The 144,179-nt window shown below is 32.8% G+C and overlaps 3 protein-coding genes across 7 annotated transcripts; 2 read left to right on the top strand and 1 right to left on the bottom strand.

Annotated features, from left to right (window-relative positions):
- The first annotated feature begins 8,337 nt into the window (after window positions 1–8,337).
- LOC127724351 (uncharacterized) lies at window positions 8,338–14,192 on the top strand. Its single transcript, XM_052231293.1, has 5 exons — window positions 8,338–8,884; window positions 9,888–10,101; window positions 11,148–11,358; window positions 13,101–13,199; window positions 13,978–14,192. The coding sequence occupies exons 1-5, from the start codon at window positions 8,404–8,406 to the stop codon at window positions 14,167–14,169; spliced, it is 1,197 nt and encodes a 398-aa protein (XP_052087253.1). The 5' UTR covers window positions 8,338–8,403; the 3' UTR covers window positions 14,170–14,192.
- Window positions 14,193–17,733: 3,541 nt separating this feature from the next.
- Window positions 17,734–19,984, top strand: LOC127724354 (temptin-like). Its single transcript, XM_052231296.1, has 3 exons — window positions 17,734–18,033; window positions 19,065–19,215; window positions 19,795–19,984. The coding sequence occupies exons 1-3, from the start codon at window positions 17,851–17,853 to the stop codon at window positions 19,869–19,871; spliced, it is 411 nt and encodes a 136-aa protein (XP_052087256.1). The 5' UTR covers window positions 17,734–17,850; the 3' UTR covers window positions 19,872–19,984.
- A 19,867-nt stretch (window positions 19,985–39,851) lies between these two features.
- LOC127724344 (probable helicase senataxin) lies at window positions 39,852–142,378 on the bottom strand. Of its 5 annotated transcripts, none has more exons than XM_052231278.1 (26): window positions 142,090–142,378; window positions 130,447–130,542; window positions 128,791–128,925; window positions 98,472–98,574; window positions 88,178–92,086; window positions 84,543–85,732; window positions 83,137–83,455; window positions 82,122–82,252; window positions 78,214–78,319; window positions 73,061–73,258; window positions 67,561–67,664; window positions 66,241–66,390; window positions 64,413–64,565; window positions 63,280–63,385; window positions 62,105–62,212; window positions 58,456–58,583; window positions 57,362–57,442; window positions 56,483–56,656; window positions 55,291–55,398; window positions 54,275–54,444; window positions 53,287–53,376; window positions 51,500–51,523; window positions 47,260–47,406; window positions 45,722–45,829; window positions 44,401–44,488; window positions 39,852–43,859 (listed from the first exon to the last, which is right to left on the bottom strand). In XM_052231278.1, exons 3-26 carry the CDS (start codon window positions 128,911–128,913, stop codon window positions 43,716–43,718), a joined length of 7,962 nt encoding a protein of 2,653 aa, XP_052087238.1. In that variant the 5' UTR covers window positions 128,914–128,925; window positions 130,447–130,542; window positions 142,090–142,378; the 3' UTR covers window positions 39,852–43,715. The 5 variants fall into 5 exon arrangements, with proteins under 5 accessions (XP_052087238.1, XP_052087237.1, XP_052087239.1 ...); XM_052231277.1 differs by lacking the exon at window positions 142,090–142,378 and adding an exon at window positions 131,793–131,846; XM_052231279.1 differs by lacking the exons at window positions 51,500–51,523; window positions 142,090–142,378 and adding an exon at window positions 131,793–131,846.
- Between the last annotated feature and the right edge of the window lie 1,801 nt (window positions 142,379–144,179).

The raw sequence follows: 144,179 nt of genomic DNA, 5'->3' as shown, positions 1-144,179 counted from the left end.
AAATTAATGAAAATTCGCATGCCTTTGACATGTAAAATATTGACTTAAATACCAAAAAAAGATCAGTTTACTAGGCTATATAAAAAAGAAGCAAAATGGATGCTAAAAGTTCACTACTACTGTTCTAATCAGACAATTAAGTGACATTCCTCAAAACCAAATCGGCAAATCAAAATGAAGGATAAGGCACACAGTTGTAATGTTAAAGGAAACCTTTTTCAGATTATAAATTATCAGAAAAAAAGATATTGTTGTATATTCATGAAATATTTGCCGCTGAACGCAGTTTTCATTTGATTTATTACTAAATCAGTTAAGACTTTGATGGTTGAATCATTACAATGCTAAATACTAGTCACCCGAATTTTGTGGTGATATGCAAAGTGTTGAATTGGACTCTTCATCGACGGTGCTTTAGAAAAAAAAAACAGACCCGCGCCAACTATGAAGAAACTGAAAGCACTGGCTAGTCTTTTGAACCCCTCGATGATATCAAATCTTACATGATCCTTTATATCAAAAAACAGTAGTATATTTTCTATAATATATCTTTAATATTTATAATATTTATCATGCTATAAGAATCTTCATTCATTTCCATATTGTCGGTTTTTTTTTAATAGTACTGTGGATTCATTATTATTCGTTGGCTACCAATTTTCGTGGATTTCGTGGTCATAGATTAACCACGAAATTAAATGTTCAACAAATGGCAAATTTGCTATAGGCTTGTATGCAGACATTGTCAAAAACCACGAAATTAAATATCCACGAACATGTAAGTTTTCCTGAATCCACGAAAATTGGTACCCACGAAAATAAATGAATCCACAGTATTCTTGAAATAGAAATAGAAATGAAATGAAATTAACTTCAATTTCGAACCTGAAAATTAAAAAAAAAATCACTGAACATACGCAAGGTTCGCTACGTGTACTCAAGTTCAAAGGTTAGTCCCCGGGATGTTGGAATTTCCCCGAATGTAAGATATGTACAATTATTCGATTAACGAGGATATCGTGCATGTGCTTGTAGGTAATGTGTTGACGTTACGTTACGTATCGTTTATAGTTACGTCATTGAAATATGTATGGCAACGTAACAATGTGAAAAAACAACGACTCGGCGCTCAAAGGGTTAATGCCAAAGCGACATATAAGTCGTTTGTGGGGGTTTGATGCCAAGGCGACATATATGTCGTTTCAGCAATATTACAATAAGTATATATTATAAATCAAAACTTTTCAACCTATACTACACTATAAATAAATAAATAATGCTTTATAACATTGTTGACCATCGGTCATCTAAGTGTATTTTGGAGCAATGACGTAATATCCATGACGCCATTGTGACGTTATAATTATGACAAAGGTAAATTGAGTTTTCTTTCTCTAAAAAAAACCGTCTTCCAGCAGCAAACGACAACGTTGGTTTTTATATTTGCATGCACGCACATGACACTGGTGCTGACGATTTAAAGATTGACATAAGAGCTGGAAACACAAGATAATATTGAACAACAAGACCGGGCCGCCCTTTTTTGGCATTGTAACTTATCAGACTAACATAATATAAAACACTTTATTGACTGCATATCCATCAGACTGTGTGTTGAAAAATACTTTAGAAAGTTTTGCACATTACGTATGTTCGAATAGTAATGTTTATGTGTTTACCCTCTCAGTCCGAAACGGGAAATCCGTCCACCCATGACAGAATCATGGCCCAAGAGAACGCACAGTTAGGACTCGGTAAATATTAAAAGAATATTGAGATTTGGAGTTATGAAAATTTAGAAAAACACTAATTTTATACATGGAACACAACAGAAATTCACTAACATTGTCGATAAAATACACACTGCCAATGCCCACAATTTCTTATCTAAATTGAATTCCTTTTATCCAAATGGTGTTTGACTGATAAGCAACAAATACTTGACTTTAATTTGATAAACAAAATTTCGTATTTATTAGTTTTCGACAATTGAAATTTAACCATGTTTTTACTCCTTTTGATGTTTCAAAGTGTTCTTTATTATTGCTAGCTGAGTTCCTGCCGTGAAGGAGGGAAGGGTTAATTCCATTTTTTACAAACATATATTTCGTGAACTTCGACTGTTTTATTTGTGTGAACACCGCAGGAAAAATATTTTACAAACATTATATTTTAGAATGAAATCGTGTCATTAAACATTATATGGTGCATCATTGACGGACACTTTCAATCGGCTTCACATAGTTGATAGACGAAATATTTAATTTAAATTTTAAGTAAAGCTATTTTAAAACTGAATTTACGATTAATTAATTGCATGTCATTTAGTTCAGCGACCAATATTTCATACTTATAATATAAAAATAAGGGGATGTGTTATAACTGTCAATGAGACAACAATCAAACAAAGTTGAAAAGAAGTGGATGTCAGCAATATTGCAGGCAACCGTACGGCCTTCAACGATGAGAAAAACAATACCACTAGTCGCCTATAGAAGGCCCCGAAATGAAAAATGTGAAATAATTCAATTGAGAAAATTAATGACCTAATTCATAATACTATATAAGGTCTTACTAAATATAGACTAGACTGTAGTGAAAAACCTCATCTCTAATACTATATTTGGCTTATTCATACTCGTGTACAAGTATAACACATAAGTTTTTATTCATTTATTGAAAAGAAATGAAAGTTACTCAATTTTAACCTTTAAAGAGATGTTACGGGTTCTGTATTTCTATTTCCAATAGGATTTCAAGGAGATGGTATTGCTTGATCATAAACAGGGATTATTCATCAACATTTAGCATCAGCTTAATTAGATTTCATATAGACCCTTTACAGATCTTTTTTTTTTACATACCGGTTCATGACATTATTTTGGTATTTTTAGCCATGCATGCACCATCTGTATCCAGCTTGAAATTTTAAAGCCTGAGGGACCAGTATTTTTTATTTGAAGTCTGACTTTTCCGGATTTAACAGAAGCTAGGGATTTGAATTTCACTAAACAGATACCACAGATCTGGTCATGAAATATTCATAAATAAATTATGGAGAATAAACAGATGAAACAATATGTTCTCCAAGTGTTCGAAATTCATTTTTGTAATTTAACTTAAAAGGATCTTGTCGATAATAGTATTCTCTATTTCTCTGTGCGATGATTCACATTAAAAAATACAAAATGAACACCCAATATCTTTGCATTCGTCAGAAGAGAACACGAAAAGATATATAAGAGGAGACACCATCTACTGGCACAATTTTTTGTACACAAAATTAGCAGCGGTTATTACGGCCTCTAAAATCTGGAACTATTTTTAACCTTTTGATTCGGTTAATGATGTAAGATATACCATTTAGAAATAATATAAGTTGTTTTGCAGGTGAAGAATACTAGGAGTATGGGTAGTAAAATTATTTTCGATAATAGTTACGGGCAATACTTTCTTTCATACTGTTTTTTATTTGCTGTATGTTTTTGAAATTAAGGTTGTTCTACAGAAATTTACACAAAAGGAATCTCGTCACCTTCAATACCCCATCTCCAAGATAAAAAAAAGTGGTATAGGCCTACACCAAAAGACACAACAAATTAAAAAAAATCATGACAAACAGAGGTTGACAAACATTCAATACGCAATCACATCTATATAACTTCATATATTAAATAGTCCCGTGTAGGATAAATATATTCTAGTATTTCAGAGGTGGTTAAGAATCAGTTATGCATATCACTTGACAAAGATAAAACAAAAGCTCTTGTAAAATTCTTAGCAATGCGTATATTATCTTCATTTTTTAACAATAAGAAATGTAAAAAAAAATATATTTTAAGTTAAAAGTTGTATTTTTAAATAATGTTGTATTAAAAACATAGTTTATAACAATCTTAGAGCAATCATTTTTATAAAATTACTTTTACATCGCTTTTTCTAATTACGGCTAAATTGAAGCGGGAAAAATTATGGACGGCGGCAAAGCGCTGTTCTACAGAGAGGCACAAGTTTCACAATGTCACAAATAAGAAACGTCAAGTTGCTTTTTGGCGCGACAAAGCAAGAAATAAACTCGGCAGCAAGAGGGAATGGACATGAAGACTCTGCGGTCACCATTTACCGTCCGCTAGTTGCATCTGATTTGAAAAAAAAATTAATTATAATAGTAATTTGATGGACTTTATTACATACCACATATACAGCAAAAGTAGAATGGTAACAATATACATCAAGTTCTATTAGATTACACAAGTTTCAGAAAGTATCATAGTGCATATAAATACACATAAACGTTAATTCTCGCGATGGTACCTGATTCGCATTTTCGGAAGAAACCACTAAGCATTTGATTGCATATCTTGGGGTATCATTTTGTGCGCTCATATAGTTGGTCGAAATATGTGCGAGGGGACCATGTACTAAGCAAACGTCACCACAAAAACTTGATCAGAGCCAATTGGAAGATTTGTTTAACAAGCCTTACAAGGTAACAATAATCCTTTGAATTAGTCCCGGTTTACTTTTTAATCAAATGCAGGACAAGCACAAGAAATTAAGAGTACCGACACGAAACATGGAAAATAGATAAGGGGAAAAAACACGAAGCACGCACATCGAGCCAAACACGAGAAAACGAGAAATAAAACGTCAAAACACGAAAACACGTAAAATAAAAAGGCCGAAAACGTCACACGAAAATAACCCTTTACCACCCTCTTTAAAGACAACAGGAAACAATTTGATATTCTTTTTACAACCTTGCATTTTATTGTTGTGATTAAACATTAGTGTTCCAATTTATTTTGTGTTGTTGAATGTTGGATAATCTTACGTTGAGTTCCGTTTATCGATCGATTTATCTTCCTTATCCATCAAAAAAGAACATTGTTTCTGAAATGTCGTTGTTAAAAAAAATCAGCGCATCTGGTTTGCATTTGATTGATTGATTGTTGGATATTAAAAGTTCAGTGGCAAGTATTATATGCATATCACGGCGAGATTAGCATTTGATAAAGAATTGAAAAGTGATTGAGATGACAAATATTTAATATGTTTCATTTATTATATCCACACGTCTGTCTGATAACCCAGCACAAAGTTCATCAAAACACAAGAAAATTGCCATCTTTAGTGACAGTTCAACAAACCAATTACTCTAAATGTTTCCAATTCTTTTATTACATGTTCTACGTACACATGCCTGCTCTTTTGCAGTCTGTTAAATTTTCCTAGATTTGTTTTACCTCGTTTTTGCGCAGACTTTTTACCTTTGATCTGAGCCTAGATAAGTTTTCAGAAAGATTCCAAGCCCCTCCCATCCCAAAGTTCTACATTTACCCTCTTTCATATACATGTATGTACTAAAAAATTCGATATGACGTCATGTTTATCAAAGTCACTTGAACGATTACTGTCCTTGGTCTAAATATTTCATATTCTTCACCAAAATTCATTGATAAATTAGATTTACTACTGTCTTGATTGAATCGTTAATTGCATATTATATCATTATATATATCAAGTCAATATAATATGTCTACACCTCAAAATGGTTTTAAAAAACCCTGCATGTACATGTTTATGTAAAAGACATTTCTAAGGGAAGTGAACAACCGATAGTCCAATATTATTGAACTCTTTGGGTGATTTTTATTCGTTCGTAAGATGTTGAGAAACATCTAATATAACGATCATTCGGGTACCCAATAAAATAAAACAAAATTTCTAATGAATAAAATGCAGGCAACTTGACAACATTGTACAGACACATTTCTACTGTTGAAGCCTGTTATAAAGGTCAACATATATTTTTTCCTGTTAATAGAGGTTGTCTGGAAATTTTGTTATAAACAATGGTATGCTATCAGTTCCGGTTGAATTAAATATTATCTTTTGTCAGGAACAAATACTGTTACTACAGTAATAGTTCTTCCAGTGGAAACAACTCTTTTCCATGATATACGGTCATATCTCCTTTGATTCATTATATTTTTAGCTTTAATCTTACTTGATAAGTTATTTATCAGTGCGACCGACGTGACACATTTTGTAGGACGAAAGCATTTTTATATCGCTTACAACTCAGTGTTAAATTTGCATTCAGCACTTTTTTAAAACATGAGCAGAATAGTTTGCGCCACGATATTAGGATCAGATATGGATAGCTAACATGTACAAGCTAAAAAAAAAATTTAAGTTATATGTTTAATGTTTAGAGGATTTTTGGTTATATAGAGATATTTCTAGGTACACCATAGAGGTCTACGACTAAAAAAAAACATAACTGTTCTCCGTTATTGTTTAAAGCTCCAAAATATGTCGCAAAATACATGCATATGAGTATGAAGTCCTTCCAGAAATCGTAACGTCACAATATCGGAAGAATATTATCTTATATGACATTAGAAATTTTATAAATAAACGTAAAAAAAAAACGTAGGATTTTTTTTAGTTATATGATACTCGACGTGACATTTAGTCAATTATCAAGCAAAAGCACCTATTCGAATCTGTTCAAAATCGGATGGAAAATCGTATCGTGTGAACAGAACGCTGTACGATTTACCTGATCGACGGTATCAAATCGGATGTAAAATCGAATGGAAAATCGTACCGTGTAAATGCACTTTAAGACTAGTTTGCCGATCATTTATTTTAAAAAGAGAGCTTGAAATATGAATTGTATGAAAAATTGCATTGTAAACGCTCTCAAGCCTACATTTATAGAAGAATTTTATGAAATTTATATCAAAAGTTTATATTAGCAATGTCTCGTGAAAAGTTGATCAATAATATTAAAAAAAGTTTTGCCCCTTGTAAACATTAATTGTATGGAGTATTGCATTGTTTCTAGGAATATTATCTACGAAAATACATCTTTGATTGCATTTTGCTGGTTTTGCTCACATTATCTATGACTATCATGTTTTTAATGTTATTAAATATTTACTTTTTATTATTTCAACTAAGAAATTTGAATATCGAACAGACTGCTAGCAGCCGGTTGATATTGAATATCAAATAACGAATAGGCCACTAATAAGAAAAACAAAATGACGATAAAAACAAATACTCCCAGCCCCCCTCCCCCAAAGAAAAAACAAACAAAAAACATCAATAACAACTAAAAAAAACAACACACAACCAAAAATTTATTTAAACTTAACTAGAAAATAAAATTATAAAATTAATCCGCGAAGAAATGCAAACAAGCTTTCAAAGCACTGTTATGAACGAAAAATAAATAAACAAGCTTTCAATGCACTTTACGAACAAAAAATAAATAAACAAGCTTTCAAAATACGTTTCCTTAGAGGTTGGACTATTCGGATAAATCTTTACTGGTGATACCGTGTAGGTAGAAGGAAATCACAGCCTCCTCCACTAATAAATAGATGAAATGTATTGTGTACGTCTTCTATTTATTTTTCAAAACGACGAATTTATTTCAAAGCTATACCCTGTTCATTCTTTTTTTACCAAAAAACGACTTTTTCTTTTCTCGATAAAATTTTTTAATATGTTTCTTATTAAGAATCCTGGAGCTACCCTTGTTTTAGATAATTTATATATGTAAAATTGAGAATGGAAATGGGAAATGTGTCAAAGAGACAACAACCCGACCATAGAGCAGACAACAGCCGAAGGCCACCAATGGGTCTTCAATGCAGCGAGAAACTCCCGCACCCGGAGGCGTCCTTCAGCTGGCCCCTTAACATGTATATATAGTATCTCTAGCTAGATTACTGATATATTCGCAAATAGACTAGTATTGTCTGGCCATAAGAAGTCGAGACCGTTTTATCAATTAATGGCCTGGTGCTTTATCTCCCTCTTCTAGAGAATTTCATGTTTTGTTGCACGATTTAAAATATATATATATTATAAACAAGTCTAAATTGAAAACAACGTTCAACCTATGATTGCGTTGGATAAAAACCGCAATTTTTATACGTGTGCATGCAAAACAAATTTCTTGGTAGAGGGGTCTAAATACAGCACAAACAACATTTTCCAAAAGACCTACAAAGACCTTTTTCGGTCTTTTGGAAAATGTTGTTTATATATATATTATAAATATATATATTTTAAATCGTGCAACAAAACATGAAATTCTCTAGAAGAGGGCGATAAAGCACCTGGCCATTTAATTGATAAAACGGTCTCGACTTCTTATGGCTAGACAATACTAGTCTATTTGCGAATATATCAGTAATCTAGCTAGAGATAATAAACAAAGAGACATGACAACATGATACAATATATAATCGTTTAAGCGAGTTTTAAAATAAGCACCTGTCGAATTATCTTTTATATGTACACTTAAATAATAAATTCATGACTATTTGAGGTTAGAGTCAAATTTCCCACTTTAAAACTGACCACAAGATAATTCGAATAATGTGGATTTTGTTGTGTTTTTGTTTTACTGTTTCTGTATTTGGACAATTTTCGGCCAATACCAACTACCAACAATGCGCCGCAAATTTAGCTTGTAGTATTAACTATGAGAAAACTTTTCAAGAAAAATTAAATAATCTGGGATACCATACGACACTCCAGATACAAACACTTAAACAGTCCATAGATTCACAAGTAACTCCACTTACACATGACTTAGAAATCCTGAAAACAAACACAACGGCGATCCAGGACGAGGTTACACGAGAGTTACAGCACGTTTTCCGTGGACTAGACCATGATAGAGCATTTCTTCATAACCTTAGTGTTGGTGTGTACAACCTGGCCAAAGAACTTCACCATGAACAGTACGTACGGTTTCAAGATGTCCATAAAATTATTGAAGAAGTTAATTTAGTTAAGCAGGCACTTGGTATGCTGAACAATCATTCGGATCTTTTACAAGCGGCTTCGTGCGAAGGTAAGAAATTATTTGTGACGGTAAACTGTCTTAAAGAAAAAAACTACATGTTGTAAATAAATGTAGAGAGAAAAATGATAAAAATGCTTGTTAATATCTTTTTATTACTTCTCAATGTTTATTTATCTAGTATTTATTTAATTATTGTGGTACACGGTTATTCATTTCCCTTTATAAACCTTGAAAAATGAGTATTCCTGAAAGTATTTCTAGTCTTCAGATTTCATTAAGAAACCAAAACGCAAGTGCTTAAGGTTTAAATACTTCGAAAGGTTCGTTTTGGTCGGTCTTTGGTTTTCTGTGTTGTGTTTTGTGTACTGTTGTTTTTATGTTGGTCGGTTTCTTTTTTTAGCTATGGCCTCTTCAGTTTATTTTCGACTTATGAGTTTGAATGTCCCTTTGGTATCTTTCGCCTCTCTTTTTTTTTAGCTTCTAGTGGTATTCGATAGTGAAGTGTATATGAATGTAACGACATGATTATTCGGGTTAATGTTTTAATAAAATATTGAGAGATCATATCTGTTTCCGTACAGACAATAAAAACTGAAAAATGATTGATTGGTTAATCTGAACCCGCAGATGAAATGGTTGATTGGTGTGATTCCGAAACCGACAAAACTGCATTTTAGATATCCCAGATTAGGGGGAGGGTTGGGTGCCCGTATACATGTGTAACCCCGCCACATTCTGTATGTGCCTGTCCCAAGTCAGGAGCCTAACTGTGGTTGTCGTTTGTCGCTGTATATCGTATAGGTATTTCGTTCATTGTTTTTTTAGATAAATCATGTCGTCAGTTTTCTCGTTTTAACTTGGTCTCTGGTGGAGAGTTGTCTCATTGGTAATTATACCACAGCTTCTTATTTTTATAATCATTTGCAAAGAACACCAAACAAATATGTTTCTAAGTGCGCATATTATATATATATATATATATATCGGTTAGAAGTTTGATAAAATTGTCATTAACTGCAATTTTAAATTTGTTTTCTTCATTATTTACTAGTAAAACTGAATGCTACCATGCACAATGCAACGTTTTACGAAAGTCAATACAGAAAAGTGTTATCGATGTACCATAATCTACAGACGACAGTTCATGACATCAGACAACAACAACAGGCGCTCCTTACTCAGCTGCAAGATAAAACGCGGGAAGCAATGCGTCTGCAGAAGCAGTCCCCACCTTCAAGTCCGCCACCAGCTGCCAAACTTTCGAGGTGAATTTCCTTATATTTACTTTTATTTTTATTCCCGGATAGATTTGAATTATTTTGTACCATCCTTATGCAATCGCGTTTTAAAACCGAATGCCAAACAGCACTGGATAATATATCTATAGTAATAAATATGACTCATGTGTCAAAACACAGTGAGGCCTGAAAATGAATAAAAGACTTTGCACAAGACAGGATGTTAATGAAAATTCTGCAATATGAAATGCAGGGTACTTGAGAATACAAATGTGTAGAAAAGTAAGAACAAAAAAGTAGGAATGCGTTGGCTAGAAGAATATCCGTTTACAATGAGCTGATTGTTGAGGCCGTACGGTGACATATATTGGCTTAAACCACGTCATTTAACCAACAATTGGTCACCGTACGAGGGTTTACAATGAGCCCATTATTGAAGGCCGTACGGTGACATATATTGGCTTAAACCACGTCATTTAACCAACAATTGGTCACCGTACGAGGGTTTACAATGAGCCCATTATTGAAGGCCGTACGGTGACATATATTGGCTTAAACCACGTCATTTAACCAACAATTGGTCACCGTACGAGGGTTTACAATGAGCCCATTATTGAAGGCCGTACGGTGACATATATTGGCTTAAACCACGTCATTTAACCAACAATTGGTCACCGTACGAGGGTTTACAATGAGCCCATTATTGAAGGCCGTACGGTGACATATATTGGCTAAATACCACGTCTTTAAATCAACAATAGGTCACCGTACTGCCTAAAACAATGAGTACATATCTATCGTAAAGTCAGCTATAATAGGCCGCGACATGGCAGCAGGTGAAACAATTCAAACGAAAACAAAAACAACAGTCTGATTAATGACTAAATAATTAAGCCAGATTATTGACTGACTTTTTTCTACAATCAATACCTTTCAAAGTAAAAACTCGATCTTAAAGAAAAATTAATGTCCTGGTTTGAAATAACTTTAAACTTCATTATATACCAAAATTAGAATTATGATAACATGATATAATTTACGAAAATGGTTCTAAAGTTTATTTTTGGTAGCAGAAGTGCTCATTGTGGTGAAGCACTTGGTATGGAAGATGGTACAGTCCTAGACGCTAGTGTATCCTCCAGTCAAAGCTTTGGAGATTTTAGTGCAGGAAATGCTCGACTTAATCATGCACGTGGGTGGTACACAGGAGCTAAGACAACATCAAAGGACTGGGTTCAAATTAACTTGAATTCTTCACATGTCATAACGGCTTTGGCAACTCAGGTAGTTTTAGTTATTTAAAGTCATATAAAAAAAGTTGAACATGTTTTATATATTTTAATGATTTTAATTATCTAAAGTCATATGGTATTTCAAATTTATCAGAAGAGTTGAACATGTTTTGTATACTTGAATGGCTAAGTTTTATTATAAAACAAGTGCGCATTTAAGGATATTTGCTACTCTGTTTCAAAATAACAAGCTTTTTAAAAGACTGTTAAAAATTGATAGTATATAAATGAAGGAATTTAAAAAGCAGAAAAAAAATAAAGGGTCCGCGTGCTTGTTTTCGAGAAATAAGACATTGAAAATTTGGCGGGAAATGATTCTCTCTAGATTTTTCATACATTTAACATTGGCACCTTTTTTCTTTAAAAAACAATGAAAAAATAACAAGAATTTTATAAGATTTTCAAATATGGCTTACTAAACTATATGTAATAAAATTATGAAAAAAAGGGAGGGGTTAGCGGGCAAAATTTTTAATGACACTACATGGATAAAACCAGAAGATTCCGAATATCTGGCAAAAAATTTAAAAAAAAAGAAGAACGAACATCCTTAAATGCTTAGATATGTACTGATATTGAATAAATGTCTTTCATTACTACAATACCCTTAAAACATACGGGAAAGAATGAAGAATATGAAGGAAAGAAAACAAACATCGCTCTCTAACATATCACTTATTTTGCACGTGCTCCATGAGTATGTGTTGATATGTTACTCAAGGTTACGATCGTTAAACTTTCATAAGTTAATTAGAAGCTAAATTTTACGCTCAACCTTCACCAAATGGAATATTATTAGTTGATTATTTATAATCAATTCGTATGAAATACTACATATATTTGATAACCGCAAAACACATACGACAAAGCATTAGCAATACAAGAAAGGAAAACATACAACACAAATGAAGCAAGAACGAAATTCAATACTGACTTGAATGATAAAACCTGTTTAAGAGTTTTTTTTTTAGATAAACAAGAAAACAGAGTCTTTAAAAACGAGTGTCTTTACATCGTTATTATATGCTACAATAGCGTTTCAATATCAATTTGTATATCAATGTCCATTGGATCCCTAAAAACATCGATTTTTTTGTTTGCGTTCAACAGGAAATTTGCCAAATCATTAAGGTTGTGCACAAAAGTGTTGTTGTTTTTTTTTTTTTAGTTTTTTAGTTTTTGGTTTTTGTGTGTGTGTGTGTGTGTGTGTTTTTTTTTTTTTTTTTTTTTTTTTTGTGGGGGGGGGGGAGTCACGTTTAGTATCGTGTCTAAGCAGTAAATGTGTTTTTGGATCTGCCTGCATTTGCCATTCGTAGCAGTATCAAATGCATGATAGTTTTGGTTTTACTCGCATTCTTTTTCCGCGCTATTCCAATACCCTATTATCGAATTTTGGTACACTTTTTATATATATATATATATATATATATATATATATATATATATATATAAGAGCATTTGTCTCGTCAAACTTACAGCACAATCTTAAGAAAAAGTGAAAGATACTTAAGGGATATTCAAACTCATAAGTCGAAAACAAACTGACAATGCTATGGCTAAAAATGAAAAATAAAGAACAAAAACTGTACACAAAACACAACATAGTAACTAAAGACGAGTTAGTATTTATATACTTATAACTGTATTTTTTTCATATAAGAAAAACAAAACGAATCAAAAAAAATTCTTTGAGAAAAGTTAAGGACATATATAAAACTTTGCTTTGATTTTTAGGGAGCGCCCTGTTGTGAAGTATGGGTTACCAATTTTACCGTATACTACTCCATTGATGGAAATCACTGGCACGAACACAAAACTGACTGTAATTCACAGGTTTGTATATATATATATATATAGAAACATATGAAAACAATCATGAAGGAGAACATTTTTTTTTTTTATTAAAGAGCAATACGGAACGAATCGTATTACATTTCATATTGATGTATTTATATATTACGGATTTGAAGATTTGTTTAATATAAATTATTTCAATAATTTTTGCGGGGACATCGGGATATACTATGAGCACGTTTATGTGTACGTTTGTATGTTTTGTCTATTTTTATTTATTCATTTATTTATTTATTTTATCTATTTATTTGCTGCCTTGTTCAAGGCGTACAACGCAGTTGGATAGCAGACACATTGTAAATATACCATACAGAAGACACATTTCAAATATATCAATGTGTCAATTTTAAAGCTTGGCAGTATACCATAAACGGACACACACACTGGTGTCGTTTCATTCCCTTATTTGCAATCACCCCACAAGAAAATAATGTTTGATCAATAGAATTACCTGAAACATTCGAGCGGAGGTAACCTTTTTATAAACAATGATCATATACGGTCTTTAATATCGCATGGTTTATCTTGATAAGGTTTCACTGTCGATCATATTCTTTAATACTCAATACCCCATACCCTAAAGTTTAATGCATTGAATTTTGGTAGTGAATTAAGACCAAATTACAGGTTTCCCCATTTATTCTACAGGGACGATCAAAATATCTGAGTAAAATAAAAAAAAATGGGTTTGCCTAAACACATGCCAAAGTTTACCTGGCTTATCTGAACATTGATAATAATAATGTTTCTTTTATAGGACTTCGTTGGAAACACTGATCAGACAACGATAAAATATCAGACTCTAGATCCACCAATGGTAGCAAAGTATGTGAGAATAAACATCATAGACTTCCACAAGAAGAATAACAGCAATTCTAACTACATCGGAATGAGGACGGAGTTATATGGCTGTCCTGTATCTGTCCCGAAGATAACACAACCTCATTAATAAATTTATGGTTGTCGACTTTAGATTTTGTTCACTTGTTTGGCTCCGCAATGAAACCACCAGACTTTTGTCCGCCTGTCTCTTACATGGCACGTGACTTGTCTGACCAACGCCTTCTTCAAGTTTCAATCTTTTTCTTTTACATTATGTTAATTGATACAATTGTACATGCATGATTTGTCCGGCTAACGCTTCTTCCAGTTTTTAAGCTAGAACTTTTATATTTCGCATCTTTTTGTACATATACATGATATACTACGAGTGTGAATGTTGAAATTTGTCATTTTTGATGAAATTGTATAGGGTGTACGGTTTCTCCGTCTAACTTCTTCAAGCTTCATTCCAATCAAATTAAAATCTCCGCACTCGCTCATATTCATTTACCATTGTTTATTAATGCTAGTCGTTAATCAATTCATTAAACACTTTTGTACATTTTGGGTTAAAGCTCAGACATTTTCACCATTTATTTAGGGGAAAAAAACGACCAAAAGATAAATAACAGTATACAAAACACAACCTAGAAAACTAAAGACCGAGCAGCACGAACCCCGCCAAAACCAGGAGTGGTCTCAGGTGCTCCGGAGGGAGAGATCAGAACGGTTCAATCTGCTCCACATGTTGCACCCGTCGTGTTGCTCGTGTAAGTACAAACCCGGTGATACTATTAAGTCTATTTCGGTAGGTCACACCCGAGGAGACGAGGAGGTCATTGTGATTGCAACAATTGGAGCATATCTGTCGTCATCTGTAAAACAGATAGTCTATAACATTCAACCAACTCGTTCGAGAATAATAAAGATCAATCTTCCTAATTCAAAGTTTACCTTATAAATTTTCCTTTTCTATTCTTTGTGGTCAAGTAGCATTCCATGATTTCAAAATTTGGTTTTGAGCGTTCCTGTTAAAGATAAATTTAGGAAAGCACTTTGAACACACCAAATTTATAAAGTGGTACTTTCTTTAGATCCGCTAACCATGTATTGTTATATATTTGGTTTTATTCTACAGTCGTTGGTTGTGGACAAAATAATCACCATTCGAATGTCCTAGTGTAATATAATCTCATTGGTAGGTTTTGGTTTTTAATTCCGTACACAATTTCTTACAGATGTACTAAAACCAACTAACATGAGGGTCTTTATTTCTGTATTCTTGATATGTAATTGTTATCTCATTTTTCGTTATATTTAAGCACACCATTTATCGCTGTTCTTTACTTTTAGCCTATTCCTCACTATTGATATAGTTTTGGGGCCTATCATTCTCTATCTATTCTATAAAACCCATCCCGAACCTCTTAAATTTATATACATTTTGATAGTAAAAGAAAGAAAGAAATATAGATAACACAGAATGTCAATGATATAAAACAAAACAAAGGTCATGCAACGTAATTAAGGCAAAACATACACACTAAAAACTATATAAAGTATAAAGCAAACAAGATTGAAATACAACCAGAAGTCCTTGAGCGACTAAATTGGACCGGTTTTGTTTTTGTTATTTGTTTTTGGCACAATGAAATCGACAGCTAGGAGAAATAAAATGAAAACTATTGACCCTGATTGCCACCACGATATCTTATTTCCCCATCACCACTCCATACTTTCGACACAACGCTTCAAAATAACAGACAAGAAAATAAATCAAGAACAAACACATAAAACTAACTAGCATATGAGGTTCAGTTTACAGATCAAGGTGGTACAAAGGTCAAATTGTCGGTGTTTATATTGTTTTCCACGTCGGTGATGACAATACATGTATATTTACTTATGTCTAATAAATCATCCCGTATAAAAGGGAACTCGGTGTTGATGTTCAGTTACTAAAGTATTCACATTTTTTCTACAATCGGACAAAGTTACACTCATTCTATAGATCCTGAACTATTTATACACGTATTGACACTCATACCACATCTTATTTATATGTAGTCAAGTTCTTTCGGCCATTCGTATTGTATGATTTCATGTTTTTGAATAGATCACTTTCGAGTTATGTCCTTCACCGTAAATTTGATCAAATATGCACGCCTTTATTTAATTTTGACTAATTCGTGCATTATAGCATATTTTTTCAACCTCTCGCTCAACATGAGAAGGAATTGACGATGCCCCTAAACGCACGAATGATGTTCACTTGAACCAAAGTTTTTGACGGAAATGCAACGAACTCCAAAGTGGTCTATTGTGAAATATGAATGTACAGCATGTTCTTTGCACATGATTATCCTATCAATTACTTTCAGATCAAAGCAAAGAATTTCAACAAATGAGTTACAACTGCCCTGAACCACATTTACCAGTGTATGTGATATCTGTTAAAAGATGAACTTTGAAACAAACCAAAAGATCAAAAGCAGGTTAAAGTTAATGTGAATATTAGGCCGTCAGTTTTCTCAATTGAATTGTTTCATATTTTTCATTTCGGGGCCTTTTATAGCCGACCATACGGTATGGGTTTTTCTCATTGTTGAAGGCCGTACGGGTTGCCTTTAATTGCGTAAATCCACTTCATTTATACTTTGGTGGATAGTTGTCTCAGTGGCAATCATACCACATCTCCTTATTTTTATATTGATAACTTCAAATTTAATAAAACTAAAACAATATAAAAGGGAGGGTGAAAACTCACATTACCTTAAAATTTAGCTTATCCTTTTGTTCTAGTCTTTAGTCAGAATACCGAAGTATAAATATAAACCAATTTGCAACAAGTTTTGTTCATATTGATTCAAATTAGCTGGACTATATTTAGCACAGTCAAATCAATACAAAAATACTTAATATTGCATTTGATTTGCATATTATGCACATCTCAAATATAAAATTGAGAATGGAAATTGGGAATGTGTCAAAGAGATAACAACCTGACCAAAGAGCAGAAAACAGCCGAAGGCCACCAATAGATTGTTTATCCTAATTCATCAAAATTTGAAGAGACAACACTAAGAAAGGGTACAAAACCAACAATGAAAAGCCTGTTCATGCATCTGGAGGATTTTACACATTTAACAACTTTTATTTGAAAGAATTAAAACATTTGTATATCATGTTATTTCTAAAGCGCTGGGTTATGCATAGTTTATTAGTACCTTTATATGCTGCACATGCTAAATTCAATATCTTTGATTCTGATTCAGCGCAATAACCAAACGCGATCATCATAAAACAAGTGTACTGTGCTCCAAATCGATTACAACGAATTTTAATTCAAAATTCAGGAACTGTACTATTGTAAACAGAACCATAAGTACATCGACGATAAAGTCACTCTAAAACAAATTTTGGTCTAACCAACACAATTTCAGTACCGCGGTAACATAAAGATTCGATCAAGTGTTACGATGGTCTTGATGGGGGCCCTTTATTTCTTTAATCCTTATTTTTTTCTTTATTTTTTATTAAATTTGCGCATTATTCATTATTCTTTATATTTCAGCATCCTATTATTCTGTATTCTTTATTTTTGTTTGCTTATTTTTCTCTATTTTTTGTCATTTATTCCACACTTTTTGCGCACTATTCTCTATTCTGTAAACCCATCCAGACCCTCTTTTACTGTAGATGTAGTAAATTTACAAAAGGCAGATAAAGGTTAGCCATTTCATATAATATTGATACCACCACGACATGTTTGACATACTACGAGTTATAAGGAGATAAACGAGAGGTCATGTTCCTACTTATTGTATATCTTGTTTTTACAACTGGTGTTTTTGGATTTCCATGGTTTAGAAATGATATTCCAAATGGATACAAAGTACCAGACCCTTGTACTGGAAAGCCTGGTCAAATATGGGAGGGAGTAGGACACGATCAGGAACCAGGAGGAGGACCAAGAAATCCATTTGGACTGGTAACTTTTTGTTGTTCATCCTAGGATTATTATTGTTACACACTGTAGAAAACATGTTTACATTCTCGATCGTTTATTGTCCAATGGTGGATAGTAACTGTTGTCTCGTTCACCATGTTGACAATCTTGTTTACCTCATATCCCAATTCGTAAACACATGAGATAAAGTTAATATCTAGGACCTATTTATATACACAGGTAAAATACATTAATTTTTAAGGTATGTAATATACATATTAGTGTATTCAGTATATATACATACGTTAACAAAATTCTCGTCTTATACCTGAATATATATTAGTCCCAGTTGATATGTTTATTAAGTTACTGCTTTTCGTTCAGATATTCGTTAAATAATTAAAAATGGAACTTATTTTTGACTAATAGGCTGTTTTTTTTTAATATATGCCTTAGGGTTTTATAATCGTGTTATTTCTGTAAAACAACAAACAAATGTATTGCGGCAAACCGCTGGTCTTTCGTCCGTCCGTTCCTTAGAACCATATCTAATCTCCAACTGAAGAAAATTACCACGTGGTCTGAGCATCCTGATACGTTTTGAAGATTTTGTCTACAATTTTACCTTATCGGGCATGCATTGCAAATAATGAAAATTTCCAACCACCCTACGAAAATGAAATAGAAGTAAGTCGTGATTTACAGTTTGAGCTTTCTTAAAAAATATACTGTGCTTTAACTATACACGTAACCTGTCGGCTATTACCATGATTACTTCATGTAAGAAGTCACGGAAAACTCACTGCTATTTACAAGTCCACACATTAAAATAATGTTAAACATAATATAGGAACAAGAAAGTTACCATAAAAAAACTTACAAAACTCAAAAGAGTCCATACACTTATTCGATAAATGCAATATTTCTTGACAAATTTAAATAATATTCCTTGATCCGAAGCAATGGTAATTTATTTTGTTACATTTTACGTTGAAAACATTTTAAACAACTCTGCTTTGTGTCTTTATCGACTGATCTGAACTGTATTAAATTTGCTTCTTTACTCCTTACAGGATTTTAAAACCGTAGGCTTTAAATGGACGAAAGAACTCTGTCAAAAAGATTCAGACAAAGATGGACGTACAAATGGTGAGGAACTTGGCGACCCGGGTTGCACGTGGACAAAAGGTGGAACTCCTAGTGCCGCTGCCTCTGGACATCCAGGTGGGTTTCACGCTTATCTTGAAAATTAACCTTTTCTTCCACCATGTTTGTCAACTATAGAAAATATTTCCGAATACTGTTCAACAAAGGCACAGGCGCGGAGACGTCAGACGGTGGCGCAACCGGTGCATTACGTTTGCGCGCATTACCATTACATTTGCGCGCAAAAATCATTACGTTTTCGCGGTGTCTCCCTTAAACAAAAAAAAAGTAAAGTATAATAGGTAAAGTTATAGCTAGTTTTTTTTGTCAAAATATTGTCCTCTAATTCCTAATTTTCTTGAACGCCACTGTGTGACCTCCCCACAAACATTAAATCCCGGATTCGCGCCTGAAATAACAATTATTTATGAAACATCTAGCAACTTGCTAACAATCAACTGTTAAATAAATGTTTAGAAAATTTATTATTAAAGAAGCAATATGAAAGGAAAATTTTGATGGACATTTTAACCGATAACCCATAATGCTTCATGTCACTTTTATTTCTGATTTAGGACAGTGTATATATATCATCCAGTAGTAAGTTACTAGTAATGTTGGAAGTTATGACAAATTGTTCATTTTTGTTAATTTTAGGTATTTGTGAACCAATGAGTAACTCCAGTTGTGTAACAGTAAATAAAGATATAAAATGTCTATCTAACACAGGATAATGATGCTTGTTTGGTCAGTGTGTGTGGCATTCTCTTCGAAGTTGAAAATCTAGAGCATTAGTCACTTATCAGCTATTGAATGTGCACAATATGAAATAAAAATGTTATTAAACTTTTTTTTGTATTAAATGCAAGTTTTCTTTCTTGTAAGTTTAATGTATGTTATATTCTATCAAATCATGCCAAAAATAATTTGCACCACTGATGAGAAATAAAATGGGACGAGAAAGTACCAAGGACCACCAACCATAAGTCGAAAAAGACAACTCCATGGACAAAAGAAAAAAGAAACGATACACCAAATAACATTCCACAAAACACTACGCAAAAAAATATTTCGCAACAAAAACCCAACCAGAACCGCCATACCTGTTCTACTAGTGGCATTATATATAGTCGTGTTGTTTATTTCAAGTACACAATAATTGATAAATCGCACTAGATGATTTCACCACAATTGAGGAAAAAAGACGTAATACTTGCATCAAGTGGAACATTCGTGATTGTTTGTAACACATACACCTCATAACAGTCAATATAATCTCTAATTTCCTTAATTGTGGTGACATACATATCTTAATGGTGTCCGTGGACCCCTTGTCTCAATGACAATCCTATATGAATGAAATTATGATAGAGAACGAAAACGCAGAATATAGGTGTATCACATACGCTTCCCATTATCCATAAATATAGTGCACACGCTGAAATGTCTCGCCTGTTTTACTTATTATGATTGAATTTATGTTAAAAGTCTGTAATATTAAGGTTTTACCAGTCTAAATAAAGGTAACAGTAGTATACCACTGTTCAAAAGTCATAAATCGATTAAGGGAAAACAAATCCGGGTTACAAACTAAGAGTATCACATAAACTTAACATTATCAATGATGTATGAAAATGTCATGGTCAGATAAACTATGCCAGACAGACATGTACACCTTACAATAATTACGTGCACCACATATAGTGGTCATATCACTTATAGTACCTAACAAGAACAACAGATCAAACCACAAAATCTTAGCATTAACCAATGAACCATAAAAATTAGGTCACGGTAATATGAATTCTGCCAGACAGACATGAACAGCTTACAATGGTCTACAATCATTCTATACACCAAATATAATTGACCTACTGTTTATAGTATCTGAGAAATAGACCAAATCACAAATACTTAACACTGTCCAATGAACCATGAAAATGAGGTCAAGGTCCGATGAAACCTGCCAGTCGGACATGTACACTTACAATCATTCCATACATCAAATATAGTTGACCTATTGCTTACAGTATCTGAGGTACGGACTTGACCACGTAACTTTAACCATGATCACTGATCCATGATTTGAGGTCGAGGTTTGGTGAACCCTACCTGACGAACATAAAGACGTTGCAAGGAACCCATATACCAAATATAGTTATCATATTACTCATAATAAGTGAGTATTTCACCTTACAAAAAAAACAGTCACTGAACCATGAAATGAGGTCAAGGACAACGGACATATGACAGACGGAAATTACGTAACATAAGGTACCTTGTATCTGCATACAAGATATGAATCATCCAGGTATTCTACCTTCTAAAATATAAAGCTCTATGCAAATAGTTTACGCCGTTGCCGCCGACTCCGCCGTCGGATTGTAATCCCTATGTCTCGCATACAAAAACCACTGACTTGATACAGACACAATGATAATGGTTGTATCTGATACAATTTAGGATGACATCTATCATTTTAGGAAGCTACCATTTGATTTTTATGGGGGGCGGGGGGCTAGGATGAAATTTGAAAAAAAGGCAGGACAGGAGTTTTGAATAAAAAAAAATTTGTAAACAATTTATGTAAAAAAAGTCAGGATAAACTAATACAAAAAAAGGCAGGACCGAATAGAGTGAAAAATAAAAAGGCAGGACAGAGATTACAACTAAAATAAAATGCAGGACAACATTTTTCATCTTAGCCCCCCCCCCCCCCCCCCCCATAAAAATCAAATGGTATTTTTTTAATTAAAGGAGTAGGGGCTATAATGGCATAAAATGGCCCCAGATTTACAAAATAATAAAAATTTAAACCGAGCAGATTTTTCTCCAGTAATTATTAGAGTGCGAGTCAATGATTTAAATAACACTGTTTTTATCTCACAAAAAATATTTAAAGACGTCACAATGGTAGTTGTAAATAACGTCATACTCGGGGAAAATGAGCAAAAATACAGAAATTGGGATGGTTTTCCTACATTTTGACCACCGCACTATGCTTGCATCAATTTGAAATTTTAACAGTTGGACAAGTTCATACATATCAAACTTCAGATAAAAGAATCGTTTTTGGTGCAAGGTTGGTGCGATAGTTTCTTTTATATTTTTTCATAGCCAAGCAGAGCAATAAAAGTCTGAAATTTGCCATTAAATTGGACCTATTCTTCTGACAAAGCTTAATTTATACATTCTTATGCCTATATGAATTTTACTTTTTCGCTTATGAATCGGTAACATGTATTTCTATTATTATTTTCGTAAGTATACCTAGTTTAACTTTAAAAAAAAGCAAAAGAAATGAAATACATATAATGTAAGGGCGTCAACGATAATTTTGAGGAAAACAGTTTTTTTTTTTGAAATATGAAATTTTAGATAGACATATAATATAACAAAATCTGATCATTTCTTATGTTAATGCTAATCTTAATTCAAAATTTGGTGTTCGAAATGGGACAGTCTTCTCTGGTATTAGGGTCGGATCAGGATTTATAAAAAGGGGATGAGGGGTATAATTCCAGAAAACAAAATATACCGAAAAAACATTTAAAAGATTTAATGCTTAAATTTACATAATTGGTGTGAAACATGAGATTTATTTATTGGCGATCAAAATATGGAGGGAGCATGTGCCTTTACACTAGCACCTTGGATTAGCCACTTGGTAATCATCATTTTCAGCATTTTTGGTTAATGATGTGAGATCTGAATTTGTTTTACATTTATAGAACTAAAGATGAGACTAATACACAAAAACGTGTTTTAAACCAAAAAAAAAATGTGTAGTTTCAAGTTATACATATATGTTTAAGGAGACATAGAAATGGTGAAGTATTTATTTTTATATTTTAATCTATATTAGCCATGTTGAAAGATATTAGGTCAAACTCAACTTATAATATCATGAATGCTTTCGTCATCCAGAAGTTTAAATTTCTGTTTAATAACGACTTTTTGAGCTATAAACAATATATGTATCATCCTGGGACATGAATAGTCAACGGAATCGACAGATACAAAATTAGAGAAAAACAGTACCCAACACAAATAAACTGTTGATACAGAGATATGTCTCGCCTTTTTGTAATTTTTATAATATAAAATCAATGGCAATATTTAAATATATAAAATATCCGAAACATTCAAAGTAAATGAACCATGACTTAAGATGCAGGACCAAATAACCTCCATGGAAATGAGAAATCCAAATGCTTATAAAACTGCATACCAAATACCATTGACTTATCATAAGTGATTCCCTTATCACTAATCTAAACACAAACTTTAACTTGTAAACAATGTAAAAATTTAAAAGTCAATATACCGTGGGGCCATATAATCTTCATAGAAAAGAAGACTTGCAAATGCTAATACTATCATTAACTTAACATCAGTGGTTTCTCTTCAACTAATCTAATCACAATATTTAACATGTAAACTATGTAAAACATTCAAAGTCAATAGACGATGACTGAGAGAGTGGGCCCGAATAAACTCAATGAACATGATATTTGTCAATGTTAATTCAACTGCAAGCCAAATATCATTGACCTACCACTAGTGGTTCCCCTTTAACTGACCTAATCACAAACTAATACATGTTAAATAAGCAAAAGTTTCAAAGTCAATAGACCATGACGGAGGGGGACGGGCCAAATAATCTCCATGGAAATGAGATGTGCCAATGCTAATACAGCTGCATAACAAATATCACTGACCTACCACTATTGGTTCTCCATAAACTGACATAATCACAAACTAACACATTGTTGATGCAGCATAACTAAGTCTCGCTTTTTGACTCCGTCAAGGTGAGACAAAAACTCTTTCTCCTACCAAAATGTCCATTCAGATTCGGTTAGATAGTGGTTCGCATAAACATGTTGATAAACAAATAGGTTAAACGAGGGAAAGTTATCTTATGGGAGTTATGCGAAAACTGTCCATGGGACACAGATGCCCCCGCTTGTAAATATGCAAGAGTCAATGTACTTTGTTTTAAACTTGATGACATTTGTTTCTTTATGTTGTCATTAGAGATTACTCGCGGGTTTGATTGCTCTCATTGTTCAATAACAAACAGTAATGGGGTTACTCAAGAACAGTGGCAAATGATGCCACCTTAATTCGAACTGCATCTGTGTTTGGTGGCAATAAGTTTCATAACATTTGGTTGAGGCCAAGTAAAGTTAGAGCGAAAACGGCAATTTCATCATTTTTTTTCATTTATAAATAGCCAAACCTCACCAAAATTCGAATTTGATAATTATGTGTTTGGTGATAATAAGCATTGAGTACAAGTTTCATAACTTTCGGTTGTGACAAAGTAAAGTTAAGAGAACAGAAACCGCAAATTTGCTGATTTTTCCATTTATAAAGGGACATTACTCCAGAACAGTGCAAGTGATGCCAACCATATTCTAACTTGATCTGTGTTTGGTGGTAATTAGGATTGTTTATAAGTTTCAGAACATTCGGTTGTGGCAAAATTAAGTTAATTAGAGAACAGAAACCAATATCGGGACGTACGGATGAACAAGGGTAAACCGAATTACCCCCTCCCCCACGGCGGGGGCATTAAAAACTTTAAAGGACACCACCCAGCACTAAAGACAAAATCTGTTTTTGCAATGATACCTGGTACAATTCAAAGAATATATAAGGTGTACACGTATTAATTCATGAAAAAATGTAATAACCAGCAATTTCACCATAAGGGAAATGGTATATTTTTTTTCTCAACAGATGGACTCTAAGTGCATTTTGTTACCACATTCTCTTGAAAAATTACATTTGTTTGTCTGTAGTTTTTTGATATTTCAGCATTTATTTTTATCCTTGGCATTTTCCTTGGAGTTTGTTACTTTTTACAATGTGGATCTTGAATTATCTTTTTGTTGCAACACATTAAAAGTTGAATCTTGTTAAATAGAAAACAAATTACCGTTGCTATGAGAAAAGTTCTGTTGCTAGGGAGAAATTACTATGATTTTGCCAAGAAATATACATTACATTCTGTTACATTTAAACAGTGTATTAAATGTATAATTAAATATATAAATGCATGTTTATAATTAAACAGTTTGGATTTCAAAATAAATAGATTTGAGCTGTATGTTTAGCTCCACCATTTTAATGGTTGCTAGGCAACATAATATACAAGATAGATCCAAAATGGCACCATTTTCAGAAGGTCTGTGGTATAGAAATACAACATGACAAATTAAATTAAATTTGGGGGTGGGGCCAAAATGGCCCTTATCACCCCTTGTCCTTTCAGGGAATAAAAGTTCATTTAATATCAAATGAACGATAGTATTTTAGTGCTCATTAAAACATCTGATTTTTTAAAACTAATTTACAGCAATCTTTGTTTTGCATTACATGGTGTAAATAAGACCACTTTCGAGTTCATCCTTCACCGGGAAAAACTCGTCAATTATGCACGCCTTTATGACGTCATTTACCAGATAGAGGGAATCGCCTGTATCCCTGCACTATTAACGTTCATCAAGCGTCTTAATGATCGTCATTGTGCAGGATAAACTAGAAATAATGTTTGTTTTGTAAGTACTTAATCACAATTCCCTAATGACAGTAGTGCTGATTGTCAATTATGAGAATTTAATTTGCCGAATAATTCGTGCAATATAGCATTATAGTTTTCCAACCACTTGCTCAACATTGGAACGGAAGTGACGATGCCCCTAAACGCACGAATGATGTTCACTAAAACCAGAGTTTTTGACGGAAAATGCATCGAACTCGAAAGTTGTCTATTAAATCACACTTAAACAGGGCCACTATCTAGCTTTTTTTCCTTTGAACAGGTACATGGTTTTTTATTACTTAAATTGTTATTTGCTTGGAACTAGCTTTCAGTAACTGCGAGTGCTCCCGGGTCGGTACTTTATGTCTTTAGTGTTTTTGATAAATGTTTGTTTTGCTTTGTATCAAACTGATTTTTATAGTTTGTGCTTATGTTATGCTGTAACACCACTGTCCCAGGTTAGGGGAGGGTTGGACACTCGAAAACATATTTAATCCCGACGGTAACTTTCTGTATGTGCTTGTCCCTTGTCAGGAGCCTATAATTCATTGGTTGTAATTTGTTACTGAATAGTATATTTGTATTTCCTTTGTTGTTTTGTAAATAAATTAGGCCGTTGGTTTTCTCATTTGAATTGTTTTTCATTTTATTATGTCTGGATAATTTATAGCTTGCTATGGGTTTGGGTTTTGCTCATTGTTGAAGGTCATCTGCGACCTATTGTTGCTAACATCTACATTATTTGGTCATTGTTTAACCTATTTTAGTTCAAAAGACACATAAACATATCATTTATTTCCTTGTTATTCAATTTGATGGCTTCAAAGGACATTTTGTTATATATGATTTGAAAGAATATATTATCATGCGATAAAGAATCCTTCATTTACGGAAGAATGGTTACATTATCAAGAAGAACTTAAAACGGTTTACGCAAGCGTCATATACTTTGATCAAGATGTAACGTACATTTAAACCTATGAATTACATTTACCTAACCTGGGATACTTTACCTGGGAAAAAAATGACTTCAATAATGGCGTTTTCTAAGTTATAATTAGAAGCCAGATGCCGATAAACTGCAATTTGTGTGAAAATGAGAAGAATATTAAATGGAAATTCTTGACACGTGGAGTTGTAATGTGCAGTACATGTAAAGATAAAACACATCTGAGAACAGCTAAGGATCATAAGGTGGTAGACATTAAGAATGTTGTCTGTTGAAGGATTGGATTTTACAAACATTAGATGTAAAGAACATTCAGAACAATCTTCTTGCCTTTTTTGTACAAAATGTGACAAACTTGTTTCATGAACATGATCTGACTGAAATTAGTGAGGCATATAACTTTAAGATAGACAAACTGAAGAAAGGGCAAAGTAAACTACAAAAAGAAAAAGATGAAACTACTGCGACCAAGGTTGAAGTGAATTTGCTGAAGACTGCTTAGTACTCAAATTATGCCAAAGTAAGCACAGCTATTCTTAACCATGAGAAAGTTTTGAAAGAAGCAGTTGAAAAACATATTGCAAAGCTAAGAGATGAGTTAGACCAGAACCACAAAGCTTATTCCAAAGCAAATGAAGAAAGTATAAATAGTATTTCTAAAAATGAGAGACAAATAGATGAAAAGTATAGCGAGATTCAAGATTTCATTAATACCACTGACATCACTAAATTTTTCCAAGAAGTCTGCCAAATGGAGAGATCAACAGAACTATCCATTCCCAAACCTGAATTTTCACATAGACCAACATTACAATTTATTCCAGGAGAAATAACTCAGTCGAACATTGGAGATTTACAAAGAGTTGACATACAGTTACCCGAAGCAATGGTTTATCTTAGTGTTGATAATCAATACCAGACTAAACTTTATATGGTTAGTTATCTATCTCCATGTCACGATGATTCGCTGTGGATAACTTGTGATTCAGATGAAGTGTTACAGAAAGTAAAACCTGAAGGAGACAATCTAAAGATAATATCTACCTTCAACATCCTGGTCCATGGTATGGCAATAACTGAATCTGATGATCTACTTCTGATAACTGAAAATGGATCCAAACTAGAATGATCAGCAAGAACCACTGGTGAAATAATAGAAAGTGTTTATGACGTTGCTCCTTTCTATCCTACATCCATTCATGCCACCAGTGGAGGTCAGATTATAATAGGAGGAATTAATTATAAAGGAGGAAGAAGAGCACTGTTTGTAATAAATAAGAATGGAGATTGTGAGGCTGTGTATGAACCTGACCACCATAACCAGCCTTTATTTGGCGATCCCCGCAGTATAACTACAACCAGTTATGGTAATATACATGTGGTAAACTATGATCTAAGTATAAACGAAAACAGTGGTAAAGTAGTAGTGTTAGGACATGAAGGTGATGTGATCAGTATCTATAAAGGAAACACAGAAATCAACAAGAAGAAACCATTCAAGCCGGAAGGAATAGTGACAACACATAGTGATAATGTCATTGTAGTTGATGTTGATGCTCGTACCCTCCACATCATGAACAACTCTGGGCAGCTGATAACACACATAGAGACAACAGACATTGGAATAGAAGGTCCATATACCCTTGCTTTCACCCCAACAGGACAGCTTTATAAAGGATTTATATCTGTAATATTTGCAAGACTTCAACGCAGCTATATAACGTGAACATATCAGGTTGCTGAAGATATTCATAAACAACAAAATACAATGTTATGCATTATACTTGAATGACTTCTCAAACCTGAATTATCACATAGACCAACACTACAATTTACTCCAGGAGAGATAACTCAGTCGAACATTGGAGTTTTACAAAGAGTTGACATACCGTTACCTGAAGCAAGGGTTTCTCTTAGTGTTGATAAACAATACCAGACTAAACTTTCTATCTTTTGTTATCTATCTCTATGTCACGATGATTCACCGTGGATAACTTGTGATTCAGATGAAGTATTACAGAAAGTACATTCTTAGTTATTGCACAAATATGCAAGTGCTTGCATACACAAGTTGAGGATTTCCTTCACATATTGGAACAGTCATGTCAAAATGGGGTCTACCCTCTTTGATTGTATCATGTTTTACTTTCTCATTCACTGAATTTCAATTATCTATTCAAATTTTCCAAAGTATTGCGGAGGGTCTGGATGGGGGTCCTTCAATTCTGTTTTCTTTAATTTTTTAAGCCGTTTTTCTCAATTCTTTATAAATTTTGCTCATTATTCTCCATTCTTTATTTTTTTGTTGTCTATTTTTGTCTATTCTTTATTCGTTTTGCCCTTTATTCTGCACTTTTTGGCCCATTATTCTGTAAACCTCATTTACACCCTCATTCCTTACTGTCATTAGTCGGATGCTGAATCATCTGCTCTGAATATCTAGAGGAAACGATTTGAAACTATTGAAAATTATCATTATAGAACTCTCTACAAACAAATTTAGTGTATATAACCCAACTCGTTGGCTACATCTGTAGTGACGTTTTAGATTTCAAGGAACGTAAGCTATTTATAACTAGTAATTTATTAAGTCAGGGATTTCGCTGCCGTAAATTACTTCAAATTTTTACTAAATTCTTTCATTGATGGAAGTTTGGTTGTACATGAAGAATTCAGATAAAAATGTGAAATCTCATCTTTTATTTTACTGTAATGTTGTTTACTTAGCACGTAAATTTAAATACAATCCATATAAACTTATTGATTATGTGAATAAACATAATCTTAAAGAATATCATTTTAACACAGTAGTAAGTACTTAGAATATGAAAACTTATGGCCCTACATCATGTTGACATTATGTAACTGTACTAATATTCTGTCATTGCACAAGATTATGCGTTTCTCATATTGTTTATGACTTCTCTATACTAAATTCGTTGACTGTGTACTGATTGATACTTAGGAACATGTTTCATTAATTTGAGGCTATTGGCTTTGAACTAGTTTTCAGCCTAACTGTGAGTACTCATAGATTTGTAGATTGTTTGTTTTGTCTTTATGTGAGTTGTGTTGTGTGCTTCTTGCCGATTAAGATTTGTGAAGCCATTTCCAACTGATTTTTACATTTTGTTCTCTCTTTGTGGTGTGACTTCATTGTCCCGGGTTAGGGGAGGGTTGAGTGCTCACAAACATATTCAACCTCGCCTCATTCTGTATGTGTGTGTATAAGGAGTATGTGATTAAGTGTTTGTCTTTGGTTGCAGTTTGTTACATCTGTATTTTGTTGATTCATAAATCAGGCCGTTTTTTTTTAAATTGTTTCAGATTTTGTCATGTTGAGGTCTTTTATAGCCGACTATACTGTATGGGTTTTGCTGATTATTTAAGGTCATATAGTTACCTATAATTGCTTAAATCCACATCATTTAAACTCTTTTTGATATTTGTTTCATTGACAATCATACCAAATGTCCTATCTTTATATTCATTAAATGTTCATCGCATGACAAACATGGTGGCAAAATTATACGGGAGATCATTTTCAACTTTAGGATCTGATAACTTTTGGGGGCTATTGTATGTAAGTTTTATATGTTGTAAAGAGTTCTAAATAAATGTCACAGAAACCTGAATAATTTTGTATTTTGGTTTTCTTATCATTCAAAAGCCACAATGATCTTTTTAAATTTTTATATGAACATAAGTCAATGGTGTGCATTATATAAGAGACTAATTCAAGCTTATTGAAACTTCTCATTTGTATTTTATGTGCATACAAAGTATGAAGAATCCAGATCTTATAGCTTTTGAAATATCAAGCTTTATAAAATAGTTTACGCCGTCGTCACCGAATTGTAATCCATGTATAGCATTCTGTGACTTTCGTCGCAGGCGAGACAAAAATGAGGTCAAAGCCAGGTGAAACCTGGAAGACGGACATGTACACACTACTATCATTTTATGTACCAAATATAGTTCGTCTATTGTTTGTAGTATTGATAAACGGATATAAACACGAAAAACTTTATATTGTCCAATGAACCATTAAATTGAGGTCAAAATCAGATAAACCCTGCAAGACATGTTAAAAGGTGCAGATCCAGGATTTTGGATAGCCGGCCAACGTTTAGATTGATACTTGTAATAAGTCTATGCATTTATCATATATGAAGCTCCATTATGGGGGTCCCGTCACCCCACCCCTAAATCCGCCTCTAGTACACATTCAATCATTCACCAAATATAGTTGGCATATCGCTCATAGTTTTAGAGAAACAGACCTTACAACAAAAAATTAACATCACTGAACCATGAGCATGGGGTCAAGGTCAGAATAAACCTTCAAGACGGACACGTTCATCTTACAATCATTCCATACACTAAATATAGTCAACATATTGCCTATAATGTCTGAAAAACTGAACTTACCACAGACAATACTTAACATTGGCAAATAAACCATGATAGTGACGTCAAGGTCATATATAGTTGGCTATTAGTATTTGTTACAGTATCTGAAAACGAAAACTTGACCTTGGTCCATGAAATGACGTCAAGATCTGGTGAACTCTGGACATCGCAATGACTCTACATGTATATACCAAACAAAGTTGTCCTTTCATATGGAAAGCCTCAGCTGTCATATATTAGAGATTTACAAAACGTTATGCTGAAGCTTAAAATGTAAAGTTAAGACAGCGTGATGTTGAATTGAGTCATCTAAATGCTAACTCTAAATTACAATATGCTAAGCTGAATTTGCGCAATGTTGACTTGCAATGACAAGTGCTTTAGTCGTGATAGTATAATGATAAGTCACGATGTTGTGATGATATGCCAAACAGACGTAACGTTGGGTTTAAAATACATGATGTGAAGTTGACGTTGCATGATGTTAGCTTGCAGATGGATACTGCTCAGTCATACATTCCGATAGCTATGATAACAAATAAAATGAAAAGCTAAAATGTATGGTGCTGACTTGTTATTAATAAATGTTGAGCTGAGAATGTACGATGTTATATCATTGTGATATTACGATAGGTCTATCATGCAATTTGTTGATTTAAAACACCATGATGCACATTTGAAAGTACATGATGTTCAGTTAAGATAACACGATGCTACACCACTATATTGAAACGAAAGGCTTACCATACAATTTGTTGACTTAAAACAACACGATGCAACGTGTTAAGCTAAGATGCTCACTTGAAACTACACGACGTACAGTTGAAATTTTGTAATGTTAAGCTACGATAGCACGATGTTATATCATTATAATGTCACTATAGGCTTATTATACAATTTGCTCATTTAAAACTACACAACGTACAGTTGAAAGTACGTGATGTTAAGCTAAGATGGCACGTTGTTATATCATTAGAATGTCACGATAGGCTTACCACACGATATGCTCGTTTAAAACTTCACGACGTACTATTGAAAGGACGTGATGTTGAGCTATGATAGCAATATCTTATATCATAATAATATCACGATATGCTTGCGATACAATATGCTCATTTAAAACTACACGACGTACAGTTGAAAGTACGTGTTGTTCAGCTAAGACAGCACGATGTTATATCTTTATAATGTCACGATAGGCTTCTTATACAATTTGCTCATTTTAAATTACACCACGTACAGCTGAAAGTGCGTGATGTTAAGCTAAGATAGCGCGTTAATATATCATAATAATATCACGATAGGCTTGCCATACAATATGCTCATTCAAAACTACACGACTACACGACGTACAGTTGTAAGTACGTGTTGTTGAGCTAAGATAGCACGATGTTATATCATTTTGACGTCACGAGAGGCTTATCATACAATGTGTTGACTTGAAACTACACGATATAAATTTGAAGTAGTTTGGTCTTAACTTGAAACAGTAAAATGTTAAGTTATAAAAACAGAACGTAAAGTCAAATTAAAACAATGATAGGATGACATATACTTGTGCAGAATTGAAGATTTTTGGTGTTGACTTCGAATATAGTACAAATATTAGATCGTTTTATGTTAAATTGAAAGACAATAATGATGCGTAAAACATTACAGAATTATATGAATTGAAACTGCAATTCTATGGAAAAGAATGAGGGACAAATCCCCAGGATTTTTTCTTATTCATTTGCAAGTTCGGAGGCAAAATGATATACAAAGAAAGTTTTCCATAAATTCATAACGCAAAAGAATTACCCATCGCTATATATTACACTTGAATACAGTTTTGCCGTATATTTTACATGTTTTGTTTGGATTTTTTTTTTATGATTAAAAATCAAACTTTTTTTATGAACAATATTTATGAAAATATTTATCTATGATGTTGTGTGTTAATATATACAACATGATATTATGCTTATAAGACTTATGACTGTGAGGGTCAAATTTTACTCATATAAAATTACATCTATATAAGAGTTATCGGAGAATTTGTATTTACCACTCCCGTTTTCCCCGAAATAAAACATAAGATCTGGAGTCTTAATCTTAAAACCAAAGATCAGCTGATATGACAAATAATACGCTTAAGCGTAGGACTGAGAGGGTCAGAGCTATATGCGAATATGACCCCCCCCCCCCCCCCCTTGTTAGAGGTATCTGAAAATTAGAATTTTCTTTTCCACGAAATCAAACAAAAAGAATTGATAGATGGAAAAATCCTACTGCATGGGGCTAATCCAAACATAAAGTATGGTAGATTCTGTTGTATACTTTTCGCTCATACATGAAGTCTACATAAAACCTAATGAAATTTGACCTGGAGCCTCTAGTCTAAATTGTCAACTTTCAAAAAAAAAAAAAAAAACATCATTTACAGCAGTGCCAACCATTTTTTCCAGCATCAAGTAAGATAGTGCCCAGGTTTATGTATATATCCACTTATCCACTCGGAGAATATTTTATTTTTTTAAATTGGTAAAGTCATTAATGGACAATGACCCCTATAACTTATAATAAGAAGCCAATTAATGATTTCCGTCACTTATTTTCTTGTCCATAGTGATTCTCTTGGTTCTTTGCAGCTTCTCTCTATCTATATGTGTTTTCAAAGAAAAAGAAAAAAATCCAAAAACTGTAAAAATTGTTAAAATCCATGAATTATTTATTTTTAATTATTTGCCAAAATGTAGTTTATTCTTTTTTGAAAAACATAATAAAAAGTTTGGCCCACAGAGCATTCTGCAAGCTATACAGGTTATGCAGTATTGTCAGATTTTGTATAAACTATACATGGAAAACTCAATGTTAGAAAATAAAAATAAAAATTGGGATCACGAGACTCGTTTTCTGTCTACAAAACAAAATAGATAAAGTCCCTACACATTCCATCATTAGAGACGAAATATGCCAATGGGATTTCAAACTCATAAGTCGAAAACAGACTGACAACGCCATGGCAAAAATAAAAAAAATAAAAAACGACAAAAAATAATGTTATCCGAGTTATCTCCCCTACAGGGAAAAGTTGAAAAACATATGCAAAAAACGTTCTGTATTCAAAAACAAATAGTCGTTTTAATCAGTTAAATCACATAATTTTCTTCATCAAGATGAAAAGTACTACATATGAATAACATTCCTCTCTCAAAATGTGTATATTTTTTTAGATCTAGACCGATTGTGTTGTGCTATATGAGAATCTAAGGGAGCTACCATGTGATTTTCATGTCTGCCTTTTTCATTAGTTGTAATCTCTGTCCTGCTTTTTTATTTTTCACTCTATTCGGTCCTGCATTTTTTTTTTATTAGTTTATTCTGACTTTTTTTTTAAATAAATTGTCATCCTGCCTTTTTTTTTTTTGCCAAGTTGCTCATCCTGCCTTTTTTTTTACTCAAAACTCCTGTCCTCCTGTCAAATTTCATCCTAGTCCCCCCCCCCCCCCCCCCCCCCCCCCCAAATAAAATTTAAATTTCGGTCACGTCGAGTTACTTGTAGATCTCCTTTTGTTCAAAAGGGTTTCTGTTTTCATTTATCTATCTATTATACTGTTCAGGGGGAGGTGAGAATGAAAAAAAAATACACAAAAATGGATAAAAGAAGGCGAAAGATACAAAAGGGATAGTAAAACTCTTAACCAAACTGACAATGTCATGACAAAAACTCATCAGCCGAAATAAACGAGAGAAAAAAGATCAAAAGCCAAACAACAGTATATTAAGCGCAACATATAGAAAACCAAAAACTGAGCAACACGAAACCCTCAAAAAAGGGGTGATCTCAGGTGCTCCAGAAGGTTAAACAGATCCTGTTTCATATGTGGCTCCCGTCACTTGGCGATTTTGCAAATAAAGAAGGAATGTGTTATAATTTCCGAGGAGCTCCCAAAAAAACAAGAACTACAGGGTGTCAAATCGATGAACGTGCTTAAAATAGTCTCCATTTCATAAACAAGAATTGATGAAAATGTATTTGTATTTAGTGTACAGTGGCAAATATTACATGCATATAAGGACGAGAATATGTAAGTGTGATATGAGTGATATAAATATGAATAAGTATTGGCTCTGTACAAGACATATTTTGCTTGCTTAGCCGAATTTTTCACAAACTAGTTGACAAACCGTCTCTGACAACCTATGGAAATCCAAATAGCATCGGTTTTGATTAAGTCCAGATTTTTTGGTTTTATTTCGGGGAAAAGGGGTGCGTTTTACGTACAGTGGCAAATATTACATGCATATCAGGACGAGAACATGTAAGTGTGATATGAATATGAATAAACCCTGCTTTGTTACAAGACATACTTTACTTGCCTAGCCGAATTTTCAACGAACTAGTCGACAAACTGTCTCTGGCATTCTATGGAAATCGTAATCGCATCGCTTTTGATTAAATCCAGATTCTTTTGTTTTATTTCGTGGAAAAGAAAATTCTCAGATACCTCTAACAAGACCGGGGGGAGAATTTTGAAATAGCTCTGACCCTCTAAGTCCTACGCGTATTATTTGTCATATCAGTTGATCTTTGTTTTTTAAGATTAAGACTCCAGATTCTTATGTTTTATTTCGTGGAAAACGGGAGTGGTAAATACAAATTCTCCGATAACTCTTACATAGATGTGATTTTATATGATTAAAATTTGACCCTCACAGTCATAAGTTTTATAAGCACAATATTATGTTGTATATATTAACACACAATATAGATAAATATTTTCTTAAATATTGTTCATAAAAAAGTCTGGTTTTTAATCATAAAAAAGATCCAAACAAAACATGTAAAATATACGGCAAAACTGTATTCAAGTGTAAACTATAGCGATGGGTAATTATTTTGCTTTATGAATCTTTCTTTGTATATCATTTTGCCTCCGAACTTGCAAATGAATAAAAAAAAACCTGGGGATTTGTCCCTCATTCTTTTCCATAGAATTGCAGTTTCAATTCATATAATTCTGCAATGTTTTACGCATCATTATTGTCTTTCAATTTAACATAAAACGATCTAATATTTGTACTATATTCGAATTAAACACCAAAAATCTTCAATTCTGCACAAGTAGTATATGTCATCCTATCATTGTTTTATTTTGACTTTACGTTCTGTTTTTATAACTTAACATTTAACTGTTTCAAGTTAAGACCAAACTACTTCAAATTTACATCGTGTAGTTTCAAGTCAACACATTGTATGATAAGCCCCTCGTGACGTCAAAATGATATAACATCGTGCTATCTTAGCTCAACAACACGAACTTTCAACTGTACGTCGTGTAGTTTTGAATGAGCATATTGTATGGCAAGCCTATCGTGATATTATTATGATATAACAACGCGCTATCTTAGCTTAACATCACGCACTTTCAGCTGTACATGGTGTAATTTTAAATGAGAAAATTGTATAATAAGCCTATCGTGACATTGTAAAGATATAATATCGTGCTGTCTTAGCTGAACAACACGTACTTTCAACTGTACGTCGTGTAGTTTTAAATGAGCATATTGTATGGCAAGCCTATCGTGATATTATTATGATATAAGATATTGCTATCATAGCTCAACATCACGTACTTTCAACAGTACGTCGTGAATTTTTAAACGAGCATATCGTGTGGTAAGCCTATCGTGACATTCTAATGATATAACAACGTGCCATCTTAGCTTAACATCACGTACTTTCAACTGTACGTTGTGTAGTTTTAAATGAGCAAATTGTATAATAAGCCTATAGTGACATTATAATGATATAACATCGTGCTATCGTAGCTTAACATTACAAAATTTCAACTGTACGTCGTGTAGTTTCAAGTGAGCATCTTAGCTTAACACGTTGCATCGTGTTGTTTTAAGTCAACAAATTGTATGGTAAGCCTTTCGTTTCAATATTGTGGTGTAGCATCGTATTATCTTAACTGAACATCATCACCATACATGTTAGCTTTTCATTTTATTTGTTATCATAGCTATCAGAGTGTATGACTGAGCAGTATCCATCTGCAAGCTAACATCATGCAACGTCAACTTCACATCATGTACTTTAAACCCAACGTTACGTGTGTTTGGCATATCATCACAACATCGTGACCTATCATTATACTATCACGACTAAAGCACTTGTCATTGCAAGTCAACATTGCGCAAATTCAACTTAGCATATTGTAATTTAGAGTTAGCATTTTGATGACTCAATTCAACATCACGCTGTCTCAACTTTACATTTTAAGCTTCAGCATAACGTTTTGTAAATCTCTAATATATGACAGCTGAGGCTTTCCATACTTTCACTCAGAATTAGTGAGAAAAACTAGAACTAAGCGATCTTGTGATCACAGATACCAAACATGATGAAAAACTAGAACTAAGCGATCTCGTTTGTGATCACGGATACCAAACTTGATGAAAAACTAGACCTAAGCGATCTTGTGATCCCAGATACCAAACTTGATGAAAAACTATGGTTCATGACAGTGTGTTAAACTAAAGTGATTAAAACGTTCAGCCGATTTTTACAGAGTTACCTCCCTATAGTATTATGAACCACCCGAACCAAATCCTTTGTAATGAAATGTTAAGCTTATCAATGTTCAAAATTAGTGTTTGTCAAACTGCTATATATCCTAACGTTATTTAGAAATAGCATATTATTTCTATAGATCAGTTTTGGTTGAAATCCTAGGACATACTTTACATCAATCAGCATTTATATGGGAACTAACTGTGTTCCTTCTTTTTGCTGGCTGGTTCCTCTATCCATATGAGGCAGACATCATATCGGAGCTTCCCACGATGAATGAAAAGAAGCTAGCATTATCCTGTAACTTTAGGTTTCGTTAAAAAGAGGTCCTCACACTAAATAATTTAAAGTTCGGTGGCGATGTTGAACTGATCTTTCCCATGGAACTTGGAATAGAAAGTTACACATAAAGTTAAGTCAACCTCATGTCTTGTCTTGCATATAGAAGTTGACAATGTATGTGGTCAGTTGAGAACAAAACTTTATGACAATAGAATGGATTTCTGCTTTCCAATTGTGAACTTTCTATTTCCATGTGTAAAAAGGTCCAGCATGGCCAGCACAAGTAGTGTATATATCCTAGTTGATACAATGTTCCACAGCTTGTGTTTCCTAACATGATTTCCTTCATAAAGAGTTTCTGCTTAAAAAGCAACTATTGAACCAAGGGATTTCTGATGGTAAAGTTAGTCATCTCTTTACAAGTTGTACGGACACTATTATGGTTTGTTGACTATGATGGAATATCTGTGTGACAAATGACCATGAATATGGTCCAGTTGTCATAACTACACCCCTGTCTACTGTTCCTCGATTGTGACACCACAGAATCGGAATTAAAAACAAATTTGTAGTTGAAATAGCAACATGGTGGGTGATACAAGTGGAGTAGGATCTGCTTACCCTTCTAAAGCTTCCGAGATCACCTCTAGTTTTGTTTAAAAGTGGTTCGTGTTACTCTTCTTTTAGTTTATACAGTTATTCTTTGTGATTCTTATTTTTCTAATGTCTATGTGGTTTCTAGCTGTAACAGTCCTGTCTATCTTTTGTTCTAAAAAATGTGGTTTTTTTCAAAACTTCACCATCTGTCAAGATTTAGATTTAGAAAATTTTTCTTAAAGGCCCCCCTTTCGTGGGAAAAATTTGGTTGATTATATAGCAAATCACTGAAGCATGACTGGAGAGGGCGCCCCCCCCCCCCTTTCCCTTTATGAAAAGTTCTGGATCCGCCACTGATCTGTGTTTTGTAGTAATAAGCACTGTGTATAAGTTTTATAACATTTGGTGGAGGCAAACAAAAGTTAGAGAACAGAAACCAATTTTGGGACGTACGTACGGACGTACAGACTGACAAGTGTAAAACTTAATGCCCCCTCCCCTACGGCAGGGGCCTAAAAATTTATATGACTGATAGGTTTAAGAATTTGGTGATGTCTTAGGGCAAAATAAGAGCCAATGACCAATCCCCTATTATTATATGTCTTACCACATAAATGAGAATTATCATTTACCTGTATTATTGATGTATAAATAGACTGGTGTCACATGTGTTGCAGAATCTGCTTACACCTCCTGAGCCCCTGAGATCACCCAATTTTTGGTGGGGTTAATGTTTAGTTTTTTTGTGTAGTCTTTTCTTCAACTTTGACTTGTGAGTTATGATTCTACCTTTCCTCAGCTTTGCTTTAATGATCTGAATATGTGTCAAAGGTATTGCTTACCATATGATGCTTGGAACCAAATATCAAAAAGCTCTGATTTGACAGACTGAAGGACAAACAGGGGTAAACAAAAGTATTAAAATACCGAACACCAAGGTAAGTAAAAATAAATGGAGAATGTGTCTTTGGTTGAGGCAAACTAAAGTTAGAGAATGGAAACAACAGATTTAGCAATTTTTCCATTTATAAAGGGGCACAACTCAAGAATGGTAAAAGTGACACCACCCAATTTCAAACTTGATCTGTGATAAGCATTGTGTACAAGTTGCATAACATTTGATTGAGGCAAACTAAAGTTAGAGAATGGAAACCAATTTTGGGGACGTATGGACAGGATGGCGGCGGGGGCATAAAAAAAGGAAAGTTTATAAAATCTGACAAAACAAAAACCAAATAAGTATATTCCATTTGTTGGAGCTGGGGTATATAATACCACATACCTCTAAAGATAGTTCAATGGAACAAAAACGTTCTGGAAAGAGTTTTTATATATACAAGATCAGTAACAAAATGAAAACGAATTGTGATAATGTTTATGACAAACATGACATTGATCAACACAAGTAAAAACACAAAAATAGTAAACATATTTTATTTTTATTGGTATACCTGCTTGTCAATTCAAGTCTGAGGACTATTTCTGCCATCAGCATATAATTATATAGATTTTCTTTTTTAATCTAAAGCTTTTTCCCTATATGCATGATATGTGTATACTTATATTAATATACTTTTCTTACTGGACCAAATAGTAGAAATACCCTGAACAAACTTCTATTCAAATAATAAATGAGACAACATGGCCACAATAAAAATGCTCGTCTGAATCATTTCACATGACTCTAAATAAGGAATTTCAGGTAATGGGACAACAATTTGATATTCTGCGTGACAAAGGGACAGAAAGATCTTTTCTTTGCTTGCTGTGATAATTGTCAGTCCTTCTGAAGATTGAATTCATTAATTGTCATTTTAATTTCTCCTGCTTCAGAACTATTTGCAGCATTTGGTTTTAGTCAGCAATTCCAACTGTCTTTTCTGCATGGTGAGTCAGTTATTTTTTTTGTTTTCAAAATCCTCCTCTTCCCTCACTCAGTATATTAAATGGTTGTTGATAATTATTTCTTTAACCTTTAAATTTTTGTCCAAACTGGGAGGGGGGGGGGGAGGGGGATAATTCTTAAACATTTTATCTTCATTATATGAATGTTATCAAGAACTGCATAGACACAACAATACTTTCTCACTATTGTTCCAAGAAACTGCATAGACACAACAATACTTTCTCACTATTGATCCAAGAAACTGCATAGACAGGGCAAGACTTTTACCATTTATCACAGTCTTACAAAGTAATAAAAAAATGCTATCTTAGCTGTATGTATAAAAAAATGTAAAATTAACAAAACAAAACAAAAATACTACATCGTATTTTGTAAAAAAATAAATATAATGCATGTTTATTTACAAAAGTGAGTATAAATGAACTGAATCATCTTTCCTCCAAAAAATATGATTGATATTAAATGAATGACTGTCTAACATGTTTAATGAGGTTTTATTAACAGTTGATTCAGGTTTAATATACATTTTGTACATGAACTGACAGTTCGATTGGGTTTAACATACATTGACTAACAGTTCAATCAGGTTTAACATACCCTGACTGACAGTTCAATCAGGTTTAACATTCCTTGACTTAAAGTTCAATCAGATTTAACATATATTATTGACATTTCAATAAGGTTTAACATACACTAAGAGTCATTTGGTAAAGAAAAACATATATTATTAACAGTTCAATCATGATTGACATTTATTGATTACTTCGACTAGGTTCTGCATATACATGTATTGATTAACAGTTTTATCAGGTTTAGAATTCATTGTTTGACACCCAGTTTTACATATCAGATTGAGTGCTAGTTATATCGGGTTGAAAATGTTCATTGTTATAAATTTAAGAAGTTGTAATGCCTTTTGAAAATTAAATTCACAACCAATAAACTTTATCATACAAATGACTAGTAAATTTTTGGCAAAAATTAAAAAAAATTATGAGATAAAATGTTGAATTATGGCAAGACTACTTGTTACAAATGGGCCAGATTAATCAATATATTTGAGATCATATGTGAAAGGAGGTTGACATTTAAGTAGTGTATAATAAAGAACCAAGAAAATTAAGACTCAAAAACACAAAATTTGAACATTTTTTGACAGTCTAAAAGTTATTTTAATACATTTACATTACCATGGTTACAGAAAGTAAATTTCTTTCTGAAAAAAAAAAAAAAAAATCACCTTTAAAAATAAACTTCCCCAAACATAATGATATCAAACCATAGAATAAATTACATACATCATATTTTCATTAATACATTAATAGAGACAAATTCATGATTATATATATAACTTTAAAAAATACAGTTTAATAGTCATTGATAACAAAGTCCTGTAGTTTAGAGGGAGTTATGGGTATTTTAATTCTTAAATGAAATTATTGATATTTTTAAACGAAACATTTAAATAAACTTAAATACTTAAATCTGTCCTGATCTTTAGGCATTTATGAAAAAATATTCAAGGAAGAAGGCGGTTACCACCATTCTCCAATCCAATTTTTTCGATTCTATGTGTGAATTTGTCAAACAATCGACATACTTTTCTTTTTCGTTTAAAAAATTACATATGAAATGTCCAATGTAGTAAGTACTGATAAAGGATCTAAAATTGGATAAATAAATTGTAATCTAAGACTTTTCATGAATCAGTCCAACCCGAGAGAATTTTTAACAGAGCAAAATTGAAAAATCTCTCTGTTCTCTAGTATTCAGTTATACTCACATTAAGATTTTTCAATTAATATCAATATTTTGTATAAAAAATTTAAATTCTGACAAAAGAGTTTAAACATTTTCAATAAACTTGGGGTAAAAATTTTGCTGTACCTTACTCAAGGGGAGATAACTTTTTATATCATAAATGTGTTTTGATAATTTTAAAGCATTCGTGTGAAACAGAATTAAAATAATCTTAGTTACTTAAAAGCTTGTTATAATTATGAAAAATGGTAGAAACAAACGTTCTAGTGATTTTTTTAATAGTTATGTCCCTATACTGAGGTCTACCTCTTTAACACAAATCTATTTGATAAAACCAGCAGTTGAAGTAAAGAATATTTGCATAAACAATATACATAGCAAATTAACAATTTCAAAGATCAATAGGTGTAAAAAAATATTTACAACTTTTTGTAGTTAAATTGCATAGGTTTTGTAAACTGTTTAAAGGGTTGACCTTTCAAACATGTAAAAAGAGTGGAAATAGCTGTACAGGATTTCAAGTATCTATATAATAAAGAAAAAAAAGTGGTAATATTTTGATTTCAAAATAAATTGAACATTTTTCTAATGAACCACAATTTGAATGCTAATAAGCTAATTTCATATCCACATTTTCCCCAAAGATTAGTAGGTTACCCGAAAGTTCTCATGAAAAGAACAAAGTGTTACATATAAATACACACATGATGCACATGTATATATATTTGAATGTTTTATATATACATAATTTACACATAATTAAAATTAAACATCATTAAAATATATACATCTCCAAGAAACAAAATGTTTTCATAAAATCAATTATGTAAACATAGTTCATTAAACAACAGAATAAAATGGTTCAGCACTGCATTGTGCAAAATCTCTTTAATATCAGTTTTGGAATGGTTTATTGGTTTGCCTATGTAATGCTTATTTTTCACTCAACATTTTCTTATTAGCAATGATTAGCACTATGTTTCTATGGATACTAGTCAGCCTTTTTATCATATAAATGTTTGATCAGACTTCAATTCTAAATACTTTAGAAAATAGGTTATTTTCTGCATGATTATGAACTTGTCTTCTTCCCTTTCTTTTTCTCTCCATTTTGATAAAACCATTTTTCTCTCAATACTCTATCCTTCATCTTTACACAGACATGGAACTCAGCATTTTTTTTCCTATATCAATAATTTTTCAAGGAATATTTTTCCATGATTAATTACTCCGTAAACTATTTGCTATACATCTTTGTTATTCTACTGTAATAAATCGGACATGCTATCTAGTCCATTTTATTTGGTTTCAATTGAACAAAAATTAACATCAACAAAAACATCTCCCTCTTCCATTCAATTACAGTAATTGAACTCAGTAGTCAACCCATATATTCTTTTTTACAGATATCATACTTTAATCATTTCCTTTTCAAGTTACGAAATACTTTTACGATCCATACTTGTTTAAAATCACAGTATCACTTCTTTTCTTATTAAGACTAGGCTTAAAATAAGTTTTTTTCAGAATTTGATAATTTCCGTAACTGTTGTCTTCAGGTTACAAACAGTCGTCCCAGACGAGCTGAGATATTCAAACAACCATTAAATACCATATCATATCTTCCCTCTGTGATTTTTCTGATAACGTTCCTTCTTTCGGCATCCTCAATTAAATTTCTCCATGCCAGGTCACCTCTCTATAAAATAATCAACACTTCTATTATACTTCTTGCAATAATTAAGGAATGGCTGTAATATTTTTCCTGTCTATGAAGAAATAACATCAAAAATGTGTTGCACACTGAATATAAACCTGTGTAGCGTGTTATTTAAAAGTTTGCACCACATTTTTGAGGATATTTTGAATAGACAGAAAAAATATTAGTCATTCCTTATAATTAATTCAAAATTCTGTTTTTAAGCAGTCAATCATGAAAAAACGTTGATGATGTCATGGTCACATGACAAAATTATGTCTATGAGCTGATAGACAAAAAAGTTTCAGCCAATCAGAAGATGTGTTACATCTAAAATTAAATTATTTTTTGATAAATAGAGTCTTCCGAAATTACCAGATAAGAGTTAAGCCTTTTTCTCATTAAGCAGTATGCAGTTAAAACTTGGTGAGGTAAATATATTTTCACTAAAAATAATTACAGTAATGTTCTTTCAAAATATTGTGACTGAAGAACATCTTCATTGACTTTGTATGCTTTTAAAAATAAACACCACACTTACCTTCAAAGAGCTAAGACATCCAACTACATACAATGCTGTTTTTGCTCTCGTTAAAGCCACATTCATTCTTTTACTGTTTGCTAAAAACCTGTATAAAGATACAAACTGTCTAATTAAAAAAATCTATTTGACCGGGCAGTTAGTCTTTATTCTTTTGTTGACTTATTTTTATATGCACAGACTCCAGGAGGAACCAATTTTCTTATGGGCATAATTTAAATGGGAAAACACAAACTGAATAAGACATATGTCTGTTATAAATTAATGAACAAAACAGATAATCCTGATATTAACGTAAAATAATTTTTGATCAAAACCAATCATTTGGACAGTTTAAAGGGGAGAAACTCAAATGCTACAAGAAGATTTTGAGTTTTGACCACTGGTTTGATACCACTGCCAGACTATGGCACAGTAAGACTTATCCTTCTAAATATAAGCAAGAAGATGTGGTGTGAGTGCCAATGAGACAACTCTCCATCCAAGTCACAATGTGTAAAAAGTTACAATTATATGTCATTGGCCTACAACACGGAACCTTGGCTTACACCGAACAGTGAGCTATAAAGGGCCCAAAAATAACTAGTGTAAAACAATTCAAACAGGAAAACCAACGGTCTAATCTATATAAAAAACGAGAAACAGGAAACACTTATGAACCACATCAACAAACAACAACCACTGAACAACAGGCTCCTAAGCCTTGATTCAGCTCTGACAATATATCTATAAATTCTGAAATACAGCATTCAAACAAGTCAAAAAAAATATTACCTAAACATGTTTTTCTTGAGCCTGCTGTGCTCATAATATTTTTTTCCGTATCAATTATTCCCATAATGTTTTCTTAGAAATTGACTGAACAAAAGAGTAATTTCTTTTAAAGCATCATGATATAGACTAAATTCACTAGATAGCAATCTGTCTGAAATTTTTATGTTAGCAAAACGTGACATGAGATATACATAAACTACACATTACACAATGTTTAGACACCTTAAGGTCAACATATGGTCTTCAACAATAAATGTTATAAATTTGCTCATTCATAACCCATATGTGACCAGAGTTCTCGAAAAAGTGGTGATCCGAAGGTTTTGACCACCAAAACTTTGCAAAGGAGCAACACAATGTTTGGTATTTTGCAATAGAAATTGTAGCGATGACCAGTAGATTTTCGTCAAGGACCACTAGGGAAATAAAGATTTCGAGAACTCTGCATTTGACTCTCCTTTGTATAGAAATACTTTTACCAACAATTTAAATCACTTTCAAACTGCATTCTGAGCATAAAATTCAGGTATATCAGCTTTAAACTTACCCTATTCCACCAGAAACATTTTTCGCTCTTGTACAACTTAGAATTATCACTTCTTTCTCACGACCTTGAAAACTGTCTACTGTGTTGACTTCAATTGATATCAATTTCCTACAAACAAAATAAAGATCACATGATTTTTTTTAACATATATTTCTATAATCTCTTGTGTTAAAACATATTTTTTCTGATATAATCTTAGTATAAAAACGAAAGGAGATGTGGGGTATGTCATTTTGAATATTAAAAAAAATAAATATAAAAAATTTAAATTAAGTAAATGACAAAAACAGCCTATAGGCATATTTTCTGTAATTATTTGACGCAATTCACCCACAACATCAAGTGGCCTGCAAAATTACCCTAGAGCAATATATATCAACATTACATCAATTTTCGGGTATTGAAATGTTAGGCCAACTAAAGAAGCTCTCATATGCAATTATAATTATCGAAATCAAAACAGCTTGACTGAGGTAAATTGGGATAAGGATAGCTGACTAATGTTTGTTTTTCGTTCATTGTTTTGTGCATAGATCAAGCTGTTAGTTTTCTCGTTTAAAAATTTTTACATTTTCATTTTGGGGCCTTTTTAAGCTGACTATGCGGTTTGGGTTTTGCTCTTTGTTGAAGGCCGTACAGTGACCTATAGTTGTTAATTTCTGTGTCATAAGGTCTCTGGTGGAGAGTTGTCTCATAGACAATCATAGCACATCTTCTTATTTTTAAATGTAACAATCAGATATGGTCACTTTTAATATTTAGTTGTTAACAGAATGGCATCTAATTGCTTCTGCTTGTATTTGTTCCCACAGAACAGGCACTCCTCATTTTTTACGCATATTTTAAAGAACACTTGCTTTTCCACATTTTTCCCATTTCAAATGATTCTAAATCCATTAGATGTTGGATGTGAACTGATTGATATTTTAGTCTTAGATACATGATTTTTTTCATTAGTTGTTATTGGCTTTGAACTAGCTGTCATTAACTGTGAGTACTCTCAGATCTGTACTTAGTGTCTTTTCGTTTTTTGGGATGTACAAATACCCGTCCACGTCCACTCTGTGTTTTTGTTAGATGTATTCATCTGATGAGTTAAGCCTTTTTCAACTGATTTTTTAGTTTGTTCTTATTTTGTACTGTTACACCACTGTCCCAGGTTAGGAGAGGGTTGAGCGCTCACAAACATGTTTAACCCTGCCACATTCTTTATGTGCCTGTCCCAAGTCAGCAGCCTGTAGTTCAGTGGTTGTCGTTGGTTCATGTCTGTCATATTTGTTTTCCGTAAATTGGTTTGTTATAAATTAGGTCGTTAGTTTTCTCAATTGAATTGTTTCATATTTTTCATGTCGGGGCTTTTATAGCCGTCCATACAGTATGGGTTTTTCTCATTGTTGAAGGTAGTATGGTTGCCTATAATTGCTAACATCAACTTCATTTGAACTTTGGTGGATAGTTGTCTCAATGGCAATCATACCACATCTCCTTATTTTTATACTAGTTGTGACAAAACACTGCAACCAAATGGGAAATATTACCTTGATTCCAGTCCTTCTTTGATGATTTTTTTCTGTTGCTGGTATGGTGCAATGATTCCAATCTGTTGCTGCTGCAACCTTGTCCGACTCATTAGGAACTCACACAGTTCTATTGTGAACTCAGCCTCTGTAGAGTTTATAATTGCTCTGAAAGAAAACTTAAATTAAACAAACTTGTTGATTACCATCTTAATTGAATTAGCAAATGAAAAAGGAACTTGGTAGAACCTGAACGCAAGCTTAATGAACAATTATGAAATCTATTCTTGTACCTTAATTTATCACACCATCACTTAAAAATGAATGAAATGTCAGTCACCATGTTTCAACCATAAACTTTCCAGAACTCAGAACAGTTAATCTAAAAATTATCAACAAGCTAAAAGATGGTTGTTATTGATGTCAAATCCTTACAGAGTTATCATAAAACATATTGAAAATTGCCTTCTTTCCTTTTTTTATACATTGTAACTTAAGTCTTGACTGTAAACAATTGTCAAAATCAACAAAAGGTTTCTGCATGCAATTTCAATATTGTCTTTTATGAAAATTAATCACTCAAACAATATGATTTACTTTATGAAGTGTAATCAGGCAAATGGACAACAACAATCTATGGCTGTTTACATCGTCATCCTTGGTGTGTACTTAGAATGACCCGACTTTCAAGATATTTTCTATTATCATCATATTTTCAGTTACAGTTAACTTAGCAATCCCCAAAGTGACAGAAATAATATTGAATATGATTAGTACGAAGAATGTAAATTAAAATTAAAACTTGTCTGATGATTAGCCAACTTAAGCACCTGTTGAGAAACAATTTAGACAAACGTTAAAAACATTAGTATTTATTCACTATCAAGCATTTCTGCAAAATGAGACAGAAGCCTACCAACTACAAAAAAAAATACAGGAAAGTAAATGAAATGAGGCAAATATTAGAACAATGGAAATTTAAAAAAATGGTAATGAAAAAACATTTTAATACAACTTTAAACTCCCAACAATTTGTAACAACACTTACAATCCATATCTGGAAATATTTTAAAATATAAATTATGTAATACAAATGAAATGTACACCATGTAAGTAAAAGCAATATACAGTACACAAAAGTTGATTCAGTCAAAAACCACTATTGGTGGTGTATGTTAGTGATTGTAGGTGTATTTCAAAATATCTCTCCGTATTATCCATAGGTTATATTAAATCTGTTGGGGTCATTAATGCTTTGTTTGCTAACAGGTTAGCATTTATTGACCTTTATGAGAATTGTCTATTTATTCATCTTGCATTTTACCATTGTGTTCTATTTTTAGTAACCTTTTCTACTTTCGCAAAGATCAGGAGCAACAAGAATCATTTTTAACCTTAGCATTGAATGATAATGTCCAAGGTGTACTGTTATTCCATTTGGTAAAGTGGTTTTATAGAAGTGTTTAAAATAGTTTGTGGAAAAACGAGGTATGGTTGATATAACATGTTCTGAGCTATTCAATTTAAATGAAAGGAGAAGAGAAGAGAAAGAAGAGAAGGGAAGTTTAATTTTTGGACAAGGGTCAAAGACCCTTTATTATTGTATGTCCATTTAATGTACTGTAGATTCACTATTATCTTACCTCATATACATTTCTAGGAATATCATTGGTTAAAAGCGACCACATGGAGACCATGTATATTTCATATGGGGTTAGTAGGCGTGGCTTATTTTAATACACGGTTAGGAGTGGTGTTACGTCCCTTTATAAAAATAACACGGCATTGAGGAAAAATTTAAACGTTTCACCCGGACAACAGATGAAGAAATTGATGATGAACGATTAAAATAAATGCAGAAAACACAATAAAAGCTAACAAGTTGTTATTGTTGGCATTTGTTTTTGTATAGACAAATGGAAGTAGGTTCTTTATATTGAAGACTTGATCACTTTGATAGGCCACTGGTCTAAATGCCACATGTTAAGACAGTTGGTAAGATAATTCGTTACAGTGTTCTAGTGACCTAATACGATATATATGGGGTCAATAAATTCAATATATATCGTATTAGGTCACTAGCACACTATGTAACTAATAATATTTGAGGGTTACCAATTTCTGTGAATTAGTGGGTAAAGGGAAACCACCAATTTAAATGTTCAACAAAGTACAAATTTTCTATAGCTTGTACGGAAACTTTGGCAAAACCTTTTATAAAAAGTTGTGTCCATGAACCAATCCCAGCAAAACTTACTAATACCATTGTCTATAGGAGATTTTATTTCTTGTCCTTATATACTTTTAAAGTGTCACTATGTATAAGTAAAATGCATTTATATGTTTGCCTCCAATTACAGGTTTATTCTATAATTGTTTTATTTATATAATGCACGATAAGGTGATCCATATATGTAGCATGTTTTGCTCTAAGTATATATATTCACTTTACTTTCTTAAATTGTTGAGACTTGATTTTACCTTTCTTTGGTACATTGTTCTGTGATGAATTATAAATTTTTACAATTCAATATATTTGAAAGGATTTTCCCAAATAATCTGTGGTAATCAAATTGTCTACTAGAAATTTCTATGATTTGATGATATTACACCTGGTGTTTCGAATATCATTTAGGTTATATTCGACGAAGGCCGTACATCCTCATCAAGTACCTAAGCCTTATTTAATATTCGATTAAATTACTTTTTAATTATAATCAATATGTTTTTTTTCATGTAACATATCAAATGCATTTACATTTTTGGTGCACTTTATAAATAGTCATGTCCATGAACCAATCCCAGCAAAACTTACTAATACCAATGTCTATAGATTATTAAAAATTGGCAAAACCACAAAATCAAATATCCATGAAAATATAATTTTCACTCAATCCACGATAATAAATGAATCCACAGTATCCAAAATTAGTTTTTTCCTACCTTTCCACAACAATTCTAATTGAATAGTCCTAAAAATCTGACAAGAGTTATCACCAAATTCAAATCAGCACCAGCAAAAGTGATTTTTGACTGAAACAATTTGTATTTACTGTATTAAATGTTAGATGACACTGAATAATAACTCTATATGAATTTGGCTGTTCTGTTATTAAAGCAGTGAATAAAATTAATAAAATAATTATTTTATTGTGCCCAACTGCCTGCAACACAAGTGTTAATATTTCACACATTAGTCCACTCTTGTTGCTCTCAAGTATGATAACACTTGAATGGAACAATCTTTGGACAGATGAAGAATAAAATAATCAAAATGCAGTTTTTGTCTATGTGGTATTAACCAAAATACTGATCTTATACAATTACTGTCTTTTGATGAGGTAAATGTGTGGTTTTATTGACTTTTGAAAAACTGATATTCACTGAGGCCATATTTACCAAAACAAAAGACAGTAAATGTTTTATTCCGTATTGCGAGAGAGAAAATGTAGGTAATGACAATTACTTACCAAAACCAATTGTACGTCAAACGATTTTACCATAATTATTCACATAAATGCATGCAACGTTTTGCGCTGTGAATATACTTTTTCCGGAGGTAAATATGCTGTTTTATTCAAAATCCAATTCACATAGAAAACCCTACTAAAGTCCGACCAATAAGGAATAATAAATGTTATTGACTTGTCAAAGCAAATATAATATTGAAATTTGTTCTTTGGAATTTAAAATATTCTAAATATGTCTGGAATATTTTTTAACCAGATGTAATAATACCAATATTCGTGCATTTTGTGGGTACAGGTGAACCAAGAATTCAAATATTCAACAAATAACAAATTTTCTATAGGCTTGTATGCAAACTTTGACAAAACCATGAAATCAAATATCCAATAAAATAAATGAATCCACAGTAAATAAAACAAATTTTTCATTTAAATCAAAATTTGCATGAATTAGGATATTTCTTAAATCCATGATGACTTGTCCATCCGATTATCCGATTGTCCATTCAAGTGTTTTCATCCATTGAAAAAAAGCTTGTGCTCATAGCAACGGTGAATTGCAAGTTAAGTGGAAAGTATCATGACAAGAACTCATTAGACAATGAATCCCCTACCCAAGAGGCATGTATATACCTCGATGTTTTTTTTCTATAGAACCAAAGCCACGCAGGTAGGAATATATTACTTATTTCACTTTGTAAATATGCAGCATAGAAGGTGTGTATATGTCATTTATTTTTTTTAAGAATCAAATGGTCTGCTAAGAAAATACCATTTGACACTTCAATGCTTACCTATTAAGCTGTAAATTTGCTTGTCTAAACATGAAGCCAAATCTAATTAGATTATGAACCAATGATTTGAATTAAGGATGTACTCAGGTCAGGATTGGGAATTTTTTTCAGATGTTCCGACTCCTTAGGTCTTTTCCTACGATACAGGGTAAAATATTTTGCCCCATATCACCCACTTCTTTTCTTTTCATAGAAGACTTCTATAAGTCATAGAAAGGTCATTACCAAAATTTAAGCAGATTCTAGATTTTTTTTTCTTACGATTTGAGATCCAAATAATGCCAATGCTAAATATAAGGTAAAACTCTGAGTCAGCCTTTTACCCTCATTTGTTAAAAATTAAATATCTCAAAAAGGAGTTCCACAACCTATCAATATTTTTAGCTTATTTGTTCCTTAACTAATGTTCTTCTGACTTATAGTATCAATTTTAAATTCTAGATTTTTTTAATTTCACCCAGTACATCCATAATTTACTACACATCTGACTTATACCTGCAAAAATCGAATGACAGCTTCACCGCTCCCAGAGTGGGCTCCCCTCAAATGCATGATGCCCAGTGTTTAATGCCAAGCAAGTTTAAACTAAAGTCTTTATTTACTTGCCCTGTTCACCTTAGGGTGCATCTATTTGAGTAGGAACTGCATAACCTTCAAGGGTGTCTGAGGTCACACCTCATTTTTTTTTAGGGGGAAGGGGGATGCTCATGTTGACTTTTCCCCAGTTCTGTGTTGTACTTTTGATATTTTATTTTTTAAAGTCTGTTGTTTCTATCAATCATACCTTTGACCAGGAAATTTTTTTAAAACTTTCATATTTTCCTGTGTAAAAGGTAAGAGTATTTACATGTGTTGATGGTTTTATTTTAGTCTTTAATAGAAAAGAGGTATTTTAGCAATTTTGTACTGTATTGTTCAATCATAGTATACATTTCTTTACAAGTATTGCATTAGCTTAGAAATAACAGTAGTGTATTTGAAAAGTTGCCACTATAAAATCCTCAATTCATGGTGCAACTCTAAGTTTTTAATACATGCATCTTCTTCCATCAATAAAATTAAATAAAACCCAGAAAAAAATGCTTGAATTTCTTTACAGACAATAAGTTGCTTACTGATTGTGGAATAAAAATAATTTCCCTTTTTCCTTATCATAGCTGTGGGTTTCCTTACATTCATAAATTAACTCCCTTATCATGAAACTTACAAATCCATGTACATTCTACAAGGTTAGGTCCCGGAACACAGTTATTGTCCTTTGATTTTTGTTGTCTACAAATATAGTCCCTTGTGTGGAGAGTGTGTTACTTGTAATTTTTTTTTATACCCCTTCTAAATTTATTTCTTCATGTTTTATGCCTTAAATAGCAAGTAGGGGGATGAAATTACACTGTAAAAAAATTAGGTCATGAATTTTAATGTAAAGTAGTGATTTGGTCCAGCTAAAAAAGGTTAAAAATTAATATTTCGGAAGCTGTCAAAATTATTCAAGACACCCTTAACATAAAATTGTCCATATTTTGAGTTATAGCTGAAGAAGTTTTCTATAATTTTAATATAATTTGTCCCAAAAGTAGAACACCACACTGTAAAAATATTATTGAGAAAGTGCAGGTGCGATTTTTTTAATTCTCATTTATTGTCTAAAAGAAATGCACTACGAAATAACTGTGTTCTCAGGCCAGATATGCTCAACTCAACAGAGTACACCACACATTTACCATATTAGAAATGAGACTATACAATGATTGCAGTGGTTTAAAATGAACATATTAACAAATACTAACCCCCTCTGTGTGCTGTGTTCCTGTCCTTCTTGCATGTCAAATAAAAGATATGGTTTTAACTGGAAAATGTTACATCTTTCCTCTACAGAACTGTAAACAGAAAGAAAGGACATTTTTGCTACTGTGAATTCAGAAATTATTGCGTGCATTTATTATTGCGATTTTGTCATTTTAGACTAAAATGCGATTTTAATTTTTGCGATATTGAGAAAAATCCTGTTTAATTCATATAAAATATTTCAAAATGCGAGTTTAAATTATTGCGATTATAACCAAGTCGCATTTTTCGCATCAAAGTTGGGAAAGATAACTCCTAAAAAGTCATAAGAACATTTTAATATCATTGTGAATACACAAGTTCTTGGTAGTCATGGTAGTAGCTGTTTTAATGTGGAGGTTAAAATAGTTTTTTTCTCAGAATCTGCCTCGTAATTCTCTCAAAGAAATTAAGTAAATATATAATTTTAACAGATTTCCTGCTTTTTTTTTTTTTATTTTGACCCCCTACCATACTGATAGCCTATGATCAAGTGACATTACATATATTTATTATTTTATGAATATGGAACTAGAAAATGGAATTTTCCAAGACTTCCATATCAAAGCATCTTATTAATACAGGCTAAATGTTTAAAAACAGATGATATCTCTTGTTTTGACTTCTTGTGGGGAAAAAAATTCAATTTCAATAAAATTTTGACATTCAGTTAATAGCTTATATGACATTATTGCAAATGAAAATAAGAACTTCTTACCATACATGTAGATATTACTTCTGACATCAGTCAGTTAATTACCTCTTAAACTTTTATCAATCTTCCTAAATCAATTATATGCTGCTTAATTTTTACAAATTGTGACAAGTTATACTTTTTAATTTTTGTCTCACATATTGACAAATTATTATATTTGGATATTTTACTTGGAAAGTCATGCAAACTGGTTGGTGCACCGTAAATAATTTACAGTACATGAAAGCTTAATATACCTGTCAGTCTTGAGTGCACCAAGGTAGACAAATTTGCTAGGGAAATGAGCTATTTCTGGATGCATTCTATACTGTGTATCTAAGAATAGAACAGGGTTTACATCTTCGTGTCTAAAATGGTTGTAGAACCTCTCAAACAGTGATTGTCCAAAACTTTTCTGAGCAGATTTCTGAAAAAATTACAAGAACATTCAATTACAACTTTTATTAATAATTAGGCCTGCTCTAGAAATCATTTAGGGGAATCACTCATTCATGCTGGTAAGCTGTTTTATCATGATGAAATGTTAACAAGGTTACATAGAATTAAAAAAAAAAATGATTTGTCTGTGTTGTGACTTTTCTAACTAGAGGCTACAAGATACCTGAATCTCTTACCAGTCAAATTAACATTTAATCAAGAGCAGATAACTTCTGATATCAGTTGTCAGTTTATTTTCGATTTATGAGTTTGAATGTCCCTCTGGTATCTTTCGCCCCTCTTTTCTGACAATTGAGCTTCAGATGGCTTTGTTTTCTTCTGTCCCCAAAGGTTTCAAAACAATTTGCCTTGCAATTACATTGAAGACTTTTGGAAATCAGGCAATTCAGAATTAAAAATTTTCTGTAGCAGCAATGATCTTCAACCTTTTGAAACTAAATGATGATCATTTGTAGATAACTTGTATAGATCTTTAATCTTATTTAGTACAATTTATCGGCCTTTGTTTTCTTCTGTCCCCTAAGGGTTCAAAACAATTTGCCTTGCAATTACATTGAAGACTTTTGGAAATCAGGCAATTCAGAATCAAAGATTTTCTGTGGCAGCAATGTTCTTCGACCTTTTGAAACTAAATGATGATTATTTGTAGATAACTTGTATCTTCAATCTTATTCTGGTACAATATATCGGCTGTGTTTTTTCAACAGATTTGAACAAGCAAAAAACCCATAACTGTAAATTTCATGTTCATTAACAGAAGATGTTGTAATATCCCCAACCTTCCTTTGTGCAATTAATTATGACTTTTCCTTACCTGTGACAAGACAGTTGGCGGAAGTTGTTCAGGATCTCCTACCATAATCAATTTAGTAGTCCCGTATTGTAATGGTATCAGTGTATCTAACTCTGTTGCTTGTGAAGCCTGTAATTAATATAATTTATTATATACACATTTAGTAGTCCCCTATTGTAGAGGTATCAGTGTATCTAACTCTGTTGCTTGTGAAGCCTGTAATTAATATAATCTATTATATACACATTTAGTAGTCCCCTATTGTAGAGGTATCAGTGTATCTAACTCTGTCGCTTGTGAAGCCTGTAATTAATATAATCTATTATATACACATTTAGTAGTCCCCTATTGTAGAGGTATCAGTGTATCTAACTCTGTTGCTTGTGAAGCCTGTAATTAATATAATTTATTATATACACATTTAGTAGTCCCCTATTGTAGAGGTATCAGTGCATCTAACTCTGTTGCTTGTGAAGCCTGTAATTAATATAATTTATTATATACACATTTAGTAGTCCCCTATTGTAGAGGTATCAGTGTATCTAACTCTGTTGCTTGTGAAGTCTGTAATTAATATAATCTATTATATACACATTTAGTAGTCCCCTATATTGTAGAGGTATCAGTGTATCTAACTCTGTTGCTTGTGAAGCCTGTAATTAATATAATTTATTATATACTGTTTATGATTAAAAGCTGATTGCATATATACATAAGCATAAAATTAAGACAAGAGGTAATCCACACTTAATAAGTTTGGTAGGTTCTAAAATTTGTAGGTTAAAAGTGTACATTTTATATTACTAAAGCCATAAATTTCTCAAATGAATATATTTTGGTAGGTTCTAAAGCTAGTATATTATCAGTATACATTTTACAGCATTTGAAAGCCAATATACCTGTCAGTCTTGCTTGTCCAAAGTAAACAAATTTGCACCATTTTCTACATAAGAAAATGCCTGTACCAAGTTAGGAATATGACAGTTGTTATCAATTCGTTTGATGTGTTTGAGCTCTTGATTTTGCCATTTGATTGGGGACTTTCCGTTTTGAATTTTCCTCAGAGTTCAGTATTTTTGTGATTTTACTTTTGCTGGAAATCAAGCTATTTCTGGATGACAGCACGACTTATTTTTTTGTGGCAGGATTCTCAAATGACCATTGCACCATTATCCAATGTAAATTTATAACATGACAAAAGTAAGTGTCTTACCTCATCTACAATAATACAATTAAACATTGACCTCCTACTGTTCTGATAGTAAGGAGCTAGTATGTCTGCATAATAATCATTCCCAAAGGAATTCAGTGTGCCACACACTATATGGCTCTTTATCAACACATCCCTCATAACTTTTTGTTCTTCTTGTCTCGTTAGTTTTATGTCCTGCAAGTAAATTAGTTAACAAATGAATTAGAATAAGTTGTTCAGGTATATAGTTTATTTCATTTTTCATAACTGGTTAAAAAAATCATTATGAAAATTCAAATATTTAGTGGTCCATAAACAACATTACGATGAAATTTTATGTGGTAAATCTTAGTACAATTTCGAAAAAAAAGCTGTAATCATGATTATAGGAAAAGAAAACATATAATTAATTGATACTAGGACTGGGTTTCATCCTTAAGTAAATATCTTATAAATAGTATTGAACTTAAAAAAAACTGGCTTTAAATTACAATTGCTAAAGTCATACTAGAACATTACTTTATATTATGCAAAGATTTCGTCAAAGAGAAAATATTTCATTGCAAACCAATTAAATTGATTGATTGATTGGTGTTTAACGCCACTTTTAACACTATTGTGCTACTTCATAGCAGTCAGTTTTTATTGGTGGAGAAAACTGGAGTCCCCGTGGAAAACCACCAACTTTTGGTATGTAACTGACAATCCTAAATCAATTAAGATTAGAGTCCAGTGCACCTGTCACAACCTTTGTATTGACAGGCTAGTGATTACAGTAGTTGAACTACTTAAACCAATTAGCCACCGAGGCCCCCGCAAACCAATTAAAAACTTACACTATATCTTGCCTGGTTTCATCCCAAAAAAAAACCCAACAACTACCTCAAATTAAAATCTTACTTTATATTGAGCCTGGATTGCAACTTCCATGTCATCTTTTTTCTTTTCTAATTTATTTATTTCACTTCTGATCTTCCCTGCCTGCAAAACACAAAAAAAACTGTATGAAATTGGATACCATCTAAAGTAGATGATAAGGAATGAAAAAGAAGAAATATGGTTAAAGAAGAAATATGGTTATCAACTTATGATACCAAATCCCTACAACAAATTGAAAAACCATTAACAATGGAACAGTTCTTTAATAGAAGTTCTTCATCTCAAAGTCACATACAGTATGGCATGTTTTCTTTCTACACAAATATGTTTTATTTTAATTATCACAAAAACTGATGTATTACCATCTATTTTGACTTTCTTTCAGGCAAATCTCTGACTGGAAATGTAAATGAATTTACTGACATCTCAATGTTCACACATACACATGATAAATGATCAGAATTAGTCATTGTTGACAAATAAAGAAGGTGTGGGTTGAATTTTTAGACAGAGACAGGGATGGTTAAGGTAGATAGGGTGTCTCTTTCTGAGCATCACTTGAGGGAATGTGGCAAAAATGCTCTCTTGATTAAAAAATATTTTACAAAGTATTATTCAATATACAACAGAAACATTAAGCACTTGAAATTAGATTACACTCTCCAAAAATTAAGTGTCATTAAGAGTGTTTAAAAGTTTCAGAAAAAATCTTTTTAAATCAAGGGCAGATAATTATATTGAATTTGATAGGACAGTTTGTGTTTTTTTGTGATTTTTCGAGAAAATGAGGACCATGACACTCTATTTTTATTTGATATTTCCAGAGCATTTATGAAAAGTAATTCTCTCATTAAATTTTAACAATTTCTATAGTTTATATAATGTTACCTCATCAATAAGAAAAAACAAGTTTCCGCTATATAACCCAAATGAAATAACTTAAACGTATTTTAACGAAAAAAACAAGACCCATGGCCCCCAGTTTTTATATTGAAATTTGAAAGTACTATAACCCAGAAGTCTTTTACAGAAGCTTAAGAAAATTCTATTGTCCAACTTTTTTATTTCAGACATGCCAGCTACCTTAACAATTTTTTGGTGAAAATTTGCTCTACCTCAATTGTTTGCATTTTGATCATCTTATTAGTCAATTCCTCCTGCAAACTTGATATCCTGGTCTTCAGCTTATCTATTTCTTTTACCACACTTGTGTTGACCTGTCTCTTGATTTTGTTCTTTAATTCTGAAATAAATTTGATCATTAGAGATTTAACATTTGTTTTTTTTTTCTTCAAATAACAAAAAGGTCTCAAGAATTATGCTTTAATAGACCAAAAATGGTAATTGTCAAATAAACTATAGTCAACTAATTACTCAAAACTAAAAACAATTTGACAAAGTACGAATGTTTTTGAATATATGGTCTCAAAGAAGTATTCACAAGGTGTTAAAATGCTAGTTGGCTAAAAATGGTAAATGTCGCATAACTCCCACAAAAAAACCTGTCAAAACAAAAGTTGGCAAAGAAATTTCAGCTATTCAAAATGAAAAACAACAATTCCAAATATGAAAAGATTGAAACCAAAAAGTGTTAGAAGTGTGGAGAGGGATTCTATAAAAATGTAACATTGCCATATAAGCGGGAGGTGTGGCTAGCCATAAAACCAGGTTCAACCCACCATTTTTTCTTAAAATGTTCTGTACGAAGTCAGGAATATGGCAGTTGTTATCAAATAGTGCATTTCTATGTATGTTGGCGTTTGTTTTTGTTGCAGTACAGTGTTTCTGTTGTTCCGTTGTTTTCCTCTTATAATTGATGTGTTTCCCTCGGTTTTAGTTTGTAACCCCAGATTTGTTTTTGCTTAATCGGTTTATGGCTATTGAACAGGGGTATACTACTGTTGCCTTTTCCTGTCATGGTTCTTGGGGACAACACTTAGTAGTTTCCAAGTAATCCGCAGTTTCAATGCCTTATAAGTTGATGAACATAGATGCCTTAAGGATGTTCGCTACTCTGCTTCAAAATAACAAGCTTTTAAAAAGACTGTTATAAAGTGACAGTATACAGTCAGAGATATAACTCTATAGGGTTATTACAGAAAATAACTTGTGTGTGTTATTACAGATACTTTCATGAGTTGTCTACTCTTTATTCCTTAAATTATCTAAATCTGTAATAACATATGTTTGTTATTAGTAAAATAAATCAATTTATAGTGGGCTCTCGGGAACACTTGAAACTTTGCGCAGTAACTTATAAATAGCCTTGATAACTAATTTTCCAATTAAATTAATTACATTTTTATTAACCATGGTTAATCAATGAGACGAGGCTTTTAAGGGATAAACTTAGCTGTAATAACAAGGCTTAGTTATTAAAGGAATTTAACTTAATATATGATACACTTGGGAATTACTGGGAAGCTTGCGCAGAACCTCATTACATGCTCTGATCATTATTTCTTACAATAAATTAAAATACATTGTAATTAAGCATGATGTATGTCTGAGCAAATGCTTTGGAGTGATATAGAGAAGCTGGGATAACACCCTTTAGTTATTACAGGCAAATTTTTCTGTAATAACATAGGTGTACTATGCAAAATTGACAAACTATGAACTGTTATATCTTTCTATTGTTAAGTATACATAAAGACAATAGTAATATCAATAGAATTTGTACACATTTTAACTAAACTAATGATGTATATTGTCCCTTTGAAACATGTAACATACATCTGTTATCGCAGTTCTTTGATTTTTTAGTCCACAATAACAAATGCATGTTATTTTTCTGTAATAACCCTATAGAGTTTTATCCCTGACTGGTACATAAATAATGGAACTTAAAAAGCAGAAAAAAATTAAGGGTCTGTGACCTTGTTTTTCGAGATATAAGCCATTGTAAAATTGGCGGGAAAATATTTCTTTCTAGAAATTTCATACATTTAACATTGGCACATTTTTTTGTTTCCAAAACTATGAAAAAATAACAAGAATTTCTTAAGATTTTCAAATATGGCTTTTTAAATTATATGTTATAAAATTATGAAAAGAAAAGTAGGGGTTAGTGGGCAAAATATTTATTGGTACTGCATGGATAAAACCAGAGAATTCCGAATATCTGCAGTGTTCTCCCCAGGATTTTTGGATAGCACCAGGGTAACACGTGTGAACAGCTTGGTGAAATGATTCATACAATCAGTTGTGTCGCGTGGCGTCGCTATATTTCTAGTTACTGCAGTTTTTATGTCTCTTGTTTAGTTTTAATACTGTGGTACTGTGTTATGTCAGAATATTATTGGTTAAAAATATCAATAAACAGTTTGTATACTTTTAATATTTTTTTTAAATAAATAAAACATGATTCATTACATAATATTCATCTAAATTTAAAGTAATTAAATCTTTTATAAAATCCATGATCAATAAAAATAAAATATCATTCAAACAGGAACATATATATTGTTAGATATACTGTTCCTATATTCAAAAGAGAACAAAAATGATCAATTTAAAAAACCTTTCTAGTTTCTAGAAAGAAAGTTGTTGTATGTGAAAGGATACCTGTCATAAGGAGATATAAAATTAACAAGAAACAAAATAGTGTAATAATCTGAACCAGTTTCTATCTTAAATTTTAATAAAAAGAAATTTTTCATAAATTCTAAAACATTTTGCCATAGATTTCATGAACATGTAAATATAAGCCTTTCTTGTCTTTGGTGATAATCAAACATAGATACAGACTTAATACTGCACTGAAATCCAAATCTTTATTTGTCATGATCCATTTCAAAAGTATTGCTAAATCTATAAATTTATCTTAGGTCTATAGATCTATAAGTAACATATTCAATGTCAACAACAAAGTCTCCCTATTTTCCCGCCTAAATGACAGGAAGTAGATATAAATAGATTTAACATGTGCTTATGGATTAAAATTGCAAGATCACTTCCGTTATTCATTAATGATCATATGGATATATATATCCAGTTTTAAGGTACAGTCATGCATTTTATTTATAAAATAGAATAGATTGCAGTTAATTGTAAATAATCTTGAATATTCTACGTGAACTAACTGGGTCATGTGATCCTTCTCCTTTGAATTACTTGTTGACAGTTTGAAACCGGAATAGCATGCAATAACTATGTCATAATTAAAGATAAGTTTGGCCATGGTTTAATCAGAGACATATAAAACTATAATATAAGTATTGAGCTAACTTTATAATGTACAAAATATGTACCGCCGTGTGTACAACTATCGGGTCAACACGGTTTGTGTACAAAGTATTTGCCGACTTGTCAGGTGGTGAGTGAAGCCTTAAAATAGTTATCTTTGATCATAAAGTTATGATCTCTAAATTAAAACACAAAAGAATCATGTAAAAAGTGTTAATTACATCGGTTAAATCCAATCAACAAAGGTTAACCTCATAAAGGTAAATCAATCACGTGGTGTAAACAATATGTGTTGAACTGGTTTGAACTGGTCAAATTTCACCTGGAATTTTATACCGCACGGAAAAGATTTAACAAATCGTTTAAAACTTTACCGATTTACGATTTTTTAACTGAAAATTTTAGCACCACGGAGAAAAATTATACATCGCGGTAAGAACGATACCACCACGGTTAAAAATTATACATCGCGGGCCCGCGGTCCTTTATGGGCCTGGGGAGAACATTGATCTGACAAAAATTCAAAAACAAGAGGAGCAAACATCCTTAAAGTCAAACATGTGCTGTTCCACTTACCCTCTGCTTGATTAACTTTTACAATCTCCCGATATGTGTACTTTTGTACATCGTGATGTATATTTTCTGGTTTACCGATGCGAACTAGTCGGAATCCAGAATGTTTACCTAAAATATAAAAACATATTTTAAACAAAATAAATTCAATCAAGCAACGTTATTTTCTGAACTAATATTGAATTGTTTATTGTTGGTTTGAGGACCAATCTTACCTTCACTATGAAAAACAGCAATATATGCATGTCACGATTGAATGTTAAGGATGTACTTACACATGTAGGTGAAATTAAAAAAATCAAGAATTTAAAATTGATACTATAAGTCGGAAGAGCATTAGTTAAGGAACAAAAAAAGCTAAAAATATGGATAGGTTATGGAGCTTCTTTTCGAGATATTTAATTTTTTTTAAATGGCGGGAAAAGGCTGACTCAAGACTTTAACCTTGTATTTGCATGGGTATTATTTGGGTCACAAATCGAAAGAAAAGAAATCTAGAATCTGCTTAAATTTTAGTAAATGACCTTTTATGAGCTATTGAAGTCTTAAAAGAAAAATGGGTGCTATAGGGCAAACTATTTTACCCTGTATCATAGGGGGAAAAAAGGGAGTCTGAACATCTGACAAAAATTCCTAAACCTGACGGGAGTACATCCTTAATACAAAAATAAAATTAAGAGTGCAGTCATTTAGTATCTCTTGAAATCTTCATTTGATTGATTACTGTAAATTCAGAAATTATTGTGAGGTTTTTATTTATGCCAATAATGTTACTGTGTGAGTATCACAATAATAAGAACTTGCATTTTGATAACTAAAACATATATAGATCAGCATGCAGATTTTTCTGAAATCGCAATAATAAATGCACGGAATAATTTCTGAATTTACAGTACTAAATAACAAAACTCTAGCATGTCAATCCATTGCTTTTGTAACTAGTAAAATATAAAACATGTCTGTTATGCCACAGGAGAACAAAATATCTGGTTACAAACCCTAATATGGGTAGGGTTTCAAGTATGTTTATGCTTGTTACGTCAACAGGTTGGTTCAAAAGAATGAAGACCTCACAATGACTTTGATATCAGGAATAGTCGAAAAGGGTGTTTTTTTTTAAGTGTGTGAAGGAAAATTGTGTCGTGAATTAATACACCATATGTTATGAACTAACTTACTCTTTTCTTCCATCTTTCTTCTTTCATCTATTAGTCTTTTCATTAATTCATCTACGGCAGCATTTGATGGTGCACACAGACAAATATGACATGCCCTATTGCTTTTCTGAAAATATAAGAAGAATCAATATTACACGTCTGGCAACTTTATAATGCAAAAAATACTAACAATTCAATAAAGCATGTATTTGTTTAACTGATGTTTGTCCTATAAGTTAACTTAAATGCTTGCCGTCCTATTCCTTTAAAAAGTAGGTGAACTCCTTCAAATAACACACTGACTTCATAACAGCCTTCAAATTGAAGTACAGTTCTGGCAAAAAGTTCTCAAGAATACTATCTGGACATCGAAAAGCATTGTTAATTCATAAGCTACACAATATATTATGAAATTAAGCAAAAATGTCTTTCTTCTCAAACTTTGCTGTAAATCACAATTTTTTTGCATACCAGACTTCCATTCAAATATATACCAAATCGTTAACAAAAAAAGCTTAGGGTAGGAAGCAAAGAAAGTAAGACTAACAGACTTAGCACACTTTTTTATTTGACCTAAACAAAACTAAAAACAAGTATACCTCCATCAAGAAATACAGCCAGTGATATTGTTGTCTTTTTTCAAAACTACCTCTACCCTTTTTTTTTTGGAAAAAAGCATCATTTTTTTGGAAATTGGGAAGTTTTTTTGCACAGTTTTTTTACGTAATAGTTTGAATTGTGAGACATTTTCAACCGGAAAGGAACTTTTTGGGGAGGGGAAAGAAACGGAAAAAATGACGGACTTAAAACATTGAAAACCATGTGTGTTACAAACACCACAATGATTCTAATCAGAAACCTGGATCTCAAAAGCACTTTCATAATATCAAAATAATTACATGAATACCAAATTTACGTACATTAATACTACCAATGCCATCACCGTTTGGGAAAAATGTACAACTTATTGGGAGAAATTTTATGCCATTTTTTTAGTAATTGGGAATTTTCTCTAGGGGAAAAAGCCGAATTTCGGAGATAGTTTGAGGCAAACAATATCACTGACAGCATGTAGCTTTTAACAATCAACCATCATTTTGGACGTCATTTTATAAGTAAAACCATCACAGAAAATGACAATATTTAATTGTTACCTTAATGATATTCTTGATGATACCAATAATAGTATAGGATTTACCAGTACCAGGAGGTCCTTGGATTAGCACCACCCTATTTTGCTGTGCAGGCTCCAGTGCAATCTTGGTTGATATTACAATAGCTTTTTGTTGTGACTTGTTATATTTATCCTATAAATACATGAACAGTGTGCTTAATGGATAAAATGTAAAAGATCTATTACTATATAGCTGAATAACCCCTTTCTCATTCTAAACCCCCATCCCCCAGCAGCTCAGGGGGCATTAAGTATTACCTTTGTCAATCTGTCAATTAATATTTGCACATCCATCCATAAATCCCAAAATTGGTTTCCGTCCTCTTTAGTTTGCCTCAACCAAATGTTACGAAACTTATACACAATGCTTATTACCACAAAACACAGAATTTGGGTGGTGTCACTTTTACCATTCTCGAGTTATGCTCCTTTATAACATTATATGCAAGCAGTGGCATCATCTGTGTCCCATGGACACATTTTCCATTTAATTATTTCTAATTTACAAATCAGCCTCCTAAACATGCTGATCACTTTCATGTATCTTTTAAGTTTGCTAGTGCATGAAATAATGCAAGGAATATGTGTACTTTGAAGCCAAGGCTCCGTGTTGGAGACCGTACTTTGACCTATAATGGTTTACTTTTACAAATTGTGACTTGGATGGAGAGTTGTCTTATTGGCACTCATACCACATCTTCTTATATCTATTTGAAGCACCAACATAAATTGTGTTGCTAAAGTGAAACATAATATGAAGAAAATGCTAATATAACCAACCCCATTATAGGGAACTACTACAGCAAATACAATAGGATGTGTGTTTCCTTTTGTCATCAAAAACAGTTGTTTCTTTTAAGGCATAGAGCAGATTTTTGTCTGCTGTTTTGTAGGCCATACTTGCAATACAATGGGTTTTACGATCATGTACAGCAGATGTTGATCTGACAGTGATAACTATTGTATCTGTAGTACCTATGACCAGTAATAGGGTATGTATAACCTCATTTGTCATAGTGTCACAAACTCTTAAGGATGTTTGCTACTCTGTTTCAAAATAACATGCTTTTTAAAAGACTATTATAAATTGATAGTATGTAAATAACGGAACTGAAAACGCAGAAAAAAATTATGGGTCCGTGATCTTGTTTTCTAGAAATAAGCCATTGAAAAATTGGTGGGAAATGATTCATTCTAGATTTTTCATACATTTAACATTGGCACCTTTTTTCTTTCAAAAACAATGAAAAAATAATAAGGATTTTATAAGATTTTCAAATATGGCTTTTTAAACTAAATGTAATAAAATTATGAAAAGAAAAGTAGGGGTTAGTGGACAAAATTATGTAATGGCCAAACATGGATAAAACCAGCGGATTCTGAAAATCTGGCAAAAATTCAAAAACAAGAGGAGCGAACATCCTTCATTGTCCTTAATGCAGTTAAATTAATAAGAATGAAATTTTATATATAATGTTAGAGATGCACATATCCATAATAGGGGGCCTTTGTAAAAGAGAAGTTTAAGTAGTCTGACTACTGTATCACTAGCCTGACAACACTGAAGTTGTGAGTTCGAATCCCGCATTTGGCAGGTGCATTTGATTCTAATCTTAATTGACTAGGATTGTCTGTTTTCCTACCAAAGGTGGTTGGCTTCTCCAATCACTCTGGCTTTCTCCACCAATAAATAATGCCACGAAATAGCACAATAATGCTGAAAGTGGGGTTAATATATGCAAATCAATCAATCAATCAATCATAATCATAGCATTAACCTCTTAAACTATTTTTTTCAGTAAACTTACTAATCCCAGAAGATCATTTTCTCTAACTGAAGGATGATTGTGAAATACTCTAAGGATACCTGGAGTCAAAATACTGTTGACCATCGTGGTTTTGTAAAGGCGGGACAAGGCATTGTAGTGACGTATTGTTGACACCAACGAGCATACAACCTAAAATAAAAATTTATTTCAAAGCATACAAATTTTTATACCTTTCTGCATTAAAACACTTTCATTAACATCATCATTTTGATTACAATTGGTGAAAAGTTAATGTACATGTATGATAGTGTCTAATGTCCAGCAGGAAATATTACACGCATATTCAGGATGAAAACATGGTTCATCATAACATAAAGCGATTACATTGCTTGGTATTGGAAAGTGATGCTGAGCTGGATTTGCAATGTTGTAACACAAAATGTAGCATTCCCTTAAATTCTGGTTCTTGGGTCATAAAACTTTACTCGGTACTAGGGAGTTCAAAATTTGTGATAAAAAAAACCAAATCCTGTATTTTTATTGGTTGAGTTCTGATTCTGAGTACAACAGTTATTCTCAAAAGTTTTATGACTGTAAGCCCTGGACACATGATTCAGACTCGAGCCTCCTCATGGGGTTTTTGATTATGTGATTACTTGACAGTTTTTATAGTGTTTATTTGATTACCAGACAAAATAATACATGATTATTTGATTAGGACTGTATTTTTTATCATTTGATTATCTTGTTTAAAAAAAAAATTAATGATTATGTGATAATATTGGCAAAAAATTTGTGATTATGTGATTTATACTTTGACACCCCATGAGGGGCCTCAGACTCCCAGCTGCCAAACAGTATTTGTTCATACTCCTAAATGCTGCATTAAATATGACAATTCCACATGCCACGGATTAATCTCAGCATTTGTTGCATAAGAACAAAAATAACTTCTGTCTGATTTTAACCATAGGTTATAAGCCAGCTACAGCTACGTTAAATTGAGGTCTTTTTTCATAAATTTGCTTTTAAATATTATTATAGTTAAATAATAATGTTACAGCTTACTTTTTACTGCAACTGTTTCTTAATGAGTATAAAATTTACTGAATGCATTTTTATCTAAAATTTTGACAAAGAACTACTTTAAGACTTTTTTTTTAATTCTGTGATATCAGAAAAAAAATATCATAAAGATTAAACGTTTTTTGTACATCTGTGTAAAACTTAGTTGCAAAAGCAATAGCAAAATATCTGATTCATGTATTAAATTGACTGCAATGAAATTGTATAAATGCATCAAAAGCTAACAGCAATCAAGCAAACAAGATTTAAACTTAAACTATATTTTAAGCATACCGTAATAGAAGATCTCTTGTCAGGTAACATTTTGAACTGTCGAAATCTGGTCTTCACAATTATTTCTAGTCCAATCAAATCAGAGGCAGATTTCCCTTCTTTAACTGAAGTTAAGAGAAAAAAAATTAAATTTAACTGATTTCGGTTTTAAAATAAACACAGAATACAAAGAAGTAAATATGACTCTTTTGCGGTAAGACAGTTGCTCATAATTAACTCAGTCAATATGTGATGGTGTTCAAATTTATGACATCACAAATGAAAATTCTGCATTACAGCAACAAAACTGTCATACTTTATTTATTTTTCAACATCATTAACATAATTTTTGAAGGATTGTATAAATTGACAACTTTGACTAAATAATGATTCTTTTATTACCTTCTTGACCAAGTACAAGTATTTTTTTAATCAAGTTTGAGAGAAATAATATGTGATGTCTTAAAGGATAATATACAAAGTCTTATAAACTCTTTCTCCAATCAACTTTTGCTTTTGGTGACTGCAAGTCACTATGATGATTTAGGTGTAAACAAATCTTTTCAAATGCATTCTGTTTATTTGACAATATAAACATAGAACCATCATGCAATAGTGAAGTACAAAGTTAAAAGAACCAAATTTGTCTAGTAATGTACAATGTATATATGATTTGATTTGATTGTTGATGTTTTAACGCCACTTTTAAGCACCGCTTGTGGGCTATTTCGTGGCGGCCAGTTTTTATTGGTGGAGGAAGCAGGAGTCCCTGGATAAAACCACCGACCTTCGATAGGAAAACTGACAATCCTAGTCAATTAAGATTGGAGTCGAGTGCACCCGCACGAGCCGGGTTCGAACTCACAACCTCAGTGTTGACTGGCTAGTGATTACAGTAGTAACTACTTAGACCACTCTAAATTTTATTAAATTTTTGGAAAATTTGTGTGGCCAAATAAGTAAACCAACTAGTTTTTATTAGTGATTTATCTATGCTGCGATCTCCGGAATAGAAAACTATCCAGAAAATCCTCCAGAAAACAGCAATTTCAGAGATTGTTGTGAATTTTGAAGAATGGGCAAAAATACGAGATTAATTATTGCGATTTCTGGAAAATCTGTATACAGATATAAATAAGTATCAGATATCAGAATGTGAGTTTTTATTATTGTGATACTCACCCAGTCCCATTATTCGCATTAATAAAAACCTCACAATAATTTCTGAATTTACTGTACATGTATGTCATCTTGTTTTTCTCCTTTCCTATACTTACATCCAGAGTAAAAAAATCTCATATAAAATGCTTGGCTGAGCGCAGCCAGATACGACTGCAGAGGTCTAACCCTGAATAGTTGGGGCAAGTTTTGACACAATATTCGAGCTTGATACTGTTTGAATTTGGATTGTGATCAAATTTTTGACATAATATAGGTTTCTGACACAAAATAAATGTGGTCAAAGATCTTAAAAATTTGAATCGGGACATTGAATTTACCTAGAATGGTCTGATATCCAAAATCTAATAACATGGTTAGATTCAGCATATAAAAAAACACCCAAAATTTTATTTTAGTTGAAATCAAACGAAGTTTAATTTCAGACCCTTCAAACCTTAATATGGACTAATTTGAAAACAGGGCCCAAAATAAAAAATCTAAATGCACAATAAGATTCGGCATATCATACAGCCGCAATAATTCAGTTTTTGATGAAATCAATCAAAGTTTAATTTTGGACCCTTTTGACCTCAATGTAGACCAATTTAAAAATGGGGCCCAACATCCAAAAAAGTAATACAAGTTTAGAACCCCCAAAAATTGAAGACTTTAAATTAATCCCATTGAAATTGGTTAAAAGATTTGTATTTATTTTCAATTGAAGATTTCTTGCTATTGCGCAATACTGTGTAATTAAAGATTTCTTGCTATCGTGCAATACTGCGCAATTGAAGATTTCTTGCTATTGCGCAATACTGTGTTGTTGCACAATACTGGCCAATTGAAGATTTCTTGCTATTGCGCAATACTGTATAATTGAAGATTTCTTGCTATTGCGCAATACTGTGCAGTTAAAGATTTCTTGCTATTGCGCAATACTGTGCTATTGTGCAATACTGTGCTATTGCGCCATACTGTGCAATTTAAGATTTCTTGCTATTGCTCAATACTGTGCTATTGCGCAATACTTTGTTGTTGCGCTATACTATGCTATTGCGCAATACCGTGCAAATGAAGATTTCTTGCTATTGCGCAATACTGTGCAATTGAAGATTTCTTCCTATCGCACAATTCTGTGCAATTGAAGATTTCTTGCTATTGCGCAATACTGTGCTATTGTGCAATACTGTGCTATTGCGCAATACTGTGCAATTGAAGATTTCTTACTATTGCGCAACACTGTGCAATTGAAGATTTCTTTCTATTGCGCAATACTTTGCAATTGAAGATTTCTTGCTATTGCGCAATACTGTGCTATTGTGCAATTGAAGATTTTTTGCTATTGCGCAATACTGTGCAATCATTTGAAATTTCAAAAATTTTGAAGAAAAAAAATAAGAGCCCCCAAAAACTAGAGGCTCTAAAGAGCCTGTGTCGCTCACCTTGGTCTATGTGCATATTAAACAAAGGACATAGATGGATTCATGACAAAATTGTGTTTTGGTGATGGTGATGTGTTTGTAGATCTTCCTTTACTGAACATTCTTGCTGCTTGCAATTATCTCTATCTATAATGAACTTGGCCCAGTAGTTACAATGGAAAATATTTTGTAAAAATTTACAAAAATTTACAAAATTTATGAAAATTGTAAAAAATTGAATATAAAGGGCAATAACTCCTTAGGGGGTCAATTGACAATTTTCGTCATGTTGACTTATTTGTAGATCTTACTTTGCTGTACATTATTGCTTTTACAGTTTATCTCTATCTATAATAATATTCAAGATAATAACCAAAAGCTGCAAAATTTTCTTAAAATTACCAATTCAGGGGCAACAACCCAACAACGTGTTGCCTGATTGGTCTGAAAATTTCAGGGCAAATAGATCTTGACCTGATGAACAATTTTATCCTCGTCAGATTTGCACTAAATGCTTTGGTTTCAGAGATATGAGCCAAAAACTGCATTTTACCCTATGTACTATTTTTTAGCCATGTCGGCCATCTTGGTTCGCGGGCGGGGTCATCGGACACATTTTATAAACTAGATACCCTAATGATGATTGTGGACAAGTTTGGTTAAATTTGTCTCAGTAGTTTCAGAGGAGAAGATTTTTGTAAAAGATTACAAAAATTTACGAAAAATGGTTAAAAATTGACAATAAAGGGCAATAACTCCTTAAGGGGTCAATTGACTTATTTGTAGATCTTACTTTGCTGAACATTATTGCTGTTTACAGTTTATCTCTATATATAATAATATTCAAGATAATAACCAAAAACGGCAAAATTTCCTTTAAATTACCAATTCAAGGGCAGCAACCCAACAACGCGTTGTCCGATTCATCTGAAAATTTCAGGGCAGATAGATCTTGACCTGATAAACAATTTTACCCCAATCAGATTTGCTCTAAATGCTTTGGTTTCAGAGATATAAGCCAAAATCTACATTTTACCCCTATGTTCTATTTTTAGCCATGGCGGCCATCTTGGTTGGTTGGCTGGGTCATCGGACACATTTTTTAAACTAGATACCCCAATGATGATTGTGGCCAAGTTTGGTTAAATTTGGCCAAGTAGTTTCAGAGGAGAAGATTTTTGTAAAAGTTAATGACGACGGACACCAAGTGATGAGAAAAGCTCACTTGGCCCTTTGGGCCAGGTGAGCTAAAAATTGAAAAAAAAAATCCCCCCAAACTTTTTTAACCCCTTCCCCCTTGGAGTAATTACCCCCAAATTAATACAAGCCTTCCCTTTGTGGTATGGAACCTTGAAGTACAATTTTAGAGAGATCCTTACACTTAACCATAAGTTACTGTCTGGAAACTACAAAAATGCTTGTTTTTGGCCCCTTTTTCCTAAACTATTGGTACCATAACCCCCAAAATCAATTCCAACCTTCCTTTTGTGGTATTGAACCTTCTGGTAAAAATTCTTAGAGATCCTTTCACTTAAACTAAAGTTATTGTCCAGAAACCAAATGTGTCTTCGGACAACGCCGACACCATAGCATTATACGATGCAAAAAATTTTGGCGGTCGTATAAAAAGGTTAGCTAAAAATTCGTAAGGGTTCCGCGGAACCCAGTGTCTCACCTACTTTTTCTGTTAATCGCAGACTCAACAAAAATGAGGAAGTTAATCAATAAAAATATTCCTATTGATACTATCTTTTGATTGTAAGAAGCTTCTGTCCAAGTTTGGTAAAAATCCAGGATAGTTTATGAATCTAATAAATGTTTAAAAACTTTAACTGCAGACTGAATGTAATGTTAGCTGGAAGAAAACAAAATTTCCTTCTAGATACTAGCATTTGATTATAAACAAGTTTCTGTCCAAGTTTGGTACAAATCCAAAATAGTATAAGAAAGTTATTAAAATTTTAAAAACTTTAACCACAGAGTGAATGTGTTGTTTCCTGGCAGAAAATCTAAGTCCATTTAAAAGTAAAATACGGAAAAAAAATGGATTTATTTTTTTACAAAATTTCCTTCTAGATAACTAGCTTTTGATCATAAACAAGCTTCTGTCCAAGTTTGGTACAAATCCAAAATAGTATAAGAAAGTTATCAAAATTTTAAAAACTTTAACCACAGAGTGATAGTGTTGTTTCCTGGCAGAAAATCTAAGTCCATTTAAAAGTAAAATACGGAAAAAATGGATTTATTTTTTTTATAAAATTTCCTTCTAGATACTAGCTTTTGATCATAAACAAGCTTCTGTCCAAGTTTGGTACAAATCCAAAATAGTATAAGAAAGTTATTAAAATTTTAAAAACTTTAACCACAGAGTGAATGTGTTGTTTCCTGGCAGAAAATCTAAGTCCATTTAAAAGTAAAATAAGGAAAAAATGGATTTTTTTTTTTTACAAAATTTACTTCTGGATACTCTTATGATCATAAACAAGCTTCTGTCCAAGTTTGGTAGAAACCCAGGTTAGTTTAAGAAAGTTATTAAAATTTTAAAAACTTTAACCACAGAGTGAATGTAATATTTCCCGGCAGAAAAACTAAGTCCATTTATAAGTAAAATACGGAAAAAATGGAATTTTATTTTTACAAAATTTACTTCTGGATATTATCTTATGATCATAAACAAGCTTCTGTCCAAGTTTGGTAGAAATCCAGGATAGTTTAAGAAAGTGATTAAAATTTCAAAAACTTTAACCACAGAGTGAATATTTGTGGATGCCGCCGACGACGACGACGCCGACGGAATGTAGGATCGCTATGTCTCGCTTTTTCGACTAAAGTCGAAGGCCTCGACAAAAATGATTTAATGAAAAAACTTGAATATTGGTTGGTTCACTGTTCACTCCAAACCGTATCGTCAGCTTTAGTGCTAAGAAAATCATACATACCTAAAGAAGGAAACGTCTGTAGGATTTTAACAACATCGCCCTGATTCCTACGGTACTGGAGCCTCTCTATGAATCCGAGCTGTGGATAATACTTGGCTTTATGTTTGGCACTGACTTCCCATGCATTCACACCCCAGGTATTTACTATCACAAGATCTCCTTCATTTAATAGATTGAAGGTCTGCTTTGGGACCACAGCTAAAATATAAAAGTTTTACAAATTTAAGAAATGGTCCTTAGTGATTTTAGTATAGTTTTACAAAGGTCATTTCATTTAAAGTTTAATTGTTATCAGAAACTTCGAATATTTTGTCTTTGACGTAGATTAATTATTTTCTCTGACAGCCCCTTTTTTAGCCGAAACGTAACAAAGTTTTATTTTCAACAGACAAACTGACACCTGTTACCTATTGTTTGCAAACATCTTTTACCAATATTTTTTCATGATACTAGTTTTTTTTTATTGTACTTAAATGTTTCTACATGTAACATATTCTTTTCATGCAAAATCCTAATAAAAATGTGAAAAAAATGCATTAGAAGCATATATAGAAACGATGTTTCAACAAATCAAATGGTACATGCAAATTAATGGGAAATGAAAGAACCTTAGTGAGCGCGCTCACATACCCCACGTCCCCACATTGTCATTGGAGAAATAAAATAAGTGTAAGAAAAAAAAATTGTATCAGAAAAAAAAATTGAATCATAATTTCCTGTCAATATGCACATCTACATAGTATGTCCTTATTATCTACACAGTTTCATGAAATTCTGTTGTGTGGTTTGAGAGGAGTTGCAATGACAAAAGGTTGCAGTAGTATATTGGACAAAAAAGTTCAAAGGGGCGTAACTCCTGGGAAATCAAGAGTGCACATGCTGAAATGTCTCGCCTTCTTTACTAATCATTGATATTATGTTGACAGTCCTAAATATAAAGCTTTATTACAACTGTCACATAAACTTAACATTAACCAAGTAAACTAAACATTGACCAATGAACCATGAAAATGAGGTCAAGGTCAGATGAACCATGCTAGGCAGGCATGTACAGCTAACAATTCTTCCATACAACAAATATAGTTGACCTATTGCTTATAGTTTAAGAAAAACAGACCAAAACACAAAACTTAACACTGAGCAATGAACCTTAAAAATGAGGTCAAGGTCAAATAAAACCTGCGTGACTGACACATAGATCATAAAATATTTCCATACACCAAATATAGTTGAAATATTGCATAAAGTATTTGAAAAAAAGACCAAAACTCAAAAACTTAACTTTGACCACTGAACCATGAAAATGAGGTCAAGGTCAGATGACACCTGCCAGCTAGACATGTACACCTTACAATCATTCCATACACCAAATATAGTAGACCTATTGCATACAGTATTAGGAAAAAAAACCAAAACTCAAAAACTTAACTTTGACCACTGAACCATGAAAATGAGGTCAAGGTCAGATGACACCTGCCAGCTAGACATGTACACCTTACAATCATTCCATACACCAAATATAGTAGACCTATTGCATACAGTATAAGAAAAACAGACCAAAACACAAAAACTTAACTATAACCACTGAACCATGAAAATGAGGTTAAGGTCAGATGACACCTGCCAGTTGGACATGTACACCTTACAGTCCTTCCATACACCGAATATACTAGACCTACAGTATATTACACTATAGTATCTGAGATATGGACTTGACCACCAAAACTTAACCTTGTTCACTGATCCATGAAATGAGGTCGAGGTCAAGTGAAAACTGTCTGACGGGCATGAGGACCTTGCAAGGTAAGCACATACCAAATATAGTTATCCTATTACTTATAATAAGAGAGAATTTAACACTACACAAAATCTTAACTTTTTTTTCAAGTAGTCACTGAACCATGAAAATGAGGTCAAGGACATTGGACATGTGACTGACAGAAACTTCGTAACATGAGGCATCCATATACAAAGTATGAAGCATCCAGAACTTCCACCCTCTAGAATATAAAGCTTTTAAGAAGTTAGCTAACCAGGGCTCGACAATAACGCTTGTCCGATACCAGAGGAAAACAAGGTCGGACAAGTAAAAGCTATATCAAGGTTGTCCGATGGGACAAGTAAAATTATTCTGCATAAAATAAATTTAATCCAACTTTGATGAACAAAGTAATTATAAACAAAAAACAAGAAAAGAAGATAAAAACAAGTATTAGTTTGACATGTTTACTGGCAATTGATAATTTAAAACTGGTTCTTTGTCAGGTACTTTTTAACAGGTAGAAGGCATACTATTATCGGAAACCAGTCTTACTGATCCGAATCAGCGATGCGCTTTGTAGATAGATAACTTTACAAGACAGTTGTCACCAGCTTGGAAACGATTCATTGGCTCCAAGTTTAATAGACAGTTTGGCACCGTAGGAGACATATTTAATAGGCATGATAAATAGACAGTTTGGCAACGCAGGAGAAATTTCGGGACCAAGACAAATCAGTACCTCCTACCTTGATTCTGTTGCTTTATAATAAATACCAAACCAGTAATTTTTTAACAAAAATATTTTTAAATAAAAATGAAGAAATTGTTTACCATAAAATTCATAAAATCATATTTGATCATATGTAGAAAAAAAAAAAAATACTTGCAATATGGTGACCTATAATGAATTGTTATTAAATTTCTGTGTCATTTGGTCTCTAGCAGAAAGTTGTCTCATTGGCAATCATACCTCATCTTCTTTTTTTTTATTGATTGCATTTGAATAACTTTTTTCAACTTAAAAAAACAGGATACAAATCCAATGAGTGTACATTGACAGGCCTATCAGATGGTGCCTCATGTGCAGAGTCTGATGAGACTTTGGCATTGATGAAAACTAGAACCTTAAAGTCCTGTGACATTACTAGATTCAGTTGTTCTCGACTCATATTTTTGAAAAGTATATCAAAAGATATAAATCTAACTACTGTTATATTGTTTTAATTCATTTTGTTCCTTGAATCAACTTAAAATGCAAAAAAAGGTTATTATTAAGATTTTTTTTGGACAAGTTACAATTTCATTCGGACAAGTAAATTTTGGTATGTACTTGTCCTACTGGACAAGTTGAAAAAAAAGTTATTGTAGAGGCCTGCTAACGCCGCCGCCACCGCCGGATCACTATCCCTATGTCGAGCTTTCTGCGACAAAAGTCGCATGCTCGACAAAAATTGAATCGTAATTTCCTGTCGATATGCACATCTACGTAGTATGTCCTTATTATCTGAAAAGATTTCATGAAATTCTGTTGTGTGGTTTGAGAGGAGTTGCGATGACAAAAGGTTGCAGTAGTATATTGGGCAAATAAGTTCAAAGGGGCGTAACTCTGGAAAAAAAATTAAATCGTAATTTCCTATCGATATGCACATCTACGTAGTATGTCCTTATTATCTGAAAAGGTTTCATGAAATTCTATTGTGTGGTTTGAGAGGAGTTGCGATGACAAAAGGTTGCAGTAGTATATTGGGCAAATAAGTTAAAAGGGGCGTAACTCCTGGAAAAAAATTGAATCGTAATTTCCTGTCGATATGCACATCTACGTAGTATGTCCTTATTATCTGGAAAGGTTTCATGAAATTCTGTTGTGTGGTTTGAGAGGAGTTGCGATGACAAACTGTTGCAGTAATACATTAAAGTAAATAAGTTCAAAGGGGCGTAACTCCTAGAAAAAAAATTGAATCGTAATTTCCTGTCGATATGCACAACTACATAGTATGTCCTTATTATCTAAAAAGGTTTCGTGAAATTCTGTTGTGTGGTTTGAGAGGAGTTGTGATGACAAAAAATAGGACTGACGGACTGACGGACTGACGGACGGACGGACAGACGAACGGACAAACAGACGGACAGACGGACGGACGGACGGACGGGTCAAAATCATTATACCCTCCGCAACTCGTTGCTTAGGGTATAATAATAAGAGAGTGGGTTCCCTGTCAATGCAAGCTTATTGAAAGAACATGTTTTTAAGTTCTTAGGCTGTTAAGGTGGTACCAAACATCTGGAATAAAATTAATTTGGCTCGTTTAATTTTCATAAAAATTTGACAAAATATTTACTTTGACCTTTTGACAAAAATATAAACATTTCAAATAAATGGGGAATGTGTCCATGGGACACAGATGATGTCCCCGCTTGCATATAACGTTATAAAGAGACACAACTCAAGAACTGTAAAAGTGAAGATACCCAAATTTGTACTTGATCTGTGTTTTGTGGTAATAAGCATTGTGTATAAGTTTCATAACATTTGGTTGAGTCAAACTAAAGTTAGAGAACAGAAACGAAAAATTCAGCAATTTTTTCATTTGTAAAGGGGCATAACTCTAGAACGGTAAAAGTGACGCCACCAAAATTCAAACTTGATCTGTGTTTTGTGGTAATAAGCATAATGTATAAGTTTCATAACATTTGGTTGAGGCAAACTTTAAGTTAGAGAACAGAAACCAATTTTGGTACGTACGTACGTACAGACAGACAAGGGTAAAACTTAATGCCCCCTCCGCTACGGCAGGGGCATAAAAACTTGAACCACACACTTTATCGGAAAAATTTCATTGCATATAGTAGTTTGACAAACACTAATCTTGATCATTGAGAAGCTTAATATTTCCTTAAAAATAGAATGTGATTAAAAGGTTCAGCTGATTTTTACAGAGTTATCTCCCTGTAGTGTTATGTACCACCTTAAGAACTTTCATTCTACATCAAAGTAGTTTGCATCCCATTTTTACAAATATATAATGCACTAACAAAATCCAAATTATTGACAGATCTTGCACAATACACCATACTATTCCACTTGCTCTGTACAAACAGGGATACAGTTTTCTTACCTAGAAGTTGTTTCCCTTTGCAAAAAAACTAAAACTGGAAACAGTTGCTCATTTGAAATGAACCAATTTATAGTTTATAGCTGATGATATGCAGTATGGGTTTTGCTCATTGTTGAAGGCTGTACAGTAACCTATAGTTGTAAACTTCTATGTCATTTAGTCTCTGGTGAAAAGTTGTCTCATTGGCAATCATATCAAATCTTCTTATTTTCATATTATAACTTTTTCTCGTAATCCGAAATTTATTTGTTAAATTTGATAGTATATATATATACCAGTAAAAGTGTAAGTGAACATCTTGTCACATGGTTTATGAACTCGAGTAAACACAATGTCAACTGATCTTCTTCGTCCCTTTGACTCTTGCCAAGACCTCACACACTGAAATATAAAAAAAAATACTTATATTTCTGTTATATCATATAAGCAATTCAACACTTGGATGGATAGATGTTTAAATTACAATGGGCAATCATTCAAGTTAAAAAGATGGAAGCGCAAAATTGAATTTAAACATGATAGCTCACACAGTATCTTTGAGCTTTGCTAAACACAACTTCAACTGTAACTAGACCAAAGCAAGTCACCAGTCAGGGGACTTACTTAAATGAGTGATTTTCTAAATCACTGATTCAAGTAACATTATGTCCATAAAGGTTGGAAGCAAGAGTTGTCTTTCTTTAATGATCACCTATTTAAGTAGTACAAATTAATCACTAGACTAAGTGATTTAATTTTATTGTAGCTTCAGTGTTTTCCCTAGGCTATTCAAGCATTGCGGTACCGCTACGCATAAATTTCGACCGCCATGCTTTCATCATTGCCGCAATGCATCCCGCTATGTGTGAAAATTATAACTGTGTAAAATATTTATTATCGATATTTTGAAAGTGAAGTGACAAGTGACAACACTCCACAGGTGTTTTAAACTCATCCGACTGATAATTGGATGCATCACGTCGCGCGTGCCGGGATTTTACAACCTTCTTGATATCGAGACTTCGGTTACATAATAGAAGTGGCCAGTTAGCTGATAAATAAATAGTCAGATTAATCTCCAATGCACATCTTTCTGTGCTAAATAAAAGTTTAACCTTTTCCAGTATAAATTTCACCTTTAAAACGGGTGTTTGACATCGTTATTTTACTGTTTATCTTTAAAAAGTAGAAATTTAAAATTTGGTATAGTTTCTGGTATCATAAAATAAAACCAATGTAATTTCACCGAGAATGAACAAAACATTGTTTTTAATGAAGTTTCGTAGTTATTTCATCGGCTATATTTACATCGATGAATTATTTTTTGATTGGTCACAACAATCAGTTATTTTTAGATTAGTCGCGGTTGATTGATTATATCAAAGAATACACATCACCGCCACCGGGCCGAGAAAAAGACGTATCTTATGAAATATTTAAAAGATTTCATAGAAAAACTTTCAAAAAAACGTAGCTAGTTACGGAAATATTGTTTTTAATAAACTTGTGTTGTTCTATTTGTATTTCAATGGGTCACAAGCTTAGGTGTAGCGGATTCATTTGCCGTTTTTTACACAAGTGGGGCTTAATTTCTTTCACTTCGGCGAGATTGGATTTTTACAATTATGAAGCGTTATAACTAAATCGGACAGGGATGTATGTAAAAAAAATAGTTAATTGTCATGAAATAAAATGTTAGCTTAGCTTCCAAACAGGTTATTGCCAAATATGTCATCTGTATGTCCGTAGGTCAGATATTCTTCATTGACGACTTCTGTAATTAACGCAAATATTTTTTTTTTTATAATATTGTTTCCTGTAAAATCTCTGTGAAGAATGATGACATTCAAAGTTTTATTTAACAACTTGCTGTTGATGCTGAAATCATTCTATCAGCAAAATTCGAAGAACAATCATCAATCATTTAAACAACCATGTCCAAGCAACCATCAAAGAAAGGTCGCCTTACTGGCCCAACTTTTTTGACAAGTTGGTTAGAGAAGACTAAGAAAAGTCTACTCCTTCATCAAATTGTAGTCAGACAGATAAAATCATCACCATGAGCAAAGCCCTGAAGTTGAGAAACAGACTATGTCAAAAAGTGCTGAATTGCTTAATGCATATACATGTATCAATTGAAGGACCAAAGAAGGAAGATTTTGATTTTGAAAAATGTGTGGTGACCTTTGGAAAGTTGAAACAGAGGAAGATATCAACAAAATAATGTGTACATGACATTAAATAGTAAATAACTATTGCAGACTGGATTTTTTTTATTATTGCTTATAAGGTCTTTAGTTAATTACTCTCATCTGTGATAAATACTTTAAAGTTCCATGAATTGTATGAATTGCTGTACCTATAATAAAACAATTAGATTGGTATATGGCTTTAAACATAAATATTATGTAGTGTAACTAATTCTGAAAAAGAAGCATCGCGCGCCGCGTTGCAAATTCACCATGGACCCACCATGCATGAAAAATTTTCTAGGGAAGACACTGAGCTTTAAATATAGAATATTAATGATCCAGGGACTAATTATGTTGCTAAAATTATCAGAACCAACATCTGTGTTGATAGGATGACCGGGTCATGTCAGGTGATGACCTTGTACTAAATCTAGGATAATGACATAAAAATCACTTGTTTAAGTATCATACCTCAATTTCCTTCCAAAAAATCACTTCTTTAAGTATCATTATTTTAATAACCCCCACTAATTTCAACACCCCCGAACAGTGAAATTTTGATCGCGAACAGTAGAATTTTATTACATAATCTATAAGATGAAACCTTGAATTTTACAGGAAAAATACTCCCACTGCTGGGAAAAATCTGTTAAGAAAGTATCAGTTCATTATGTAAAGCCATTTTTATATCATTTTTTCAACTTAAATAGAATTTGCAGCTAAATGATTGCATCAAAGGCATAAACCTTGCTGCTTAAAAGAAGCAAAAAGTTCATTTTTTTTCAATTTTACTAATGAAAAGATATTATCTAACCCTACCGGTATGTGTTTAAAATTTTGGTTAAACTACATAATCACAAATTGTGACAAAACTTCAAATTTGCTACTTAAATAAGTGATTTAAAAATCACTTATTTCAAAAGTCCCCTGACTGGTCACCAATAAGAATTTTTTAGTTCTGTCAAAACATATTTTTTATAGTTTGTTCTTATGCTGTACTGCTACACCATGGTCCCTGGTAATGGGGAGGGTTTGGCACCAGCAAACATGTTTAACCCCACTATATTCTGTATGGGCCTGTCCCAAATCAGGAGCCTATAATTCATGTGTTGTGGTCTGTTGCTGTATATCATATTTGTTTTTTCTTTATTGTTTTGTACAAATAAATCAGGCAGTTAGTTTTCTCGTTTGAATTGTTCTACATTTGTCATTTCTGGGCCATTTATAGCTTACTATGCGGCATGGGTAATGCTCACCTATTGTTGTTAACTTCTGTCATTTGTCTCTGGTGGAGAGTTGTCTTCATATCTACCTTTTTTTATATTTTTATATTTATCTCAATGTGGTTTGTCTTTTTGGGGAATTTAGTGATTTAATGACATATCTCTGATAGTCTCCATCAAATCTATTCACTACCTTCTACACTCAATGATATTTAGTGCTTAACATGGTGTAAAGTTTTTAATTTCTTATTGTAGAAGACTGCATGTTGACCTCTAGATGTTTTTTGGGGTTATTTTGTTTTGTGTGTTGGTGTCTTATTGACTTTGACCTTAAATATCCTTCATTAATAATCAACTTCAAAAAAAAATATGTGTTTCTGCAGACCTGAAAAACCTTAACTTTTAGTAACTTTGCCTACTATAAAGATTTTTTTGTCATTTGTGAACAAGCACCGTTGAAGTCAGTTTCTGCTGTTGCTACCAGTATGAAATCTTTTTGAAAACAAATATTTGCCTTCCTTCCAAGCATGTTTTTCGCCGATGCGTGTGTTAAGATTGATTGATTGATTGATTGGTTGGTGTTTAACGCCACTTTCAACACTATTGTCTATTTTCGTGTCGGTCAGTTTTTATTGGAGGAAGCCATAGTGCAAGGAGAGAACCATCTACCATTGGTAGGAAAACTGACAATCCTAGGCAATTAAGATTGGAGTAGAGTGCACCTGCCCCATGCGGGTCTTATGTTAAGAGAAACACAGATATTATATATTTTAGCCTTTGACCACTTACTGTTTCCCAAGTCTCCAGATAGAGATGGGGGAATAGAGTTTTGAAATAATCTTCATAACTGTCATACGAGTCTAAAAGATGAGAAACATGATAAGCTTCTTCAACATCTGGAGGTGCTGTCTGATGTTTTTCTACAAAAATAAAGTTTTGTGACAACATATTTTTTGTTATAAAAATAAAGTCTTGTGACAACATATATATATATATGGTCATATAGCCATCTTACATACAAAGCTTAAAATGCGGTATGGGTTTTGCTCATTGTTGAAGACTGTACATTGACCTATAGTTGTTTACTTCTACATCTTTTGGTCTCTTGTGGAGGGTTGATTCATTGGAAATCATATTACATCTGATTTTTATAATACATCCCATAGCAAACTATTTTTTTTAAAATCAGTATGATTCTTTTTCCAGTAGTAAATGGTATCCAGTTCCACAAAAACAAACAATTCATCATATCTAATTTGTAATGTTTATAAATATATACCAGTTTAAATGTGGATATTTTCCAAAATCTAAATATAAAGGACTTTATTTGAAATATTTTAACATAGGGGTTTATTTTGTGCATTTTGTGTTATTGCAAAATTAGGGCTATTCCAGAAAAAAGTGTTACATATACTAGGAGCTGAACGCCATTGATTAATTATTATGTAATTGGGGGGTAAAAGTTAAAAATTTTCTATGTAAAACAAATATTGCGCCTTAATTCTAATGTGTTGGGGGTACCCCTCAATTTCCATGGGCAATCTGCCCCATGGACACCTTTCTCTGGAATAGCCCTTAGCAAAATTAACCCCCTTCCCAAAATTTCAACATTAAAAGTAACTTGAACTTAAGTCATTGTTTTTTGTGGAAAAGGCTAAATATATACATAATCTTAGCAAATTTCAAGCTAGGCTTTCTATATTTACATCTTCTTTTTATATGACAATGTCCGATACATAACATAAAATGGTACTGATAGTTTATCATAAGTATATATATCTTAACTTTTCATTTAAATGCTCACCATATTCATCAAACCAGTTGGCATTCCACTTCAATATCTTCACAAAGAAGTAATTGAAGTCTAAAATACTCAGATCAGCAATAGGACTGCTGCCTTGTTTGAAAATAGGAACTGGTACCCTATCAACCTGCTGCTGGGCAGAAGATGGTCTCGAGTTATTACAGGGAGCAGCTCTGTTTCTATGTTGCTGGTAAGAAGATGGAGTGGGAACAGTTGCTACTGGTATCTGTTGACTGGTACTTGTAAAAGCACCAGGAGGTGGTTGATAAGTAATTGTTGAATTCTGATTCTGTGTTGTTAGAGGTTTTGCCTTTGCAGCCTAAAACAATAATGTTCATGCATTTAAATATTCAGTTAACAAATACATTGTAAACATACATATATACACATAATTGATGTGCTTGTCCCAAGTCAGCAGCCTTTTATTCAGTGGTTGTCATTGTTTGATGTCAGTTATATTTGTTGTTTGTATATTGTATTGTTATAAATTAGGCCATAAGCTTTCTTGTTTAAATTTTTCCAATTTTTAATGTTGTATGGCCTTTTATAGCTGATGACTATACATTCTATAAGGTATGGATTTTTTCCTCATTGTTGAACTATGTACGATGACTTATAATTGCTTAGATCTTCGTAATTTAAACTCTGGTACATAGTTGTCCTTTTGGCAATCATACCACATCTCCTTATTCTTATGTAGATAGACATCAATGTGAAAGCATATAAAATCTGCTTACTTTGAAAAATAAATGTCTGTCAAATTTGTTGTTTTGTAAATTGTATTTTGGGTAGGTCAAAAATCACTCTGGATGATTTTTCACCGTGAATGCTGGTGATTGATGGGGATTCACTTTGAAATACCTCTCTGCCTATTCAACAGACAGTTGACAGAAAGTACTATGGATGAATTTTTATTGTTGGGATACCAATTTTATTTGATTCCGTGGGTAAAGGTGAACCAGGAATTTAAATGTTCAACAATATTCTATAAGCTTGAATTGTATGCAAATTTTGGCAAAACCACAAATTCAAATATCTGAAATGCAATATTTCCTCAAATTCAATCCATGAAAAATTGGTAACTCCAAAAATAAGGGCTATTCCATTAAAATGTATGTGGGAGGGTAGGAAGGGACTTTCAAAATATCCCTACAACCAAGGACCATTTTTTTGCATAATGGTAATAGACGCATACTGAAAAAAGACCCATGACCCACATTCAATAATTAAACTTCCCTTCCTACCCTCCCACATACGTTTTAATGGAATAGCCCTAAATGAATCCACAGTAAATCACAGGGTCTTAAATCAGTGTATAATCACCAGAATTCACAGTGAATCACTTGACACCAGCAAAAGTGAATTTTGACAGAATCTCCTTGTGTGTACTGTATACTATAACAAACCTGTAAATTTAGAGGTAGTTTTTTCATCAGGTTTACAGAGCTAGTGACTGGAGGCTGTGTAACTGGTTCATTTTCATTTTCCCCAGGTAGTTTCGGTAGTCCATTAGGAAAATGTGTGTTAAACCTGGCCTTCCTATTGTCCCAATCAACTCCTCTTTGTGTATTCTCTGCAGACTGAGAATATGGTTGTGTCCTAAACTGAACTTTTAGACCTTTGCTCTCTGATCCTACTATTCGCAGAATTGATTTGGGTGTTTTTTCACCAGTTTCAGCCGGAGATGTTGTTTCCAGATTGCCTGTCGATGTAAATTCAAGATCTCTTTCTCTGTACATTGATATTGTTAATCTCTGACACTTCTCTGGAGAATTATTTTTCAGGCTGACCTCTGAAGTTGATGCCTCCATCAGAGTTTCTGTTCTTTGTTCCGATTCCTCACGGCTCCGTGTTCTGACTCGTGATGTGATCTTCATACTGCTCAATCCAATTTTCGACATAAAATCCCCAGAAATTTGTGAATCTAGGTTTGTTGCTAATAATGGTGATTTTGTTACTGTTTCATTTTCTTTCTCTTTCTTGGCAGTTTCAGACAACTTTGGAATCCTTTTCATGATGGTCTTATCTTTGTCATCTTTCTTTGTCTCATTTTTCTTCGATGATTCATTTTTTTCCTTATGAGAAGATGTACGATGACTACTTTTGCCTGATGATCTCCTAGAAGATTCTTTCTCCCTAGACTTTTCAGATGATATGGATTTTTCAGATGACTTCTCATCCTTCCTAGTTGAAGACTTGCTAGAAGATCTGTGATCTTTTTTCTTGTCATGTGACTCCTCTCGCTTGTCATGTGACTTCTGATCCTTGTCACCTGACCTCTTATCTCTTTGATCTTTATCCTTAGAGTGTCTTTCTTTTCTGTGACCAGAACTTTGTGATGAACTATGATGATGTTTGTGTTTAGATGAAGACCTATCATGTCGATCCGACTGAGAATGACTACGATTATCTCCCCTGTTACTTTTATCCGTCTTCTCTGAAGTAACAGTATCTTTTTTCTGCTTTTCTTTGGTTGTTTGTTGATTTTCCTGACTGCTCTGTGTTCCCTTTGCCCGAGGAAATTCCAATAATGGTAACTGTTTAGCTAGGATCTCTTTTTCATCGGGGAGCGTTACGTCGGAAACATCACTTGCACCTACAATACCAAAGAAGAGATCAGTATCAGTGTCATATTCAAAATGGTAAGAGTAAGACAAATATTTATTTTCTTTGAAATAATCAAATTGTTGACCACACATATATAGATTGATTGGTGTTTAACGCCTCTTTCAGCACTAGTTTGCTATATTGAGTTAGTCAATTTTAATTGGTGGAGGAAGCTAGAGTACCTGGAAAACCACTGACCTTCGGTAGGAAAGACAACATATGATTAATTCATTTAGAAACACTACCTACATTGTTTGATATATTCATTTTTCTGTAAATTCACTTTTTATAACATGTCTATAATAGAAATAACGTTTTTTTTCTACCCCAGGCATAGATTGCCTCAGCCGTAATTTAGGAACAATTTTTTGGGAATTTTTAGTTTTTAACTCTTGAACTTCCTATTTGTTGGTCTTCTGTTTTGATTTATTAGCCACTGGTGTAGATGAAATGTGTGGCTGACGTACCAAACAATAACTTAAGGATGTTTGCTCCACTTGATTTTGAGTTTTTGCCAGATATATTCGGAATCCTCTGGTTTTATTCATGTAGTGCTTTTAAAAATGTTTGCCTGCTAACCCTACTTTTCTTTTCATAATTCTATTACGTATAGTTTAAAAAGCCATATTTGAAAATCTTATAAAATCCTTGTTATTTTTTTCATAGTTTTTGAAAGAAAAAAGGTGCCAATGTTAAATATGAAAAATCTAGAGAGAATCATTTCCCGCCAAATTTTCTAAGGCTTATATCTCGAAAACAAGCACACAGACCCTTAATTTTTTTTCTAATTTTTCAGCTCCTTTATTCATATTCAATCAATTTAGAACAGTCTTTCAAAAAGCTTGTCATTTTGAAACAGAGGAGCGAACATCCTTAAGCCTGATATCATTGATGAGTTTTTAAAACTCCTCAAAAGAACTTACTAGATAATTTAAATTATTGTTTAAAATTTCATCATGACATGTACTTTACATAGAACATTCAGGTGTTTTTAAATAAAACATACAAAAGTCAGGGTTGTGAGGACTTTTATTTTTGACATTGGTTGTGCCAGGGTCATTTATTGTCGCAAGTGTGATCAGATTGGCTTTTTGTTGTAGAAACAAGGACATGTAGAATTGATCTTACTATATACATGATATATATAACTTTATTATACTTGAATATGCAAGCACAGGCATAATAGTGTATACTTTTTTATCTTGAAAGTTATAGTGTATCTATTCTGGATAACTTCTGTTATGTGTACTACCTACTTTATTTTTTCTCTTTCAGTCAATTTGTTTTAATTGAAATTTTTATGCAGACATCCCTACTTACTTGTCCCTTTCATGCAGTATTTCCTGTCAAGTAATCTAACTTGCCATAGGTGTAGAGTTATAGTTTGTTCTTATGTTGTACTGTTACACCACAGTCCCAGCTGGTTAGGGGAGGGTTGAGCGCTCACAAAAATTTTAACCCCGCCACATTCTTTATGTGCCTTTCCCAAGTCAGGAGCCTGTAGTTTAGTGGTTGTCTTTGGTTCATGTCTGTCATATTTGTTTTTCCTACATTGTTTTTGTTATAAATTAGGCCGTTAGTTTTCTCTATTCTTTGAATTATTTCATATTTTTCACGTCAGGGCCTTTTATAGCCAACCATACGGTATGGGTTTTTCTCATTGTTGAAGGCCGTACAGTCACCTGTAATTGCTTACATCCAATTCATTTGATTTTTGGTGGATAGTTGTCTTATTGGCAATCATACCACATCTCCTTATTTTTATAACACTTATCTTGAATGGCCCTGTGCTTGTCTGAATGTTTGTATTGTTCCTGTTTTTTTAAGGTCTGAATGTTTGTACTGTTCCTGTTTTTTTAAGGTCTGAATGTTTGTATTGTTCCTGTTTTTTTAAGGTCTGAATGTTTGTATTGTTCCTGTTTTTTTAAGGTCTGAATGTTTGTATCATTCCTGTTTTTTTAAGGTCTGAATGTTTGTATTGTTCCTGTTTTTTTAAGGTCTGAATGTTTGTATTGTTCCTGTTTTTTTAAGGTCTGAATGTTTGTATCATTCCTGTTTTTTTAAGGTCTGAATGTTTGTATCATTCCTGTTTTTTTAAGGTCTGAATGTTTGTATTATTCGGTTTTTTAAAGGTCTGAATGTTTGTATTGTTCCTGTTTTTTTTAAGTGACTGTCTTTCATTCTATGACAATGTTTGTTAAATTTTGTGTGGATTTGGTGATCTAAAAAGACAATGTTATTATAAGATGGAATCATGGATCTTTCAAATACAGGTGTTATATACCTAATCTGGAGGTTATCCAAAAATAAATAGAGAGATAAATAAAGAAGAATTACATTTATGACATCACAAAATTTCAGAATATTCTACTACTGGGAAAATTCCCCTTTGCCTGTTTGCACAGTGCATGCAAAATATATATATATAATTTACCTTCAACAAATAAATGTTTTCTTTTGACAGGTTGAGGATGTTCCGCTTGCTTCATTCCTCTCTCAGCCAATTTATTTTTAGCAGCCCTGATATTTCCATCCAAGCTATTATCTGCAGCAGAATATGGTTTAGTTTCTCTATGTTTTTTTACCTTGTCCATTTCTTTACTTTTCTGTTGCTTAGATAACCACTGACTAGTATGGTCCTCAACAATATCAATATCATGATTCATTTCTGGCGATTTAGAGTCTGCTTTCTTACTCGGTTTTTGAGAATAAAATCTTTCTTTTTCTAATTGGAAACTCTCTCTTTTTTCCTTGGACGTCTTTGGCTTTTTTGGTGAACATTCCATAGTTTTCTTTTCTTCACTTGAAACTTTTTTCAACATTGTGTGCTTTACATATGTCTTGTCTTTCTTAGGAGTTTTGTTCTCTTTCGATTTTGAAACTAAGGTACTATCTGTAATAGTAACTGGCTGTGGAGCTTCATCTACTTCATCTAACATAGCAATGTAACCATCATTAATCTCAACTGGACTCACAGATCTATCCTCTGGCTTTTCATTTACATTTTCATCAGCTTCATCATCCAGCATTGCAACATATTCACCATTGTTATCTTCTTGTTTGCTTTCATCATCATCACTTTTCCAAGAATCTTCTTCATTGCTAACGGGAACAGTTAAATCAACTTGCGTAGCCTGTTCATAGATTTCGTCTTCTGAACTTAACATTTGAACATTGTCCCCTTGAGTCTGTGCAGTATATGGGTCAAAAGCTTCACAAACATCAACAGTGTTATCAACTTGTGTCATTGTGTTAAAAACATTTCTTGCTTCCTTTTTGGATTGTTTTTGGGGAGTCTCAACTTGCGTCATTTCATTGTAGCAGTTCTGGCTATCTTCATCTACATCATCGCCCAGAGTTTGTGCATTATAATTATCTTTTGTCTTACTGGTTTCATCGCATGAAATTTCAAATTGAGTAGCAGCAGCATATATTTCCTGATCACTCTCAGTTTCATTTTCATCATGGTTTTGAACCTGTGTTGCCATGTCGTAAATATTGCAGTGATTCTCCGATTTGAATTCCATTTGTGACATAGCATCCATAACATTTTTCGGCACACCCACACTGACTTTGCTTGTTATTTGTTGTATACCACTTGATAATATGCTATTTTTCAGTTTTTTGTCTTTAACTTCACTGACTGCTCTCTCTTTCGCCTCTAATTTAGATTCAACCTGAGTAGCGCAGTTGTATAGAACGTTATCATTTTCATCATCAGAAATATCAATCACTTCAGGTTTAACTACCTGTGTTGCTGCCGCATATGGATCAAATTCTTGTATAGCCTCATTTTTGGTACGATCAATTTGAGTATTTATGTCATAAACATCAGCAACGACCTTTGTATCATCCTGATTGATGTCACTATATACTGGCTTCTTTTTAATAGTAGGTTTGTTTCCTTTTGGCCAATCATACTCTTGAGTATCATCACCATACAAATCTTCTGAGGAATTATACTCTTTAAGATATTTCTGTGCTTCTAATGGTGTGGAGAATTGTTTTTTGACAATGACCTTGGTCTCTTTTATGTGTTCGACAACACAGCCTTCATCACTCAAGCGCTGTACAACAGAATGTTTATTGGTCCTATCAATTTGTGTGTTGGCATCATATAGATCCTTACTCTCTCTTTTAATAACTCTTTCTGGTTTCGACTCCTTAAAACCTCGTTTTCTGTTGATTTGCGATTTCTTGCCTTCTTCCAATTGCTCATCAAAATTATCCAAATCAAAACTTTTTCTTCTTATTGGCAATTTTTTCTCAGTTTCATCAAAAACTTGAGTTTGAGCATTGTAATAGTCTAGACTGTTAGAATCTTTATCCATCTCCTCTTTAACTTTCTTGCTAGTTCTGTCATAACTTGTGCTTCCTTCTTCTTTAATACCTGAAATTTGTGTTTCTGCCTGAAACAGATCGTTGTCATCGGAGTCAAATTCATCACAATCAATAACTGCTACTTGAGTGTCTACATTGTAAAAGTCTTCCACTGCTTTTTTAGTATCTACCATGTCTACAGAACGAACTTTTTCTTCTCTGGAAGACCTTTTTTTGAAATTGTCAACAGGATGTTGTGTTGACGCATTGTAAAAGTCTTCCACTGCTTTTTCAGTGTCTGCTAAACGAACTTTTTCTTCCTTGGAAGACCCATTTTTGATATTGTCAACAGGAAGTTGAGTTTGTGCATGATAATAGTCCTCAGTTTCAGAACCTGTATCATCTTCATCTTGAACCTCTATGCCAGTTGTGTTTTCATTTGGAATCTGAGTTGCAGCCTCAAAGAAATCTTCATCTGAATCGTCACTAATAATTTGAGTATCAGCATCATAGTTGTCTTTTTCTACATTTTCCACCTTGACAGAGGTAATAACTTGAGTATTTATGTCGTACTGGTCTTTCGACCCTTCTCGTGCTTCAACTTTCTCTTTCAACCAGTCAAAATCTAGGGGTAGCTCGGGACTTTCAATTTTTACATGTATAGTATCAACATCGTCTTCCCCATCGAGGAAAAATCCAACACGTTCATCTTCATCATTTTCTGCATCTGGTTTGTCATTGTAATCAATTGTCAAATTTTGCTGCGACATGCTGGAGTAAAAATCCTCATCTGAATCGATAACAAATATTTCATCTTCCTCCTGAGTGTAGGAAGAAAATGCTCTTTCCTTTCTAGACATTTCCTCTGTATCTTTCCTACCCTGCTCTTTAATAGGGATTTGGGAAAACAGTAACTCAGATTCGTTTTCATCTGAGTTATTGCTCTGTTTCGTTTCTGTAGAAGAGTTTCGCTTTATCATGATCAATTTAAGTGGCGTGTCAGAATCAGCACCTGAATCTTCACTTTCAATGCCAGAAGAAATGTTTTGATATTCAGGATCATGAATTGGAAAAGAACTTTCCATCTGTTCCCCTTTCACTTGAGAGTGGCTGTATGCCACTGTGGAGGCATTGCTCTGTGTTGATCTAGTAGAGCTGTCACTACTATGCCTCTTCCTCGGCCTAACAAGGGGAGGTAATTCTTCCTCAGAAGAAGAAAATTTCAGGGTTAACTCAGGGGTCATAGCATTGCTTTTCTTTTTGCTACCTGATTTCTTCTGAGATTTTCTTTTCTTCATGATTTCCGATTCAGACGAAGAGCTATGGTCAATATCACCAGATTTACGTTTATGCGTCAGATTGTTCGACTTGGAATTGTTTTTTAAAGTAACCCATTTAGTTTCAGATGAATCCTCTGTCGATTCTTCTTGTATACTTTTTAATTTTTTACTGGAAGACATTTTTGAATGTGTATCAGATGGCCCTGACAATTGCCTTTTTCTTTTCCCCTTGTCCCCGCGCACAAGATGTACAGCATCGTCAGTTTCTGTTGTCTCTGAAGATATATGAATGATCTTTGAAGAGGCCTTGACCGATAATGTTTTCTTTTTGTTAACTTTGTTCTTCGTCTCCTCCACATCTTCACTCTCTGAAGAACTTTCATCATCACTCGATTTTATTCGAGTTTTCTTCTTCCTAATTTGTTTATTTTTTTTCGTAGGAGCTGTAGTTACAATCGCTTCACATTCCGTCGACGCAGACGAGGAATTTCTTCGAATACCAGCACTCTTTTTAGATTCATCTTTCTTCGCCAAGTTTTTTTCTTCATCATAAGTTACAGTGTCATCTGTATCATCTGAACTTTCAATAAGATTTGTCCTTTTCTTCGTGTTAGATTGGCCATTATTATTTCTAGAACTTGGCAATCTGATCTGAATTCCCGTTTTCCCAAATAGAGTTTTATTCCCTGACTTTCTTATGTCCTTAAGCCATGGTTTTGAATTAGTATCCATCTTTTGTTTATCTGCAAAAAAAAAAAAACATTTTGTTTTTATCAAATAAATTAATGCATTTGCAAATTTAACTCTGATAAATTTAGAAAACAGAATATTTTAACAACCCATGTAATATAAAATATGTTGGCTTTATGTTCATGATTTTTCAAACCAGTGACGTCAACGATAATATATTTTTGGTTACTGTTAATTCAGAAATTATTGCGTGCATTTATTATTGCGATTTTTGAAGAATTGATTCCAAAAAAAATCTGCATGCACAAATATGCGTCAGATATCAGAATACGAGTTCATATTATTGCGATACTAACTCAGTCACATTATTCGCATTCATTAAAACCTTGCAATAATTTATGAATTTACAGTAATTCTCAGCAAGTTGTTAGTTAAGAACCCTACCTTCATCTGTAGGGGTCAGACCACCAATTCACCCACTCCAATTTAGAACGTATGTAAAAGTAGCCCTTCCCTGACAAAAAAAAGTGCTTTTGTATACTGAAAAACTAACCAACAAACTTGTAGAAATGAAAGTTTTGTTGAAAGAGAAATATATTTAGACCATTAAGACTAAATTAGAGCCTTATTTACCTGTCCATGAGTTTGCATTAACAACTGAGGATTAATGCACTCTATAGTATACTTATTTAAGATTTCCAGAAAACCAAGGGTTTATTTTTAGCAGTACTTGTCTTCCACAAGTTAGTATTTTGCTAGAAGACTTTAAACATAAGTTGAAAATTGGCATGTAGAAAGGTGATACATGTACAATTCAGGATATATACCTGGTTTCTATGAAGTTAAACTTAAGGATGTACTAAGGTGAAATTAAAAAATTCTAGAATTCTAAACATTTTTGCTAAATTGATACTATAAGCATGATAAGTTAGAAGAACATTAGTTAAGGAACAAAATAAGCTAAAAATACTGATAGGTTATGGAGCTCCTTTTTAAAATTTGATTTTTAAAAAATGGCGGGAAAAGGCTGACTCAGACTTTTACCTTATATAGCATTGGTATTATTTGGGTCTCAAATCGAAAAGAAATCTAGAATCTGCTTAAATTTTGGTAATGACCTTTTTATGAGATATTGAAGTCTTATATGAAAAGAAAAATGGGTGTTATGGGGCAAAATATTATACCCTGTATTGTAGGAAAATAACAAAGAAGTCCTAACATCTGACAAAAATTCCTAAACCTCACCTAAGTACATCCTTAAGATAAAATATTTAGAAAGCTGTGAAAATTGTAAAATTTGGTTGAATAGATGAGGATTTTGAATTGGTGGTCTGACACCTGTAACTAGGATTATATTAAAAATTTTGCCATCCCTTTTGTTTCACTCAAAATAAAAAATAAAAACATTTTGAAAAATTCCTTCGTAAATTAATTCAGACCTTAAGACAAGGAAATAACACTTTTAAAACAGTTGTCATGCAAAAGGCTTCTCAATATAAGAAGAAGGTATAAACGCTGGGAAATAAAATTCATAAATGCATTCCCTCAATTCTCCCGGTTAGATCTTCAATTCTCCCTAAATTTCTGAAGTGTGATGACCCTGCTAAAGTTTCTCTTTATCTATTATTAGTTTTCAAAATAATAGGCAAATAAATGGGTAATGTGTCCATGGGACACAGATGATGCCCCCGCTTGCATATAACGTTATAAAGGGACATAACTCAAGAACTGTAAAAGTGACGCTACCCAAATTTGTATACATGCTGGGAAATCAAATTCATAAATGCATTCCCTCAATTCTCCCTGTTAGGTCTTCAATTCTCCCTAAATTTCTGAAGTGTGATGACCCTGCTAAAGTTTCTCTTTATCTATTATTAGTTTTCAAAATAATAGGCAAATAAATGGGTAATGTGTCCATGGGACACAGATGATGCCCCCACTTGCATATAACGTTATAAAGGGACATAACTCAAGAACTGTAAAAGTGACGCTACCCAAATTTGTATACATGCTGGGAAATCAAATTCATAAATGCATTCCCTCAATTCTCCCTGTTAGGTCTTCAATTCTCCCTAAATTTCTGAAGTGTGATGACCCTGCTAAAGTTTCTCTTTATCTATTATTAGTTTTCAAAATAATAGGCAAATAAATGGGTAATGTGTCCATGGGACACAGATGATGCCCCCACTTGCATATAACGTTATAAAGGGACATAACTCAAGAACTGTAAAAGTGACGCTACCCAAATTTGTATACATGCTGGGAAATCAAATTCATAAATGCATTCCCTCAATTCTCCCTGTTAGGTCTTCAATTCTCCCTAAATTTCTGAAGTGTGATGACCCTGCTAAAGTTTCTCTTTATCTATTATTAGTTTTCAAAATAATAGGCAAATAAATGGGTAATGTGTCCATGGGACACAGATGATGCCCCCACTTGCATATAACGTTATAAAGGGACATAACTCAAGAACTGTAAAAGTGACGCTACCCAAATTTGTATACATGCTGGGAAATAAAATTCATAAATGCATTCCCTCAATTCTCCCTGTTAGGTCTTCAATTCTCCCTAAATTTCTGAAGTGTGATGACCCTGCTAAAGTTTCTCTTTATCTATTATTAGTTTTCAAAATAATAGGCAAATAAATGGGTAATGTGTCCATGGGACACAGATGATGCCCCCACTTGCATATAACGTTATAAAGGGACATAACTCAAGAACTGTAAAAGTGACGCTACCCAAATTTGTATACATGCTGGGAAATCAAATTCATAAATGCATTCCCTCAATTCTCCCTGTTAGGTCTTCAATTCTCCCTAAATTTCTGAAGTGTGATGACCCTGCTAAAGTTTCTCTTTATCTATTATTAGTTTTCAAAATAATAGGCAAATAAATGGGTAATGTGTCCATGGGACACAGATGATGCCCCCACTTGCATATAACGTTATAAAGGGACATAACTCAAGAACTGTAAAAGTGACGCTACCCAAATTTGTATACATGCTGGGAAATCAAATTCATAAATGCATTCCCTCAATTCTCCCTGTTAGGTCTTCAATTCTCCATAAATTTCTGAAGTGTGGTGACCCTGCTAAAGTTTCTCTTTACCTATTATTAGTTTTCAAAATAATAGGCAAATAAATGGGGAATGTGTCCATGGGACACAGATGATGCCCCCGCTTGCATATAACGTTATAAAGGGACATAACTCAAGAACTGTAAAAGTGACGCTACCCAAATTCAGTGTTCCAGCTTGAATCTCAGGGCAGAAGGGTGCTAGTTGTCTGAAAGGGCACTTTAGCGTTATAACCCAGATTTTAAGGGCAATGTTGGACAGTGTATAAATTACCTTGAATATTGCTAGGCTCAGCTGGACTGAGAACATTAGTTGTATTTAAACCATATTCAGAAATTAATGTGTTCTTGATGTTGGTTCCAGTAAGAATTTGTTTTCATCAAATTATCATACCATGAAGCAAAGCATATCATTTTGATGTTAATCTAAACAAACTCGTACATTTGGTATGGAAAATAATCATCAGAAATTTCAATGTTTTATAACTTATACCAAAATAAACAAGTAGTTTTGAAAGATGGAGTTATACATGCAAAATTGAATGTTGAATGTAATTAAATTATCTACATTTAAATTACTTGTTCAAACATATAGTATATATCTTATTGAGAGTTATTTATTATCATTTGAATTGCTACAAAAAAGTATTTTTAAGTGCACACCAAAGTGCTCCTCAGTAAGGAATTTTATAAATATAACAGGTGAGACAGGAGATGATCATATTTTATATTGATGCAACAATATATTGCAGAAGGTATAAACAGTTACTTTTTTCTCCATCATTGTTAAAAATAAATTTGTTGAGTGCTCCTATGTCAGGAGGATTATAAAATACAAGAAGTATTAAAAACAGGAAGTGAATCTTGTTATGTACCAAGTACAAATTTCTTTGATTCCTCTTTAAATTTCATACTCATGGTTATGAAACAAAAATTTCTTTACCAATTAAGTCCAAACTATGTATGCCTTTAAAATTGTTTAAGATTTTATTTTTTATGTTATGCCTACTGAAATAATTTTTTTCAGGTGTACATGCTGTACATAAACATTACAAATGGATAACATGTGGACATTTCATTCTGTATTAAATGTCTAGTATTTGTTCAATCATCTTAAATCCACTAATTAGCAGTAAACAATCATTAACAAAGGTGATAAAACTGCCAAAGCACTAGGTATTTAACTTAATCCCATTGTCAGTTAATTAGTGTTACACAATCAGGTAACAATTTTACCGGAAACGCCGGTAGGCATGAAATTTGGAAATTTTATTTTTTTGAAAAGGCAGAGGGGTGCATTCTTTTACTTTGGAGGGCAGAAGGGCGGGGGTAAGGGCACCAAGGGCGGGCCGCCCTTCTATTTACGGCAGGCGGGAACACTGCAAATTTGTACTTGATCTGAGTATTGTGGTAATAAGTATTGTGTATAAGTTTCATAACATTTGGTTGAGGCAAACTGAAGTTAGAGAACGGAAACGAAAAATTCAGCAATTTTTCCATTTGTAAAGGGGCATAACTCTAGAACGATAAAAGTGACGCCACCAAAATTCAAACTTGATCTGTATTTTGTGGTAATAAGCATTGTGTATAAGTTACATAACATTTGGTTGAGGCAAACTAAAGTTGGAGAACGGAAACAAAAAATTCAGCAATTTTTCCATTTGTAAAGGGGCATAACTCTAGAACGGTAAAAGTGACGCCACCAAAATTCAAACTTGATCTGTATTTTGTGGTAATAAGCATTGTGTATAAGTTTCATAACATTTGGTTGAGACAAACTAAAGTTGGAGAACGGAAACGAAAAATTCAGCAATTTTGCCATTTGTAAAGGGGCATAACTCTAGAACAGTAAGAGTGACGCCACCCAAATTCAAACTTAACCTGTGTTTTGTGATAATAAGCATTGTGTATAAGTTTCATAACATTTGGTTGAGGCAAACTAAAGTTACAGAACGGAACCAAATTTGGGACGTACGGACGGATGTACAGACGAACAAGGGTAAAACTTAATGCCCCCTCCGCTACGGCGCGGGCATAAAAACATAAACAAAATGGTATAATTGACATTTTTAGGACAATAACTTCTATAAGGAGAAGTCTGACAATTATGGTCAAATAAGACATCATGTAGATCTTGACATTCTAAACATTTGTGCCCTTGTCAGATTTTCTCTATTTAAAACAATTTTCAAAATAAAAGACTACTTGTCTTCACCCCTATATTCTATTGTCAACCTTAATGGCCATGTTGGTTGAAGGCATGTCCATCTGACACATATTTAAGTCTAGATACAGTACCACATGGATAATTGTGATCAATTTGGCCCAAAAGTTTCAGAGAAGAGAAGATTTTTTCAAAAGTTAACAGACCAAGATGTTTTTGGTGATTCACTATGAAACAGGGTGAATGCTGGTTTTGAGTTATTCACCATCAAACAGGGTCAATGTTGGTTTGAGTGATTCACTTTAACATTGTATAAAACAGGGTGATTGCTGATTTTGAGTGATTCACTATGAAACAGGGTGAATGTTGGTTTTGAGTGATTCACAATGACATAGAGTGAATGTTGGTTTTGACTGATTCACAACGAAACATGGTGAATGTTAGTTTTGAGTGATTCACAACGACACAGGTGAAATGTTGATTTTGAATAATTCACTGTGAAACAAGGTCATGGCTAGTTTTGAGTGATTCACTATAAAACAGGGTGAATGTTTGAGTGATTCACTATAAACAGGATGAATGTTGTTTTTGAGTGATCACTCTAAACCAGGGTGATTGTGGGTTTTGAGTGATTCACAATGAAACAGGGTGAATGCTGGTTTTGAGTGATTCACTATAAAACAGAGTGAATGTTGGTTTGAGTGATTCACTATAAACAGGGTGAATGGTTGTTTTTGAGTGATCACTATGAAACAGGGTGATTGGTTTAGAGTGATTCACAATGAAACAGGGTGAATGTTGATTTGAGTGATTCACAATGAAACAGGGTGAATGTTGGTTTTAGTGATTCACTATAAACAGAGTGAATGCTGTTTTTGAGTGATTCAATATAAAACAGGGTGATTGCTAGATTGAGTGTTACTCTCAATACACTGTGAAACAGGGTTATGCTCTACTAGTGATTAAGAGTGCCAACACTCTGATCTATGGCACTGTCATATATAAAAGAGATATTTCAGAGTATATCACCAACAATCATTAGCATTCACTGCGAGAATTCACCGCGGCCACTCAGAATGATTTTCAACAGAATCACCTCCTGTGTACTATAGAAACACATGTACCTTCTTACTTGTCTGAAATAGGGGGGGGGGGGGGGGGGGGGGAATACAAAACTTATACATGACATGAGCTGATACCTGGAGGTGGTCTTCCAGTACTTTCATCTTCAACACTATCTTCAGATACTTGATCATTTGACATTCCAGCCGTGTCCGTCACATCTTCTTTTTCTTCTACAGTCTACAATAAAATAGATTCAATGTTTGAAAAATTAGATGAATTAAGATTCAGGAGTTGGTTTCATAAAAAATTACGACTAAGATTGATCGTAAGTTATGAACAATTCAGTATTCTTAGGATCAATCTTAGTCGTAAGTTTTCTGGTGAAACTGACTCTAGGATATTAGTTTTGTACTTCATTTGCATAACTTAATTAGTTTTGCCAGTCTAGCAGTGACCTATTTTCATATACCATGTACTATATACTGTGGATTCATTATTATTTGTGGAGTACTAATTTTTGTGGATTTTGTTTATATCAATAAAGTAACCACAAATTTAAAGGTTCAATAATGTTTAAAAAACATTTTCAATAAACTTAAGCTTGTATGTGTACTCCCTGAGAATATCTGCACCCTATCACTTAGTCAGCACCTCTGTGTTTACATAAAATATCTATGATCAATGTTGAAACAGACAAATTTTGTACATTTTTTGTTTACAAAATTTAAAAGTATTGGCAACACTAGGGTTTTTTTTATCCTTAGGCATAGATGGCCTCAACCATATTTAGCACAACTTTTCGGAATTTTTAAATTTCAATGCACTTCAACTTCATATTTGAATTGGCCTTCCAATTGTTTCGTTTCAAGTCCCACTGATGAGTTTTATGCAGACGAAAAGAGCATCTGGATAGCAAATTATAAGCCTGGTATTTTTTTGAGTATAGAATATTTTATTTTCCAATTAACAGCATGAACAGTGTCCATAAAGAGCATATATAAATCAAGTATCATGATTGAAGTAATTTGGTCAACAATAAGACATTACAATATAAAATATATATCATTAAATCACCATAAGCCTTAGTCAGAATCAGAGCCAAAACAAAATTAAAATAATAAAGAACACATTGATATTAAATAACAGTATCAAGACCTGTTCTTCTTAAGTTAAAAGAACTACCAATAAAATCACCAATTTTTTCCGTAATAGTAAAGTTTTCCTGTCATGCCTGTGTCAACATGGTTAACATCCAAACAAATTTGGAAGATTCATCTAAATTATCAAAGTTCTGACAAGTGCTAGGAATATGCTGGAAGAGTTCATCCCTCAAATCATTATAAAGTGAGCATTCAATTAAAAAATGACGCTCATCCTCAAGTATATATATGGTATGTGTTGAAGACCCCGTATATAGTGACCTATAGCTGCTTACATCCACATGATATGGATAGTTGTTTCATTGGCAATAATACAATGTACCACATCTCCTCACTTTTCTATAGTTTGTCACAGCTCTTAAATCTAAATGAAAGTTTTAACTGGTACTATATCTTACCAATATATTAGCCTTAAACATGTTAAATGACAAATTGTTATAGCAAAGCATTAATATACATGATATAAATATACATGTATCTCAAATCTAGCATTACTACTGACTAAAGCATGCTGGTGAGTGATACAAGCAACGCATAATGTGGTAATAATTAAAGCTTTTGTCCAGGGGTGCTGTAGATTCATTAATATCAATGAGTTACTAATTGTAGACTTGTAGTTTTTTTTCATTGTTGAAGGCCTTACGGTTGCCTCATAATACTCAAGCTGCTTACATTCACTTCATTTGAACTTTGGTGGATAGTTGTCTCATTGGCAATCATACCACATAGATCTCCCTTTTTTTTATACCAGTTGGTAAGGCAAACATGTAAAAAGTAAAACAACAAAAATACCGAACTCCGAGGAAAATTCAAAACAGAAAGTCCGTAATCAAATGGCAAAATCAAAAGCTTAAACACATCAAACGAATGTATAACAACTGTCATATTCCTGACTTGGTGCAGGCATTTTCTTATGTACAGATGTACTCCAAACACAAGTCAAATACTTGAACTTTAATTCATGATTATAACACACAAATCAATCAAAAATGATATATGTGATAAAAGCTACTAAAAAAGGTTTACCATAAAGATATTCCACGAGGCCCAGTTCCTTGATTTTGTTTTAAATGGGTCCCCAAGTATCAGAGAAGAACTATGAGGAATGAGTCATTTGACACAATTTTTTTAATGAAAAAATATTGTGAGAACAATAGTACACAGGTACAATCACAATATTCCAATCACATTAGCAAATGACACTTTACAGTCATGACAATGAGCAAAGTTTAGAAGAGCTCTTAAGCTAGAAGCGCAGGTTCATAATGAATGTCATAATAGATCATATGGTCAGATTTCAATAAGCAGTGTTTTTAAAATAGTGCTAGAACGTTGCCACACACATGTAGCCATGGTAGCCATATGCATATGAAACTGTTACATTTTTTGTACTTTCAACAATCTAGCTATCAAAATCAACAGCGAATTTGAGATTTTATTGTTACAATTTTCAATTAAGTTACAAGAGTCTAATGATACATTCTAGCACTAACAAAGTACAGGCGATTGGGATTTTATGGAAATTTTGTGACATTCATTTATATACACATGATACATGTGTATACATGTACATGTACAAAACTGTTTACATTCACCATGTTCTGATTAAACAGCTTGTTATAAACACCTCCCATTCTTAACAGAACTGAAAAATAAAAATATGTAAATTTGCATTGTTGTGGACCATGTCCATTCTGAACCAATGAAAATTTGAAAACAACTTGTCTCATCTGAGATATATACATGTAGTACATTGACAGTTTCTTACAGGTTTTTAAGAGACTGCGCTTAACCCACAGGACACAGCTGCATCAAAATTAACAATGTCATGAAAAGGGCTCTGTGTAAAAACTGTCAAGGACTGTCCTTTTTTATTCATTATGTAAAAGATGGTCCTTGACTAGTCTCTGTTGACAGTTCAAGGAATGTATGCATAATGGAAGACTGTAACTATGTGGAAATTATGATAAGCAAAAGGGGTAAGTTCGGTAATGGCCATATTTGGCGCCGATTATAAAGTTCAATGTTACACGATAAAAAATGTTTTAAGTTGACCTAAAGACATGTGAAAAAGTTAAATAGAACTATTTGTGTCAAAGTTTTATTCTAAAGCGTTGATTTTTACATCCCAAATAGGTCAAGATAAGAGATTTTGGCGAGATTTGACAAAATCAGCAGGGTTTCAACCAAGTTAAGGACCAGGAAACATAGAGCGCAGGCGTCGAAAAACTAAATATTCAAGTTAGACATGTAAAATGTCTTTACAAACATTATTTTAAAACATCTTAAACTAATCTGTTGAGGTTACATGTACGTCATGGAAATATATTTTAAATGATAAGGTGCGGATGCATCCCTACACGAAAAATTAAAAAAAAACACTATAAAATGGCCGGTATGCGTCAATCAGACAGCAATCCAACATAAACACAAGAAGGTTACCTGACATATAGAATAAGAGGTTTAAGCATAACCCACGCTGGTATCAACTTTCTGAGTTCTGAGTAAAATTCTATATACATGTAGGACTCTTAAACGTGAAATATACGAAAGTTTTTTTTTTGACGTACGATAAAGCGTGGCATTTCCTAAATACATACAGGTCCACATACTCTTCTTATTACGGTACATGAGGATCTCATGAGAAGAACAAAGTAAAGATACATGTTAATGCAGAATAATGTCCACATGCAGAAAATCAAAGAGGATGATCTCTCAATTAGTATGCAACTGTAACTAATACATCCATAGACAATAACACTAGTAAATGCAAATTCATATACTGACTTTGAAACAAATATACTGCTCATAATAATTATGAAAATAAAAGTAGGGGTTAGAGGGCATTTTTTATTGGCACTACATGGATAAAAGTTTTAAAACTAGAGGATTCAGAATACATGGAATATCTGACAAAATGTGAAAAACGAGAGTAGCAAATTAAACATCCTTAAGGACCAATTTTGACCTAAAAAATTGAAGTACTGCACTACAAAATGAAGTGATTTTTTGGTAACGATAGTTGAAATGTATATGTGTGCAAAATTTAAACCCTATCTAACAAATATTAAAAATCAAATATTTTCATGATTATGTATATATTCATCGAGATTTTCTGTCAACCAATGTGTAGCAATCGAACATTAATTTAATTATTCTTCAGAAAAACAGTGAAAAAGATTACAAATTTTAACACATATTTGTCGTCTTTGTTGGTCACAAATATTAATCGCATAAAATTAAAATTACATTGGAGGTGTTGTTGTTCATATACATCTAAATGTAGACAAACATTGTACATTTTGTAATTAATTATAAATTAACATGCATAGTTGGTACAATGTACTTGCAATAATTGTGCTCTATATTTACAAAACTAGTTGAAAAATAATCAAAATCTATACATTTTTCCCAAAATGTGCATCATGCATGTAGAAGAGCCCTTTTCAACATCAAGCACATCACAAATCATTTTATTTTAACTCAGGGATCAGTAGCTACCAGATACATTTTGTACAATGTATATTTTTTAATTTGCATAACCTCATTTTAGAATAGACATTCATTAAAGGCTTGAATTGAATGCTCAATTTTCATTGAAAAATTAATCAACAAGCTTTCATCATATAATTTCCCACATAAATGACAAATTTATGCTAGGTATACAACACTTTTAAATTTCAAATTTCAAAAAAGCAGATGATGATGTGCCAAATATTGTCAATAAATTCACCACAAAAACCTATCATATTAGATCATAAAATATTTCTATGTGACCATTTACTTATGGTTTATAGTTAAAAAGGTTGTAACAGAGATAATTTTATTATTACAGTTATTTATAAGTATTTTACCATTGCCTTTTACTTTCATATTTACATTCTAATATTGCCTTTTGTCAAAATGAAAGTAGACTTTCTGTACAATAAAATTAGTTACAACATGTAAAATGATGTCGATGACAACAAAGTAAAGAAAAAGAGTGGTACTGAATGGTGGCTGCATTTAAGACCATTTTCTACTTTTTTAAAGAATGAGTTATATCGGTTGATCTATCATTCTATGGTCAATCAGCGTAAAAGACTTCAACTAACAATCTACAATCAAATGTCAGAAGATGCTCATTGAAGCCTTTAGTCTGTTAAAAATGAAGCAAAAATTTGTTTTATAGATGACCTGTCCTAAAATTAACTTAAATAAGACTTGAACAGTCAATATCAGTAAATTGTAAAAACAAAATTCATAAAACAAGTGAAAATCTACACACCGATAGGATTTGTAAACATGGTAAAGTCTCTAAAAATTGTGTGTGAATGGAAAGACGGTTTATATTTAAGGAGCCATATCAAACACATTGAAACAGAAATTGAAAAATGTACAAAAAATAATCTTTGTTTTAGTTTTTACCCACGTTTTTTTTCTCCACTCTTTCATTCCAGCATAAAAAAAAGTGGGGTTACAAATAATGCTATAATTTAGCCAACTCGTGCAGATTTTGCAATTAACTCTTACTACGTCAAGTGAAATAACATACGACTAAATTGTATTTATATAAAAATAGGTAAATAACAAGAGATTAAATGACATTTTATCAATCAAAAGCAAGTGTTTACCACCAAATCCTCACAAGTTGTCCGCAAAATTCGTAATCACGTAAGCGCTTTATTGTTTATATGGTGAACCAAAATTACGTCCTGCGAACCCGAATGAAATAAGGACACGTAAAGGTAGAGCCTGATCGATTTATTTGAAAACTGATCTATGCATTATCCCTGAAAACAACCGTGCTAAATCAATAGAGACTTAGAGCATGCAATGCAACCAAATATTTCATTAAAAAAGCTTTTTATAAATATCTATTCAAAATAACTTAGGATGAGCTCGATCTTAGTGACTCGGCACGATGTTTTTTTTAGCACCTCTACTGTGAAAAATTATTTGTACAATAAAATAACAGTGGAGACAACCCCACCCATCCCGATGTCTTTCTGGTTATTTTTGTCATAAAAAAATTATGGTTACTGTCTAGAATAGAATATAATAGAAAAAAATAAAATATTTTAAGTCGGGTTTGCATGAACATTACAAACATAAGGTCTGTAAGAGTTTTTTTTGTCTCGTTGCAGTATTTTCATCCTATCTTTTTCCAAGATATTTATTTTCAGTTCTCACCTGGCCAAGTTATTCAGCTTCAAAATACCCCCCCCAAATCAAATGGTCGTCCCCCCCCCCCCCCCCAATCAAATGGTCGTCCCCTTAAAGAAACACCAGATCTTATGACAAGGATTTCATTATATCATTTTGTTCATATAGTCCGAGATTACTCTGACGTCCGGTGTCTTCCTCCTATTCCCACTTTTTAAAATTCACTATTCCTTGTATTCCCACATGCAAATAACAATAGATGTTTTGATAAATAATTTGTTTTTATAACAGGTTAATTAAAAATTCAGCTACAAGATTTACCTGTATTTTTTAAAAGAAAACCTATTTCTTACACTGTTGAAGTATAATATTATTAAAAAAAAATAATAATAAAAATCATGTAATACACTGTCTATTTGTAATATGTTTTTTTTCCTCAAAGAAATACATTAAAAAAAATGAATAAGTCAGAAAAACAGAAGTAAGATAAAAAAAAATCATTGAATTTGTAAATAGGTTCCAATACATGTGGATTTACGAGGGAGGTATATTGTAACATCCATTCATATATCTCCGAGTCTGCGCTAAGTAAAGATATATCTAGAATTTTATCACGGTGCTGTTTACAAAGCGAAAGAAGCACGTCATATTAGAATGTGAAATAAAAGTATACTCTAACAATAATATTACTTGGACCAATAATCAAAGATATGAAATAATGGGTGAAAACTTTTCACTTTACTTCTAAGCATGAATAATAAACGGACAGCAATCAGATTTGATTAATTTCAACTGACTGAGTTATCCAAGCTGATAAAATCTGTTATATCTTTATTCTCAATAAACCATATACATAGGTATAGAGAAGACAATTTATGTACAATATTTACTTATAATTTAATTTTGGATGTAACGCGTCTTCTGATTGGCTGACGTTGTTTTGTTTATCAGCTCATAGACATAATTTTGTCATGTGACCGTGACGTCGTCAACGTTTTTTCATGGTTTACTACGATTTAAAAAGGAATTTAGAATTAAATTATAAGAAATGACTGTAATATTTTTTCTGTCTATTCGAAATAACATAAAAAATGTGGTGCACACTTTAAAATAACACGCTACGCGGGTTATTCAGTGTGCACCACATTTTTGATATTATTTCTTCATAGACAGAAAAATATTACAGTCATTCCTTAATAAGACAGAACAAACAAAACAGTTGCTAAGACAATATATAAAGTACATTTTAGCCAGGAGCACATATACCTGTGTTGATAATCTTTATAAATTTACAAAGTTTAATCAGTTCTGATTTGTTTTTTGAAGACATAATCTGCTTGTATTTAACAATATTTGCATTTTTAAAATAATAATGTGACATACAATGTTTCCTGTTTTCTTCAAAGTATTTACATTCTAATATGTAATGAAATTCATTGCCAATATCATTTTTATTACATAGAAGACACGTCTATTATTTCTAACTATATTATTCCATCTACCCTGTTCAATAGGGAGCTTGTGATTGGTGGTCCTAAATCTACACAAATCAATAGATAGTTTGTTCCCAAGAATTTCAAAAAAATCTTTAAAAAGTTTATAATTAAGTGCTTTTGGTGAGTTTTCAAGCAAAGAATGCCAGACTTGTACAAACTGATCTTTAAGTCTGAGCTTGATGAATGAAACTAACCATTTGCAGTTCATAAATGATTGCGTTTCCTACACATTTGGGATACCACATTCATTTAGAATAGTCTGTTTAACCATGAAAAATCCTGCCACCATCAATACTCTGAACATCATACCGACCAAAGTCTCAGAAAACCACAACCATAGGTCTGACCACATGCAGCTGGAACCATTACACAACACAGGGACCGAGGACTACAAATCATCTAGAGGGATGGCACAGCAAGCTAAAGAAAAATGTCCAGCGCCCACATCCAAACATCTTTAAACTCATAAAACTACTGAAACATGAGGAAGCTTTCAACGCCCTGACCATGATCCAGTATGCAGCCGGTGGGAAGGGAGTAGCCCAAAAACGAAATCAACAACAGATTAGAAGAGTTTAAGGTTAGACACCGAAACCAGGAATTCACAACAGGACAGTTTGGTGACGCAGCCTCCCATCTTCTTTACGTTGAATAGATTAATAAACTTTAATAGTTTTATATACAGTAAATTTCTAATTTGTGTGCTACAATGTCTGATTTGTTTTAGTGCTGTTGAATTTGTGTTATAAAAAAAAAATACTTGTATTTGTTTCCATTTCTTTCATATTTATTTTTATTAAAACACAGAATACAAAAATAACCTATTGACTGTCCTAAAAACACTTGTCAATTAATAGTTGTTTAACAATTTTAATGTTTATACAGTATAATCCTTTGTTTGCACAAGCTTTCCCCCTATTTTCACATGAAATTTTAACTTTTCTTACCAGATTTATAAAAAGTGGGAATAGTAGGAATGAACCTGACGTCCAACGGCTGTTTTGCCAGACAAGCTGGGGCCCCACGGCACGTCAGAGTAATCTCGGTCTATGTTCATACTGAGATTATTCACTTGTTTGTCCATGTTATGTGCCAGTACCGCTTATGGTTCACGGAACAGGCGTGTAAAACTGTAAAATTATCCAAAATATCTCGTGGTGATCTCGAGTCACTAAAATTGAGCGCACCATAAAAGATGTATTATGAAGTTGAGCGCACCACAAAAGATGTACAATATTTGTACTTTTTCTTATTTTTGAAATTATAATCTATATTTGAACACTTCTTCTGATGAAACAATTGTAAGCATTGAAAGCAACTATTTACTGCTAGTATAGATCTAGGAACGAATTCTCAAATTTGAAAGAACAATGGGAAAGACTGTGGATATTTTTAATATAATTCCCTCATGTGTAGCATTAGAAACAACGAAGAGGTACATTAATCCTAAACACACTTTCTGCATGTCTGCCACTTGGGAAAAAAATCGATGTTTTACTACAGAGAAACATTAAGTTAAGAATCATTCTTGTAAACAAATACGGTATATAATAGCGATGAAGTGCCAGTCTCAATGAACATTATACAGCTATATGGAGATTTTATAAAAAGATTTTTTTGCAATCCAACCACAGATGCCAAAGGATGAAATTATAAAGAAAAAAATATATCTACCCTCCCGGAATTCACTAAGCAGTCGTATAACTTAGACCGTCAGATTTTTGTCAGTCATTTAGACATATTAGTATACTTCTCTACAAACGAATATGAGCAGTTTTGGAACTCGCTTGTCTTCTTTTTTTCGCCAAAATATACCGGGAGGGGGTCTCTTCATGTAAGAAGGTAAACACAGACGTGGAATGGGTAACTTTTTAATATCTCAAATATATCAATGGGGTTCTCTTTCACCGAGGTAATATATCAATGGGTCATTAAGGTGCATGTGGACCCTTTGGCTAAAATGGCTACGTTTTCACCTCAAAATTTACTCTGAGTACAGACAAACGGTAACCTGTGCATCTGGAAAAGTTTTAAGACATAGCATTCTCTAGATAAATAAAATTCAAATGCATTGCATGTTTTAGAAAATTTAAAACTTAACTGGATTTTGCAGTGCATTTTTTTTTCGTCCCTGCAGAAGATGATAAAATTAACAAAAAAATTAACAAACAGTTGAGTTTCACTTGATATGGTCCACTCAGGTACACATTTTAAATCACCAATAATTGTCAGGTATCTATTGTCCATCTATTGTCCATGTCAATCAATACAGTTCACTTCAATTATCATACCTGTGAGGAAGTTCTCAAACCTCTTTCACAACTTGGTTTATTTTGGCACCTTCTGAAGGAATGAAAAAAAGTGCACTGCAAAATCCTGTTAAGTTTTTAATTTTCTAAAACATAAAATATATTTGATTTTTTTTTTATCTAGGGCATGCTATGCCTTAAAACTTTTCCAGATACACAGGTTTGTCTGTACTCCGAGTAAATTTTTAGGTGAAAATGCAGCCATTTAAGCCCAAGGGTCCAAATGAACCTTAATATCTTCCGATCAGATGTACTCTAATAATGTTTTTTTTAATCCAAACTGCACCCCAAATCGAGTGTTGAGAACCCTACCATATTTACAATTCACTTAGCGACTCGTTACCTGTCTGCACGTTCCAAAGCGTTGTTCCTCTCATAATATTTAGTATAAAAAGACTTAGACTATAATAAAAAGAGGCCTTATGATAGGAAAAAAATTCTCATGTATTTGAAATCCAAACATTTGTACATTTTGTATAGTTTTGCGCTTCGATAGGAACTAAGAATTTAGAAAATCTTTAAAAAAAAAAAAGAAATATAGAATATTCCCTTATGAATAGAAGATAAACAGAAAAATAAGAAAACTATAATTGAAAACAGTTTGAATTGTAGTTTGAAACGGACTATATTTCTGATTGGCGCGAAGACAGAACGATTTGCACGAAATTGGCTGTTCAATTCCCCGCGAAATCGGACAACGTTATCACTGTAACATAGGATACAAAAGGTAATAGACGTACAAAGTACTAAAAGTTATTTAGTTTATAAATACAAGGTAAGTGAGGTGGTATCTTCATCAACTTTGATTGTCATTTATGTCATATATTTTTTTTAATATTTGTATACCTGAATTTTTATTTCATTGATTGTTACTATTTATTCACGCGCAACGCATAGTTTAACCTTCCTTATGTTTTTTTTTTCTTTCTTTCTTTTTGCGAATCGACGAATATTAGTAAGGCGGACCAAGATGTGGTCTTTTATTTCTGTAGTTTTAGGTCATCGTCGTTATATATTTATTTAAAATGGACATCTAATAACTATAGGAAACAAATGTCAACATACTGACTTCAACAATATAGAGGGCTGGTGTCTCTGCTTCGGGGGCAATATTTTATTTTTCTCTTTGTTTTCTTTTTTATGATTTGTTTTCTTTTTTGTATTTAAATTTTATTTTCTATTTGCTGTTTTTACGATTAATTTTGACATCCAAAAAAAATAAGATATAAACATCTCCGCTTGCTAGAATTTCATGTTACTTTCACTGAATCTTACTCGCGCATGATGGTTTTGTACTTTCTGTTTCTTCATCTGGATGATTTGGGGGATTAATAGGACTTCGTCACATCTGTACACTATAGAAAATATTTGTATCCGCTGATCTCGTATAATCGGGTAAATCCAATACAATATTGTTGATCTCCATAGGCGGATTCAATGGGGGGGGGGGGGGGGCGCCCCCCCCCCCCCCCTTTTGTGGGAAAAATTTGGTTGATTATATAGGGAATCACTGAAGCATGACTGGAGCGGCCTCCCCTTGTGAAAAGTTCTGGATCCGCCACTGAATTCTCGTTTAAATAAGATAAATAAATTTAATGAAAGAGATTGTATATATTCTATTTTCCGTAACTTGCATCATTCGGGTTAGTTTTTGGGTTTTTCCCATTAAAATGCGTGACACTTTGCGTTACCCTAGTATTGATCTGACCACCCTTGTAAATTAGTTGAAAGTTTCAATATCAAGGGGTTAACACATTTTGTATTCCTAATTCATCCTTATCCATGCACTTATTGCAATTTATCGAAACGTCCTAACAATCTTAAGCATACAATGCTGTTGGGCATTACCTATATTTGTTTTTATTTCTGAAACGCTATAAAGTAAGGTTAAAACGGATTTTGTTTAACCCTACACTATATCTACTCCATGCATTTTAGTCAAAATTATTGCGGTTATAAATTGCATTGAATTAATAACACAGAATTTTCAATTATTCATCGCAATGCCTAAGTTTCAAGTCCGTGGTTTGGAAAATTGATTCTGGTATTATTTTTAGGAACGTAGGAAGTTTGTATAAAACAAAACCAAGTAAAGTATTGTCTTTTTAGAAGATACATGTTAGGCTTCCTGTTAGTGTGGGTTGGTAGGAATCTCTTGGTAGAACTTAGAGACTATATATATATAACGTCTATAGCTGCACATGGTAAAGAATAGTCTTTTAAGGTAAGCAATGCAGACTCGTTTCAAGACAAGACAAAACAAATCCTATTACTAAACATTCAATAGTATTTAACATTGCACGTAAACAGAATTTAATATCCATTAAATATCGACTATCTGGTCAACTTATTTTGTTGTGAAAAAAAATCAAATCGGATGGACTTTATACAATCTAATTAAAATATAGAACTCGGATTACTTTATACAAATTGTGATGCACAGTTGTTTGATATGATACTCACATTTAAAAAAAAAAACAATACAAACCTAGGCGCTGATCCAGCTATTTTAAAGGGGGTTCCAACCATATGTCCTCATACAAAAGCATGAGTTGTCAAACAAAAAAAGGAGGTCCCACCCTCAGACCCTCCCCCCTTTTCCCCCTGGTTCCGCCATTGCAAATTGTTTCATAGTGATGCACGCTTTGAGACGTGTTTGATATAAACTACAGGTATACAGTACAGAACATGAAATAAAATAAAACTCTTTTGTCAATTTTTATGTTATTTCTTAAGAACTATATTTATATATCATAATAGTCTAATACTACATGTATATTCATATTTACTTTCCTATGTTTTATTTTTAGTTTGACGTTCTAAATATTACAGACGATATCAAACGGACAATGTTCCTTTGGGCAAGTATTAAGCACGAGAATAAACGGTTTCTGTATTTCCCATAATATTCATTGATACTCTTTCGTTGGTGTTATGTAACAGAAATAATCAAAAGAAGTGTTAAACTGTTGAACACAAAAATCCCTATAACACTGTATAATGTAAACTTTCTGTTCCGGAGAGCAGAAGATTGAACATTTTGTTTGACTGTTTGTTCGTTTTCCATAAATAATCCATTAAAATGTTTTAGCAATTCTAGTATAAACAAAGTGTGCTGAAAACTGAAAAATACTCGAGAAAAAGTTTCTGGTAATAAAAGAATCAAGTGCAACTGCATGAAAGTCGTTTAATAATATTTAAAAACAAGTGTGGACACAGATCAGTGTGGATAGTAATTGTTAAATTTATGTTAATATATTTGACAATTATGTTATCACCGAGTTTTATGTATTGGTTGTGCCCCCTCCACATGTTGTTTGAGCTATTTCTTTGTCTTTCACATAGGTTAAACTGTGACGGTCATCTTGCCTTAAAATTGGCGTTGTGCAGGGTTCGACATAAGTTTTTGTTTAAAGAGACAACAACTTTCTGAAATTTTGTACTTCCTTATAGAATTTCTATACTGCCATTTACAGACGTAAAATGATGTAAAATTAGCTTTCTGTTTTTCTACCGAAAAGCTTCCCTAGAGTAAACTGCCGTGTAATTTTATCACAGATCAGCTCAGGATTGTTATTTAGGAACATTAAATGCTCTCTATCCGAAGAAAATGCTGGGACTAAAACTATTTTCCAAGGCCCATATGCTCTACCTGGGATATACAATGTACTCTTGTATATTTTCCCACACAGAAACCCTTTCCTTAAATAAAATAGTACTGAACTTGAGAAATCTCATAAATTAAATTGTGTTCAGTGGTGGTGGTCACCTTGAATTTTGATTGGCAACAAAAACTAAAAAAAAAGGTTAATGGCTATCTATGGATCATTTTTACAATATTTCAATTAAATATGCAATGAAGTTCCAAGATATTTGTAATTTCGTGTACTCAGAATACATTTTGACCCTTGCAACTATAAATTTCAGATCCATACCAAAAAAGAATTTTATGAAGTACCTACAAATATGAAAATTCCTGCCAATTTTGGTTTTATGTTGGTTAGAAAGATTTTGCAGAAGATTAAAATGTGGAAAGTTTTCAGACGATTAATCAAAAGTAGTATGGCAACACCTCACATGACCCTTTGGGGCTCACCCTAGTTAAAAAAAAATAGAATGCGATATGATTTTCAATATGGTTAAAGTTAGCTCTCAATAGAGAATGACTTCAGAGAGAGCAGGGACTGAACCTTTACTTTGGGAGACTTAACTTCTTTCTGTGCCGGTGATGTAATGCAGCATGCTCGTTGATTATTGATGGTAGAGGCGTGCCTATATCGTGTTGACACCGGTTAACCAAAGATTTAATAACGGCGAAACAGCGCTAGCTTGTTTTCAAGAGTTTTACACAGCACCAGTTTATATCGATATAACTTCAAACTTGTAGTCAAATGCTAGGTTGTATACGATCAGATATTTATTTTTTGGTCCAAAATTACGTAATACTTATTAATTTTGACCTGCATATTATGCGAATTTGATCCATCAGTCAACAATTCATTAGATTCTTTAGATTGTCAATAATCGTATTAATGTAGTGAAGAAAGTGCATATTCCAACTGAGTAATTAATTACTGAAGAGACCTTACTTGTCGAACTACGCATCGTGTGTTAGTCGTATAAATGGTCCAGTGTTGTTATTATTTTTTCTAAATTTGCGTATAGTTTTTGTCAAACAATCAAGCATTGAACAATGTTGAATCCGAACTTTCCCTTTCAAATTTCAAATAAGTGATTTTGGGTCTCCACGTACCCGCGTTCTATATATTACATCCAGTAAAGCGCTTCGGACGCATACAAATTATAAAGTGTTCTAATTTCGAATCCACTACAGAAAAACAATTCAGTTTACTCCATGAGTTATCAGAGATGACTCGGTCCTTATTTCAGATATTTCACAATTTGAGTACTTTTAGCTTGATTAAACAACCTGTCTGCTTAAATATATTGTGACAAAGGGCATCTCGTCGCGATATACACTTTTTTGTGCTCTACAAGAATACTATAACAAGGTCGTTGGAAAGGCAGGGTTTTATCTCAATGGGTATTTCGGAAATAGTTTCTGACACTTTAGGGAGTAGTTTTTTACGCAAATATTATTATTGCAAGACTCTGTATTGAAAGGGGAATACAAATTAAAAAGATAACGAGTTAACTCTGATGTACTATACTATGAACAATGTATTTATAATCAAATATACTAGTACGTGTATACTGCAGCAAAAACAAGTGTTTCGTCGTGTTTATTAATATCTGAATATATATTTTACATGTTTAGTTTCAGGCTATGAATGTTGCTTGTTATCTTTGAATTATCATCAGTTCCAGACTGGTCAAGAAACAATTCTTGTGCTAAAACCGGCTTGAACAATCAATATGGTAGTTGTGTATATCACTATAACATTAGTTATGCTTTCGTGGTCCCATTTGTAAAAATTAAAAAAGGTCGAAACACTAAAACTGATCAGTTAACCGTCTTGAAATACAGAATAGACGAAAGCAGTGTAAAATGGACGAAAGAAAAAGTGAAGCCCGTTCGTTTGGCAATGGATACGGCCATCTACAGGCGCCCGTTTTCCTCCATATCTTTTTAATGACAAGATGGCGACCGTTGGACGATTGATCACCCTTTCTTCAAAGATAATCTGTCAGCCGTGGAGAACATTTTTTGACAACAGAACGTAATAGCATCGCAGTTTAGAGTATTATCCCTAGGGCCATGTAATAACAGAGGACCTCAACATCGTTCAAGACCTTGAGGGTATAAACTTTCTGTCTTGAAAAGGACCCAAAATATCATCCACCGTAAAAAAAAAACACACAGGAAAGAGGGTCGACGGGACATTAAATTTCATCCTATTTGAAAAATTGGTGTAACAGGATAGAAATCTGACAAAAGTCAGTCGATTCATATTTCAATAAATATATTCGCATATCACATTTTGAAAATAAAAGGGTAAGAAATACGCCCATTTCTAGGATTGAAAACAAAATTTAAGAACTAGCAAAGCGTTTGTGTTCGCACCAGCCGACAAAGTAGTCAACATGGTGGTGTGATATGATGCAAATACTACGTGGAAGTTCTTGAGAATGGAAAAATCTAAGGCCGTACTCTCACAGAGTCGAATAGTAAATTGTTATGTCACTGTTACAGCTCAGCTTAACGCCTCAACTGAAAACGTGAAGGTCCCTACTATGTATTGGCATCCTAAACAATACAAAAACCCGTTCAAATTTCGTTTCACCAGACTCAGATTCTAAGTGTTCTACAACTAATCTTACCGTGGTGTTAACTATTGATTTTTGTAATAAAGCAAATGAAAATAATGGAATTAACTGTTTTTGGAGTGTCAAAAACTCTTTGGGTGTTTTGAATAAATTTCGTGCTTTTCAGTGGGGGTCCGTTCCGTGAATTCGGTCGACATTTATGATTTTTCGATTCTGTACACTACACGACCATCCAACCTTATCAAACGATTCTGTACACTACACGACCACCCAACTTTACCAAACTGAAGTTCTCTTATTTAATTAAATGGTCCTTTGATAAATCTTGATGCAGATTTATTTGCTGCAACATATATAAAGCCTTCTGTAATGTAAAAGGGGAAAATGCTAGATATACTTTCTTGTGTTGAGATGATTAAAGCTGTTAATGTTCACCATGACAAAATCTATGTACCTCTCGGCAATAAAGTGTATCGACAGATTGTAGGCATTCCTATGGGCACCAAATGCGCCCGTAAAATAGCAGACTTGTTCCTGTATTGTTATGATTCGCAGTTTATGGCCAAACTCCGAATAGATCCATCTAAATTACATTTAATTGATAAATTTAAAAACACTTGCCGTTACTGTGATATATTTTTTACCGCGGAAATTTACCCAAAGGAACTTACTTTAAATAAATCTAATACAGACAGCAAAAATTGTCCTTTAAAATTTCTAGCCCAAACATTCTATACATAAATGTATCGGGTTTTACATTGGTAACTCGATGCACGACAAAAGAGATGATTTATCGTTCCCAATAGTTAATTTTCCCATTTAAGACTGATGTTCCTTTTGCCTCTTCTTACGGTGTGTATGTTTCACAACGTGTTCGCCTTGACCGTGTTTGTAATCGCGTTTTAGATTTCAATGAACGTTATTTATGTAGAACTGGTAAATCATTATTACGTTTGGCTGTACCTGTCGAATTCTTATTAACCAAAGCGTGAAAGCGCTGGGAAAAGCATTTGCCGTATATCTTACAGAAAATGTCAAAATCTAGATCGTTTGTTTTAAACCGTTTCCATACGAAATACCGGGCATCGTAAACCAGTCCGGTAATGATATATCTTGATACCACAAATTACCATTTAGAAATAAACAGGAATTGTTGCAGATCCGCAAAAACAGTAAGGTTTACTAATACGATACTCCGAATAAATTAACAAAAGTATTTTGATATCTAAACAAGCAAGAGCCCCTATTTATTCTTTCGTAAAAAAATAAAATTAACCGTGTTGGTACGCTTTAAACTGGTAATAAGACGGATCGAGATTAGCCGATAGGGGGCGCTGAATTTCTTGAATCACTACGTTCGAAAATGGAGCCTGTTGCGTAATCTTTAGCGGATCAAAATTTCTAAGTAAAAGGGTTAACTATTAAACTTCCATTTAAATATTGCTGTGAGAATGCTTAATCAAATAAACTTAATTTTCAATACAAAAATCAAGCAAACACATACGTTTACTCTATCTTGAAAGAAATGTAGAATGAAAAACGTGTGCACTCTATTTTGACGAGAAACATAATGGCCATACAAGATGACAATAAAAGCAAATGCTTTTAAAAACGGGATATCACATCTAATTTTTACGGTGCTGTTGTTTATAAAGCCCTTCAATTTACAAACGATTCATGTAAATTCATTTATCCTTTGAACATGTTGAATAAATTTATTCTCAAAGGTTATCAATTTAACACATTTGTAAAATCTTTATATATTGTTTTTATCGGTACTATCATTCATTTAGATTTTTTTTAAATAAAACATAACTAAATATATCTGCTATATTAATATAGTAATCACAAATCATGATTCTTCATCCTACTGATACTGTTAAATTCCATTTTGGCATTGCACAAGGTCAGGTATTTCTAAGACTTCTATGACACTAAATCCGTTCGGTGTGTACAGATGATACTTCAGTCTGAGAGTTGATTTATTTCTTATCTGTAATTGGCTTTGAACTAGCTTTCAGTAACTCTTATATCAGTGTTTGTCTTTTGTTTTTAAGTTGGTTGTTTTATTTTGCTTCGTACCGATCTTTTGAGTTGATCCAATTGCAACTGATTTATTTTTACAGTTTGAACTTTCTTATATTGTGCTGTTCCACCACTGTCCAAGGATAGGGGAGTGTTGAGCGCACGCAAACATGCTAAACCCCGACACATTCTAAAGGTGCCTGTCCCAAGTCAGGAGCACGAAGTTCAGTGGTTGTTCTTGGTTCATGTCGGTCATATTTGGTTTGTTATGAATAAGTCCAATTGAATTGTTGTACGTTTTTCATGTCGGGGCTGTAGATTCATAATAATTCGTGGGATACCAATTTTCGTTGATTTCGTGGGTAGGTGAACGTTCCAAATTACAAAAATGAATCCACAGGATACGGTATGGGTTTTTCTCAATGTCGAAGGCCACACGGTGACCTATGGTTATTTAAATCCATTTATTTGAATTCTGGTGGATAGTTGTCTCGTTAGCAATCATACCACATCTTATTTTTAGCTTGCTTCAAAATAAACATATATATTGCCAGAATGTTGATACACAAAAATGGGAAGTTCAGTGATAAATCTTCTCTCGTCGTAAAGTTAATTCGCAAATCCCTCACTGACAATTTCTAGACGTTTCCAGACAAGCCGGACTACAACGTATCTGTGACGAGTTCATCTGGGACATAACAGTGGTGAGTTCTTGTGGAAAGATGGCCATTATAAGTCACCAAAAAGAATATCGTCTATATATAGTGGAAAGTGAAGTTTTTCTTGGAAGAAGCTGTATAAAGTTTACATCTTAAATACAGTTGGTTCTAAAAGAATGCCGATTGAACAAACAATTCATCCAAACATTACAAATAACAAATATGCTGTCAATATAAATAAAACCCTGTAACTCGGAAACGTAAAATCTAAAATTTATAAAAATCGATAGGGAGCTCATGTCAATAGATTTTAACAATTCACCAAAATTTCTTGCAAGTTGGTGAAAGCATTCTTGAGTTATTGTCGGAAATCTGGAAAATCCCACCTTTTTTAATGAATAAAATCCCAAAACTCAGAAACGGTAAATCTGAAATTTACAAAAAACGAAAGGGAGCTCGCGTCAATAGATATAACTAAAATGCTCCGCAGGGCGCAGCTTGATACGACCGCAGAACAGTTGGGGCAAGTATGGACACAACATTCAAGCTTGATACAGCTCTGAATTTGGATTGTGATTAAATATTTGACACAGCATAGGTTTCTGACACAGAATGAATGTGGTCTAAGAACTTAAAAATTTTAAATTGGACATTCACCTATTATGGTCCAATATCCAAAATCTAAATAGATGGTTAGAATCAGCATATCAAAGAACCCCAAGAATTCAATTTTGATGAAATCAAACAAAGTTTAATTTTGGACCCTTTTGATCTCAATGTGGACAAAAATGATAACAGGGCCCAAAAATCAAAAATCTAAATACATGGTTAGATTCAGCATATCAAAGAACCCAATATATTCAATTTTTGTTGAAATCAAACAAAGTTTAATTTTGGACCCCGATTTGGACCAACTTGAAAACTGGGCCCATAATCAAAATTCTAAATACATGTTTAGATTCAGCATATCAAAGAACCCTAAAAATTCAATTTTTGTTAAAATCAAACTAAGTTTAATTTTGGACCCTTTGGACCTTAATGTAGACCAATTTAAAAACGGAACCAAAAATTAAGAATCTAAATACACGGTTAGATTCGGCATATCAAAGAACCCCAATAATTCAATTTTTGATGAAATCAAACAAAGTTAAATTTTGGACCCTTTGGACCTCAATGTGGACCAATTTAAAAACGGGGCCCAAAATCCAAAAACTTAATACACGGTTAGATTCAGCATATTAAAGTACCCCAAGAATTCAAGAATAAAACCCCATTGAAATTGATCAAGAAATAAGCAATTTATACGAAGTATCTTCTTTTGCACAATACTGTGCAATTGAATATTTCTTGCTATTGCGCAATACTGTACAATTGACAATTTCTTGCTATTGCGCAATATTGTGCTATTGGATATTTCTTGCTATTGCGCAATACTGTGCAATTGAAGATTTCTTGCTATTGCGCAATACTGTGCAATTGAAGATTTCTTGCTATTGTGCGATACTGTGCAATTGAAAATTTCTTGCTATTGCACAATACTTATTATATAATAATTTACACATCCTGTTTGGTGTGTATCTTCTACCATATCATTATTATTTGCTTATAAATATAAATCAGAAATAACCAACTTAAAATGGAAAATTTTAAAAGAAAAAAAAAGGAAAAAAAGAAAAAAAAAAAAAATCCTCCCCCCCCCCAAAATTTTTTGAACCCCCTTAAGATTCATCACCCCCAAACTCAATCCCAGCCTTCCCTTTGTGGTATGGTACCTTGCAGTACAATTTCAGAGAGATCCATACACTTGAACACAAGTTATTGTCTGGAAACTAGAAAAATGCTTATTTTTGGCCCCTTTTTGGCCCCCAATTCCTAAACATTTCGGGCAATTACCCCCAAACTTAATTCCAGCTTTCCCTTTGTGATATGGAATCTTGTAGTACAATTTCAGAAATATCCAAACACTTACACACAGGTTATTGTAATGAAACTAGAAAAATGCTTGTTTTTTGCCCCTTTTTTTGCCCCTAATTCCTAAAATTTTGAGGCAATTACCCCCAAAATCAATTACAGCCTTCCCTTTGTGATATGGAACCTTGTGGTACAATGTCAGAGAGATCCATACACTTACACACAAGTTATAGTCTGGAAGTTACAAAAATGCTTATTTTTGGCCCCTAATTCCTTAACTGTTGGTACCATAACCCCCAAAATCAATCCCAACCTTCCTTTTGTGGTATTGAACCTTATGGTAAAATTTCATGGAGATCCATTCACTTAAACTAAAGTTAGAGTGCGAAAACCAATGTGTCTTCGGACGACGCCAGACGACGACGACGACGACGCCAACGTCATACCAATATACGACCAAAAAAATTTTAATTTTTGCGGTCGTATAAAAATTCACCAAAATTTCATGCATATTGGTTAAAGTCTTTTTGAGTTAATGTCCGACATGTTGACGACGGACGGACGGTCAACGGTATACCATAATACGTCCCGTAAACGGGCGTATAAAAACAGATTTTATATGATATTATTTTCAGTGAACTTTTTGCTCGAATCGAAAGTGGTATATTACAAGGCATCATGTGTCCCTTTAAGACGAGAGATTTATATCGGTGTTGGCATTTCTGTAAATAATTTGAACTAGTTCTTTCAAACTGGCCAAATTTGTTTCGTATTAGGAATACTAGTAGACCTAATAAGTTGAATGTTTTTACTGTTGCATGAGATACGGGACTTATATTGCAAGTATTCTAAAAGTTCTTTGGATTTTTTTAGTATTCACATCTGAATCCCCCCTGGAGTAGGAAGTTTCACAGTGAATGCATAAACCCGGAATTGAATATTGATAAAGTAATATAGTGCTAAATGTCATAGTAGGCTTAATGAAAACGACCTCATAAATACGCCAAGCGTCGTCACTTATTCAATCATTACGATCTCTTATATACGGAGAAAGACTAAAAACTAACAGAATATACTCAATGATTGTATTCTGAATCCGTGCATTTATAGAAACAAACATGTTACCATCCCTGTTTTTTTAGATAAATTGCGTCAAAGTTTACCGATATGCAAAGAATTTGACAGAAAAGGGATGACGCTTCTACATATCAAATAACGTTATTTTTACGGAGAGGTATGAAAATATGTAACGGGATCTGAATGGTGTTTGTTATTTTGTTTTCATTTCCCCTGTCCGGTTACTTACATTTCGTCCTAACCGGGTGCATAATTAGCTTATAAATAAATTCAAATCTTCAACTTAACCCTACTAGCCAAATTAGACAAGGGTGATGCCACCGCAACTTCCGTGTGTCAAATATTTCATGCATGTTTAGGACGATTCAATACAATTAGAAATAGTTGTGTTTAAAAGACACATTTAATGCAACCATCAAAAAAGGTTAAACATTCTGTTAGTTGTAAAAATGATAGATACAAACAATATCTTGATGAAATACATATTCTTAATCAAGTATACTGTATGGTGTAAACGTGTGATTTTTTTTTAATGAGTTTGCTCATTTTAACATTTTGATAATATATAAAGGCACCTTTTAAATTGTTTTCAAAATTTCACTTGAAAAGACAAAGTTCAACATTCTGTCATTCGTGAAAAATTATACAATATAAAATCCTGAGAATATATATGCACCCGCTATATAAGTAAAACACTCGGCGCAATATAAAAGTTCAAGTTTGAAATTGTACATGTAGTCGTAGAAGGAGTAAGCAGGGCTATGTATTCTGCGTGCATTTATATATTATCAAAATGCCAAATTAAGCAACCCGACATTTAAAACAAAAATCCTGACAATATGCGCACTTTTGGTATATAAACTAACACCTGGTACATAATTTAAAGTTGAATCTTAAAAACTTAGCAATAAGAAATAAACTGAATAAACCCTCAGTTATATATACCAAATCAGGGACGGGTGGTCATACGGACACGGGTAAAACAGTATGCTTCCGGGACCAAAATATATATTAAGCGTATCTGGTGATGGTCTATTTTATAAGGCATTTTGTGACAAAACATAATATTGTCTTTGATAGAAAGATGTCTCATAGGCACTACATCTCCTTATTTCATAATGGTTTGAGTTTTCTTCTGAAATACGAGTTGTTTAAAGACGAACAAATTTGTACCTTACGAGATTGACATATGTTTGTATTATTATAATTAATATGACTAATGTTGTGAACGTGTGATGTTATCATTTGATAGATTTTATACTTACTATAGTAAATATACTTATTAACTTTCAAATTCAAGGGACCAAATTATCTTTTCTAAATCTACAAATTAGCAGTATAAAAATTCTCGTCCATCCTGCATTTGGCCTGTGTTATCTAGATGTCTTTGGTTTTTGTGTGTCGTTAATGGGCCAGTTACAGTCTTATTGAATCTCCCATAACTCCATTTACAACACTTTTATTTAACATACATACTTGTATATGTACTTGTTATAAAATCTCTTTTAAAGATCGTAAATACCCTCCGACTTTTTCCGACGCTCATGGAGTCATGTCAGCAATGTGTCCCTTGCCAAAAAAGACGCCTTTGTTAATCATTTATGAATCGTTTTGACTCACCGTTTTATGAAATGGTGCATTTTTCATCATCTGTACCTGTACAGCATGTCCAGCTCAAACAAAACAAAAATACAACCATTCCTGTACACCGAATGGTAAATTAACTTGAACCTATATTAAAATCAATCAGGTCCAGGACCAATCCAGTATATCTTATTATAATTCCATTTTCTATGTGCAAATATTTAGAGTAATTTGGAGCTGGTATACTCAGCATATGATACATATTTCTTGTTGTGGAATACATTTTTCAGAATTTATTTTCATATTTTTTAAGACATTCACATTTCCATGCTTGTAGTATAATTATTGTGTGTGTGTATTTTTAGAATAGAAATCCAGATCTGGTCAGTGTTTCTTTTACTAAACGAGGTGTTTCGGTTATGGTCATGTATACGTAGGCCTATATTCATGAGGTATACTTCCGAAATCATATCGAATTTCTTCTAAACAGTCCAATAACAGATATTTTTTTCTTCTTATTTAGCAGCATTTGGATTTCTACTTTAAAAAAAATCATCGGGAAACGGCGTGCATCAAACTCAGTTGCAAATTCAATGCAAACAGACAGCTTAACAGTCAGTGAAAATAATATTGAGGTTCTTGAAGCAGAAGAAACAACACTTCTATCTTGTGAAAGAACAAGACAGGGACTAGCTATCAAAAAAAAGCAACAAATTTGATCGATTTTTATTAAAACGAGATTTCTATACATTAGTTTTTCATGTTTGAGGTCGGGAGATAAGAGAAAGGGGGTGGGAGAAAGGAGAAAAGGGGCGGGAGAAAGGAGAAAGGTACCCCCCTGTCCGCCCCCTCTCTTATGTCCTTACGACATGTCGCTATGCTAAGTAGGGGGGAGCTCGTCAGTATTCACGGTTGTTCACGATGTAGTGATGTGTTTGTCCATTATTAATTAATTGTAGGACGATGGCAAAGTTTTTTATTCAGTGCATAATGTATATTTTACGGACACTTAAACGTTTTTCATGGGCAGCTTTGTTTACCCTTATGATAAACGTATACCATGGGCAACTTTGGTTGATCCTTAAGATAAACGTATTCCATGGGCAACTTTGGTTGACCCTTATGATAAACGTATATCATGGGCAACTTTGGTTGATCCTTAAGATAAACGTATTCCATGGGCAACTTTGGTTGATCCTTAAGATAAACGTATTCCATGGGCAACTTTGGTTGATCCTTAAGATAAACGTATTCCATGGGCAACTTTGGTTGACCCTTATGATAAACAATACAGTATACATAGTTACAAACACAAATAAGAAACAACAGTTTTCACATATTCGTATATATATAGGAGTATATATAAAACCTTCGTCTCAGGCACACATCTAGAAAGTAACAAAAAAGAATTCTGTGAGTAGGCTAAATATATCTAGCTTAACTGCAGGAGGCACCAAGGGACGGTGCTATATGGCATGGTGGGTGCATATTAAAATGTGTATCGGGACATTAACATGATTAATGATATGGTAAGATATTGTAAGAAGTTGCACATAACTGGTATGTCATCCTCGTGCCTGGTGCAGAGGAGTCCGTACTATTTAAAGTGACACAACTGCAAGAGGCACCAAGGGACAACGCTAATTGATATGACAAAGTGCACATATTACGAAAAGATAAAATATTACCAGTTTAATCAAAAAATATCACAAACAGAAAGGTAATAGAACTTATACGATGTGTCCTGTACCCCACCATGCCAACCTCGTGCATAGTGCAGAAAGCCTGATTTACATATTTATCTTTCAAGTCAGAGGCGGATTTTGAGGGTTTTTCAGGGGGCCCGGGCCCCCCCTTTTTTGGAAATTTTTTGTTGATTATATAGGGAATCACTGAAGCATGACTAGAACGACCCCTCTTAGGCAGTCAGTGCCCCCCCCCCTTTATAAACATTTCTGGATCCGCCACTGCAAGTTATATTTTGTCTTCATCAACTCTAACTCACAGACAGATATCAAGATATCAAGATTCTCTACATTAAGAAGCCATATCAGTTTTTGGCTAGGAATCGAATGCGTAAAGTTTGGGCATAGTGAGTTAATAGTTGAATTTAAACAATTTCTCTTATCTTGAGATGATGTACATGAAAATAAAAAAATGTTTTTCATCATCAACTTCATTTGAGGTGCACCTGAGACATATTCTCTCTTGTCGGAGAGTACCCTGATAGCGACCTTGTTCAATTCTTAGTCTGTGAGAAGAAATACGCAATCGAGTGAAATTTCTCGTATATCATGAGCAACTTTGGTTGACCCTTATGATGTCTTCTATAAAACTCGTGTTGTTGGATTGCTATCTTTTTGACTTGCATGTCGGATTTTGAACTTAATGTGTGCATACATATTTAGATAACAATATGTGAAATGTAAGTTATTAAGAGCTTGTCAATATGGTTACGATGAAGTACGTGTACGGAAATGAAATGAAGAACTCGTTGCTTTGTGATAATTTTTAATTCTTAGTGGGTATATTGCCTTGAATAGGGATCAAAGGTTTCCGTGCAATAATTTATGAACCGTTCAACCAATGATTATGCTTTCAATAAACTCATCATAGATACCAGTATTAAATATGTTAGTGATTACAAAAGGGAGGTCAAATTCGATATTGAATATTTTCACTTTTACCGTTCAGGAGTTATAGTCCTTGGTATGTTGGGAAATGACATTTTATGTCGTTTCCGTGCAATGATTTTTGAACCATTAACCAATGCTTTGCAAATTTCAATGTGTGAGTCATTACAAAATGGAGATCAAGATCGATATTAACGATTTTCACTTTTCCCGTTCAGGAGTTATGGTCCTTAACATATTGGAAAATGACACTTTATGTCGTTTCCGGGAAATAACTTATGAATCGTTCAACGAATGCTTTTTATATTTGAATATGTTGTTAGAGATTACAAAATGGAGGTCAATTTCGATCTTGAAAATTTTCACATTTTCCGTTCAAGAGTTATGGTCCCTGAAATATTTCAAAATGGCACTGTATGTCGGAAACGGGCAATAACTTGTGATCCGTTCAACCAATGCTTTTGAAAGTGATTACAAAATGGAGGTCAACTTCAAAATTGACGATTTTCACTGTTACCATGTTTACAGTTCAGGAGTAATTATGGTCCTTGATATCTTTTTTAATTACACTTTATTGTCGTTTCCGTGTAATAATCAATTTTGATTTGTTGACATAATGGAGGTCAATTTCAAATTGATGATTTTCATTTTTGCTGTTCAGGATTTATGGTCCATGATAGATTGGAAAGTAGGCACAGAATGTGGCAGATTTAAACAAGCCTGAAAGTGCCTTCAAAATACAGAAAACCCGGTTTGCTGTCAATTTGACAGCTCATTTCTTGTTGTTTATCCCATAAGATAAAATTCAATCGCCAGTTATTAACGTGTGTGATGGTGATTCGTTACCCTGTGTGATGGTGATTCATTACCCTGCATGATGGTAATTCATTACCCTGTGTGATGGTGATTCATTACCCTGCGTGATGGTGATTCAATACCCTGTGTGATTGTGATTCATTACCCTGTGTGATTGTGATTCATTCAAGGTTTGATATTGAACAGTATCAACTTTTGTGCACTAGAGTCGTCTGTTAACAAAATAATAATGCACAATAAAATTTTAAGTTAATATCAATAAAAGAAGATGTGGGGTACATGTTACTGAGACAGCAACCCAATGACAAAACAAGAAATGATTGTAACAGGATGCTGTTACGAAGTCTCCCAAACGAAGCTCCCATAATTCGTAATTCCCAGGGTCGCCTGACATTGGGCAACGTCCAGTGAAAATTGGTTTGGTCCAGTAAAGTTATATGCATTAGTGATGCCTGGGGACTAACCCTGTATATCATTCAAACCATCTTGGCATGACAAACCAGAATATATATGGTTTAGGGGTGGGGATCTCGACCATTTACAAGATACTAGAACATTGGGGGTGGGGGGAACCCCTGGGGACTGACCCTATACGTCCTTCAAATGTTCGTTACATGACGAACAGGAATATATATGGTTTAGGGGTGGGGATCTCAACCATTTACAAGATATTAGAACATTGGGGGTGGGGGGAACCCCTGGGGACTGACCGTATACATCATTCAAATGTTCGAGACATGACAAATAGGAATATATATGGTTTAGGGGTGGGGATCTCAACCATTTACAAGATATTAGAACTTTCTCAAATGGCAGGGGGTCGGGATGACCCCTAGGGACTAACCCTGTATATCATTCAAACCATCTTAGCATGACAAACCAGAATATATATGGTTTAGGGATGGGGATCTTGACCACTTACAAGATATTGAACTTTTTTAAATGGCAGGGGGTGGGGGTGACCCCTGGGGACTAACCCTTTATTTCATTTGATGTGCTTTATCGTGACAAACCAGAATATATATGGTTTAGGGACGGGGATCTCGACCATTTACAAGATATTAGAACTTTCTCAAATGGCAGGGGGTTGGGATGACCCCTGGGGACTAACCCTGTATATCATTCAAACCATCTTGGCATGACAAACCAGAATATATATGGTTTAGGGGTGGGGATCTCGACCATTTACAAGATATTAGAACTTTCTCAAATGGCAGGGGGTCGGGATGACCCCTGGGGACTAACCCTGTATATCATTCAAACCATTTTAGCATGACAAACCAGAATATATATGGTTTAGGGGTGGGGATCTTGACCACTTACAAGGTATTAGAACTTTCTTAAATGGCAGGGGGTGGGGGTGACCCCTGGGGACTAACCCTGTATTTCATTTAATGGGCTTTATCATTTAGAACATTTTCAATTAAAAAGATTGTGTTTATCACAAACGGTTTTCAATTTATAATCATTTGAAAATTTAAAAAAATAAAATCCCATAAGGTTCTATAGTAAAACCCTCTTTTCTTTTTGCCCCTCAAAGTACGAATTTATAAACCCCATTGCACAAACAAAACCCTGATTGCACCACTAGACATGTTAGTCTAACATATTGTGAAACCCTAAGTTAATCTGACAAGCGGTTTTGGAGAACGGGTGCGGACAAGTTCAAATTTAAAAGCGGCGGAAGAGGAAGAAGAAGAAGAAGAAGAAGAAGAATAATAATAATAATAATAAGAACTGAGCAAAAACAATAAGTCTTCCCAAACTTCGTTTAGGAGACTTAATTAAAATAATTGGACAATTGTCCATACAACTGAACGTGGGAAGCTCTAAATTGTGAATTTTATTAAATCTTTAAATACCCTTTTCCTTGGTTTCAGTTATGCGTTCATACAAACCATCAACAAACGATTGATAAATTCGGCAAATTAATGACTGACACTAACGTTCCAACCTCCTCACGCAAACTTGACCTTGGGTTATATTGCTCTTAACGTGTTTCGGGTCATATACATCTTTGGCTTTCAAATGTTTGGCCTTGAGCGTTCCTGGTAAAGGTTAATCCATAAAAGCGCTTAGGACACATACAATTAATGGTGTTTGTTTCATTTGTAAAGCATTGGGTACAGACATGATTATTACATACCTTGCTAAAATTGTCCGTTTATAAATCATGAAATTTAATATTTAGAAACTACGGTTCCAACTATCTTACGAAAGTTGACTGTAGATGGATCTGGCTATTATTTTCAGGTTCCTTTTGCTCATATATCTCTTCATTTTAAATCTTGTTTCGGGTCATGTACATATTTGGCTTTGATCGTTACTTTTGAAGGTAAAATTTATCCAGAAAAGAGCTTTGGATGCATTAAGAGTTATTTCAATTGTGATTTACACATGCTTTCTGTATTTGCACATGCTCAGAAATTTCTGTCAAACAAAAAGACACTCCTGTCCAACAAAAGATATTCCCTTGAAGCAAAAACATATTTGCACCAATTTAATGCATCTCATAATTCATAGAGTTTTCACTACAAATAACCAGCAAGCAAGCGACCTGTTTTACTGCAGTAAAAATGGTAACAGTGATTTTCAAGAAAGTGTGTTCTTGTACATATATGACGTTACAAGCTGGAAAAATAGAATTATCAAAGATACCAGGTTTATAATTTTGCAAGTCAGACATGCATTTTGTCTACGAAAGACTCATCATTGACACTCAATTCCAAAACTGTAAAAGGACAATTAAATCATGTTCAATAAGAGCACTGAGGACCCAAAATTCCGAATTTAATTAATTATGAATGTATCGATTGTACATCATGTACATGACTTAAGTGACCAAAACAAACAAAATATTCATAGAGTATTTCAAGTATAATACTGAAATACTAAATATATTATAAGTTGATAAAATATCATACAGTAGCTTACATGATCGATGTACATGCTCTTATGCACATGAAACACAGTATCCTACGTAACAATATCACCTGTAAGACCAAATAGATAGAGTTCCGTTTCCTTTCTCCCTTCTACATTGTACCCAAATATTCATGCCTTAGAATGGATACACATTTTATTGACATTTTTAGTTAAACAAGCAGTCCAAGCCCAGACAGTTTGGGTTAAGCGCCATTTTAGTCCAAATCTTTTCTCTATATAGCCTAGAAGTCAAAAAATGTTTAACAAACTATATATCTCTGTCTAATCAATTTCATCAAAAGGCAGGAAACCATTTTTTTTTTTTTTTTTTTGGGGGGGGGAAGGGGGGGTAATAACTTAACAATATAAATCTACAACTAAATTATTATATATAATATAGATAGATGATATATAACATGATATAGTGTTAATTATACAAATGTACATGCCATCACAAATAAATAGTTGTGTTCGTGGGTACCTACTTGATGAAAGTGTGGACGGTAAACCACAGCACGGAAGTGTATATTTTTGTTCATCATTGTCTTGAATTCACCTTCTTCTTTGCATATAATGAAAGATTGTCCGGTTACCAGATTATCTTTCATATATATTTATGTCTGAAAAATTAAGGATTCTTAGTAGAGTATTTTCTTCGAAGCCTAGATATTAACTGACATTTTACCATGCATTTATAATAACATTTAGCCCATAGGACACCAAGCACTGCTCACATAGTCATGATTATCATATTACCAAGTTGATGCAGTCATAAATTCATTGTGAACCGTCAACTTCTCCTAATTTGGCATTAATTTTTAAAATTGACAATGAACATGTGTTCTAATTTTCAAGTTGATGTGACCACAACTACTGAAAAATTTCTGGTACATTCATGTGACAGTATAGTATTATGGGGATGAAAAAAAATATGACAGAATTTTTCTGACTTTGCCAAAATGTAGTTTAGATCATGCTTTTTTAAAATATATATAATAAAAATCATAGGTTATTGAGATCGATTTTCATATACAGGTTGTGAAAAAATTAACGCATTTTGTAAGGCCATTGAAAATTGAATATTGGTTTCCCCAAACACTTAGGAAATTTTAAAAGGTTTGCAAGCAGGTAAAAAGTTTTATTTTATTATTTTGGCGAAAAATTAAGAGGAGTTTCCACTCTACAGGATTTTTTTCTAAAACTTCTGACAGACAATTATTGAAATTTCTGAATTTACAGTATACAGGAAAAAAATTGTTATGCAAATAGAAAGCAAACTAAATGACATAATTTTGAAATATAAGTGAAAAATAATGGGAAGATAGCACCAATAAAATGACATGGATTAAAAGTCTCTGGTAGTGCATAACTTGACTTTTGCTTGCCGTTCGGAGTGAGCCAAGGCTCCGTGTTGAAGGCCGTACTTTGACCTATATATATATATTAAAGATCTTTAAGTTTTTTCAAGAATTGTAAATCTGGTTGAACATAAGCATGATAAGGCAGCTTTGAGGCAAACATAAATCTGAATAAGAAATTTGATAGAAATCTCAAGTCCTATTTATAATGTTTATACATTCTATTTAATCTGTACCATAAAATGAAGAATACATGCAGTTGTCTATTATCATCTAAACTAGGTAGTAGGTTCTATTTTATCAAACTAAATTAATAAAGTAATTGATTTATGTAATCGAAAAGTAATCAATGATTACATGATAATGTTTACTGTAATCAATTAAATCACAATTACATGTAATCAAAAATGTTGACAATTACAGATTTCTGTTGATAACTTTGGAAAATGTAATCAATTACAATCGATTGCGATTACAGATTACGATTACCCCATCCTTGATGCTAGTCACATGTAGCATGATTGGAATTCTGGATGTTCAGTTGTCTTGACCTTAAGCATGTTAAGATATAGCTATCTATAGGCATGATTCAAAAAATAATGTGCAATAGAAATACATATATATAATTGAATTTATATGTGAAATATTGAGAATACTAGTATGCTACTATATAAGAGCCTGTTTAATTCTTAGAAATATGTTAAACATGTTACTAAGAAATAAAATGTGGAATAAATTATGAATATAGATATACATGATATACATGTAGTTGAATGCACATACCTATTGACTTGGTGATCTACTTCCTATTCTGTATAGGAATGATTGAATGAGGGCATTCTACATATATATCGAAGGCTAACAGTGGCATCTGTACTTCTGTAAAAATATCAATTCAAATACATTTTATGATGATGATGATGATGATGATGATGGATTGGTTTTAACCTCCAGTGGCAAACATTACATGCATATCTGGACAAGAATATGTTGGTGCTAAATCAAGATAAATCAGGCTTTGTACAAATTGTACTAAAAATTTATGTACAGTACATTTTGCAGATCTATACCCTGAGTTGGATTTCAAATATGCACAGTCCCCCCAGTACAGGTCAACCTACTTGGGTAAAATATTCTGTCAAGAAGCCAACCACTCTTTGCTACATTGTTGTATTACTCTTAAACATGCTAAATGCTGCATGATAAGTGGAGCAGCAAAGACACATTTTTAAATCTATGGTTTGGCATAAGGCGCTGCTGAAAGCCATCTTTTGAGCATGCTAGCAGAAGTCCATAGTAGTGGTTGGAATACATTTGAAAAATATGAATACCTTTTTCTACCTTACCTAGTAGATTGATAACCTTCCACCATTATATATATAATTAACTGTGCTAGTAAAGTACTACTTTGGCTGAGTTGGTAGAGCGTCTAAATGTTCTGGGTATCTTTGGTTCAAATTCTGAATGGAACCGTAATTAATTTTGGAAGGCAAATCATGCTCACTGGTAGTCCATATAATTATGTAGACCGAATAATCTGTCTCTTGTGTGGTTACATTTGTCATTTCATATTTTCTTTTTATCATTTGGCTTTTTATTTTTATTTTTTTTGTGTCCACACGGTCATGGATAAAAAAATAAATAAATAGCCAACTTGATGTAAAAAAGAAAATATGAAATGACAAATGTAACCATGGTAACCACACAAAAAATCAAAGATGTCCATTCTTATTTGAACTAGCTCTCCAATTTACAATTAAATTTTTATGTCAAACTTTCTCATGTTTGTCAAGGATTTGTACACGTATACATGTTATACTATACTTGTGTTTGTGAGCGACTATTTTTTCTTCTGCTGTCAGACTAGTCCAAATAATTATGACGTCTTGAAGGCTATAATATTTTTTTTCTTTGACGCCTTACATCGATGTAAGGCGTCAAAGAAAAAAAATATAATAGCCTTTCAAGACGTCATAATTATTTGGACTACTGTCAGACAAAATATGCAAGAATAATCTGCCATAGACGACAAATAAATTTGGCCCAGTAATTTCTCTATTCTATATGTTTATGTAACATATTTATATTATAATTAATCATGTCAATAATGGCAATGTTTTTAAACTTACATGCATATTGCAGCGCGCTAAAATAAGAGTGGTTAAAAATAGTTCAATAACCAAAAGGTTATTTCCACCGGAAATGATTAACAACACTAAGTACACAAAGTATACCCGGTTTAACGTAGTTTCCGGAAAATTTTATAATGGAGACAGTGAGAAAAACAATCATACATGGGCGTTTTTCAATAAAAACGAGAATTCTTGTCCCAGCCACTTTTAAAAAAATGTTTTTGGTCTTAACAAGTAATTTTTTGTGCAGTCAGTACATTAAATTACATTTATAAGATATTCATTCCTGAATGGTTAAAAATAACCAAAATGGCATGTCCCTAAGTCTCCAACTCAACATTCACACTCTAAAATATTGTAAAAAAAGGTAGAAATTAATGTTAATTTTACTTCATATAGGTTCTATAATTATTCAAAAGTATGTTTAGAGCCAACATATTTTAATAAACAGTTTTTGACAAATGATTTTTAATTTTAGCAGGTGTGTCCCTGACAAAATGTTTACTACGAAACGAAGTCATTAAATTTGCGAATAAACAGTTTTATATAATCAATGTTTGCAAGAAATGGACTGGATATAAACATTAGGGTCTTACAAAAGAAGTGATGCTTTAATAACGGCAGTTAAATTGTTTGCAAAAAAAAATTGAGCACATCAAATGGACCAGAGTGATACCGTATTTTTTCTAATGTACACTACGAAACGAGTCAAATCTCCTTCAGTATCTGGTTTTAAAATTATGAAAAAAATATCAGTGTACAGCTTAGTATGTGCTTTGATGAATAGAATCATTTTTGTAACTATTGCAATATAGGGATTGTCAGGGGAAATAAAACATGTGAATATGTCCACTACGTAACCGTGTCAACTACGAAACAAGTTTGGGAGAAAAACGTTTCGTAGTGGACACTACCACTACTATGCAGTCGTTTTTTACTCTTTTTTTCAATTATATTCGTGCAAAACAAATAACAAGGGTTAGTTTCATGTAATTTTCAATATGTTTTTATCAACATAGAATAGGGTTGATGTCAACTACGAAACTTTTTGTCCACTACGAAACGGTTTTTGTCAACTACGAAACTCATCAAAATGTCCACTACGTAACATGAGTTGTACCTTCATATGTGAAGTACTGTCTAATCTTTATCAATAAAAAATGGTTCTCCAATTCAGAAAAAAATGAGATCTTTCTAGTATATAAAAGAAAACAAACTAGAATGTCAATAGGAGACATTAAAATGCCATAAAAAGTGGGTTTAGAAGCAGTTTCGTAGTGGACAAATGTCCACTACGAAACAGTACATAAATTATCAAAAAAATATCATTTTGAAGAGTATTTAAGATTGCACTTTTCATTTACAAACAGGTCTATAATAGAGGTATTCAAAATAACTCTTGAAATAAAAATTTTAGACAAGTTGATTTTTCCATTTTTTAGGTCTGAAATTCACACTTTTATTGAAAAACGCCCACTGTATAAGATTGGAATATTGATGTCTTATCTGGTTACTTATGTCAAAAAAAATGCAACTATTTTTATTTTTATTTTTCAGGTTTTTATAATGCTTAGAAATTCTTTCAGAAATGTATCATAAATATCAGCTACATGCATTTAATTTCCTACATTTGCCGCGTGTTGCATCTGAGACAATATGATCAGGGATTTGTATAGTAGATTTACTATTACAAATCCTTTCTATAACACGTCTTATAGTAATCTCAGGTTGCATATAGCAACTAATTTGCACTTAAAGGACACACGAATGCTGATTTAAACTGGATATAAAACTTAACTGAATATCAATATATCTAAACATTCAAGTATTTTTTTTCAGAACCATTGTGAAAAACAAGCGACCATAAAGCATTGTACAGTGATTAAGGTAGAATGGGGGTCTTTCGCCATCTTGGGTTGTAAAATTGCAGAACACATCAAAGTAGGTCTATATTAACTGTCAAGTCAGCAAAATTTGATTCAGAAATGCAATTAAAATAATGTGAATTTTATTTTAATAAAACAAAATGGGATAATTTAACTTATTATGAAGTTTTACAAGACTATATTTGTTTTACTTTAGTAGTAATACTCTCTTTTTTTTAAATCAGCGTATTAAGGGGAGGTTACTTGGTAATAGGATGATTTCTAACGGAATCTACATGAAATTTTATAGTGTATGCAATAGCAGGAAAAAACGTACGGTGACCCCAAGTTTTCTTTTGATATTGTTGTGACGGGAATTATTGTCGTAATTGTTGATTACCTCTCATTGGGACCACTTGTCGCTATCGGATGGGACTATGATTGTACTTGAGGATTTCTATATTGATAAACATTATGGTCATTTTTCCTTCTCTCGTTTGTCAAGTTCCCCTACGGTTCTTGTAGGTAGAAAGATATATTGGGACTACATGTCGTTGTTTCGGGCTGGCTTGGTAGCGAGAGCGGGACTCGCGCCGTCCGACCTCTTTAATGTCATAAATAAGCCAACTCAATTTGCTAGTAGAAACAAGGATCTTTTAATTATTCTTTTCTATTTCATCATAAAATTTCAGTGCATAAATCATAAAGATTAACATTATTTTTTCTTTTATCTACATCGAATACCCGACATTCTCGTCCCCGTCCCCCCCCCCCCCGCAAAACTGAGCCTCTTTGCAAACGATGGAATAAATATGCAAAATACACTTATTTATATACGAAAAGCATCAAGATTATTATTTCTAAACTTGAATAAAATTATATTTCGAAAGGATTTGGACTTCCGATCTTTATAATAAAAGATAATTAAAATCTGTTAATTTTTTATTATTATATTATTTATTTAATCATCCTATCTCAGCTTTTTGATTGTTCATTGTTTACATTCTGGTGTGGCTTAATGAATTACTGAATATTCATTATGCTGAAGCTTATCTATAGTTCTGTGAATATGGTTCTAACCTTGGATGTAATGATAATTCGTTATGCATCTATCCTGCAACCTCTAACTTTCCGTGCGCGTGACTTTGTACTATTGTTAATTATCTTGTACCAAAGTGAATGTTTCTTATTCGTATGAATCATATCTATTTCGATGAGTATTTTCTTTTAATTGTATTTTCCTACACTAATAAATTAATAAGAAATACACGTTCTCTTTTATTTTTTAATGTTAATAAAAACTATAAATATAAAATTTTGCTTTAAGAAAATGTGTTCTAATTCAAATTTTCAAATATTTTCAATAATGCCCGAAATCCTTTTACAACAATATTCTAAAAGCATTTTCTAAGAGATATCTTTTCGTATTTTATTTCACAAGTATATCAGTTAGTTTACCTACTATATGTATTTATATAATAATGTTTTCCCATGTATAATCCATACAAAGTGTGTCATTTTTGCACAACTTGTAGCTTGAAAAAAAGCTCGGTGACCTTTCATTTTTTTTAACACATCACATGTACAATATATACATTTTGGTAAAGTATGAAAACATTCTATCATTTTTCGTTTATTCTCCCATACCACCTTAAAGGAGCATTAGCTGCGATTTAGACAAAAACAAATATAAATATATCTATTAAAGCGTAGTATTGAAATGATATTCCGCTATAAGCAGTCATTTTGGTTCAATTTGGTCAAAATAAGATAAAAAACATCGTAAATGTATTATTGCCTTACAAGTCATGCTGATCAATTGAACGGTAACAGTTTCTCCCTATTTTAAAGGAATAGCAAAAAAGACGGAAACAGGTAGACTAGTCATTTATTAAAAATCTTTAAAAAGACAATACCTATGATAGAAGGTGTGAATTGACAATTTGACCACGTGGACTTTGTAGATCTTGTTGTGTTGATTAGTTTGCTCACCATAGTGTATCTATGTATCTTTCTAGAAAAAAAAATGAATGTGTAAACATCGTTATTTAAGGGGAATAACTCCGATAAGGATGCATTGACAATTTCTAGCATAAGGCGTTTGTTTTAGAAAGAATAAAGAGAAATATTCCAAGGCAATAACAAATCATAAGTCCAAAAGACATACAATATGATGGTCATAAAGAACAAAGGCGAAGAGACAACGACAATTTAATAAAACATTACGCGGCAAACTAAAGACTGAGCAACACAAACCTTTAAATAAACCGGGGGTGAACTCAAAAAGGTTCGGATTTGCTCATCCTCATGAACGCCACATACTTTAAACAGCCGGAACATAAAAATGTAAATTAACTATTTTTTCTTTAAAATATGCCAAGAGAGTACATGCATTCACAGTTATTAAGGGTCTTGTTGGGTTTATAGAATGTAACCGGAGAGCATAATTCTTCTTACAAAATCACTTTGTCTCCTCCGGGACTTGAACCCAGGATGTATTTGTTACAAGGCAGCGCTTTAACCGACGACTGAGATCAAGCAGTACTTCCTTATAGCTCAACCGCTTACGGTTTGCTAAGTATCTACTACATATACAAATGGAAGCAAGAATAAAGAATAATGGACCAAATATGACATGAAAAATAAAGAATACAGAAACGAAAAGTCCGTAATTCATATCCTCATTTATGTTTATGTGTCGATACTGACCGTCAAACTATCGAAAAAATTAATGAAGGTTAAAATTGTGTTGTACAAATTTATACATGTATAATTAAAAGCTTTATAATTAAAAGCTTATAAAAAGAACCCAATACCAGATTTCCATAATGGGGCCTAAGCCCTTGAGGTTTATGACCCCTTCTGTAGCCATGTGTATTACGAAATTTTTAAAGAGCAATATAGTATCAAAACAGCAAAGATAATGAATAATAGAGATGTGCCATTTTGGACATATACCAAAGGCAAACTCCGTTCAAAGCAATATTTTTTCTTGTTTTGTTGCATTTAATAGAAAACGAGGATTTCGTGGCAAATAAAGCCAAGCTTTTTTTGCAGAAAATCCACAGACTTAATACAGAGATTTTCGTTTTAAAATTTTAAACATAGATCACTCACTTGTTTGTCTATGATGTGCTAGCTATTATTGTTTGACAAAAGTCCTAAACAACATTTACATATAAAAAAAACCTCGTGCTGAGTCACTTAAGTCGAGCGCACCCTAGAAAGTGTACTTGAATTGGTCCATATTTATATTTGTTTTAACCAATATCTTAATTTATAAACTTGTTTTAAGGAAATCATTGCTAGCACTGCATGCAATAGTACTCGATCTTTCAAGCTCTGAATTGGCAAATTTTGGAGTTCAAGTGTAAAAGCTGTGGATTTTTATATAAAATTTCCATATGTTTAGCATTGAAGTCTAGGTTAGTCTATGGAAAGGTATATACTATGAAATTTAGAGCGAGGGGCTTGCCCCAAGCTCTTAATTTCATAGTATATACCTTTCCATAGACTATCCAATTTAGCACATATTTACAACTCGAGTAATCTTTTAATTGGTCTATTGATAGTTTATTTTGGCTGACTACTTGTATCACAGGTGTTTGTAAAACGGAGCTCATTAACGAATTTTGTAAATCTACTCACTAGTATCATTGTAATATATGTGATTTCAAAAGGCCCTTGACTCCAGAATGAAAAGATGGTAGCTGCTGGTGTAAGTATGTATACTGATTTAAAGCGGTGTTTTACTATACATGTTCTTCTTACAAGGTAAGATGACAAAATAAATTGACCAAAAGCAGGCAATAATTAAATCGCAGTGGAAGCTTTACATGTTTTGAAAACATTTTTTAATTTCACAGTAAAACTAAAGCTATAATAAATTTGAAACATTTAGATAGTTTGTCCCCAAAGATATAGTCTAGCAGATAGGCATTAAAAAGCAACTACAAATAGATCAGAGATTATAGGTTTTGTGTGTTTTTTTTTTTTTTATTAGTTCAAAGTAAAAACTAAAAGATTTATCAGAATATGTTTATATATATATATATATAGGTGGCACATTATCTTCAGACATCATCACAGTTTTTCAATTCATGACATCGTCCTGAACATGCATGAAATATTTGCCACTGGACATTAAGCAACCAATAATCAAAAAATCAATCAATTCATGACGAAATAGATCACTTTCCTTAAGAAAGTTTTTAAAATTATCACCAAGTTGCTTTAATTTTCCTTCACAAGGTTTCATAGTACACACTTTTCTGTGTACAAAGTAATTGCATGGATGATACATTATCATAATTTTAAGATATCGTTGTACTCTTATCAAGGTATAAAGAACCATATGTATTACCCTTTATTTAAATGATAAAATTTGCAATTGTCAAAAACATTTTTTAGATCCAAAGATTTTAATAGCAGGATATTTAAAAATCAATGTGAAAACTAATTACAAACTATTTAATTTAATTTGGAACACAGCATTTTATTTCAAAATAGCCAGTGGCAATTTTTGTTTTAAATATCTTGATTACGACACAATGAAATCTTACCCTTGTGGTCATTCATGCGTAGTTACTTAGTACACAGGAAAAGTATGTACTATGAAAATTAGAAGGCAAATATAAGCAATTTGATTGGACGAGAAGTTGTAAGTATGTGCTAAACAACAGAAGGGTATATTATCCTTAAAGAAATTATTTGGTACCTACTTTACTGCATCAGATGCACATTTCGGCGATTTGTGTTTCTTCACTCATATTACAGTGGCTAAACCGGTGACCAAAAATTATATTCACTCTTCTAATGTAAACGTCGAGAAAATCAATAATAAAACAATGTCCGACTGAGTACACCTGTCTTCTTTTGTCACGTGAACTTTCAATACAGAAATATTGTTTTTCATGAATATAACAATTTAAAAGTGCAGGTTAAAAAAAATTAAGGATACATATTTTTGTTAAGTAGATTATCCGTAAAATACTTTTTTTTATACAATTTTAGGAAAAGGTCGTCTCGATTTCTGTACATGTATTTACGGTCTTCTCGATTTATTCACATTCAATGTTTACATCGGGATACGGTCAGTTCGAATTTGCTTAGTAACTTAATTTCAAAAGTGTCAATCTTTGTTGCACATCAATCGATTCCTTTGGATTTTTTTACCTGAACTTTTCTGATCTAACTGCATACATATACGGACAATTGGCATGTTCCAGAGAGGTATACAAACAGTAGAAAAATAAATTGAAGTTGGTACACCAGGAATTTTTTCGCATAGCAACATTTTAAACCAATCTTACACATAGCTCTTATAACCTGGTGTATTCTTCGTTTGTTATTTAAGGAGGGAAATGATAGCATTAAATGGAAATTTTGTTTTTATTTTTACTGTTTAACAGAATATGTTCTCACCGATTTATAATTGATAGCGTCCTCGCTGAATCGGGACAAACATTGAAAAGATAATGTTTTCAGTGTTTACCGGGGAGAGAATATTTTGTCACTAGATTTCCAACTGGTCAGTGATTCTCTGTTCTGTAAATCAACTGTGAAGTTTTTAATATTTTTGATATATAAAATAAAATGATTTTCAATTACCCATTGTTTATGTAACAATAAAGATGAACATAAATTTTTCTCAATGAATTTTGGAATACTTTCTTTTTTTATTAATAAATTGTGATCGATTAATTTTTAATACGTATGCAACTAGTTACTGGTCTTATTGCCTAAATTGTCTGTTTTTTTTTTCTTTCTTTTAATCGAACTTTTTGCTGTTCAAGTTTGCTAGTATTGTGTGACTAAGTTTTTTTCACTCTTCGCCAAGGTGTCGTCTGTCCTATTTGTGATGAATTTTTATTGCCCTTGACGTACAATTTCGTATTTGTATAAAGTAATAAAATTGGACATGAATACTGTGGCTCATTTGCAGAACATGTAAATGCCTGATTGTTGCTAACGTCCAGTGGCAAATTTTGCATGCATGTTCAGGACGAGAACAAATTCACTCAATAGGCAGGTTCTGTAAGGGAGGTAGACAGGGATAAAGGGTCGGAAATTTGAAATGTCAATGAACAATGAGGACATGTTGAAAGGGGTAGTCATATATATATTTATATTGTTCATATGCCTTCAACTCCTCGGGATATGAGCTTATTAAAGTCTCCGAATAAAGTATTTTTATGATTAAAATTTACTACCGTGTTGATTGACTGTTGACCCTCCCTTGGTGCTTACATGTATAATCAAAAACGTTCGGATAGAAGGGGGGGGAGGGTGTGTAAACAAATCAGGGGTCTATTCAAACGTCTGCTTTCACATTCTTTAAAGCACCCTTTAACAAGCTTAGGTAGGAAACTTGTTACTATTGCAGAGACTAGCGGACATCTATGTGCTACCAGTCCTCGTCTTCTGCAACGGGGTCACTCTTTAAAGTATGCGAATGCACCGTTTTCCGTTTTAGTTTTTAGTGTTGTTGTTGTATGTCCTTTCTTCATTTTGAGTTGTCGTGTCTTTTCAATGTTCAGTCTATGGCTCAAGCACAATATGTTGAATGCATGTGGCACCTGGAATCACTACAATATGTTTAGTTTATGAGACACCTGAAATCATTACAATATGTTTATTTTATGTGGCACCTAAATTCACTACAATATGTTTAGTTTATGTGGCACCTGAAATCACTACAATATGCTTAGTTTATGTGGCACATGATATCACTACAATATGTTTATTTTATGTGGCACCTAAATTCACTACAATATGTTTAGTTTATGTGACACCTGAAACCACCACAATATGTTTAGTTTCTGTGACACTTGAACTCACTACGAACAATTGTTTATCTGCACCTGAAATCACTGCACAATATAAGTTTAAATAGCACCTAAATTCACTTCACTTTGTTTAGTTTAAGTGGCGCTTGAATTCATTACAATATGTTAGGCTTATGTGGCACCCGAATTCACTATATTATGTTTAGTCTATGTGGCACCTGAAATCAATACACTATGTTTAGTTTATGTTGCACTTGAAATCATTGCACTAAGTTTAGTTTAAGAGACACCTGAAATCACTACTTGTTTTAGAGGGTGTTTGTATTTGTATAAGTGCTGAAAGTTCGTACACCTTGATGATTGTAACTTAATTTACTATGCTGCACCACTTCCAGTAAACATGATCTTTCCAATTCCCTGGTCTGATGTCACAACTTGAAAAGACGCAACTTTTTTTGAACATTCAGATAGATGTTTCAGTTTAGCATAAACTTTTAATCAAACATAACACATTGAGTCCAGAAAAAAAAATCTTAAAAAATTGACTTTTTTATTTCACTCATGCATGTTTTGAGAAACTGGAGTAGTAATACAAGGCTGGTACCAAAAAGAAATCACTTCGCTATAGATTATATGCATTCTGCCGTTACCATGGAAACTGCAAAAATGTCAAAAAATTCAAAATGCTTCAAACTTAATGAAACTTTACACAAATGTTGACTGTCTTATGTAATTGTGGCATTTGACTTTGGAATTTCCAAAATGGCCACCGTAACCATGGAAACACGAATGCCTAAATTTGAAAATTGGTCCAATTTTTATGAAACTTGTAAGTAATGTGACCTGTCACGTGTAGATGTGATATCCGACTTTGAAATTTCAAAATGGCTGCCGTTACCATGGAAACAACAGAACAATGGTTGGGGGCCGTTTTGGCGACTTTTGTGTTAGCATCCTAACACAGGATTACTTGTTTAGTTTGGTTTTGTTTTTTTTTTGTCCTTTTTTGTAGGTTCGATTGTTTGTTTGTATGTTATTGTATGGTATTTAAGATCCTCGTATTGAAAAAAAAATGTTCATGTTCATTTTTACTTCAGCATATAGGTTGCACGTTGTAAATACAGCTGTTTCACAAGCCACGTTTCTTTTTAGGGAGGTATATAATATTCATAGATATTTTGTTTTGTTTACGTACTAGTTCCCAGATATGATCTCTATGTTACATCTCATAGAGATATCACTTGGGAATGTTACCAGTATAAAAACACATGGTAGCGGCGATAATTGAATTCTGAGGAGGACCCAAAGTGAATATAGGGGTAATACAGAATTTTAGTATAAGTTTAAACTCTTAGAAGTTCGGGACATATAAATGTTGAAAATATGCCACACAGCCCTATGTTTTGACCTGTGAATAAAAAAGTAGTGGATAACAACTTTCCGTTCTAGGATATATTTTTTTATGAAACTTCATAGTAAAAGTGGTACAGCTTTAGCCGCAAAGGGAGTTCCTATGGGAAATTGCATTGTCTATATTAACAGAAGTGCAATTTATAGAACGGTAAAACTAGTATACAAGCATATAAGTCAAAATGATTATTAATTCTCAGTGAAATCTATACTAATTAAAATGAAACCTACTTGTTTGCCTGTAAACCTTCAAGCCCATACATTCGTTTTCTATTGATGTGGTTTCTTGACGATCTTTTCCACAAAGTTTATCCAATCATTAATTTGTCAATAATTGTCTGTAAACAATTTTGTGATGATTTTGTTCAAAGCAGATACGTCTTTTTCTGCACTTGAATTCTGTTGTTGTCAGTTGCTATAATCTGTTGTATTATGTTAAATCAGATGTGTATAGATGAAACGTGCTGCTTTGTGGTACTAGTTTTTTTGGCGAATGAAAAGTTTTGTTTGTAATGATGGAAAGTGTTGACAACCTTTCATTCAGTTAGACACCAAACCTACAAAAAAAAAGAACGATTTAAAAAAAAAAAGCGGTGGATGTTTGCTTCTCATTATTCATAAATTTGATTTTTTCGTTTATGAATATGAAAATCTTTGTTCTTAAAAGATGTTCGATGAGAGTATTAAACATTATGACTATTAGTTATCGCTACTTTAAAAAAAGGGGGGCGTTAATGTATTCCTCAAAGTTTGTTGATGTCGGTTAACTGATCGGTGTTTTAGTGTCTTTTAAAGAGACGATATTCTTTTGAGAATTAAAAAAAAAGATAGGAATTCCAATTGCACATTTGAACTTGACGAAAAAACAATAAAAAAACAAATACAAAAAATAAAAATGCATTACAAAACACAAAATATAAACACAAACACAAACGAGACCACAACAACAAAAGCACCACACACACACACACACACACACACCTCTGGGTTGATTTTTTAATGTTTTAGAGTTATTTAAATGTTTTAATGTTATTTATATAATTAGATGTTTTAATGTTTTTTTAAATGTTTTAATGTTATTTAGATGTTTTAATGTTATTTAAATGTTTTAATGATATTTAAATGTTTTAATGTTATTTTAATGTTTTAATGTTATTTAGATGATTTAGAAGTTTTAAAAATGTTTAAATGTAATCTAAATATTTTTTTTCTGGGAGAAGACTGAATAAGTTTGATTAACTTGTGTCTCATCCCTTTTTGATATTTAAACAAATAAAATATGTTTAAACTAATGTTTTTCCTCTATATTTAATTATTTGACAGCTAATTTTTAAGTGTCACAATCAGCGAAATATATATTTGTTATTGGCTTGTTTAAACACATTGACAAAACCATGAAATGAAATATCCTCGAAAATCACAAAAAAAAATATCAATCCACGAAAAAAAAACGAATCCACAGTAAAAAATGGACCAGTTTATCTAAGTAAACATCTGTCCGTATTTTCAGAAAGTAATAAAAACAATGAAATTAGTTATTTCTTAAGGAGTCGATCTTAAGATATGATCATACATATTATATTGTGTGTTACTTACAAAATTTTAGCAATCGTTTCGCCATTCTGTTAAAAAGAAATGTCCGTTGTCAGATAGATGTTTGCTTAAAGGCATATATACTGTACCAATAAAACTTTATCTGTTATTGACCACAATAAACTCGAAATAAGTAATAGAATGTACCATGATGACCTAAGCAATTTTTGTCAGGAGAAATATCGTTTATTATTGTGTGCGTATTTTTTCGTAAACTCTTTTCCGTAGCATTTCATACCCAAGAATGAAGGACACCAACGGCCGATTACCCTTATCAGCGACACCCGGGGTGCAATGTTTTTAATGATGTTCGATTAACATAGAAAGTAAATGGGTACCCTTCATTAATTCTTCATATTATTTTTATTAATCATCTGAATTCTTATTAACACATACGACCGAATTCTACATAGATTTACCTTGCTGGTGGTATTAAAAAATCCAGTTTATCTTATCTCATTGTTAGGTCTCCGATTTTTTGAAATTTCATTATCTAAATTCCCTTACTCACATCAGTAAATATCGATGAATTACCTCAAAAGAAACGAGACAGCAGTAACTAAAAAAATTGAAGCACACTTAATATGCGGAGGAAATACTATTAACACATACTGTTGAATACTCCTGTCAATAAGCTATATTTTGATGTCAGAAAAGTCAGCTTAAATTAAGAAATTCTTAGGTCTCCGGCGTTTTGAAAAGTTGTCTTTGCAAAAAAAAAATAACCA

This window comes from Mytilus californianus, unplaced genomic scaffold (assembly GCF_021869535.1).
Source record: "Mytilus californianus isolate M0D057914Y unplaced genomic scaffold, xbMytCali1.0.p SCAF_14, whole genome shotgun sequence".
Taxonomy (NCBI): Eukaryota; Metazoa; Mollusca; class Bivalvia; order Mytilida; family Mytilidae; genus Mytilus; species Mytilus californianus.
The sequence above is the reverse complement of the archived record's forward strand: the minus strand, read 5'-3'. Positions and strand labels throughout refer to the sequence as shown.

Coding starts and splice junctions, on each gene's coding strand:
- LOC127724351 (XM_052231293.1), top strand. CDS start 8,404: ATGTGGATTTTGTTGTGTTTTTGTTTTACTGTTTCTGTATTTGGACAA. Junction 11,359..13,100: donor TAACGGCTTTGGCAACTCAG/GTAGTTTTAGTT, acceptor TTTGATTTTTAG/GGAGCGCCCTGTTGTGAAGT. Junction 13,200..13,977: donor AAACTGACTGTAATTCACAG/GTTTGTATATAT, acceptor TTTCTTTTATAG/GACTTCGTTGGAAACACTGA.
- LOC127724354 (XM_052231296.1), top strand. CDS start 17,851: ATGTTCCTACTTATTGTATATCTTGTTTTTACAACTGGTGTTTTTGGA. Junction 18,034..19,064: donor CAAGAAATCCATTTGGACTG/GTAACTTTTTGT, acceptor TACTCCTTACAG/GATTTTAAAACCGTAGGCTT. Junction 19,216..19,794: donor CGCTGCCTCTGGACATCCAG/GTGGGTTTCACG, acceptor TGTTAATTTTAG/GTATTTGTGAACCAATGAGT.
- LOC127724344 (XM_052231278.1), bottom strand. CDS start 128,913: ATGAAAGATAATCTGGTAACCGGACAATCTTTCATTATATGCAAAGAA. Junction 66,391..67,560: donor ACAAGAGATCTTCTATTACG/GTATGCTTAAAA, acceptor TTTTTATTTTAG/GTTGTATGCTCGTTGGTGTC. Junction 54,445..55,290: donor CGCCAACTGTCTTGTCACAG/GTAAGGAAAAGT, acceptor TAATTTTTTCAG/AAATCTGCTCAGAAAAGTTT.